At 43.0% G+C, this 132958-nt stretch overlaps 2 protein-coding genes and 1 long non-coding RNA gene across 14 annotated transcripts; 1 reads left to right on the top strand and 2 right to left on the bottom strand.

The window, feature by feature from the left end:
• Window positions 1-24760: 24760 nt before the first annotated feature.
• On the bottom strand, window positions 24761-33422 carry SNRPB (small nuclear ribonucleoprotein polypeptides B and B1). 3 transcript variants are annotated; one of them, XM_079128518.1, is made up of 7 exons: window positions 33264-33422; window positions 30877-31028; window positions 28731-28842; window positions 27194-27346; window positions 26604-26742; window positions 26158-26283; window positions 24761-25310 (listed from the first exon to the last, which is right to left on the bottom strand). In XM_079128518.1, the coding sequence occupies exons 1-7, from the start codon at window positions 33264-33266 to the stop codon at window positions 25273-25275; spliced, it is 723 nt and encodes a 240-aa protein (XP_078984644.1). In that variant the 5' UTR covers window positions 33267-33422; the 3' UTR covers window positions 24761-25272. The 3 variants fall into 3 exon arrangements, with proteins under 3 accessions (XP_078984644.1, XP_078984646.1, XP_078984645.1); XM_079128519.1 differs by having other exon boundaries at window positions 25303-25457; XM_079128520.1 differs by lacking the exons at window positions 30877-31028; window positions 33264-33422 and adding an exon at window positions 30462-30606.
• Window positions 33423-35865: 2443 nt separating this feature from the next.
• Window positions 35866-46869, bottom strand: LOC306653753. Of its 10 annotated transcripts, none has more exons than XR_013761774.1 (7): window positions 46520-46869; window positions 42319-43141; window positions 42143-42223; window positions 41678-41900; window positions 41338-41511; window positions 39925-40050; window positions 35866-38602 (listed from the first exon to the last, which is right to left on the bottom strand). It is a non-coding gene; the product is annotated as an uncharacterized lncRNA (long non-coding RNA). The 10 variants fall into 10 exon arrangements; XR_013761775.1 differs by having other exon boundaries at window positions 41678-41819; XR_013761770.1 differs by having other exon boundaries at window positions 35866-38694; window positions 42143-43141.
• Window positions 46870-63112: 16243 nt separating this feature from the next.
• Window positions 63113-129294, top strand: TMC2 (transmembrane channel like 2; the record flags this gene model as incomplete). Its single annotated transcript, XM_079129721.1, has 19 exons — window positions 63113-63146; window positions 74058-74376; window positions 77235-77387; window positions 80282-80372; window positions 86609-86690; window positions 87051-87157; window positions 89473-89571; window positions 91228-91370; window positions 93105-93252; window positions 96204-96392; window positions 102421-102600; window positions 104099-104248; window positions 105041-105169; window positions 107817-107884; window positions 108611-108850; window positions 118789-118914; window positions 126499-126577; window positions 127461-127578; window positions 129077-129294. The coding sequence occupies 19 exons, from the start codon at window positions 63113-63115 to the stop codon at window positions 129292-129294; spliced, it is 2673 nt and encodes an 890-aa protein (XP_078985847.1).
• Between the last annotated feature and the right edge of the window lie 3664 nt (window positions 129295-132958).

The following is a 132958-nucleotide window of genomic DNA, read 5'->3' as shown; positions in this document are numbered from 1 at the left end:
TCGGCCTGCTTCTTGACCCTCTGGGTATTTGTGGGATCCCATTTTCCCCTCAGTGTCTCAGTATCCTCTCCTCTCCATTTCATGGGTTGTTTTGTTTTGTTTTGGTTTGGTTTGGTTCTGAGTATTTAAACCAGGGGTGCTTTATCACTGAGCTACATCCCCACCCCTTTATTTATTTCTTTTTGATTTTGAGACACGTTCTCACTAAGTTGCTTAGGGCCTCACTAGATTGCTGAGGCTGGCCTTGACTTGCAATCCTCCTGTCTCGGCCTCCCAAGTGGCCGGGATTACAGCCATGATGCCTGGCTTCATCTCATGCTTAATGTCACTCCATCCACCTTTGCTTAAGTCAACAAGAGGCAGTTTCTCTTGCTTGAACCGAGAACACTGACACATACAGATACCGAGGAGGACGTGAGTTTGACATGTGTAAGGAACAGAGGGAAGCCAACGTGCCCCAAGTGTCCTGCAGCTCATTGACCTCTTCTTGACATTGGTCAGCACCCCTGACCTTCAAATGCTCAATGGCAACCAACAAGAGGTACTCAGAGCCCAGTACTACCTTGACCCCCCTCTAATAGCTTCTCATTTGAGTCATCTTTAAGGCTTCTTCAGGTCTTGAAGGCTGTTCCTCAGTAAGACCCTGAGGTGCCGGGCATGGTGGCGCACGCCTGCAATCCCAGCAGCTCAGGAGTCTGAGGCAGGAAGATCTAGAGTTCAAAGCCAGCCTCAGCAACTTAGCAAGGCCCTAGGTAACTCAGCAAGACCTTGTCTCTAAAAAAAATATAAAAACCGACTGGGGATGTGGCTCAGTGGTTAAGTGCCCCTGGGTTCAATCCCAATGCCAAATAAGAAAGACGGACCCCTGGGCTCCTATTCCAAATGGGTTATAAGACTGTTTCTTAAACAGAAGCAAGCAAGGCAGAGGGGAGGCTGGGGTACTGGTGGAGGTTGTGTCGGGGTGCAACAGAGGAATGGAACTAGTGGGACATATACAGAGCGAGAGAGGAGTTTATTCTAAGAAATCAGCTCACCTGATTATGGACTAACCTGTCTCAAGGTCTGCGGTCAGTCATCTGGAACCCCAGGAAAGCTGGTGAAGTTCCAGTCTAAAGTCTGGCAGGCTTGAGACCCAGGAAGAGATAACAGTTCCTTTCAAGTCCAAAGGCGGGGAAGGCCCAGGGTGAAGCAGTCATGCAGGACAGTCCCTCTTGCTCAGAGCAAGGTAGCCTTTTTGTTTAGTCAACTAATTGGATGAGGACCACCCCGTGAAAGATGGCCATCTGTTTTACCTAATCTACTGATTCAAATGTTAATCTCATGCAGAAACATCCAGAATAATGCTTGACAGGAAGTGAAGGATAAGCAAGAGTTTCAAACTTCTTACCTAAAGCCAGGTGCGGTGGCCCTCGCCTGTAATCCCTGCAGTGTAGGAGGCTGAGGCAGGAGGATCCTGAGTTCAAAGCCAGCCTCAGCAACAATGAGGCACTAAGCAATTCAGTGAGACTCTGTCTGTAAATAAAATACAAAACAGGGCTGGGGATGTGGCTCAGTGGTCGAGTGTCCCTGAGTTCAATCCCGGTACCCTCTGCCACCCCCGCAGAAAGAAGTCCTAGCTGAGAATTGAAGGCCAGCCCTAACACACACAAAGCCTGGGCACTGTGTCATTCAAGGCATTTGAGACTCTATCTGCCCTGTAAGTTTCCAACTACTGAGCTAACTGAGCACAGACTTCAGTGGCTAGAAACAACTTCACAGAAATAGTACAAGAAAGTCACTAACAACCAACCAAAGCCATAGCAACCAGCACTGGGGACCAAGAGAAACTCAGTTTCTAGAGTTGCCACATTAAATTATTTAAAATGTCTGGTTTTCAAAACAGAACAAAGACAAAAACATTATGAGACATACAATAAACCAAGAAAATATGGCCTACGTCTAAGAAAAAAAAAGAATTCAATAAAAACTGTCCCTGAGGAGGGCTAGGCATTGAGTTTACTAGACAAAGGGCTTAAATCAGCTATTTTAAATACGTTCAAAGAAATAAAAGAAGCCATGTGTTAGAAACTAAAAAAGGATGAAAACAATATCTCATGAAATAAATATCACCAAGGAATAGACATTATATAAAAGAATTAAACATAAATTTTGAAGTGGAAACATACACTTAAACAAAATGAAAAATTTGCTGGAAGGGTGCACAGGCAGATTTGAGCTGGCAGAAGGATCAGACTCTTTGAGGCTTCATTTCCTTACAAGGGCTCCCATGCCCCATAAAGATGTGTAAAGAACTTGAATGCGTGTCCCCTGGTAATATAACTTGTGCCAATTTAATTCTCAGTCCCAACCAGGACCTTTCATCCTGTCCCCTCTGCAAAATACCACCCAGCAATTGCACTCCTGATTATTTATCTCAGAGAAATTAAATTAGTGTTCCAACAAAAACCTGTACACAAGCATTTGTAGCAGCCTTATTCATCATGACCCAAAACTGGAAATGACCTGGATGTCCTTCAACCTGGTGTGTAATTAAGCAAATCGAAGTACATTCCTCCTGTGGAATAGTATTTGGCCATAAAAAGGAAAAAACTATTGATACAACATTTAAGAATTTCTGTGTTTGTAGCAGCCTTATTCATCATGACCCAAAACTGGAAATGACCTGGATGTCCTTCAACCTGGTGTGTAATTAAGCAAATCGAAGTACATTCCTCCTGTGGAATAGTATTTGGCCATAAAAAGGAAAAAACTATTGATACAACATTTAAGAATCTCTGCGTTTGTAGCAGCTTTATTCATCATGACCCAAAACTGGAAACGACCTGGATGTCCTTCAACCTGGTGTGTAATTAAGTAAATCGAAGTACATTCCTCCTGTGGAATAGTATTTGGCCATAAAAAGGAAGAAACTATTGATACAACATTTAAGAATCTCTGTAGGATTATGCTGAATTGCCAAATTAAAAAAAAAAACTCATTCTAAAAGGTCACATCCTGTATGAATTCCATCTACATAACATTCTTGAAGGACAAAATTATAGAAAAGGAGAACAGAGTGGGAGTTGCCTGAGGTTGAGGAGATGGTGGGATGAGGGCGAGTGAGTAAGGGTTAACAGGGCTACCCACAGCACAAGGATGGACCCTGACTGGGATGGAATGTTCTGTACTTTGTGTCGATGACAACATCCTGGCTGTGATGTTGTAGTGTACTTTTTCCAGGTTGGTACAAACTGGGGAAAGGGTATGGAGAATCTCTGTATTATTTCTCAAATTGCATGTGAATCTAGTTCTTTCAAAATTTAAAAAAGTTTAATTTAATCAGCATACTACAATGACACAGCCACATCAATGTTTATACCAGCTCAATTCACAATAGCTAAGCTATGGAACCAACTAGGTGCCCTTCGACAGATGAATGGATAAAGAAAACATGGTATATATACACAATGGAATATTACTCAGTTATAAAGAAGAATAAAATTATGGCATTTGCAGAAAAATGGATGGAATTGGAGAATATCTTGCTCACTGAAATAAGCCAATCCCAAGAACCTAAGGTTAAATATTCTCTCTGATATGCAGATGCTAACACACCATAAGTGGGGAGGAAAGAACAGAAGTTCAGTGGATTAAACAAAGCAGAAAGAAGGGAAGGGAATGGGGATGGGAATAGGAAAGACAGTGAAATGAATCAGACATAACCTTCCTTTGTTCATACATAAATACACCACCCGTGTAACTCTGTAGCATGTACTACCGCAAAAATGGGATCCTAATTAGAATAACCTATACTCTACATATGTATAATATGTCAAACTATAATCTACTATCATGTATATCTAAAAAGAACAAATAAAAAGCTTTTTTAAAAGTTTAATTTAAAGAATCATTGAGATTTGTTTCACTGTCTAGCATATTTGGTCTATCCTCAAGAATGTTCCACATATGCTTTGGAAGAACATGTTTCTACTGCTGTTGGATTCAGTAGATTTGATAGGCCACCATATTCATAACAGCTTCTTTGAAGTATTTGTCTACTAACATCTGAGGGCGCTCAAAAATTTACACAAAAGCTCTGTGATTGCTGTGTTAGTCAGTTTTCATTACTGTGACAAAATACCTGAGAAAATCCACTTAAAAAGAGAAAAGATTTAATTTGGTTCATGGTCTCTTGACCTCGTCGCTTTGGATCTGTAGCAGCACAGCACATCAAGGCAGGAACACGTGACAGAGGAGGTCTGTTCACTTTAAGAAAGATGGGAAGCAAAGAGAGAAACAGGAAGGTCTGAGATTCCAAAATCCACTTCACAGGCATGCCCCCAATGACTACTTCTACTTCCTTCTACTAGGTCCCACCTCTTAAAGTTCCCACCACCTCCCAGTGGTGCCACAGACTGGTGACCAAGCCTGTAACACATGGACCTCTGGAGGACATTTCCAAATCATAACAATTGCTTTTATGTAGGTTTGTGTCACGCTTTCCTGGTTGGTGGGTATGTGCTGCGTATTTCATAATTGTTCATTGAAGATGAGATATTTAGGGCTGGGGCTATAGCTCAGGTGGTAGAGTGCTTGCCTGTCAAGCACAAGGCCCTGGGTTCAATCCCCAGCACCGGAAAAAAAAAAAAAAAATACAAACAATAATGAAGACTAGACATTTGATTCTAGTCACTGAATGCTAATGCCACCAAGAGGGGTGGTTGTTTTTACTCTTTATTTCTTTGTGAAGTTTCCTTCTATGGCATTTACTCTCCTTGTACTGTGTGATGCCTAAGGTCTCAACTTAGGAATGTTTTGTTGTTGTTGTTATTGCTTTTATTATTAAGCTGACTTCTTAGAGGTCACTCCTGGATCAGCATATAATTGGTTTGAGGTTGTGCTTAAGGACCATAAGCCAGTAAATCTTCCATCATTTGCTAAGAAATCTATGCATGGTTTCAAGAGCGCATTCAAAGTTCAGGCAATTTATAGCCGGGTGCAGTGGCCCACGCCTGTAATCCCTGGGGCTTTCAAGACTGAGGCAGGAGGATTGCAAGTTCAAAGCCAGCCTCAGCAACTTACCGAGGACCTAAGCAACTTAGTGAGACCCTGTCTCCAAATAAAAAATAAAAAGGGCTGGGGATGTAGCTCAGTGGTAAAGGGCCTCTGGGTTCAAACTCTGGTACCACAAATAATAATAATTCAGGCAATTTTCAAGTGGGCCCTGCCTTTTTCTCTGTAAAAGACTTCATATTTAGCCAAGGAGGAAAAGCTAGCTGGTGTCCTCTCTGATATCTCCATAGAGACTCGCAGCCCTGGGCCTGTGCACAACCTTCTAGACCACCAGGGATAAGAGGATCTTATCAAAGTCTACTCTGGGTTGGGGACGCAGCTTGTTGGTAGAAAGCATGCTATGTGAGAGGCCCTGGGTCCAATCACCACTACAGAAAGAAAAAAAAGAAAATTCTCTGGCTGTCTCCTTCCAGAGTTCCTTTGTTACATTTCTGACTTGTCTAACTGTTGTTTGTTCCAACTAGTATGGTGGTGACCTTAGGTCAGCTGTGATGTTGGCCTTCTCTGGTTGTTTGGAACCAATATTGCAATTGTTTTAACAACAATCCTGAACGTGTAATTTTCTGAACTCTTTTCCAAATAGAATCAGTTCCCTACAAAACTGGGAGTTAGGGGGAACTGTCTAGGCTCTAGGCAAAAATGTCCTGGACTCCCATTGTCTTTACTGAGGTTTGGTATATTTTCTGAAATTAATGCTTCCCAAGTTGGTATACCTAATTTAACACAGATGCCCCTCTGCTTATAACAGCATCTCATCCCAACAAATCCATAGTAAGTTGAAAATATCATAAACTGAAAATGCATGTCACACCCTAACCTGCCAAACATCCTAGCTTAGCAACACAGTACACTGCAGAGTCTCAGCTGTTTCCCCTGTGATCATGTGGCTGAATGGGAGCTGCCGTCGGATGCCACCTAGCCTCATGAGATGAGAAACCACACGTCATCAGACTGGGAAAAGGTCAAAATTCAGAATTGAAAGCATGGTTTCTGCTAAGTACATATGGCTTTCAGACCATGGTAAAGTTGAAAAATCCTAAGTCAAACCTTTGTAACACAGGAACCATCTGTATATCTAACACTGAATCCCTGGTTCCTGCCCCTTCCTACTGTAGATGGAATCTATTCTCTCAGCTCTTCAGGTCAAAGTCCTTGCATGTGTTCTTTACCCCCTGTTTTAGTTAGCTTTTCATCCCTGTGACCAAAATACCTGACAAGAACAATTTAAAGGAGGAAATGTTTATTTTGACTCCCAGTTTCAGAGGCTCAGCTTACAGCTGGGGCCATACCTCTGGTCCAGGTGAGGCAGAATATCATGGCGGAAGGGCATGGCAGAGGAAAGCAGCTCAGAGCATGGCAAACAGGACACAGAGAGAGCTCCACTCACCAGGGACAAAACATAAACCCCAAAGTCATGCCCACAGTGACCTACTTCCTCCAGTCACAACTCCTTACCTACAGTTACCACCCAGTTAATCCGTATCAGTGGATCAAACCACTAAATAAGTTACAACTCTTGTAATTTAATCATTTCACCTCGAATATTCTTGCATTCTCACACAAGAGATTTTGGGGGACACCTCATACCTAAACCATAACACCCCTATTTTCTCCCTCGCCTCACTAAATCCAACTATAAATATGGTCTTAAAAAATATATCTTAGCCAGGTGCAGTGGCACACACCTGTAATCCCAGGAGCTCAGGAGGCTGAGGCAAGAGGATGGAGAGTTCAAGGTCAGCCTCAGCAACTTAATGAGGCCCTAAGCAACTCAGCAAGACCCTGTCTCTAAAGAAAATATTCAAAAGGGCTGGAGATGTAGCTCAGTGGTTAAGTGTCCCTGGGTTCAATTCCCAGTGTGTGTGTGTGTGTGTGTGTGTGTGTGTGTGTGTGCGTTTTACTTTAAAAATATATTCAGAATCCATCTGCCCCGCATCCCCATCACCACCATCAACCCCACCGGATCCATGTCACCACCATCTCTTGTTTGGAATACTGCAGTAACCTCTTTATTGATCTCCGTGCTTCGGCTATTACTCTCCTCTGTCCCTTGTCCTCTAGGCAGCCAGAAAGAGCCTTTCCGATTCGCAGCACATCTTTCTTCTGCTCAGGTCCCCTCCATGGGCACCCCATCCCACTCAGAGTAACCAGGGTCCCCTGGTTACTCTGACTTCACTTCCTACTACTTACTGTTTTACTCCCTTACCGCCAGGGGTCTGCTCATAAGACAGAACCCATGCAGTAATTTGTGTGGGAAAGATTTAAAATAAATGTATATTTACTCTAAGGGGTTTTAGAACAATTGTAGCTTATTGGTAAGAAATAGAGAACACCAAAGAGCATAAGAATTGAACTTTAAGACACCGCTACTACCCGCAGTGTACCTTGGGGTACCCAAGGAACAACATGCGCCCCTGGCTCCCGCCACACACAGGGTGGAGATCCGGCCTGGCTGGAAGGGGCCTGCTCAACAGATGGGAGAGAAGCCACTGGGGCGCCTCACGAATGGAACTTGCTGGAAATTCCTCTCGAATACCAGGGAAAGCCATTCATGAGGTATGTAACACTCTGCTACAAGGCCCAAGAAGGGTGCCAGCGGAAGCTGCTGGCTGCTGGGTGCTAATGATCTCTGGGCATTGCAAAAGCCGTCTTTCCTTCAGTGAAATCACCCAGGCTGCAGAAGCCTGCAGAACCAGGAAAGGAGGCCTCGCTTCCTGCGCTGTCTCTCCAGCGCCCTCTACAGACAAACCCGAGCACCATGCCAGCCAACGAAAGCACAGGAGTCAGCTGGAGAGCAGGTGAGGGCAGACATAGGTAACCCGCACTGCAGTCTTCCTGTCGTTCCCGGCAAAATAAAATAGACGCTCACCCCAGCGCCTTGGCCGCTTCGGTTCTCTACACCTGGCCGGCCTTTCCTCGATTCCCAATCCCATCTGCGCAGCTCGCTCCTTCCCCAATGCAGGCTTCTGCTCAGCTTGCTCTCTACGGGCCTTTCCTGACACTCTACTGAGACAGAACCAGACTCCTGTCACCTCTCGTCCCCTTCTCCCTGATTTACTCTTCTTCACAGCAATTATTACCACTCGGCGTCATGCATTTGCACGCTATTTATTGTCCATCTTCCCTCTTCTAAAATGGGAGCTCATCACCTAGAGGGAATTCTTCCACTTCATTGACTCTTGTACACCCAGGAGAGGTGGAGAGAACAGTGCCTCACACCCAGGAGGTGTTCAATGAATATTTATGGGGCCTGTGGTGGCACATGCCTGTTACTCAGCAACCACAGAGACTGAATCGCACAAGTTTGAGATCTCAAAATAAAAAATAAGAAGGGCTGGGGACATAGCTCAGAGGAAGAGCACCCCTGGATTTAATCCCCAGTACTGCAAAATAAATAAACAAACGAACTATGCATAGTGTGCATTAGGAGCATTCAGGAAGAGAAGGGGAAACACCAGCAGCCTCATCACCAGGACACCACCACAGATAGCATGGCGGTGCGTGTCCTTTCAGATTGCCGCAAGAGGTTTTCATTTGCTTTGTTTTGTAATTCTTATTTATTTATTTATTTATTTATTTATTTATTTCAGGGCCACCTGAAATAACCCAGGTCCTCCTCTTAAGTTCCAGGCAAGCATTCTACCACGGAGCCACACCCCCAGCCCTTGTCAATCTTTATAGAGGTTTAACACACACTGAAAATTTTATTCATATCAAAAGTGTGCAGCTCAGAGAATTATTTCACAAACTGAACCCACCCAGGTAACCAGCACCCAGACCAAGAATAAAACATCCAGCACCCTAGAAGCTCCCTCTGCACCCTGGTCCAGGGTAGCCATTATCCTAAATTACAGAAACAAAGTTGGTTCTTGTCCTTTATCTGAATGGAATGACATGGTATGCATTTCTCTTGTGCTTGGCCTTCGGTTTCTGTCACTCGACACTTTGTGTAAAAGAGTCATCCAATTGCTGTGTTATTGCAGACCTACCATACTACTCCTGATGCGTGATTCCACAATATGTGCATATGATCCAGTCTGTCCATTTTACAGTTCATGGATATTTAGGTAGTATCTACTTTGGGGCTATTATGAGTAAAGATGCTGTATACATTCTTTTTTATAATTTATTTATTTTGATTCATTCTAAACAACTGGGGTAAAACTTATTTCTCTGGTTGTACATGAAGTAGAGTCATACCATTTGTGTGATCACATATGTACATAGGGTAATGATCTTTATATCAATCTGTTATTTTCCCTTCCCCCCAGTTCTTACACATGTCTTTCTGTGAACACTTATCAGCATTTCTGTTTGGTATCTATGTAGAAATGAACTTGCTAGATCATAGAATAAGCACATGCTCAGCTTTACCAACCAAACCCCTACAGCTGGTCTTTAATTCACACCAGCCACCCCTGAAACACCAGAAGCCAAAACGCCCAGCACTGTACATGACCCTCAAAGCAAGGCATTCTGGAAATGGATATGTTCCTTCTTTGACTCCCTGCTAAATGCTGTTCGTATGGGAGAAACAAAGGCAAATTATAGATATAGATATAGATATTATATAATATATATATTTTTATATATATATAATTATATCTATATATATATCTCAAGCTTAAGAGTAGCCCAAACCTAAGCCAGGCATACTAGTACACACACATAATCCCAGAGATTCAGGAGACTGAGGCAGGAGAATCACAAGTTCGAGTCCAGTCTCAGGAACTTAGTAGAAAGACCCTGTCTCAAAATAGACAATAAAAGGGACTGGGGATGTGGCTCAGAGGTTAAGTACCCTGGGTTCAATCCCCAGTACCAAAAAAAAAAAAAAAAAAAGGAGCCAAACCCTGTAACTACAGTTCTAGCTCCTTTAAAAAAAAAAAAAATGGTATAAGGCAGGATTCGAAAGAAAACTCGCAAAATTGAAAGACTCAAGAACAACAATAATAATGGGAAATATCCCCTGACCACTACTCTGTGCTAACCATATTCCCTGCATTACTTTATTTAATCTTCAAAGACATGAGGTCCTTTCTTCCTATAATCAAAAGCTGACTTCATTTTTTTATTTGACAGCTGTCGGCATTCAAGCAGCACCCCTCTCTTCCTTCCCTCTTGCCCCACACCTGGGCAAGCCCACAAGCAGGCCCATGGGTGCCCGCCCTTAGCACCATGCAAGCCCACACCCTAAGCACAATAAAAAGCCAACCACCCCTTCCTTCTCTCAAGCCACTTTTGGACCTGCTCAGGAGCTTGCCTGCTCTGCCCACAAAGCCCCATCGTGCCAAAAATAAATCTCATAACCATTTGAGGCATGTGTAGGGTGAGTCGCCTCAGGTAACCAAACCTCATTTGGATTGGCGGGACAGTCAGTCTCAACCAGCCTTTCCCCATTTTCCCAGTGGGGAAAATGAGCTGGAACTCATTTTATAGATGAGGACACTGGAATGCAGAAAAGCTATCTGTCATTAGTTCATTCAACATTTGGTGTTGAGTGCACACAACATTGGGAGACAACACAGATGAATTCCCTGCCCTCATCAGAGGGACAGTTCACAGAAAAATAAATTGCTTTTAAGTATATGAAAACATAATTTTTCGCCCTGATATAAAATGTACACAAATTTTAAAAAGATATTTTTTAACTTATCAGATTGAACACAAACTAACACCGTAACAATACCTTGAGTTAACAAAGATATTAGGTACAAATACCTGAGGCGACTCACCCTACACATGCCTCAAATGGTTATGAGATTTATTTTTGGCACGATGGGGCTTTGTGGGCAGAGCAGGCAAGCTCCTGAGCAGGTCCAAAAGTGGCTTGAGAGAAGGAAGGGGTGGTTGGCTTTTTATTGTGCTTAGGGTGTGGGCTTGCATGGTGCTAAGGGCGGGCACCCATGGGCCTGCTTGTGGGCTTGCCCAGGTGTGGGGCAAGAGGGAAGGAAGAGAGGGGTGCTGCTTGAATGCTGACAGCTGCTGTTAGTGGTGTAGGATTGGGCTGGAGGGTTACTTGACATCACCTATGAACATTTTAAATGCAATCTTCCTCTTCCTCTGTAGCTCTACTGTTGGGGATTAATACATATATAGGTATAGTCAATCGACTCAACAGGGATAAGGCCTGGCAATTTCTTCTTTCCTTAAAATTTTTCTATGTAGATTTTTTACATATTTCTATGTAGATCTTTGTAGGAAATTGGGAGAATACAGAAAGTGAGGAACACACCTCACTGCCAGTCCCAGCAACAGGCTTAGACAGCCCAGGGATTTGTGGGACAGCCCAGGGATTTGTGGTTCAGCTTCCTCTTTACAGAGCAATGCTGCCCCCTGGTGGACGGTAGTGTTAAGTTCATTCATTATATCACCATTTTTAATTTTTTAAAATGTACTTAATTTTTTAGAACTAAGTCATGTACTTACATGTTCAATATTTAAAAGGTTCTAAATGGTATTCAGTGAAACTCTCTTCCATCCTTGCTCTTCTCAAGACAGGCTCCTTCCCCCACAGGCAACCAAATGGGCCAATTCCTTATACACTGCCTTCCAAAGATATTTGACACATGGACCCCATTCTGTAAGCAAGTTTCCTTCTTCCTACATTCTGCATTTAAATAGTGAATATTACTCCTAAAAACTTAGAAAAATCCGAAGAGAAATGTCTCTACACAAACTAACTCATTACTGTTTGACATGTAGTCATGAAAAATCAGAGCTAATATGAATTCCCAAAATGGAAGGAATAACCAAGTTATGTCCACCAACTAGCAATAATTTTGAAGACTCATGGAGTAAAATGGAAAATGTCTATCACAAGTTTGTTTTCTAAATATTTAAAATTATTCCTTACTTCAAAATAATTATTCCCTACTTCAAAAATAATTCCTTAATCAAAAATAAAAACACAATGATATAATTATTATGTACCATTTTCAGTCATCAGAATAGAAAAGTGTATTTTTTAATGATAATTAACAATTTTGAGAAGCATATTGTGACAAGTGTAAGTTAGGTCTGATTTGTAACAGGACAAATTAAATCAAGTTTTTAAGTTAATTAACTTTAATTAACTTTCTTGTCAATTAAAATGTTTATATCCTTTGACTCAGAAATTCCATTTTGGAGAACCAAGATGGCGGACTAGAGGGAGGCTATGTTCCTTGTCGCTCCATAACTCGGGTTTCAAGCAGAGGATATGTTTCTGGGTGAGGCAGTCTTTGCTGCTTATTGATCCCCTGCTGTTTCCCCCATTTGTCTACTGTGATCACCTGCATTCTGCCAGCATATCCACTACTTTTTGAATGCAGTTTGCTCACTGACTGGCACCTATCATCCACCATTTGTCTGCCTCTTGCTTGCCGCCTGCCTTTCACCTACCCATCACCCACTGCCCAAGGTCCACCTGCTGATGGTCCGCCAATAGCAGCAGACCACTGCAGACCACCAGTGGATCTCCAGCTGCCTACTGTTGCCTGGAAGTCCATTGCTCCATCTCCAGGACCCCACAGCTTGAATGACCACACCCCACTTCCAAGACTGCCTGACCAACTGCACCCCACCTTCAGGACCACGTCCACACCTGAAACTGCAGCTCCCAATTTGCCAACACATTTGGAAGCCAGAGTGGCCATCTTGGATTATCCTGGAAGCAGTAGCTCCCATCTTTAGGTGGGGCAAATCCCATCCTAAGACACCTGCTGGAGACTGGAAGCTCATTGTCAGGTACCTCTCATGCATCAGGCTACTGAAGACTGGGAGGTTTGAATACTATATGACTGTTATAGTGTAGCTTTTTTTTTTTTTTTTTTCTTATCTTCTCCTTATTGAAAAATTTTGTTTTTATTTCTTTACTTTTCTTGCTCTAGTTTCCTTTTGTTTACCTGTTTCCTCAGAGTCTCTTTCTCCCTTTTCTTATGCTAACAGCCAACTTCTTTTGATTTCACGTTCACTCTTTCTTTGACCTAAAACTTCTATATATTCTTTTCCTATCCCACTAACAGTTACATCCTATACCCCTCCCCATCCTCCTGTCCTCCATTAGAAAGGTGAAAGGATAGGAAAAAATATACCATGCACACATGGACTCAGCAAAAAAGTCAAGTATCCATCCTCATCTCAGATAATGTGGACTTCAAGCCAAAGTTAGTCAGAAAGGATAAAGACATTTCATACTGTTTAAGGGAACCATAAATCTGGAAGACATAATGATCATAAATATTTATGCCCCAAACAGTGCATTCATGTACATCAAACAAATCCTTCTCAATTCCAGGAATCAAATAGACCACAACACAATAATTCTGGGTGACTTTAACACACCACTGTCACCACTGGGTAGATCTTCCAAACAAAAACTAAACAAAGGAAACATAGAACTCAATAACACAATCAACAACTTAGACTTAATAAACTTATATAGAATATTCCATCCATCAAGGAGCAAATACACTTTGTTCTCAGCAGCACATGGATCCTTCTCTAAAATAAACTATGTTATGCCACGAAGCAGCCCTTAGTAAATGCAAAAAAATAGAGATACTGTCTTGTGTTCTATCAGATCATAATGGAAATTAGAAATCAATGACAAAATAAAAAACAGAAATTACTCCAACACCTGGAGACTACATAATATGCTATTGAATGAAGCATGGATAACAGAAAACGTCAGGGAGGAGATTAAAAAAAATTCTTAGAGGTAAATGAGAATGACGATAAACATATCAAAATCTGTGGGACACTATGAAAGCAGTACTAAGAGGAAAATTCATCGCATGGAGTGCATTCAAGAAAAGAATAAAAAGTCAACAACTAAATGACCTAACATTACATCTCAAAGCCCTAGAAAAAGAAGAACAGAACAACACTAAAAGTAGTAGAAGACAGGAAATACTTAAAATCAGAGATGAAATCAATGAAATTGAAACAAAAGAAACAATTCAAAAAATTGACAAAACAAAAAGTTGGTTCTTTGAAAAAGTAAGCAAAATAGATAAACCCTTAGCCACACTAACAAAGAGGAGAGAGAAAATTCAAATTACTAGAATTTGTGATGAAAAAGGAAATATCACAACAAATACCACTGAAATACATAACATAATGAGAAGCTACTTGGAAAATCTATACTCCAACAAAACAGAAAATATCAAAGACATTGACAAATTTCTAGAGACATATGATCCTCCCAAACTGAACCAGGAGGACATACACAATTTAAACAGATCACTTTTAAGCAATGAACTAGAAGGGAAAAAAGCCTACCAACCAAGAAAAGTCCACAACCAGACAGATTCTCAGCTGAGTTCTACAAGACCTTCAAAGAAGAACTCATTCCAATACTTTTCAAAGTATTTCAGGAAATAGAAAAGGAGGGAACCCTACCAAACTCATTCTCTGAAGCTAGTATCACCCTCGTACCCAAACCAGATAAAGACACATCAAGGAAAGAAAATTTTAGACCAATATCTCTGATGAATATAGACGCAAAAATCCTTAACAAAATCCTGGCAAATCACATCAAAAACATGTTGAGAAGATAGTGCACCACAAACAAGTGGGGTTCATCCCAGGGATGCAAGGTTGGTTCAACATCCGGAAATCAATAAATGTAATTCATCACATCAATAGACTTAAGGTTAAGAATCATATGGTTATTTCAATTGATGCAGAGAAAGTGTTTGACAAAATACCCCTTCATGCTCAAAACACTAGAAAAAATAGGGATAGTAGGAACATACCTGAACATTGTAAAGGCTATGCTAAGCCCATGGCCAACATCATTCTTAATGGAGAAAAACTGAAAGCATTCCCTTTAAAAACTAGAACAAGACAGAGATGCCCTCTTTCACCACTTCTATTCAACATCGTCCTTGAAATACTAGCCAGAGCAATTAGACAGACCAAAGAAATTAAAGGGATATGACTAGGAAAAGAAGAACTCAAAATTTCACTATTTGCTGATTACATGATTCTATATTTAGAGGACCCAAAACACTCCACCAGAAAACTTCTAGACCTCATAAATGAATTCAGCAAAATAGAAGGATATAAAATCAACACACATAAGTCTAAAGCAGTTTTATTCATAAGCAATGAAACATCTGAAAGGAAAATGAGGTAAACAACTCCTTTCACAATAGCCTCAAAAAAAAATAAAATTCTTGGGAATCAATCTAACCAAAGAGGTGAAAGATCTCTGCAATGAAAACTGTAGAACATTAAAGAAAGACATTGAGAAAGACCTTAGAAGATGGAAAGGTCTCCCATGTTCCTGGATAGGCAGAATTAATACTAACAAAATGGCCATACTTCCAAAGGTGCAATACAGATTTAACGCAATTCCAATTAAAATCCCAATGACATTTCTCATAGAAATAGAGAAAGCAATCATGAAATTCATCTGGAAGAACAAAAGACCCAGAATACCCAAAGCAATTCTAGGCAGGAAGAGTGATACAACAGGTATCGCAACACCAGAACTTAAACTCTACTATAGAGCAACAGTAACAAGAACAGCATGGTATGGGCCCCAAAATAGACAGGATAGAAGACACGGAGACATACCCACATAAGTACATTTATCTCATACTAGACAAAGGTGCCAAAAACTTACAATGGAGAAAACATAACCTTTTCAACAAACGGTGCTGGCAAAATTGGAAATCCATATGCAGTAAAATGAAATTAAACCCCTATCTCTCACCCTGTACAAAACTCAACTCAAAATGGATCAAGGATTTAGGAATTAGTCCTGAGACCCTTCACCAAAGAAAAAGTAGGCCCAAATCCCCATCACATTGGTTTAGGATCAGACTTCCTTAACAAGACCCCATAGCACAAAAAATAAAAGCAAGAATCAATAAATGGGATAGATTCAAACTAAAAAGCTTTTTCTCAGCAAAGGAAACAATCAATTATGTGAAAAGAGAGCCTATGAAGTGGGAGAAAATCTTTGCCACACACACTCCAGACAGAGCACGCATCTCCAAAGTTTATAAAGAACTTAAAAAACTTTACACCCAAAATACAAAGAACCCAATCAATAAATGGGCTAAGGAAATGGGCAGACACTTCACAGAAGAAGATATACAGGTGATCAATAAATATATGAAAAAGTGCTCATCATCCCTAGTAATTAGAGAAATGCAAATTATAACCACCCTAAGATTTCATCTAACTCTGATTAAAATGGCTATTATCAAGAACACAAACAATAATAAGCGTTGGCATGGATGTGGGGAAAAGGCACACTCATACATTGCTGGTGGAGTTGCAAATTGGTGCAGCCACTCTGGAAAGCAGTATGAGGATTCCTCAGAAAACTTGGAATGGACCCACCATTTGACTCAGCTATCCCACTCCTCAGTTTATACCCAAAGGACTTAAAATCAGCATATTACAGTGATGCAGCCACATCAATGTTCATAGAAGCTCAATTCACAATACCTAGATTGTGGAACCAACTGAGATGCCCTTCAATCGATGAATGGATAAAGAAACTGTGGTATATATACACAATGGAATATTACTCAGCCATAAAGAAGAATAAAATTATGGCATTTGCTAGTAAATGAAGTTGGAAAATATCATATTAAGTGAAATAACCAAACCCAAAAGCCAAAGGCCAGATGTTTTCTCTGATAAGTGGATGACAATATGTAACAAGGAGAGGTGGAGGGGGAGAGAAGAATGAAGGAACTTTGGATGGTGTAGAGGAAAATAGGGTGGGAGGGGGTGGGGGATAGAAAGATAGTAGAATGAGACAGACAGCATTACCCTATGTATACATATGATTACATGAATGGTGTGAATCTACATCATGTACAACCACAGAAATGAAAAGTTGTACTCCATTTGTGTACAATCAATCAAAATGCAGTCTGTAAAAATTTAAGAATTTTAACAAAAAATAAAAGAAATTCCACTTTTGATTATCTAAATATAGAAAAATTTTTATGCAAAAATATGATCATTACATTACTGTTAGTGAAAAAGAACTAAGCTAAATCTCCAACTACAGAGAATTGGTTAAGTAATGGTATATTCACTTAATGATATACTAAAATCATGTTTGCAAAGATTTGGGGATATGTTTTTGGTGTTCAAAGAAATAGCAAGATGTATATAAGGTAAGATCCAACAAGCATGTTGGCTCACACCTGTAATCACAGCAGCTCCGGAGGTTGAGGCAGGACTGCAAGTTCAAAGCCAGCCTTAGCAACTTAGTGAGGCTGTAAGCAACCTAGTGAGACCCTGTCTCAAACTAAAAAATAAAAAGGGCTGCAGATGTGGCTCAGTAGTTAAATGCCCTTGAGTTTAATCCCTGGCACAAAAAAAAAAAAAAAAAAAAAAAAAGAAAAAGAAAAAGAAAGAAAGAAAGAAATCCAACAAGTAGATAAAAAGTTAGCACTAATTTAGGACTACAGGTATTTTCTTTCGAGTCATTCTTCAATGAGCATGTTTATATATTTTACTTATTTATTTATTCAGTAGGGGGTTGAACCTAAGGGTGCTTTATTACTGAGTTATATCTCCAATCCTTTGTTTTTCATTCTTTGTTTTCAGATAGGCTGGTCTCAAATTTGTGACCCTCCTGCCTCAGAGTCCTAAATACCTAAAATTACAGGCATGAGCCACCACATTCAGTTCTCTATATTTAAAAAAAGAAAGAAAGAAAAGAAAGTATAAACTATGAAATGGTATGCATGTGGCCCTGACCAAGCAGAATATAAGCCTAAAAGCAAACCTAGTAATGCCTGTTACCTTAATTAGTCCTCACAGCCACAGGCCAGCTCACTAACATGAACTAAGGGTACAGAGCCTACTGTGAAAACTGTACGTTCCAATTCTCCCCCTCCAAACCTCTGTCACCACCAGGGGCTTGGGAACTACCGTAAAGATACAGTGGTCAGAACGCCAGGATGTCTGATGGCAGACGTCTTCCTTTTGTTCTTCCTCCTCGTCAGTGGTTCTAAAAAGTCTGATTTTTATTTGTAGGGTTGTATACACAAAACCACGTAAGCTGTCCTTTAAGAGAGTTTGAATGGATTTTTAAGAATCGTGAGCATAGAGGGTTTTCACTGTTAGTCACTAGGCAACGTGACTCTACTTTTTTCTCTTATGTGAATATGCTTATTATTTACGATTAAAAAAAAAGAAGAAGAAGAAGAATATCTACCTTTCAGTTCTGGCTGGGAATACAAAACTCTTTTGGGTCATTCCTGGCAGAATGGATATCAACTAGCAGGTGACCTCAGCTCTACTTTGCATTGATGCTGCTCAGAATATTGGGTCCTGACATGGAACCGACCATTGACTCTTCTCCCAAAAGCTGCTGCCCAACTCACCTAGCTCCCTGATGGCCTTACTGCAATGACCCAGCACCGACTCCATCTTCAGTCAGCATTTTTCCTCCTTTGGGAACATCCTCCCACAACCAAAAGCCTTGAGAAAAAAGCTTTTGTTGTTGTTGTTGTTGATGTTGTTTGTTTTTCCCTTTTTAAATTGACCTAAAACTCCGATGGTGTGAAAAACCTGCTCACTTGCCCAAAAAACGGACTCAGAGACACAAGGTGCAGCAGAAGCAAGACTTTAATGACAGTCTTGCAAGATAGGGTGTCTGGTGAACAGGCCCCCAGAGTGGTTACAAACAGGATCTTATCCCCTAGTGTGCAAGGTCCCTCCCTTGGGTCCTCACTGGCTGAGTACTAGGGGGCGCAGGATCTTCCCATGTCACCATGGTTTTTCTGTCTCCTATTGGGTTCCTTGAAGAGATGCCCCTTTCCTTATTTGGATCTCCCTTTGTTCCCCTCCTGGCGGGAAGGCCCTCTGGCAGGCATGCAGTTCATGCTACTTCATCTGAGTTCTGTTATTTAACAGAGGTATTTCTACCTCTTGGTTAGGCCCCTCTTCCCCCACCTCCTGTTTGTCTAGGGGCTGTTCAGGTGCATGAACTGCGAATCTGTCACCACAGGCAACTTCTGTGCTGTGTTAACTACTGCTAAAATCTCCACTCTGTCCTATTTCCCTCTGGCTGTTTTTGTCTTACATTCCCAGTAATTTTACATTTCAAGCTAAATACTGTATGCTGAAAATGAACCACTGAATTTTCTATTTCTCACACATAGCAACAATTAAACATTTTAATTTAACCATTACAACTCAGTAACATTTAGTATATTCACGAAGTGTGCAGCCCCTAGCTCTCTCTAGTTTCAAGTCCCTCTCATCACTCTATGAAGTCCCCTATACCCACTTAGTAGTCACTCTCCATTTCCTCTGTCCCCACCCCAGTAACCTCAATCTGCTTTCTGTTGCTATGGATTTGTCTACCACGGATACATCATATAAAAGGAATTATATAGGCCTAGCAATATAGCTCAGTGGCAGAGTGCTTGCCTAGTATGCATGAGGCCCTGGGTTTGATCCCCAGCACCCTACCAAAAAATGAATTATATATAGTAGGTGATCTTTAATGTCTGGCATTTTTTACTTAACACATTGTTTTCAAGGATCATCTAATGAAAGCATCGACCAATATTTAATTACTTTTATTACTAAATAATAGCCCATTATAAGTATAAGCCACAATATTTTTTATCCACTCATGTATCAATGGATACTTGTTACCACCTTTGTGTTGTTATGAATAATGCTGCAAACACTCCTGTACAGGTTTCTGTGTAAAAATATTTTTTTATTTCTCTTGGGGATTGAGCAGTTTCTCTACATTCTCACACAATATTACTTGAGTTTTATGCCAAAGGGGTGATCCTGGGGGTCCCAAACTATATTTGGCCATCTGCTGCCTGGAGGGTTCAGAGAGAGATGAGTGGTGGTTAAAGAAGAATTTATTATTCAATATGGCCACACTGGGAAGGAACAGGTGATCAGTGTCTTAAGCCCTGTCTTCTGGGTATTGACAAGAGCTTCCGGAAGAGAGTCAGGAAAGAAACAAAGCGTGGGACAAGAAGTATGCACAGATGGGCAGTCCTAGTGAAGCTGGTCTGGTGGCTCATTATCTCCAGGGTGGTTCTGCAACGGTTCCACTGGCTCCAGGGAAATTGGCATTGCGTGAGGGGGCAGTTTGGTTCCCAACGTGAGATGACTGCCCCACTTGGGCACGGCCTCAGTTCCCATCATGGGGCAATCGCTCCCACTTGGAGAGCTGTTTCTATCATAGGGAGATCTGACTGCAAGACTGTTCCTGCGATTTTGGAAAATATCTTAAGTTACTCTTACCTTGGTGTCCTCAGCCTTGCAGAGGTTAGGTAAATTTAGGGCTCTCTACCTTGTATTATCAGTTTTGAGACAAAAATGATTGTCTATGTGCAGAGTTGACCCAAAGTTTAAGGTAACAAAGGAGAAATCACTGCAGGCCCAAGCAAGGAGTCAATGCTTTCAGCAAAGCAGACTTCCCTGTTGCATTTCTGACACTGGGTCTAAAAATCAGCCCACTCCCCGTTTCCTGCTCTCCTCTCACAATACAGAACTTCTGCAACCAGATGTGGGTTTTTTTTTCCCCACACACCAAGCAATTCAGCAAGCACCCACCGGGTATCCTATTTTTCAATTCAATTCTGACATTATCTACTAGTGTCAGATTCCACAGATTAAGGGCTTCGTCCCACAAGACTGTCTGCCACCTCAGACACCAGTAGTTAAGTCCCAGGTCATGACTAGTGCTTCTGACAGACCACCTATAAATTGAAGTTCCCAGACCACCTTCCTTGACAATTTGCCAGGGTGATTCACAGAACTCAAGGAAACACTTTGTATGTTTACTAGTTTATTGTGACAGATGAACAATCAAATTAAGTACATAGGACAAGGTATGGAGGAAGGACCTGGGGGCTTCTTGCCATCTCCAGGCACCTATTACTTTGGATCTGGAATGTCCCCTGAAGGCTCGCTCACATGTTGAAGGCTTGGTCCCAGCTGATGGCACTATTGGGAAGTAGTAGAAACTTGTGGAGGTGGGGCCTGCCTGGTGGAAGTAGGTCACTGTGGATATGTCCTTGAAGGGAATCCTGACCCTGCCCACCACGAGATGAGCAGTTTTATTCCACCATACATTCCCCACCACGATATTCTGCCTCACCACACGCCCACAAACAATGTACCAAGTGAAAAGGGATTGAAAACTCTGAACCATTAGTCAAAATAAATACTTTCTCACCAGGTGCAGTGACCCATGCCTATAATCCCAGTGATGTGGGAGGCTGAGATAGGAGGATCTCAACTTAGAGGCCAGTCTCTAAACTTAACAAGACCTTGTCTCAAAATAAAATAAAAAGGGCTGGAGGTGTGGTTCAGTGGTTAAGTGCCCCTGGGTTCAATCCTCAGGACTGGGATAAATACATCTTTTCTCCCTTTAAGGTGATTTTCTCAGGTATTTTGTCACAGCAACAGAACACAGAGCACCCTCTATAGCTCAGCAACCTGGAAGCTTATCAATCTCTTGTTTATAGAGTTTCATCTTTAGCCACCCACACCTTCCAGGGGCTGGTGGTTGGCACTAGACGTTCCAAACCTCTACAATCACTTGGTCTTCCAGGTGAGTGCTTCCATCTGGAGGCTACCTAGGGGCCCCAGTCTAAATCACCTCATTAGCATATACTTAGGTTACAGTGAAAGGAAAGTGATAAGAAACAGTGACAAAGACCAATGTATTCCATATACCACAAATACTTAGATATGCTAATTCTGTTTAGCTTTCAGAATCTGCCAAACTGCTTCCCATAGCTAATGCACCACTTCAAGTTTCCACCAGCACTACAGGAGGGTTCCTGTTTCTCCATGTCACCGTTAGCACACAGACCAGGCAGGATGCAAACCTCATGAGCCATCTCAGCTGTTTGTTCAGGAATAGGGGTGCAGGGATGGAATGGTACCAGTGTACCCACTTTCTGGGTGGAAAATGAGTCACTGAACAAAGGAACTGGGTTTATATAGGTTATTTTGAGGGGTGACTTAATGAGCCTGTCAGCTTGGGCACTCAGGAAAACAGGTTTGTGTGAATTTGAAAATGTTTTTACTGGGCAATATTTTTACTTGGAGAATGGGGGATCTGGGGTCAGCGTTCAGTGTTTATCTCTTTCCCTTCAGGGTCTCCTTGTACTGTCACTGGGAATGGATTTATCTGGGGAAGGATCAATGCTTTGGCTTCCTTTCTAGGAACTGTCTGTCATTGGGAAGGAATGCACTGAGAAAGTTATCAATGTATGGCTTGCTTTTTCACTTCCTTTTCTCAGACCTCGGTTTTGGGGTTATTTCATTTTCCATATCTAATAACCACCAAGTTATTTTTTAGGTTTTTTCCTCACTAAAATCATCCTAGTGAGTGTAAAGTAGCATTTCACTGTGATTTTGATTTTATACTTCTTTTAACAACTAATGGTGTTGTTTTCTTGGTACTGGGGATTGAACCCAGGGATGCTTTACCACTGAGCTACCTGAACAACTTGAGGCTGCCTCAAACTTGCCATCTTCCCAAGTCGGTGCAATTACAGGTGTGTACCACCGTGCTCAGCTGTAACTCTGTGAAGAGGTATCTGTTCAATCCCTTTGCTCATTTTTTAGTGGGTTTATCTTTTACTGTTGAATTTCAAGTTCCGTATGTAGTCTGAATATTAGTCTTGCAAGGTCTCCCCCGCTTGAGTCTTTTGACATTCATCACCTTTGACACAAAAGTTAATTCTGAGGAAGTCCTATTTACCTGTCCTTTGTTACTTGTGCTTTCAGTGTTGAATCTTGCTAAATCCAAGGAAATGCCTTACCCATTTTTTTCTAATAGTTCTAGAGGTTAGCCTTTATATATAGATCATTGATCCATTTTAGCAATAATACAGAGGCAGATGTCCAACTTCATTCTTTTGCTATGGCTACTGTTGTCCCAGCACCACTTGCTGCAGACTCCTCTTTCCCTTGTGACTAGTTTTGAGCCAGAGGCACATTCCTAGTCCCATCTACTCAAGAGGTTAAGGCAGGAGGATCTCTTGAATCTGAGATCAGCCTAAGCAACACAATGAGCCGTCTTTAAAAAAAGTCCCCAATGACTGTTGGAACTCTTGTCAAAAATCAATTGGCCAAACCAGATGTGGAGGCACATGCTTGTTAATCCCAGCTACTCAATTCAGGAGGCTGAGGCAGGACCACAAATACCAGTCCCGCCTAAATGACTTTGAAAGACCTGGTCTCAAATTTTAAAAGGGCTGGGAATGTATTCAGTGGCCCAACATGCACAAAGCCCTGGGCTCAATTCCCAGTATTATTAAAAAAAAAAAAAAAAACGGACTATATATGCAAATATTTCTGGGTTCTCAATTCTACCAATCTGTCCATGTCTAAATGTCAGTAGTTTTGATTACTGCAGTTCTGTGCTGTTTTGAGATCAGGAACTGAAGCTTGACTTAATCATTTCAAAGTCCCTTAGGCTATTCAAGGCTCTTCCTGAGAATTGGCAACTCCATTTCTGCAAAAAATCAATGTTTATTTTGTAGGGATTGCACTGAATTAGTTGGGATAGAAACACTATCTTAATACTGTCTTCTAAACCATGAATGAGATGTCTTACCTTATTTAGGGCTTCTTTTTTGTCCGCCCCCCACCCCCACCCCCAAGACTGATTTTCAGAACTTTTATCTTGGTTTAATTCCTAGGCATTTTATTCTTCTGGTTGCTATCCAAAGTGGAATTCTTAATTTCCTTTTTTGCTGTTTGATACTGGTGTACAGAAAGTTTTTAGCCTACAACTCTGAATTCACTGATTAGCTTTAAATTTCTTGCGAATTTTATATATGTGATTTTATATATATATATATATATATATATATATATATATATATATATATATATATATAAAATTTACAAAAAATACTTTTCCTACTTGGACACTTTTTTCTTGCCTAATTTCTCCATCTATAACTTCCAGTACACTGACAAGCATGGTGAAAGAGGGGACCCCTTCTAGTTTCACCTTAAGAGAGAAGCTTGGACTAGAGATATATGAAGTGGTAGAGAGATTGCCTACCATGCACAAGAACCTGCATTCAATCCCTGGCACCTAAAAAATAAAAAAATTAAGGGAAAAGTTGTCTCAACCCCTTCCCCAGTACCGGTCCTTGAACCCAGGAGTTTTCCACCACTGAGATACATCCCCATCCCTTTTTCCAGATGGGGCCTGGATAAATTGTGCAGGTTGGCCTCTAACTTGTGATCCTCCTACCATCAGCCCCTTGAACATGTGGGATTACAGGGTACCACACAGTACCTGGCAAAAACTCATCTTGCACTGTTTTGATATTAGCTATGGGTTTTTCATAAATCCTTTTGTCATGTTTAGAAAATGCCTAATTCCTAATTGGCTGGGAGTTTCTGTTTTTTATCATGAAAGGGTGTTGAAACCTTGACAAAGGCTGTTTTTGCACTGAGATAACATTATGGCTCTTCTACTGATGTTGTATATTCAATTTATTTATTTTATACTGAACTGATTTTACATTCCCAGAGCAGCTCATTAATACCCCAGTGGCACACCACTAGTCTTTTTATTTTTTTAACATCTCTTTTGCATTTAGAACTATCTTCTGAACTTAGAAGAGCATCTACCTCTTACTTCTGTACCTTGAAGTCTGCTTTACTAGATCCTGGAAGAGTGGTCAATGACCACTAAAAAGATTGGATGGAAGAAATCATGGAGATCCTATAATTCAAAAACTGTGTTAATTATATGTACGTGTGAGAGAAAGTGTGACCATTGTTCTTCTACAAATATGATTTTCATTTTTAGCATTTGCTTCATGAAGAACCAACAAGCTATCTAGATGAGTGTTTTCCCAAGTGAACATATACCAATTCACTCCTTACCAAGAGCATATGAATGTTTATTTCAACGAGCTGAAGTTTTGAGTTTAATGAGAGAAAATGTCTCAGTCCAATTTTGCAGATCTCTTATTATGGGACTATATATCAGATGCAAAGGTGTAGTATTTTATAGGGAAGCAACTAAGATTAGGGCCAATTTTTCCAAGGCAACCCTTTTGGATCTATTAAGCACCCAATATATCAAAGGATGCTTACAAATGGATACATCAGGTGCATTTACAATATTCTCTTGAGAGTTTATTATAAACCAGTCTCATAGGCCACAAGGAAATAAAAGGACTATGTACAGCCTTACGGGAAACAGGCAGGGAGCTGAGGAGGGCCAAGATGAGTCTAGGGCCTTGGTGGGCGCATTCCCGGGGGAGGGGGCCCTGTAAGGGAAACCAGACAATCCGGTGAGACTCCAGGAACAACAGCATAACAAACAAACAGGTCTGTGGTAACGTGGCCCTGGGGGATCGGGCCCACGCCTCTGTGGAGCTACTTCCATAACTCTGTGGCCAAGGGTCAAAGGAGGCCTGAAGTAAGAGTAAGAAGTTTAGTCAGTGCCTGATCTGCAACTCAGATCCCCACCCCTGCCCCAGCCTCCCACACCCTGCAGTTATCAAGCAATGAGAGGGAGATACATGGTGTTAACTGGGGACTTTTCTGGGGTTGACTGGGTTCCTATGCCTGGAAAACCCAAACTAGAAACAGGGATTATGACTGTGGGTTATCTTAACAGCCACTATGGCTTGGTGGAACGAACACAGGTCTGGGAAGCAGGATGTTAACTAAGTTTTCTCTGAGCCTGTTTTTCTATCCATGTGGTAACTATCTCAGTTATTTCTCAAACTGAAGTTAAACAGAAATACCTAATAATATCACAAAGCCCAGAGTCCTTCATTACTAGATGCTATCAAATCATAGGGCATATAACAATCTCATAGCCCTTATTAGGGATCCTCAGAATGCATTATTTATCAGTGCCCTGAAGACACTGCCTTAGACATTGAGAAGTACTCTGGGTACTTTTAACTGTCCTAAAAGGGGAGGTAAGACTAGTTTAAGAAATACTTGTTCTTTCTTCCTTGTATCTTCTGGACAATGTTGTTCTCCAATAGTTCATTTCCCTGGCCAGAAAGCCCAAAGGATATGATCTAAATACAACCTTCCCTCCACTTCCCATTCCACTAGGCTCTAGGGAAAGAAGCCAAAATCACTGCTGCAGGCACTTACCTCGCATCCCTGGGGGAGGGGGGCGCATTCCTGGAGGTGGCATGCCCATCGGGGTCCCTCGTCCAGGGGGAATCCCCATTGGGGGACCCATGGGAGGCCTCATACCAGGAGGCGGGCCCATCATGCCTGCAAGAAAAAAGCCCCCAAAACAGAGCTCAAATGTCTGTATGGCAAAGGAAGCAGGAAACAAAACTGTCTACCAAGTCAGATGGATCTCTCCACCCTCTGTCTCTACTAGCAAACTGGCATATGAACCAAAGAGCTGGGCTCTCAATGGCTCTTGTTCAGCTAGCTAGTTCCAAGGTCAGTCAGTCAGGCTGGATCTCAGAGTAATCCTGCTTAATTATATAAACTCATCATCAGTTTCAGTCAAAGTTCTATCTCATCATGAATCCAGCTAAAGCATCTTTTATCTATTTGCAATGGCCTCCTTATGGGCTCCTCACCTGGAGGGGGTGCCCCTCGGCCCATAGGTGGTGGGGGACCACCACGGCCTGGTGGGTACTGGGTTGGAGCCCCTGCAATACTGGCAGTGGCAGCAGCTGCAGCAGCTGCAACAGTACCTCTTCCTTGTGGGGTCATCACCTAAAAGGACAGAGAAGAATTAAGCAGAACAATACAGTGCAATGCTACCACTCTTCTCCCCAATTTGGTGAAAGAAATATCAGACACCAAATCCCCTAAAGCTACAACTCATGGTATCAGACTACCTATGAACAACCAAGTGTCAAGAAACATGCAAAACTGAATATCCATTTCCTCTATCTTCTAGGCCTGATTTTACGGTGCCCAATCCAACTTAGGGAAAGCCCTTGCACTTTCAAATAGGACCAATGACAGGTTTTAACACGGTATATCTAATATCGTCATGGAAACATGTTGCTCAAATATAGTTGGTTAAGTCATCTTCTGTGTGTCTCTTCACTTTAACAAACACTGAGAACCTAACAATCATATGATCATCATTCTGAACTCTTCTCCAAGTTAAGGATCCTCCCTTTATCCGCCACAAGCTGGTGCCTTTCCAATGCCTCACCTGTTGAGATGGCCCACCAACCCCGCGGACTGGTCCAGCAAGACCTGCAGGAGCCTGGGGCATAGGAACACCAGCTGGGATTCCTCTGCCAGCAGCTCTGCCAATTCCTGGGCCTCCAGCAGCTCCAGCAAGTGGCACTCGAGCAATGCCAGTCTGAAAAATAAACATGCTCAGTGACTTAGAGAATCAGAAGTAAACTTTAGAATGTCATTGCCAAGAGAGTACCTCAGATTTATAAGGCATTAAAACAGCTTATAAATTAATACCTACCCACATGCACTAATACCATTCTCCCTCTATCTAAGATTATATGCCTCCTATCACCACTGAAGTAGGCTTGAACTTAAACCTAAAAGAAAATAACTCAACTCAACCACTTATATACACTCCCATGAAAATTAAAACCAGAGCAAAGGCCCAGGATTCCATTCAGAAGGGATCAGGATTTCATTTTACCTGGCCAACAAAGGGACATGAATGAGATCCACTCCCAGTTCTGACTCTCAACTGCTGTGTAACAGTGAGCAAATAATTCCACAATTCTGAGATTCAAAAAGTTTCTCATCTGCATGTAATTGGGTTACAGAACTGTCTGTGGTCATGAAGGTTACAATGAGCTACTTTAAAGTAGCCAGCTCTACTAGAAGTACCAAGCATTATGGATACACATGCTTTGAACAAAAATAAATAACATCTCTTGCAGATTTTATAATTGGAAAAAGTTGCAATTTTAGAGTCCAAAAAAGGGAAATGACTTATATGAACTATTACAGTACTATCTTGAGAATATCTGTCACTAATATGACTTATAACAAAGAATAAGTGGAAAATATTTACGAAATATCAAGATAGCAAATTATCACATGCATATTATGTTAAGTATAAAAATCCACACATGGATAAAAAACACAGGGTAAGATTATTCTCTTTACTAACAACATCTTAAAATGAAAAAGGGAAAACAAACTTGGTTAGATTCTCTAAAGCCTGCTCTATTTATAAATGTAGCTTGGTGTTTACAGAAGCAAGATGGGAATCAAATGTCAGTTTCACCACTTCTTAGGTGTGATATCTTAGGCAAGTTACTAAATCCCAGTTTGTTTCATTATAAAGTGAGGGCAGTTGATCTCAAAAGACTTATAAATATTAAATAAAATACTAAGTGCCTGGTACACAGCAGATACTCAATTAACACTATTACTCTGTAATCATAAAAAAACAGAGCATAGATGTATTCTATTTTAGGGGGTTAAGAATTTTTAGGATCTGCCTATACTTTGTCGTCATGTTAAGAAATAACCCAGATGGCCTTAGGTACCCTCCTCCACTGACACTGTGTATCAACTGAAGAAGAGGGAAGCTTTATATTCAGAAATACTCAAATTCTATTCCTTCTCCACTTCTTACTTGCAGAGCAGTCTCTAAGATTCTTAAATGGGGGCAAACCCAAAGGATGCCTATGAGGAGTGCAATGAAATGCAAGGGAGCCCTCCCTGGCTCACAGAGGGCCTCCCACAGGCTTCCTGCTCAGACTCACATCTTTGGGAGGAGGTCCTTCTACTGTCATTGAGACCAGGTTCTCCCCTCGAAGCAGCACCAGACCAAGGACTCGTTTCTCTTCCCTTTCTGCTTGTTTGGAGTTCTTCGGCCTAAAAACAGGTTTAGAAGAGACAAAAAAAAGCAAGCGTTACAGAATGGGTCAAGTTTAGGTTCACCTGCCTAGGGGTCTCCAAGGTTTGCTTTTTCCTCCATCTCCTGATAAATGCTGAACAGGTCCTCTGAGCCCTTAGCTGGCTGGCTGTTTCATACCAAACCAAGAAGATGCATAGACCAAGAGACAGAATAAGAGGCAAGAAAGTCCAGCCATGGTTCAAATGCTCTTTCACATTCAACCGTGAAGGCCCCTCCCTCACCTTAAGGTCCTGCCAATGCCAAGTGGCAGCCTAAACAATTTCACAAGTAAAGAAAATCCAACCTACCCCTCTTCTATGCAACATCCTTCTAGGACCAACCTCACTGGCCTTCATCTCTGTCCCTCACCTCACACCAGAAATAGGAAAAATAAAGGAAAAGGTAAGAAAATTTTCAAATATATAGATGCTGAATTTTCTCATATGCAAAATAGAACTTTCACATCTGTTCCTCAAAAGAACAAAAACAGAAAACCCCAAACAATAACAACCAGAAAAAGATGGACAAAATAAAAACTGTAAACTAAGAAAAATAACTGCAATGGAACAGGGAAAAGGGAAGCCAAAGCCAAGATCCTCAAATAAAGACAAAAATATCCCCAAACAGCAACAACCAGAAAAAGATGGACAAAATAAAAAAATGTAAAGAAAGATAACTGCAGTGGAACAGGGAAAAGGGAAGCCAAAGCCAAGAGCCTCAAAATAAAGATAAAAGTATCCTGATTTTAAAAAAATTAAAAAAAAACTATTTTGATATTTTATATTCTATTAACTGGTTTTCTGTGGATGAACTTTTTTTTCCTTTTTAGTTCATATTTTCTTATTTTTTTATAATAAGCATGTACTGCTTTTCATAATAAGAAAACTTTATGGGTAAATATTTTCCAACAAGCATTTTTATCAGTATAACATCAGTTTCATCTAAAAAACAGAAGGGAACCAACTGGGATAGTTCCCAGCAATCTGCTGACCCCTCTGTTAATGTGTACTGGGCACTCAGGCATATCTACTTTTTTTTTTTTTTTTGGTGGGGGTGCAGGGGTGGTGTACTGGGGATTAAACTTGGGTTTTTTAACCACTGAGTTACACGCCCAGCCCTTTACATTTTTTTATTTTGAGACAGGCTTGCTAAGTTACTTAGGGCCTTGCCAATTTGTTGAGGCTGCTTTCAAACTTGCAATCCCCTAGCCTGTCTCCCCAGTTGCGGGGATTACAGGTGTGCAGCGCCACTACACCCAGCGATCTCTACATTTATTCTACTACACTTCTTGACCTTATGCCATAAGAACTGCCAAAAGAATCAAAGGGGATTCAGTTAGTGACCACGTACTACGGACACTGCATATGATAAAAGTGAGCATATAAACATAAAACCACATAATCTCTTTGGGCCTCAAGATGTTTTGAATGTACAATAAGACAGAAAGTTAGACACAACAGTTGAATTGGCCAGAAACTTAAGATCGGTTAGCCAATAACTTATGGAATTATAGCAAAGCAGAAAATAATTCCGATTGTCTCTAAAATGCCACGAAAAATCACTGGCCCCAAACCCAAATGGGGAGCAGAGCACTTACCCTGAAGAGGGTCAGAGGCTTCTTAAAGCAGTTTCAGACCAGGCTGCATTAGGAGAGCCCTTTAGGCTACAGCTTTACAAATAGGTAATGAGGCCAGAAAATCAAGCTCTACCCCCTCACACACCTGTGGGGAGAACATGAGAGCCCTTTACCCCAGTACCCAGGGGCATGCAAAGTCAGAGAAATAAAAAGCCTAGCAGCCCTCCTTGTGACCTATACTTTGCCAGAACTAGAGAGCAAGATTTGCTGGACTAAGGAAGATTTCTCAGTGTTCAACATTCCCATTTAAGTCTGCCCTCGAAAACAGGAGAGCAAACACAGAGGAACCAACTAGCTACTCAACACACATCGCTTGTCCCACCCACCCATTCCACTTCCCATCTTCAGTCCCCACCCCCAACAACCCTCTCCTCACTTGATCTTCCTGAACTCATCACAATCACAGAGGATCAAATTCATATGCTTGTCGAAAGCCTTGAAGGTACCAATGAAGATCCGGCCATCTTGCAGGATGCACCTCATCCTGTAGTCAATGTGCTGCAGCATCTTGCTGCTCTTGCCCACAGTCTGCAAAGAGAAATCAGCAAGGATGAGACTTCATTCTTTTGGACTCACACACCCCTGGGCTTCCCTAAAATCTTCCACCGCAGCTTTATTTTTCATGTGCCTATCTATCTTTCTCAATAGATTCTTAGCTCAGTTTGCCACCCACAGCCCTTCCAGGGAATTATTCCATGCCACCCAAGGAATTATTCCATGCCACCCTGTTTGTTTCCAGCCTTGACCTCTGTCCAGTAATCTGCTTTCATCCTTCCCTTAAGAAACCAGTAAAAATTCCATTTTAAAAACTGAGTAGAGCTGGAGGATGAGCCCTAAAAAATAAAAATGTTTTGTTTTTTGGTGCCAGGGATTGAACTCAAGGGCACTTAACCACTGAGCCACATCCCCAGTCTTTTTATTTTATAAGACAGGGTCTCACTAGGTTGCTTAGTCTCACTAAGCTGCTGAGGGTGGTTTTGAACCTGCAATCCTACTACTGCTGCATCAGCCTCCCCAGCCATTGGGATTACAGGCATGAGCCACCACTTGGCTGGCCCTAAAAATTTAATCAAGGAGCTTATTACCAGAAAAGTTGATTAGTTTAGAGATGAGAGGAATGAAACACTCAAATCAAAAAATTATTACTGTGCCTTGAAGACTTTCTGAGAGGGAATTTTTTTCTGGTGGCCACAGTGCTAATCAGTTTGGGCACATAATAGTCCTTAAGATCACAGAACAATCAATTCTTAACCCAACAACACTTCTTTCACAGCTTGTCTTTCAATGTAACCTTACTAAAATAAAACTATCACCATATGAAATGTCAGCTGGCCATGGCAGTTGTATTTCTCACTAGAAAGACACCACTGGGCATTTGATCTCTATAATCAGTTTCTCATCAGCTGTTGTAGGCCAGCCCTAACTTATCCAAGGGCCTTTTCGTACCAGGCACAGTGCTTGCTGTTTATCTCTGAGCTTGAACAAGTTTCTAAACCCATAAATGTGTAGACCTGAACTTTGACTCCCCTAAGGTACTGCCTGCCACCCTAAAGATCTAAGTTATGTGGTTCTTTCTCCCTCAGATGCTCATTTTAAACAGCTTCTATCCACAGGGATCTGAACCTGTAAGGCAACATTACTGGTCTATTTACTTTTTAAGAGATGTTATTGGAAGCTCACTGTGTAGTCAGGCACTGTTTATGTTATTGAATCCTCAAAATTGGGCCCATTATCATTCCTATTTTACAGACGAGGCCACTGAGGTCAGAAGAGGTTACATAATTTGACATGGCACACAGCTGAGAAGCTCTGCTGAAACCTTGTCAGTCAATCCTCCAAAGACTGACCTATTAGGTTTCCCTCCTTCCAGTTTCATCTGCTACGTAACAGAGTCATCTTTCTAAATCCAACTAAGTTCCTAACATTTTGCTGGCTTAAATCTTCAAAAACATGCCTCATCGTCAAGAGGACAAAGTAGTAAGCAAGAGCTTTAGTAACCAGGTTCCCGCCCCTTCCTCCCATCTCTTCTCCCTTTCCCCTCCAGCACCTTCCATGTCTTTCTTTGTGCTTGGGTTCTCCGGGTCTTTAACATCCCCTCCCATCTACTCTGGGTAAATTCCTGACAATCCTTCAGGAACCGTGGGGAGAAAGCATTTTTACCCCGCCCCTCGCCGTTACTTTCGCCCAATGCTGAAGCACCACACTGAATTATATCATTCTATCACCCGCGTCCTCTACTGGAAAGTGAACTCGGTGGAGGAAATCCATCTATTTCATGAGAAGTCAGAACATGCAAACATAAAAGTATGTTTAACAACTGAGTCCAACTCTTCCTCCAAACAATCTCACCCTCCCGCTTCCTCTTCCCCACCCACTAGACTTCTCTGCAACTCCTCGGGCTCTCGCCCCTTTCACAAGTCCGAGCCTTATCCGGGATCCTCTCTAGTCCTCCTGGGGCTTTAGCGTCTGGTCCGAAACTCCGGACACATTTATCCAGCCGAAGTTTCCTCCGGGCGCCCCGTGCCTACTCGCTCCTGCCTCCGCCACTACGGAGCAAGCGGGCCTCAGACCCCGGATTTCGTCCTTCCCCCTCCTCCCCACTGTTCCGCTGGTCAAGGTTCTGGTCTTTCTTGCACGGACCGAGCAGCCAAGGCCTTCGCCGCCATTAGCGGGTCCAGCCCACGGCTTCTCCTCCAGTCAGCAGCGGCCCCCACTCCGCAACAGACTCGAAAGCTCCTGTGCCCCTAGCCCGCATCTTCTCACCATGGTGGCGGTTCTGATGGCTTTGATTCCCGCCGGATTCGCCTCCACCGAGGCCTAGACGCCCGCCAACAGCTGGATTCCCGCCGTCGCTACCGGAAATGCAGCCGCCAGCGAAATGCGGTCGGGTAGAAAGCTAGTTCCGGTCCCGGAACAGGGTCCTTGAGTTCCGAGCTCAAAGCTGACGTGCGTGTGGGGGCGGGAGCGGGAGCGGGGGCGGGGGCGTGTTGGACTGGAGAGTGGGCGGTGGTGTTAACAATGAACACACGCCTACTGGGGCGGCGTGTGTCACAGTGGCCTTTCTTCCCCTGCTCATTAGTTATCCGTCCTCATCTACTACTCTCCCCGACTCTCCTCTACAGCCACTGCTCTTATCTTTCTGGCTCCTGCCCCAGCACTTTTGCATTTGTTTTTGCCTCTGCCTAGAATATCAGCCTCCCACGCCTCCAGCTATGTGTAATAATTATGCATTCATCTTCAAGATTTAAGCTTAAACCGGGCATGGTGGTGCAACCCTGAAATCCCAGGGGCTCAGGAGGCTCACAAGTTCGAGGCCAGCCTCAGCAACTTCAAGAAGCCCTAAAAAACTTAGTGCGACGCTGTCCCAAAATAAAAAATAAAACGTGCTGGGGATGTGGCTAAGTGCCCCTGAGTTAAATCACTGGTACAAAAAAAGAAGAAAGATTTAAGCTTAAAAAACATTTTCCCAGTGAAGACTTCTCTGGACATCTATTTAAAGCCACAACCTTCCCACCCACCTAACCCCAAATTTCTGCTACACCCCCAGCCTCAGCAAAAATTAACATGAAGAAGATCGTTCTAAAACTAAAACTGAGGAAGAATGATGGAGGTTCTGAATTCAAGGTCATGACTCAAAGAAAGAAGCAGGACATTTGGACAGTTAAGTGAAAAAGCCAAAATGGGATGGAACTTAAAGACTTTTTGGAGTGGGGTCAGATGGTAGGCCAGGAAGGATACAGGAAGCAATTTGACTTGAATTGTAGCAGGGTGAAGAATGAGCTCCCCAGTTCTCTAAAATACCCCACTAGACACATCTAGATCTTCACTCTTATAAGTAGGGCTTTCCAGGTGCTATAGGAATTTGAATTTAAGACCACTGATCTCATATAGGAAATAAATCCTTTCAGTACAAAAATAGCTCCTCCTCCTTGGGCACCTAATCCAAGTAACTGGGAAGTTCACTCTGAGGGTTCCTCAGGGTGAAGGGGCCCTGATTCCAACAGCACTTGCAAGAGACAAAGTCACCAGTGAGCAGTATCCCTGAGAAGCCACTTTCCAAGATACAAAGATGACCTCTTTACTCCTATCCCTTGGTTAGGCTAGGACTGACAATCCTTTCCCTGATCCACTTCTGAAGTTGCTACCTGTTAGTGGGGTTATTCAGTTTTTTAAAGAAATCTAGCCAGGTGTGGTGGTGCACGCCTGTAATCCCAACAACTAAGGAGGCTGAGGCATAAGGATCACAAGTTCAAGGCCAGCCTTAGCAATTCTGCAAGGCCCTAAGCAACTTAGCAAGTCTCTAAGCAAATATAGCAAGATCCTGTCTCAAAAATGGCTGGGGATGTAGCTCAGTGGTTAAGTGTTCCTGAGTTCAATCCCCCATATCAAAAAAAAAAAAGTGTATAATTTTTTTTAAATGTGCATAATTTTCATCTTCGTCTTTCCCAATGACAGGACACAAGAAGAGATATTGGGATTATCTGAACAAGATAATCATTCTTCAAACCCCTAGAGAATATATCCCCATAGACATGCAGAAGCAGAGTGCTTGTGCTGTAAGGGTAGTTCTAGCAAAGGGACAGGGAGGGAAATGTGACTGAGCGGGGCTCCGCATTCCCAGGCATTCACACCCTTCCCAGGAGCTGCTGCTGAGAAGTCACTGGAAAGCCGACTTCACAGACAGGGTAGAGGTAGAGGCCTTGGAGCTAGGGCCTCCCTTTTGGCTCCCTTTTCTGCCCTGTCCTCTGATGGGATATAAAAACACTGCTTTTTCTGACTCTCCAAGACTGATACCCATTTTGTAGACCTGGCAAACTCCAGTTGGGCAAGCAAATTTGCTGAAGCCTAGGCAGCCCCTTTCCAGAATAGCTATTGGCCCAAACAGAACCAGAGCCAGGGCATACAGAGTTGTCAAAAATCTGAACGATTTGGGCTCAGGGAAGAGAGGCAAGGGCGTGGCTAACGGGAAGATCCTTGTGTAAAAACAACGGAGGAGTATGGCGAGGTTGTCCTGGGTCACTTAGAGGGATGTCCTGGGGCGCCATTAGCAGAACTGGATCCTAGGATGAGAGGGCTGAGGGGACATTTGCAGCTGCACGTGGGGGTCTTCGACACACTGCTGATGTGAGAGTGGCTGTGAGTTTGGAAGCACTGACTCGTGCCTGGAGAGCAGATGGGCCTATCTAAAGGACCTGTCCCTGGAGTCCAGAAAGCTGCAGAGGGGATGTGGCTAAAGACTCCCTGGCGGGCTGGGGAGATAGCTCAGTTGGTAGAGTGCTTGCCTTGTAAGCACAAGGCCCTGGGTTTGATCCCCAGCACCCAAAAAAAAAAAAAAAAAAAAAAAAAAAAAAAAAAAAAAAAAGACTCCCTGGCACCGGAGGACGTGAATGGACAACTGAGGAACAGACATCCTTCAGGGGGCAGAGGAGGATTCAGCAGAAGCAGAAAGAAGGACACCCAGGAGAGAGAGCTTTCACAGAAGCCAGAGCAAGTGGGGAGGTCACCCAGACCCTGGAGGCTGCAAAATTCCCTCCCTGTAGGTGGTCTGTCTCCATAATCTAATCACTTCCTCTCATGCAAAGGACTAGATTCTCCAAGAAATCCATTCCATGGATTCTCAAGGGTTTAATCCCAAGCCCGAACCCCAGAACCCCAGGCCGTGAATTTGAACTCCTTGACCTTTCTGGTCAGATGAGTGATAAGGGTCCACGGTCTAAGCTTTTTTATTTAAGAGAATATGATCAGAACAAAGGGCAAGAAATCATGGCAAAGAACTGGTGTATGAAAAGAAAACAAGTGGATCATTCTTTGATTACTTAAATAACACCTACTTTTTTATTCCATCTGATTACAAAAAGTTGGAAAATGTCTATGTAATTGTTACTGCCATCTTTACTCTCATTCACAGTAGGGTCAAGGCTTCTGCTGAAACGCCCTCAGAGATGGGCGAGGCAAAGATTTAGGGTGGCAGGACTCTGCCCTCTTGTCTGCTGAAGAGGAGAATCAGGGTAAAGCTCCACTTACAAGCCCTGCCCACACAACCCCCTCCCTGAGCGTATCCTGTTGCAGATGAGGTTTAACATATTGCTAACACATCTCACATCCCCGTGTAACGCTTCTGCCGAAAAAGCTGTTCTCCTGGGAAGTGTGCCTCTTCCCTAAGTCCTTGCCAGTCCCCTCCTGTCCCAGCACCCCCAGAGCTGCTTCTCTGTATACTCTGGCATTTGCTGAGGGATGGCATGGCCTAAGCCTCATCCACACCTTACACACATCAGGTGCTAGATTAGGTTCCCTGCTGAAACAGAAATGGAGAATCAGGGTTCACCGTGGAGTGAAGGCAGGACTGGGCAGAGGAAGAGGTTGACCTGCGATGTATGGGCAACTGAGAGATCATTCAGTCCAGAGGGGACCTCTGGATCTGGAATGATCCTTGGGAACAGGGGTGAGGTTTTACCTGCTGGCATCAATAGGTGATTGGTCAAGCGCTCCTCCTGGGAAAGGGCAGAGCCCAGGTTCTGCAGCTCCCTGTGGCTGAGAGCTGGTGCTAGAACTAAACCCATCTCTGCAAGCAGCAGTCCTTTTCTCTCAAGCTGCTGGGGTGTCAGCCCTGAAAGGTCACCTGGGCAGGGTCCACGGCATCAATGGATTCTCCCTGTGGCATGTGACCACAGATGGCCCTCTTGTGCTGACTTTCACTCTTTGGCTGATGCTCACCAGCACCCTGAACCTGTGACATTTATTATTCTCCAGGGCTGTCACTGGATGTTGCCACAGTCCCTGCACATACGAATCTGTCCCCCAAGCATGCCCTCTTGTGTGCAGTGAGGCTGACCTGTGGCTACAGAGCTATCCATGCTGTACACTCCATGAGGCTCCTCTCCTCCATGTGTCTTTCCATGCCTAAGAGGGGTGACACACCTCTGAAACATCACTCATACTCCACACGCACGTGTGGACCACTTCCGGTGTGTCTCTCTGGTGTGAGATGAAGTGTGACTGAGGGCTCATGTCTTGCCCAGGATTCCTGCACGTACAAGACTTCTCCTCTCAGTGTGTCTCCTGGTGTCTGATGTGATTTGACTTCTGCCTAAAACTTTGCTTTTCCCCAAGTGTCTTCTTGTGGACAAGGAGGTGTAGCTAAAACCTTACCCACATGCAGTGCACACAGAAGGCTTCTCTCCTGGGTGTGCCCTCTTTTGTTCAATGAGGGTTGATTTACAGCAAACTCTTCACCCACACTCCCTGCAAACAGAGGCTTCTCCCCTGGGTGTGGCCTCTGGTGGTTTCTGAGGGTCCACTTATCCCCGAAGCCTCGTCCACACTGCAGGCACATGGAGGGTTTCTCACCTGGTTGTGTCCTCTGGTGTCTGAAGAAGGATGGCCTCTGGCTAAAGCCTTGCCCGCACTCGCCGTAAACGCAGGACTTCTCCCCTGAGCTAGTCTGCTGATGTCAACTGAGGATGGACTTATTTCTAAAGCTTTGACCCACTTCCGGCACAAGAAAGGTTCCTCTTCTGAATGTGCTCTCTGGTGTCTGTTGAGGCTGAGCTTCTGGTTAAAGACTCAGTGGCGTCTGATGATGTCTGTAAAGCCTCACCCACAATCAATGCAAACAGGACTTGCCCAGGAGGGTCCTGGCTTTTGTAATGAAGTTGCCTTGGGGCTACAGTCTGGCTCGCACTCTCTACAGCTGACTCTGCTCCAAATCCCAAGGTTTCCAACTCCTTCGACCCTTTGTCCTATTATACAAGGTTAACCCTTTGGGCTGAAGAGGGCTCTGATTCTACCACTGCGTTGACTTCTCTAGGACTTGCAGAACGTCCTTGGAATGTACTGGGTGATGTCCTCAAGGTCTCTCTCTTCTGCATCCTCACCCACAAGGGTATGAAGCTACCTCTGACTCTCAATTTTGATGCTTTCATTCTAACAGCATGGCTGTTGCTCCTGCTGCTTCTGACACCCTAGGCTGGAATCTCCCGGAGGAAAGAAACCTTCTGCACATGACTCTGGAAAGATCTGAAGCACCTGTTGGCTGAGGAACTGCTGCCAGGAGACAGCCACAAGGCAGGAGGAACAAGGGGAGGTTTCTGGCTTTGGCTCTGCTGAAAAAAGGGAGTTTTCGGTTAGAGGAGCCCCAGCCAGGCTGCTGAGTTCTGTTGCATTGTCTGGGATGGAGAGGGTCTTACCATCAAGCCTGCAATTGGTAATATACAAACAACACAATTTGTTTCCCACCAGTAACTCTTCTATATTCCATTTTTACATGTGACATTTTTTGTAAAAATACAGAAAGTCCATACCAGAAACAACTTCTATGTGTCTGACAGGGAACTCGTCAAGCAAGCACTCTGCTCTGTAAACAGCTGCCATTATAGTTAGTCTATTCCCTCTACTAAAATCATCTAAGTCACCACTATCACCACATTTTGCCTTTGGTCAAATGTCACTTCCTCAATGATTTCAGGTATACGATTTCAAAGTTTAGCCAGCCAAAGCCAAGCACAGTGACACAGACCTATGATCTCAGCAACTCAGGAGACTGAGACAGGATCAGTGTGAAGCCAGCCTTATCAACTTAGTGAGTCCTAAACAACTTAGTGAGATCCTGTCTCAAAATAAAAATATTTTAAAAGGGGGGTTGGGGGCTGGGGATGTAGCTCAGTGGTAAAGCATTCCTGGGTTCAATACCAAATACTAAAAAAAAAAAAAAAAAAAAAAAAAATTCAGCTAGTCACCCTGTGTTATGGTTTAGATGTGAGGTGCCCCCCAAAAGCTCACATGTAAGACAATGCAAGAAGGTTCAGAGAAGTGACTGGGTTGTGGGAGTCTTAAACAAATCAGTGAATAAATCCCCTGATAGGATTAACTGAGTGGTAAGTGAAGGCAGGTAGGGTGTGGCTGAAGAAGGTGGGCATTTGGGGTCGTGGCTTTGGGGTATATATTTGTATCTGGTGAGTTGAGTCCCTCTCTCTGCCTCCTGACACCATGTGAGCTACTTCCCTCTGCCACACTCTTCTGCCATGATATTCAACCTCACCTCCAGCCCTGAGGAATGGAGCCGTCCTTGGACTGAAACCTCTGAAACCATGAGCCCCCCCCAATTTTTCCTCTGGTCAGATCTTTTAGCCACAGCAGTGAAAAAGTTGACAAAAACACCTATCACACTCAATACCACTTACCCTGCTTTCTCTTATTATTCTTACTCTGAGAGGATTATCGCTTTCACTATACTATCATGCCCTGGTATATGAAGCCTTTGTTTACTATCTGCCCAGCCTTACACTAGAAAGAAAGCCTAATGGGGCAGGGATGGTTATTTCATGTATAAATATGTTTTATGTGTCTAGAACATTTTCTGGAAGGAAGACAGTAGAGGATCAATAAACCTCTACGGAATTAAGGAAAGGAAAGAAAACAGCATTACCCAACATGAGCCATTCCAGGAGTTTTCCAGCATTGCTTCTTTGCATAGGTTCCTCTGCTCAGTGCTCAGTGTTTTCCACTCTGGCTCCCTGAAGATCACAGTCACACTCCTGAATGTAACTGGTACCTATAAAAAGAAGTAAATGTACGCCAAGCCACCACCACTGTCTCCCTTATGAGGACCACAGCTCCCTGGCCCTGGAAAGTCTGGACATTCGAGAATTTGATCTATTTCATTTCCGAGTATATGCTTCTCTAAAAAACTTTTTCTGGGCATGACTACATCCCTGGCTTTCTGGTAAAATCTGTTTAGCACATAAGTGACACAAAACAAATTCCAGACCTTCAAAATCTTATGATTTCTTGGGAGAAACAATGTGTGTGTCAATAGAAAAATGAAGCAGTGTTCAGGAGTGACCTTGAGGCTCTGAAAGGGAGAGAGTCAGAGATAGAAAGACAGAAAATGAGACAAGAGAAGAAAAATAACCATTAAGGATGTACAGCTTGTGCTGGGCACCAGGGGAAGGTGAGGATTTAGCGGAGAAAATATTAGAAAACATTTTTTTTTTATTCTTATTTTGGGCCAGGCACAGTGGCGCACACCTGTAATCCCAGCAGCTCAGGAGGCAGAGACAGGAGGATCACAAATTCAAAGTCAGCCTCAGCAACAGTGAGGTGCTAAGAAACTCATTGAGACCCTGTCTCTAAATAAAATACAAAATAGGGCTGGGGATGTGGCTCAGTGGTCCAGTGCCCCTGAGTTCAATCCCTGGTACCCGAAAAGAAAAAAAAAATTCTTATTTTGTCAGGCACAGTGGTGCACGCCCATAAACCCAGCAGCTCAGGAGGCCAAGCAGGAGGATCGCAAGTTCCAGGTCAGCCTCAGCAACTTAGCGAGGCCCTAAGCAACTTTGTGAGACCATGTCTCTAAATAAATTATAAAAAACGGGATGGAGATGTGGCTCAGTGGCTAAGCACACCCATGGGTTCAATTCCTGGTATCAAAAAAAAATTTTTATCTTGTTTTATTTATTTATTTTTATTTTTTGGGTACCAGAGATTGAACCCAGGGGCACTTTACCACTGAGCCACATCCCAAGCCACCCACCTCCTTTTTTTAAATTTAGAGACAGGGTCTCACTAAGTTGCTGGCTCACTTGCCATCCTCCTGCCTCAGTCTCCCAAGCTGCTGTGATTACAGGGGTGTACCTCTACACTCAGCAGAACTTAGGTTCTAAATGACATCTGTAAAATCCTTGACTGTTGCATTGTCCACTTGTGGTATTAGGGGATGGAAAGGCTCACCTTGAACCTGCGTGATCCTCCTGCCTCAGCCTCCCTAGTAGGTGGGAACACAGGTATGTGCCATCATGTCTGGCTGACAACCATTTTCAAAAAAGCCCCTAATGCTTACCTCATCTGCCTAAATGTTGGCTGCCTTCTTCCTTCTCAAGCAAGAGAATATATGTCTATTCCTTAAAGGAGGCAGCAATTCAAGATGAAGGAGGGAGGAAAGAACCACAGCTCACCAGCATTTGGGGCTTTCCCTCCTTTTTTTGGAGTCAGTCAATATTGTTAGATGGCAAACCTAAGGGAAGAAAAAGAGGCCATAAGAGCAGAACTCCCAGGATGCTCAGGAGGCAGCTCTTCTGAGCCTCAGGATGGGGTAAGTAGCCAGTTTACTCAGCTGTGACCTAAAACATTCTCTGGTGAAGCTGAGAATTTCACCTGTCCAGCCCATCAAAAATTCTTACCTTCTGCCTTGTGATTTTGAGTCAGTTACTTCATGGTCTCCATATCTTCCCCATTTTTGAAGGTAAAACCTTCTCCTGCTTCTGATCTCCCAGGGCAGAGGGACCAAGCAACACCATGGCCTCGCAGTCAGTCCAGAGTATCCTTGAAGTTCCATTGGAGGCCCAGATAGATGTTATTTCATCTCAAGATGGATTTCTGCTGCTGCAGTGACCACTTCCAACCCTAAGTGTAAAAGCCCATCTTGTTTCCATGCTTCCAGGGTCTGTGGGCTGGAGAAGCCATGTGATGTTGTTGGGCCTTTATTGTGGTCCCTACGCCTATGACTCTCCAGCAAGGATCCCATCCTCTCACACCCTCCCCATTCAACAAACATGGAGTTTCCTTCTACAGGGGCTCCCTGATTTTCTGCTTTCATCCTTTTCCAGCCTATAGGCCCTCAACTGTCTCCTGCCACTCTCCCTTACCTTTCAAGACTTATACTTTCTTCCCTCTTTGCATCTCAGATTCAAATTCCACGTTTTGGATCAGTCTCTGCTCTTTGAAACCTGAGTTAGAGAGAAGACAGAATATGGCATAATGCCTATGGAGAAGGAGCCTCTGAATGTCTCCTCCGAGACCAATCAGGACATGCAGGATTCACCTTCTAACTCCCCCAGGCCGAGGTCCCATGTATGTTCAATCCTCAGTGTCTCTGTACTCCACAGAGCTTGGGGGGTTCTAAACTTAGGAGAGCTCCAGGTCTCATGATGACTCTCTAAATATAACCCCCCTTTCCATTTCTGTGTGTGCAGACCACATAACTTTATTAGAGAAGTGCATTCACGGCTTCTGAGGGGTCCAAGTCTAAGTACTTAATTTGCGGGGTCCTGAAAGAGGCAGGTGGTATTAGACCACATGGTGGTGTTAGGAGGAAGACCACATGCAGGAGTTCCTCAGATACCTTGTCCAGAACCTAAACTCAAGAAACTGCTATTGCTAGCACCCTTCTGAGAATAACTGGGGTTCCCCTGAGATGCTCCTGTGATCCATTCCCCAATACCACAAGCAGAGATGCTCACCTCCTCTTCTGTCCAACATGGGCCTCTAACCTTAGTCACACCGTACTGCAACTCCACTACATGTTTTTAGAATTTATATGGCTTTTACTAGACTGTGAACTTCTTGTAACAAGGAATATACCTCTGTCATTTTGCTAGTGACTAGAAAAAAACAGGTCTTTGTGATCGATTTTATCACTGCCCCCGGTTACTGTTTCTGTACAACGGAACTGTACTTCAGCAAGGATCCCATCCTTGCCCGTTATCAGGCTTGGCCTTGTGACTTGCCTTGGACGATGAAATGCGAGTGAAAGTAACAGTGCTACTTCTAAGCATTGCCTGATTCCATCATCGCTCTCCTGAGAACAGAATGTCCTGAAAAGGGATGTAGGTTTTCCTGTAAAAGGTCATGGTGAGAGCTACAACCTACACAAAAGGAGTAAAAAGATTGGGTTTAAGGTTAGATTGCTGTGTGAGCCACTGAGAGTCCTGGGTCACATATTACTACAGCACAACAGCCTTCTTTCTCCTAGCAAACTTGGTACCTGTAGCTAATGTTACAAGGCAGGTGCTACACTAGGCACAGAGTTCCATTACTCTCCAAGACACTGCCCAGATGTAGATACTGTTGATCTTCCCATCTTACAGAGGAGGAAACTGAAGCACCTAAGAGTTGGGCTTCCTTGACCTTAACATTACACAGCCACTGAGTGTCAGAGCCAAGCCTAGAATTCTTGAGTCTCATTAAGAGAATGTTCTATAGTAACAAACCAGGTTTCAAAATGTCAGTGCTTGACAAGATGAAGATTTCTTCCTCAGCCTCCATATCTGCCAACTATAATTGTGCCATATGTCATCTTCACTCCAGGACCAAGGCTAACAGCAGACTCTATTTGGAAATGGTGAGCAGAAGTGGAAGAGGGAGATAAAAGGTGGAGAACCATTCATGGGCTCTTAAAACTTCTCTGCTGCCAGCCACAGTGGCATATGCCTGTAATCCCAGCAACCTGGGAGGCTGAGACAGGAGGATAACAGGTTTCAGGCTGTGATTAGCCTCAAAGTTGCTGAGCAATACCCTCGACAACTTTACAAAGATCTCAAAAAAATAAAAAGGTTTGGGATGCCACTCAGTGATAGAATGCTCCTGACTTCAATCCCTAGTACCAAAAAGTAAAATAAAAATAAAAAGTAAAAATCCTACCCAAAGAGAGATTTCTGACCACAGCTCACTGGCAAATCAAATCACATGACCACCCCCGAGTTCACCAGGGTAAGAGGTATTTACCCTTAAGGAGAGGCCACATAGGAGGAATGCCAGGGTATTTGACGAATAGTAAAACAAGCTACTATAAGGTCCTAAAGCCAAAAACCCATTCTCACCTTGCCCCGGTCCTCACTACTGATTGGCATATCAATGTGCTAGGATCTGTGACTGTACCTCGGACACAGTCCTGAACTTGCCATACCATCAGAGAACAGGCAGGGATGCTGAGCAGGAAAAAGCTAACAGCACAGAAAGAAAGCTCAAAGTTTGGGTAAACTGACAAGGCTCTAAATGCCAATTCCACCTGACCCAGCCGTGTCACACAGATAAAGTTTCTTTACCTCTATACCGTGCCACGTCTATAAAATGGCAATCCTGACTTCTAACTTTCAAATTGTTGAGGGAATAAAATATTATGATGTTTGGAGAGCCCAGTGCCTGGCACAGAACAATGGCCCAATCAATGGCGGTTACCATCATTTTTTTTTTTTTTTAATTTTGATTTTCACAGCAGCTGATAAAGCCCTGGGAATCCAGCAGCCACGATGAAATGATGTTGGCACAGGATGGTGGGAACTGAACAAGAGCACAGGTCTAGAGGAATAATCCCTGTCAAAGCCCTTGCCCTCAAAACAGCCTGGGGGAAAAAGGAGAGCCTGGAACCTCAATGGGACATTGCAAAGCACAAGACATCAGGTTAAGTAAAGCAGATTCACCCATGATTTGGAGCAGAGAAGACTCTAGAAGGTGAAAGGTTAAGAGGAGGTTAACCTCCTGAAAGGAGGTTGCCAAGAGCCCAGAAGTCTCTACAGATAGTCCTTTCCTGGTAGACAGGGATCCGAAGAAGTGGACCTTAGGAGAAAACAGGCATGTGAGCTTCAGGATTATCTCCTGGACCCCAGCAGCCAAAGGAGAAAGCCTCAAGTTTAAAATGAAGGAGCGCCTCTTCTTAAAAAAAAAAAAAAAAAAAAAAAAAAATCCGGGTGCACACCTGTAATCCCAGCGGCCCCAGGAGGCTGAGACAGAAGGATTGCAAGTTCAAGACAGGAGGATTCCCAGTTCAAGAACAGCCTCAATGAGGCCTTCAACAATTTAATAAGACCTCTGTCTCAAAATTAAAAATAAAACTATAAAAATGGCTGGGGAGGTTGCTCAGTGGTAAAGCGCCCCTGGGTTAAATCCCATTTGAAGAGAAAAAAAAAAGCCATAGATCTGTCAGAGAAGAGAAGAATGGAGAAATGGAGACAGCTTCTGAGAGACAGAGCCAGGTGTGGGCATCAGAATACAGCCTTGCCCTGCCCTGCCCTGACCTGCTGCCCTTACATATTCATCCCTTAAATGTGTTTGGCCCTCAAGTTGTAATTATTAGTATTCGTTAACACTTTCTGCACTCTTTCTATATACCAGAGGATTCCAGTCACCAAACAAGTTCTACCTCCCAGAAGCTCCATGCCATAGGTCTTGTGATGAACTGAGGCAGAGGTACATATCTAGCTCAAGACAAAGCTAGAAACTGCCGGGATTTGAATGCTAGTTGTGCAGTGCCAGACCCTTAGCCAGTTGGGTCAGTGGTAATGTCAGTAGTGGGGGTCTGACAACTCTTCAAGTATATCTACATGCAGGAGTTGAGAGTATATAGATGAAAGAAGACTGGCCATGAGTTAACAAATATTGGATTTGGTTATGGGCCTGTGGGAGTTCACTGCATAATTCTACTGGGTAGGTTCAAAAGTTACCTTACCAAAAAAATTAAAAATAGAATTTTAATTTTCCTGTTCCTTCAAATGCTGGAAGTGATTTGGATAATCAACCAACAGCCCTTGGAGGTCCCCACCCTACCTTTTAGCTCCAAACACATGAGAGAAAAGCAGATAAGGAAAGGGGAAATCAACCAAACCGGCCACCTACATTACAACAAAATCAGGGATCTCTGCCACAAAGCAGAATGGGTAATGCTACTCAACCAAAAACTGGGAACAGATCTGCACCCCATCAAAATTCTGCCTACATGCAGGCCAGGGTGCTGCAGTCCACCATCATCACTTAAGTACAAAGTACCTCCCACCCAGTAAAAGCCCCAGGGGGTCCAGATCCAAGGCACATTCCCAAGACCCTCCAAGGATATCTGACAAAGTCAGGCTCACCTCTACCTACTTCCCGCTTCCACCTCAACAAACCAAGGCACATAAAGACCTGAGACTCACTCCCTCCCACGCCCACCCATTCACCACTTGGGACATATCTAGTCCACCAATAAAAACAGAAAACAAAATCTTGGGCATTCATGATCAGCCTTGGGTTCCCATAGGCATTCAGAGATGCAGGACTCAAATGAACGCCACTGCACACGGCCCTAGTCCCACCCCAGCCACAGAGGATGCTCAACCATTTTATCTATTTGGCCCTGGCTGAAGTCATCCTCACAGCTTAAACAAATCCCGGGATGCATGACTGCTACCGTCCTCCCGATCCAGGAATTGCTTGGTCAAGATAATTCTACTCCTTTCAAAAAAGAAATCAGAGTTCCAGGTCACGCTCACCCCAGGCACGGAAGACAGGTCCGAGTAGCTCCAGCGCCCAGCAACTCTGGGACTCGGGGCTGGTCACTCCCATTGCCTCGCCCCCACGAGCCACACTCTACCGCGCTCTCTCACCCGGGCCAGCTGGACCGGGCCCTCCGACCAACGCTGCTGACCCACGCCGGAATCACAGTTCCCAGGATCCTCGCAGGTTCCGGCTCCGCTTGGCCGCCACGGAGCCGCTTGTGGGCCGTGCCGTGGATAATTCACCAGCATAATGGCTACTGTAGCGACAGCCTCCCAGTCTCCTTTCTTAAAATTCCCGTGGTGAAAACAGACCACAGGTCCCCGGGAGAAGTGCCTAGTCCCTCGGCCCCGCTCCAAAAAAAAAAAAAAAAAAAAAAAAGACTACATTCCCCAGAAGCCTCGGCGAGAACTTCCGCAAACACTTCCGGACGCGGGGCCACGCGGCGACGGCATTTCCGGCCAGCGAGTCCGGCCGACCGTAGTGCTAGCGAGCGGTTGTCCTGCCTTCCAGGGTTTTCTGTCTGACGTAGCCGAAGTCCCTGGGCACCCCACTTAACGTCAGCACCCCCGAGGTCCGACTTCGTGCCGCCCGCGAGCCGTGGGATCGTCGCCATTTTACTCGAGGAGGAGACAACCTGGGCTGGTCGGTTTCCCGAGTCGCAGTGTGAGCCTTTACTCTTCGGCACCCGCGCCCTCCTTCAGGGGCCTGTGGAAGTCCTCAAAAACGGGGACACATTCTCGTCCAGGCACTCGGGTGGAGTCCGGCCCTCTGGCTTCCGTGTGACACCCTGATCGCGGGTCTCTCATCAGTGTTGAGACTAAAGTACAAAACAGGTTCTTGTGGAGCCTCAGGAGTTGCCATTGGGAAGACGCAGGTTCGGGTGAACACAGAGTGTGTTCCAAAGGAGGGAGCGAAGGGCTTGGGTTTAAGAAAGGAAAAACAAAAAGCCTTCGGTGCAGGCAAGCATCGGAGTCCAAAGCCAGTTGGTCCACTTGCGGTGACAGCTGTAGGCATCGCTGTCGTCCTCAATGTAGCTCGTCGGGGGGTCTCTAGGCTCCATTCCCGTTTTAGAATTTACCATGAATGCACATGGTTAAGAACTGGTCTACTCTGGTATCTTAGGCAACACACTAGTTAGAATTCTGAAGACCAAAAAATAAAAAACCCTACTTAACCCCATGGGAAGAACGTTTCAATTCTCATGGTAAATAAAAAGTTCAATTGAGTTTTCTTTGTCCCCAGCAAGGATCTAGACTTTGTGCTCACCCCTTTAGAGTCTTTCCAGGAGAAATCTATTTGTAAATCTCCTACCCCTTCGATGTAAACCTTTTTTGAAAGACTGAGAGAGTCAACTTGTCACCTTTACAGTTTAGAAGTGTTTTTCTTAAAAGCCCCTGTCCAGCCATGTCTTTTGAAATGTAAATAATATGGAAGTTAAAGTCCCTGTTACCAGCAGTCAAAACCAAGGAACCTACCTGGATCCCAGCTGGATGAATCCAGCCACCAGCTGTGTAAGAAATGAAAGGATATAGAAAGGAAAAATGAATTTAATAACAGCTTGATCCAACTCAGGGAGAAGCAGCTAGATTTCCCCCACCCCCCAAATGCGGTTAAGTTTGCAGAAACTGTAGATTTAGCTAGGCTGTGCTAGTCAGGGAAGATTTAGTCAGGGAATAGATCCATTTTAACTTCCTTAGCACTAGCCTGGGCCAGGGAGTCGTCTAGTTCCATCCTCAGCATGAGAAAGTTCAAGAACTAAAACAAATCAGATTTTAATTTCAAAGGGGCCCTGTTTCATCCCTATCTCCCTGTCATGGAGTTTCTCTTAGATTCTTAGCTCCGAATGTTACAGGGTGTGGGAAAATTACAAACCGCCATGCGTAATGAGCCAAACTGAAAGGGAAAAGGTTTTTTTTAATGAGCATGCCAGGCAAGCAGTGACTGGGAACAGGCTAATGCCTCAAAGAACTGAATTTTAGAAGTACAGAGTTTATAAAGGCAAAATTCACAAAAACAACAAGGACCACTGAGGCACATGTAGGTCAGAAAAGACCTTGTTGAGACATTTTGATTACATGAGAGAGTTGTTTTTATTACACATTTCAGCCATTTTTATTATACGTTAGGCCCATAGTCAGGGATACAGAAGATCCCACTGTACTGTCAACATAGATACAGCTTCAGGAGGCTGAAAAGAAAACATTACAAGCAAGCATATAATACAGTCAGGTCAGAACAAAATGGCATTACTTTGGTTATTTTTCCATTTCACACTGTAACTGCCTGCTTATCAGAGACAAAAGATTTTTTGTTTGTTTTTTGGTATCAGCAATTGAACCCAGGGGTGGTTTTGTATTTTATTTAGAATCGGGGTCTCACTGAGTTGTTTAGGGCCTCACCAAGTCGCTGAGGCTGGCTTTGAACTCGAGAACCTCCTGCCTCAGTCTCATGAGCCACTGGGATTACAGGCTACCAGTGACTAGGGAGGCTGAGGCAGGAGGATTGCAAATTTGAGCCCAGCCGCAGCAATTTAGGCTATCAGCAACTTAGTGAGACCCTGTCTCAAAAGTAAAAAGAGTAGGGAATGTAGTTCAGTGGTTATGTGCCCCTGGGTTCAATCCCTGCTACTAAAAAGAAAAAAAAAAAAAATCGTGATGCTTGTTCTAACGGGTGCGTGAGTTACCTGTCACGATGTGTACCTTTCTTTGCCAACTCAGAACTTAGAACAAAAGTGTTTATGTGGAGGTCTCCCCTCAGAAACAACAGAAGGAAGGCAAATGCATACCCGGCTTCCCGCTGGGACAAAAGATTGCAGTTGGGACAAACAATAGAGTGCTGAAAGCTTGGAAGGAAAAGCTGGAGTGAGCTTCTGGTGGGAGAGGTGGGGACATTAACCCCAGGGGCAAGGGAAAGGGACTGAGCTTCTTCAAGGAAACACAGGGAGGCACCTTCTAGGGTGAGATGCAGGGTTGAGTCTGTGATGTGAGTGGTGTGGACTTAGTTTCTGGAACTGAAATCAAAATTCACCTTCTGCAAGTGTAGCAGCGGTCTGTGCGCTTTATGCCCTGAATAGAGAGCCCTTGCCAATCTAGCACTGCAGCTTACTTTAAAAAGTACGTGTTTCTTTTTCCTGCCCTTAATCTCTCCCTTTCCCTAATCCTTCCCTTCATAATCTCACCAGGAACAGAGTTACCTTTCTTCCCCATCCCTGGCAAAGTTATCTGTGCTTGAGCACACACCCACCACAGGAATGAAGTCATTTCAGATTTCAGAGATGATACCAGAAGATCTAAGAAATGACTATTTCCCAAATTAACAAGTGAATTACAACTTGGACAGAGAACACCTAGAATGTAGTCTTTGAATCGCCTCTTTAAAACACCCCCTGCTCCCTCCAAAGAGGAGAATCACAGACTCTGGGATAGGAGTCCCGTGTGTTTCACTTTTGCTGGTAAAGCAATAAACCTTTTTCCTTTTTCTCAAAACCTTGTCTTTGTTTTGGATTGGCATGGCAATGAGAACCAAGCTTTCAGAAACCCCAGGGTAGGTATGGATTTGGCCTTTGGGGTAGGGAGCGAGTGTGTAGCTTCTGAATTCAGAAGAAAGGACCTAGCCTCTGGTGAGGGAAGTTAAGAGTGTAGTCTCTGAGTGAACAATGGGGACATGTAGAATCAGCCTCAGAATGAGTACTGGGGACTGGGCTCTGGGGCCAGCCGTGGGTACCTTCCTTCAGAGGAAGAAGCTGGGGTATAGCCTCTGGGACAGAGAAAGGTGATAGGTAGCTAGTCAGCCAGGAACTGGGTAAGCAAAGAAAAGACAATGGAGAGTGACTGAAAGTCACAGGAAGCCTCACCTGACAAAGCACCTGGAAATGGGCCCGCTGTGTTAAACCCTCCCCCAGCCATAATGATGTCCCTGTGAGAAGAACTATAGTTTCAAGAACCTCTCACACCTTACCTGGTGGCCTGGACCCTCCATCACAGACGCTGTCACAGCCCCAATCACCCTGGCAACCAAAACGAAGACCCTCACAAAGAAAGCCTGCTGAGGGCTATTCAGAGGTTCATAAACCAATTAAGAGAGCAGGATATTGAGGCAAAACCAGGGGACTTAACTTGCTAAAACAACTACTCTATGACCACCACTCTATGCTCTCGGGGAGGTGGTCCCTGCAGTTTCTGTGCTGTCAGTCAAAAGGTGAACCTGAGCTGGGCGGGGTGGCACACGCCTGTCACCCCAGCAGTTCAGGAGGTGAGGCAGGAGGATTTCAAGTTCAAAGCCAGTCTCAGCAATTTAGCAAGGCCCTAAGCAACTTAGCAACGCCCTGTCTCTAAATAAAATATTTTTAAAAGAGCTGGGGATGTGACTCAGTGGTTGAGCACCCCTGGATTCAATCCCTGGTACAAAAAAAAAAAAAAAAAAAAGAAGAAAAGAAAAACGAAAGAAAGAAACGAAACAGTGAACCTGGGTGGGACTCGCAGGAAATCTCCCTGGGACTCCTAAAGAAATTGGAGGGCAGGTGGAGCACGCAGCCTCTCTCCCCACAGAGGTTTCACTCCCCCCTTGTGAGTGCCCCCTTTTCTGTGTTCCTATCTCTTCTAATAGACCCGTGCCTGTTGCTCTCAGCAACATGTCTAAAATCTTTATGGCATAATCGCAAGAATGAGGGTGAAGGGCAGGCCTTTGTAGCTGCCTCAGCTTCACCGCAGGCCTCTGCCCTGTAACATTAGGGACTGCCTAGGGAGCCAAAATCCAGACTTAGTTTCTGGAGGTAGACATGTGGACCTCACCTGGGGGAACAGCTCTGGGCACTTAGTTTCCAGATCTAGAAGCAGAGTCTTAGCCTGGGGTGTGGACAGTGGGATGTAGCCTCTGGGGCAAAAGTGAACTCTGTAACCAGAATTGGGACTCAGCCTTGAAGGGGAAGTATAGACCACCCTGGTAGGGCATGTGGTGGGGACTTAACCTGCAGTGGACAGTCTTTGTCTCTCTGGTGTGGGAAGTGGACATGTATCTTTTAGAGCAAAAATCTACACTCAACTTCTGGAGGGAAAAGAAAGGACATGGTTGCTGGTGGTCTTCCTCAAAACCAGTTTGTAGTTGGGAAGAGATGGGTGGATAGACTGTATGGCAGTGAGCAAGGGAAGCAGGGCATTATGACATGAATGTGTTTCTGGCTTGTTTGCACATGTGAAGTTTATAGAGCACTTGTGCTTTATAAGATATTTTTGAGCTTGATTTCACATAAGCTGTCAAACTCTCATTTTTTTTTATTGTTGTTGTTTGTTTTTCTTGTTTTGTTTTGGTACTGGGGATTCAACCCAAGGGTGCTCTACCACTGAACTACATCTCCAGCCCTTTTTACTTTTTATTTTGAGACAGGGTCTCACTAAGTTGCTGAGGCTGGCCCCAATCTCAAGTAAGTTCTCCTGCCTCTGCCTCCTAAGTAACTGGGTTTACAGGTGTGGACCACTGTGCCCTGTTACACTTTTAAGTTATTGAAGAAGGTCTTTTTGTGAATGCTTGAGCCTACACTTGAATCTAATGTGCGACTGTTACGTATGAATTGTCTCTGAGCAATAAGAAATTTCATTTGGAAATTTTCACTTGGAGTGATGTTGAGCTTGATTTCACTTAAAATGCTTAATATTGACTAATTCTTCATAACAAGTTAGTTTAACCAATAATGATATACTCCTTCATACTGCTTAGGTTTACCTAAATTGATTCTCATTTTTATTCACTCTTTATTACCATCAGAAGGTTCCTTAAGCTGGGTGGTGGCTCTGGAGGCTGCGGCAGGAGTATCACCAGTTCAAAGCCAGCCTCAGTAACTTGACGACCCTGAGAAACATATTTTGTCTCAAAAGAAAACAAAAAATAGGATTGGGAATGTGGTTAAGTACCCCTGAACTCAATCCCTGGTACCAAAAATATAAAAATAGAAATGCAATACCTAGTTCAAGATGGGTTTTCCCCCGGCCAAATTGTTAATTTGCCCTTCTGCAATAATGTGCTCTGGTTGACAATAAGAAGTCAGAACGCCTTAGTTTGCACTTACTGGTTAGTGTCCACCACGTTTCCACTTCCCCCCATTTTCTTGTTCTGGACCCCGCCCCACCAGCCCCCTTGTCCTAGCTGAAATCCCTTATGCCCAATGGCCAAGCCAAATTTGGCCGACAGAGGGCGCACCACCGAACCTCTGGGACCCAGCGAGCGAGAGACAATTTTTTTTCCAGTTTCTCGAGTGCAGCAGGTGCCTGAGTCACAGGACCTTCCCCAGAGCCCCAGGCACCTTTACGCAGAGTGCCGAGGTCTTTGAGGAATAAGACCCGGGGCGCAGTAGGGTCTGTCCAGAGTCCAGCAGTAGAGGACCGGCGCCCCTCTCTTGCTACCTCCCATGGCTTTTCCGGAGGGGCCCGAGCCCTGCTGACCCCGAGGCCGAGGTCCCTGTTCTCGAGTCAGAAAATGAGCCCCTCCCTCCAGGGTCGACCTGGATCCCCGCCTCTCCCTCTGGGTTTCAGGCCCCACTGTTCCCTCCAGAAGTGCAGTTCCTCAAGTTTCATCCCAGCAGCCGAATCTGGGGTGTTTGAACCAAGGTCTGTCTGGGTCCCACCTTCCGAAGACGAAGTCATGATCTATGCCTTGGAGACTGACTCCCTGTCGCCACTCCAGAGGTTCCGTGTCCTTCCCGCACTCAGCGCATCAAGTTTGGACCAGTCACTGCGGTGAACAGACCTAGATCTCGCTCGGGAACTGAGTGCCCACTGATGCTGTCAGCCAATGAGTCCCTGATTTCCTCCCCTCGCCTCACCTCTACCCGCGCAGAGGCCGGAGTGCCCGCTTCTCGCCCTGAATGGGCTCAGAGTCCCAACTTCTACAAGCTTCCAAAGAAAGGAGCCCACCCAACAGTAAGATGGAAGGCAGACTGATCCTGGTTCTGCAGGGTCCCCAGGCCTCTGGTGCAAGGGGCGGGTGGGGTTCTAGAGACCCCATGGGACACGTCCTCCCAAGCCCAGTGCACCTTCTGTACAAGCCTGCTACACTCCCTCCTCCTGAGGTAGGATAGAAGAAATAAAATGATAAGTCGAAAGGAGACAAAAGGAAAGACAAAGAAATATAATTTGAACTTGAATTTCCAAAGACCTTTCCAGGCCTGTTACTCCCCAAGTTAGTTCTTTTTCCAGGCTTGCTACACCCAAATTTCTGGGAAACCTATATATCTTAAAAGTTAACATAAACTCACTCATTTATAAAAATTACTTCGTGCACTGTTAATTAGCCTACATAGTAAGCAAATTAAAGAAAAGGACATTATTTTAAGACACCTATCATCTAGGATACTTTCCAGCATTAGCTACTGATGGGAGAATAGAGACCAGGTCAGCCTAAAGATCCTGAGAATGAGCAGACCACCGTAAACCATGTACGATTACCAGACTGATGTCAACCTTATATACCTTTCTATGTCTGCCCTTAACCAAGTTTCCTTTAAAAGAGGAGCCTGAGAACCCCAAAATCGTCTCTCTCTAGGTGGCCGACATTATTCCTTGCATTCATACTCTTTGCTCTCCTAGATAAATCTCTGTGTTTCTTATCAACACATCCTTAAGTTCATTTCTGTGACATTGTCAAGAGCCCCACTTATCCTGAGTTGAGGTTCCCCCCCTCTGTGACCTCCTTGGCCCTCCTCAGAAGTGGTGACACTTACGGCCTTGGAGGAACTTGCAGCACACAGAGCTAAGAAGTGTTACCCCCAGATAGATGTAAACTACACTCAGTGCCAACTTAGAAACCAGAGATAGATGTGTGAACCTGAAAACCAGAGGCAGCTATTGTGTGAATTTACTAAAAAACTGAATGTGGATGTGTTAATAGGGTGAATTTTTTAATATGTCTGTTTCAACACCACTAAATTGTTATTATAACTTTTAAAAATACGTAAAAAAAAAAGATTCCTTGAACCCCACGTCTTTTCCCCTACTCATGCATACTGAAAGTTGACTCTCTGAAGAGCCTGGCCAAGTGGGACCAGGGGACAATAAGTATAGTCCAGGCAAGATGAGGAACCACAAGAAACAAGAAAACTGAGAGAAAAATCCATACACTGTACTGAGAGGACTTTGAGCCCTTCTCTCTTCTCCCCCTTCCTGAACACTGGCAGGCAGATGTGGAAAGATTCCTCCCTGGGAATTCCGCCCGTTCCAGAATAGCAGGCTGCTCTTCTGAGGGTGTCTCTCATCCCTGCCTCGTTACCCTGCAGCAGTGGTTCTCAGCCTGGGAAGCTCTGTCTGTCACACCTGGCAAGGTCTTCATGTTTGTTCGTGGGGTTTTCTTCTTCTTTTTTTTTTTTTTTTTTTTTTTGGTGCATTATAGTTGTGCAATATGATGGGATTTGTTGTTGCATATTTCTACATGCACACAATATAACAAAGTAATTTGGCCAAAGTCATTCCCCAGTATTTCCCCTTTCCCCACTTCTTCCCTCCCCCTGATCCCTTTCCTCTACTTTATTGATCTCCCTTCAATCTGCATGAGATTCCCCATGCACTCCTTCCTTTCCCTTTTTCCTCTTTAACTTCCACACATGAAAGAAAACATTATGGCCCTTGACTTTCTGAGTTTGGCTTATTTTGCTTAACATAACATTCTCAAGTTCCATCCATTTTCCTGCCCCTGACAATGTCATTCTTCTTTAAGGCTCAATAAAACTGCATTGTGTATATATACCACATTTTCTTTACCCATTCATTCACTCCTGGACACCTAGACTGGCTCCATAGTTCAGCCATTGGAGTTGGGCTGCTTCCTGCTGACTCCTAAGGTGGCATCATGTGCAGGTGAGCATCTTGTGGACTGACCTCATCTTATAACCACCTGCTTTCACAGTACTGAATTCAGTTCCTTATGAGACCTAACCCACTTCCTTTTGATGGACATTAATTCCTTCCCAAGATGGTGCCCCCCACCCCCTGCCATGACTTAATTATCTAGGTCCTGCCTCTTAAAGGTTTCTCCATCTCTCAGTACTATTACATTGGAGACCAAATTCCCAGCACATGAGCCTTTAAGGGACAGACCATACTAAACCATAACAGGGGTGTTCCAGCTATAGCCACATTATCTCACTCAATCTCCAGAGGATCCTTGAAGAATTCATGGCAAAATTACCTCCATTTAACAGACAAAAAGGCAGAAGCAGATAAAATTTCAGTATCATGGGGCACAGGGGTGCACATCTGTAATCCCAGTGACTTGGTGAGGCTGAAGCTGGAGGATTGCCAAATCTGAGGCCAGCCTTAGCAATTTAGCAAAGCCCTAAGCTACTTAGCAAGAACTGTCTAAAAATAAAAAAATAAAAAGATCTGGTGATGTAGTTCAGTGGTAGAGCACCCCTGGGTTCAATCCCTGGTACAAAATAAATTTTCGGTATCTTGCTTATAGTCCATGTGTAGTGAGGGCTGAATAGGGCTGGGTTCCCTATCTGATTCAGGTGACACCTCTAAATGGGTTTTGACCTTATTCTCCTTACACATTTGCTGCTTTGTTTTGTTTTGTTTTGTTTTACTTTTGTTTTTTGTTTTTTGTTTTTTTTTGGACTGGGGATTGAACCCAGGGGTGCTCTACTGTTGAGCTATATTGCCACCCTTTTTTTTATTTATTTTTTTTATTTTTAGATAGATCTCCATAGGTATCTTAGGGCCTCGATAAATTGCTGGGGCTGGCCTCAAACTTACAATCCTCCTGCCTCAGCCTATCTAGTCACTGACTTTACAGTCAAGTCCCCCTACTCCCAGCAACACATTTGCTCTGAGGAGGATTCTAGCTATGAATTGTCCTCCTCCTGTGCAGGCAGAAGTAATAGCCTCCGAATCTTGACTTCTACTCTCCTTGCCCGACTCTGCTTCCTAGAGTGATGAGGCAAGGAACAGACAAATAAAAACCATGACCCATAGTCACCACCCAGCCACAGTGTTTCTTGTGGGCTCTAGGACACGTCTCTCAGTCTGTCTGGCTGATTCCTGGCCGTGATTATCCCCGATGTGGGAATACTGGGTGCTCCCTCAGGTTCTAGATGTGGGTCCAACTTCCTAAGAACCTGAAATGGCGGACAACCTTAGCAGTTCCTTGAAACCAAGACTCCTCTGCCCCACCTTCAGTGCTAATTAAGATAGACGGACACCTGTAATCCCAGAGGCTCTGGAGGCTAAAGTAGGAGAATCGTGAGTTCGAAGCCAGCCTCAGCAATTTATCGAGGCCCTAAGCAACTTAGCGCAACCCTGTCTCTAAATAAAACATAAAAAGGGTTGAGGATGTGGCTTAGTGGTTGAGTGCCCCTGGATTCAATTCCCAGTATTAAAAAATAAAAAAAAAAAGATAGAGAAACTAACACAACAAACAGGTCTTAGGAACACTGCTCATTGTACATGCCTGCCTGAGAGCTTGCAAGAACACCTTGCTACCACCCAGATCCCCATGGCTTCTCTCCAACCCTGCACCACAAACGACCCAGTGATAAGCTCTTTAGTGTGGGTTAGTCGGTGGAGGGCAATGGCCTTGCGATAGCGCCAGCTCACATTATCTGGCCAGGGTGTTACCTGCATGCAACTGGATCCTTTCCATTGTGCTGGTTTACAAGGTTCTGTGAGCGACACTGGATGTTTTGTAAGCAGATACCCATAGCTAATTATATATGTATATACACTTTTAATTGGAGAGATAAATTCACAAGATGGCCCAAGAAGCCTCCTATTGACAAGGGTTTTTATGACAAAGCACCATAACCTACACCCTTTGTTTGAGATTGCACATGTTATTTTTGTGGTAGTGTTTGGTTTTAAGGTTCTATTTTGTCTAATGACATTCATGGAAGAGAATTAGTACAGAGCTTCTCATCCTTAGCCAAGCAATAGGAATGTACATCCTGATGAAATATTAGACCACATCCCTCCAGTGTTAGTTATCAGAGCAACGCTTATTTCTGTTGAGTCGTGTCCAATAAATGTAATTCGAATATCAGTTAGCTAAAGCCTTGTTTTTATTTTTATATTTTTGGTACTTGGGATTGAACCCAGGGGCACTCTACCACGGAGCCACAAGGTCTCACTGAGTTGCTTAGGGTCTTGCTAAATTGCCGAGGCTGGTTTTGAACTTGCAGTCTTCCTGCCTCAGCCTCCTGAGTCACAAGGATTATAGGTGTGAGCCACCACACTTGGCCAACAAAAGCCTTATGTTAAGAACAAAGAAAAAGAAAATTTCACATAAAGTTAAAAAGCCTATTTTTGCCACCTAATTTGGTTTCACTGTTCTCAAACCAAATCCCTTTTTTAAAAACTTATCAAGCCGGGCACAGTGGTGCACACCTATAATCCCAGCAGCTTAGGAGGCTGAGGCAGAAGGATCACTAGTTCAAAGCCAGTCTTAGCAAAAGTGAGGCACTAACAGCTCAGTGATACCCCGTCTCTAAATAAAATACAAAAGAAGGCTGGGGATGTGGCTCAGTGGTCCAGTGCCCCTGAGTTCAATCCCCAGTACAAAAAAAAAAAAAAATTATCAATGTGTGAAATCAAGAAATTTCACATTAAATGCATGTTGAAATCACCCCAAAGAAAAGGCAGATCATGATCAGGTGAACTCAAGGGCAGGGCAGAGATGGACTCTTCCTGGAGGCTTGGATGCTGTCACGGACACAAGACCCTGCCTGGTATTTATTCAAGGATGTGGTTCGATCTCAGAGATGGGCCATTGACACACCGTGCCATACCTTCTCCCCACATAAGGACAGAGGGTTTCTAACAGAAATCCTCACCACAGTCTCACGTACACTGCCCCCTTGTCCTCTGAAAGAAGTATGCCACCTACCTCGTGGCAGGCTGCATGCCCAAGCCTTTGTGTATCTCCCCTGCCAGGGCAGGCAGCAGCAATATGCGCGCTAGACAGAGTAGAATTCTAAATTCTCTGAGTGCCGTGAAACAGAAAAGGGAAAGCTTTGTATTTTAGTACCGCTAGCTGCATTGTTTTCCTGCTTTGTGAACAAGGGGCCCCACAGTTGCATTTCACAGTGGGTCTTGCAAATTATGTGGCCAGCTCTGTTGCTCTTATTATTAACCCTCAGGAGTGAACACGGATCGAGGAGAGTACGGTAGAATCCTAACAGTCCTTAAAGGGTAGAGTGACAGACATGTTATAGAATCCTTGCCCAGAGATACACCTTAGACTCCATGTCTAAGCAGGTGAGCCAGACCAGGGGAGACTCAGGCCCTCTTCTCAGTCTCACCTCTCTTTGGTCCAGGTGAACAACCTCCTTCTGTCGTCATCTCCCCCGTTCCCTTCATCTCCCTTATCTAACTCCCCTAGTCCCCACCTCAGTCTGTGACAGAAAGATGTGTGACTGACTCTGGCCCTCTAGTCTAGAAGAGACAACATTCTTCTGGTTCCCCAGCAGAGCCCGAGATGGAACATGGGGAGTGTTCTTCGAAGGCAAAAGAGAGGGAGGGGAAGGGCATGAGCAAAGGTCACTGAGGTCTGGCTTCAGCATGACCCCACAGGAAGCTCTAGGGCATGAATGACACCAAAAAGTTGTCATCCCTTTTAACAGAGACCTCCATGTCAGCTGTGGCTGCCTGCTGACTCCTGGGTCAGCAGGCAGCCACATAGAGGGGTTACCTCAGGTCTCAGAGTTCCCCACTCAGCCAAGGGAATCTCCTCCATAGAAGGGATCAGCTGTGTCTTTAGCCCTGGTGGTATATTTACCCCACGAAGGACACTGAACAGGACACCAGCAATGTCCATTAGCGTCTAACCCTGAACAAAGAGGAGACCAAGGTCCAGAGTCAGTGTGACCTTCCCAGTGTCACTCAGAGATTTAACGGTCAACTCAAGTCAAAGTCACATATCCTGACTTCCAGACAGGGCCTCTGTTAATCTCCGTCAGACCCACCCAAGGGCCTGATCTGTGTTTTTGTGTTTGTTTCAGTTTCTCCATCTGAAACATGGAGATGTCAACACCATCTCACCAGGCGACCGTGAGGAATAGGGAGGTCTGGCCTGGATGCTCCCTAGGCAGGACCCAAGCCCAGGCAGGATGCAGGGTGCTCCTGTTGAATGAATGAGTGCTGCACAATCCAGGCCCAGAAGCTCATCCCATGGAAACCCAGAGAGGTGAGTGTTAGAGAGAAAGAAAGTCTATATTCAGTGATCAAAGAGTGGAGAAGGGAGCCCATGCTTGGCAATCAGCTGCTCCACTTCAGGGGATTGAGGATTGCAGTATAATGCTGGAGAGGGATAGGCAAATACAGGCCAAGACTATTCATGTCTTTTCTGGAAATAAGTGGAGATCATTCAGGAACTCTGGCAATATCTCTTTTTCCTCCTTTCATGATCGAATGTTTATGATCATAACAGCTGTTAGGTTATCTTTATCCTTGAAATAGGGAGGCAGGGAGAAGCCTAGGCAAGTCTAGATCTAGGTAAATGGCTATTATAGTTTTGGATAAAACACTTCTCAAATGATCAGTATATCTACACGCAGAGTTGAGGAGCATCCAACCCAGAGGTTGAGGCAGCAAGAGACAGAACAGCAGGAAAACAGAGAAGCCAAACCCATCTGCAGGGCTGAGTTGAAGTCAGTGTTTTCAGCACAAATGGACTTCAAGTCGCTGAAGAGTTACCTAGGCAACCATTATCATTATAACCCACACATCAGAGGTGTTATCTGCAGCAAAGCTAACAGGAGACTAGCAATGTATTGTCCAGCCCTGTGACCTCAAAATCAGCATCTGACAAGTCAACTAAGAGAAAGTGAAGCTAGAGGGCTTATTTTGATTTCTCCCAGTAACAATAGTTTTCAAATATCACTGTCATTTTCTTTTTCACACTCTGATATGAGACCTTTCCACTCTTTCCTGGATGTGTCTTAATCTCGGGAAGTGCTGGAAATGATACGGAATCCTCAGTATGCAGAGGAAAAGGTCCAATACTCTTGTGTTCTGCATTTAACTCCCAAACTTGGATTTTGAACTTCCTGGCAAGGATTGTGGAAAATAGGCTTTGTTGTGAGCAAGAAGAAATCTGTGAATCCCTAGATCACCCCTTCCAACCCCAAGGGCTCAACCTAGCCACCTGAGACACAAACACATCAGCCCCTGAAGTCAGGGGTCTTTGTTTCATTCACCAATGAATCCCCCAGAACCTAGAATGAGATCTGGACCACGTAGGTGCTCATTATATCCCCGGGAAAGAGAAAAGCGGAGCATTCTAATGTAGACAGTCAGGTGCTTCAACATAAGGGAATTTCCCTCTGGAAATGAAAAGAACGCAGAAAACCTTCCTCCTCTGGCAGTGGAGAACCAGGAAGGGCAAGGTCCTCCCTCCTGAGAGGACCCAACGCACTCCAGCAGGGATTGCTCCCCGTTCCTGCGGGCCAGCCCGCCCTGCCACTACATGGTCAGTTGCCTCATGTGGGCAGGGGAGAGCTCTGGGGAGGAGAGGGGCCAGCTGCTGATGTCCTACAGTATGGAAACCAGGGAACGCAACTAAAAGCCCCTTGTTGTCCTTGTACTTGGGTGCCAGGAAGGTACTGCACAGACCAAAGTGAGGTGACAAAGACAAAAGTGTTATCACCAACATGGTAATTCCTATGCACTCTCCCTCCACAAGGCCTATGGTACAAGGTCTATGGTGACAGGCTCCTCTACTCCTGACCCCCTTTGAAATAAGGCAGAAGAAGAGGCATCTGGGCCTGGCCAGGGGCTGGGTCTGTCCTGGCATCCACATAAAACTCATCCTGTGGCCGGCGCTTAATCCTGATTGTGTGACAAAAATTCCTTGGCATCCTAGTAAGATCCATAGATGCCTTCTCAGAATATAGACTTTTAAATCCATAAAATGAAATATTAGAATTACAAAGGAGACCAATGATTCTGAAATAGATATTGATATCATATTAAACATCTTGTCTAATAATTAAAGAAAAGGACCTTGTGACAGGCCTCTGTTATAATTTCAAAATAATAATGATAATAATAAATAAGGGACTGCGGTTGTAGCTCAGTGGTAGAGCGGTTGCCTAGCATGTGTGAGGTGCTGGGTTTGACCCTCAGCACTGCATAAAATTAACGTGTCCATATACAACTAAAAAATAAAAACAGAAAGACCATAAATGATATTTTGAGAAATCCCCAATTACTTAAGGGGATATAAAAATATCTGTTACCTCTATTGGGACAAAAATCACATTTTTTTTTTTTTTTTTTTTTTGTCTACATTCATAATTGAGGAAAATGCTAAATGTAAGCTCAAAAGGATGAGAAGCGGACCTCAGCGGATTCAGAGAAGCCTTTATCCCTTCTCAGACTCGGGCGCTGTAGGAGCCCATTTTCCGGATGGGAAATGGCTATCAGTTGCAGAAAGGATTTGGGTTTTATAGGGTACAATGAAGATGATGTAATCTTTGGAAGCTGTGCACATGCAGTTTTGACCATCCGGGGCTAGGTGTACAGGTTAAAACCAAACCCCCCCGAGGGATGAGTACTCAAATCTTGCCCATTATTTAGGGCTAATTTGCCTTGGGGGAAGTTCAAGGTTTAGGGCCCAGCGTTCTGAATCTGCCTCTTTCCTTTAGGGTCCATTGTTATCAGGAAAGAATGCACTGGGAGAGGTTTAATGTTTGGCCAATTTCCCTCCCTCCTCCTGAGCCACACCATCCCTCCATTTTTCTTGGGAAGTTGTCTTGTAGGAATATTATTTTCCATAACTCTTCACTAAATTTTTAGTTAAAAGTATAGAAAAAGCGAAGTTGCCATGGTTTCCCTATCACTGTTCACAGACTTACAAATTCCATCCACAACTGGGAGTTGCAGGTCCCAGATTAAGAATCCCACTCTGAGGTCTTGTGACCACCTTCCAGAGGGTCCCTCTGAAACTGTTGATGGTTTTCAAAACAGCCAAATTCACTCTCCCTACAGCAGGCAGAGGTGGGAAAAACTGTTGAGTGAATTGAACGGGTGGTTTAAGCGGGGACATTCCTCAGAGTGGGCTCAGGACTCCTGCTTCAGGTCCAAATGTGGATTCCTGAGGCCTAGCCTCCTGAAACCTACTGAGTCACATGCCCAGTGTTCACTTGGGGAATCTGCATTTTAAACAGAAGAAATTTACACAAGCATTCTGGAATTTCTCAGGTGCCTTGTCTCAATCAATGGCTCAAGATGCTGGGAAAGAACCCTGGGATGCAACTCACACCTCCCCTGGCTGGTGTCATTGCCAGGAGATGAGCCTGCAGCTCCTGGCCCCTCCAGGGCCCCTCATGTATAAGTCATGCCTGAAACGTGAGGCCACGCAGCCCTTGGCAGGGAAACCCGAGCAGAGGAGTGTGTGGCTGGATTGAGGGGCTGGGGACCAGCTGCCTTCTTCCTCACCACTCTCCAAACTTCACCTCCCTCCACATTCAACCTCAAACGGAGGAGCCCGGGCTGCTGCTGGGGTCCAGCTAGGTCACCATGAGGGCAGAAAAGCACCCCAGACTGGAGGAGTGCGAGGACAAGCAAGCTGTGTGAACCAGTGTGGGGACCTCAAGAGCCCCGCTGACCATGAGCCACCAGTTAAAGGGCCTGGAGGGGGAAGGTGAGTCCTGTCCTCATTCTCTTGGGGCCTACCCACAGGGCTCCTGGGCAGAAGCGGGGACCCAGGAAGCAGTCTCGAGAGACATCAGGAGAACCTGCATTTGTGCCCAGGGTCTGCCACTTGTACACTGAGCGACCTCAGTCTGGTTATTCAGTCTCTTTCTGCCTCTATGAGATGAAGGTAGTCGTCACTTCCTTCCAGGACTCGCTAAAGGAATTAAAAGCATGAACCAGGCTCTGGCTTGGTGTTAGCATTTGTGCTCAGGCTATCGCAGCTGTCTCTTGGTCCCCAGAGCCCGCCAGGACCTCTCAGCCTCCTGTTGCCCGTCTATAGCAATCCCTGCAGCAGGTATTTGTTGGTCTGTCCATCTGGGGTAACCTGTGGGGGATGTCAGGAACTGCACGGCTTTTCCAAAGTGTCAAAGAAATGTCACAGACTGGGAGCTCTGGAGTTTGTAGAATCAAATAACTGGAGCCGGGTTCCAGTGTGAGGCAGCCCGAAACCACTGAGGGAATTAGGGTTGCTTCAGGGTGGGGGCCTCTGCCAAGGGCAGCCCTCACCCTTGCTCCTGTCCCTTACAGTGTGTCGTGGAGTGAGAAGGCAGGCCAGGAGCGGCTCTCCGCGCGCAGGTGAGAGGGGTGATGGGTTCCCGGGGAATGCGTAGCACCTGCTCACCTCCACAGCCCAGCAGTCCGGCCACATGGCATGTCCGTGTCCCATTCTCCCCTCATCTTCTTTCCCTCCCTCCCTCCCTCTCTCCCTTGCACTCAGTGCCGTGTTTGACCCCTCCCAGGAGGCAGGTGATTTAATTAGGGAAGGGACAGAGCATCACATAGAGAGGGCCTGCTGCTCAGCCCCGGGGTGACCGGGTGACCGGGGACATTTCCGGAGTCACAGACACTTTGAGCTGAGTCTTGGAAAGCCATGAACAATCCCCAGACCCAGGGCTGGGGCAGCAAGGCCCAGGCTGCAGATGGTGGTGCAGCCAGGGCTCACAGCCAGGGCGCTCGATGCAGGGGCACGCCCCGAACCTCCCAAGAGGCGTTGGTAGTGGGTGCTCAGGCACAGTCTCACTGGGAATGTGGTCACAGCTTTTCTGTGAGCCTGTGTGGGGACCAGCTCACTCTGGAAGTAGCTGGACAGCTCCAGAGGCCACAGGCCTGAGAGAAACCCTGCGCGGCTGTGATGAGCAGGCAGGAGTCGTGCCCACAGGTGAGCCCCCAACTGTCAGTCACAAAACTTCACGGATGTGGTGCCATTTTTTTCTTCTTCAAAACCCAGGCAAGGCTGCACCCCAGTTGTGGGTGAAAGAGCAGAATCTTGAGGAGGATTAGAAGAAGCCTTCTAAACCATGGGATGAGGGCAGGGAGTCATCCTGCCCCTGCCCTCCCCAGCCGGATGTGGAGAAGCTGGTCCCAGGACTCACCTCCTCCACTGGGGCTTCCTGCTTTTGTCACCGTGGCTCCCCCATTGTTGGGGGCCTGAGACCTCAAGGAAGCTTCCTGTTAAGCAAGGAGAGCCAGGAGCAAGGGGCACCAAGAGAGGAGCCAGGTGGGAGGGAGGGGTCCCGAGGCATCCCTGGTGTCTCAGTACCCCTTCCTGCATGCCCCCCAGCAGCCCCTCACCATTCCCCTCCTCCCCATCCCACCCACCTTCCTCATCGCTCCTCACGGATCTCCAAAGACAGGCGTGAGTGCAAATTCAGGTGTGTGCCCCAGCGTGGCCAGAGGAGAACCCCCCTCACAGGAGGGGCTGGGGTCAGCGTGCTCCTTCAGTGACAGGCTGGCTCCCCACATTCTTTCCCTGTTCCCCTGTGTTGTCCTGCAGTTGCTATTCCTCTGCACACAACCTGGCTTCCCTCGGCCCCAGTAAAAAGTGCTGGGCCATGCAGGAGTCACCTGTGGGCAAATAACCTGTAAGTGGAATTGAGATAGGTCATTTTGCCTAAAACACAAACCTTTCCTCCTGAAAAATGTCCCCTCTCTTACCATTTCCATTTCCCTCAACCACCGTAAAAAAAAAAAAGGAAATAGGTCAGATTTTCATATCAGGCCTCCAAATGGTCAAAGAATACAGGGAAGTTAAATATTGAGAATCCACTAAGTTAACTGAAACTCAGTTATATAAGGATTTTCTTTTAAATCTCCTCTGGAGTTACCTCTCAGGGGAACCAATACCTTATTCCTTCACTTTGTACTCCATAAGGAGAAGAAGTCTGAGAATACAAAGATTTTTTTCTCAAAATAATTACAATTTGCTACCTCATTCATTGAAAGAAGGATCAGGACTCTCCATCTTCCTGTTTCATTTGGTAAAAACACTGAACTGTTAAGATCGTAGAGTTGGAAGGTGAGCTGGACCCACAATCTCTTCCAGCTTCTCAGCTGGTTCTTTGCTCTATGAATTCTCAGACCAAAGTACGGTGCATAAACATGAGGGGGCCTGTTACTTTCAAGGGCACACATGCTGAGCTTGGTCTTCTGAGCAAGACTGCTGCTTTTCAGGTCCCTAAATTATGTATTAAGTGGAGTCCATTGAAAATAGACTGTGGAAGGGGAAAAGATCGGCCTGTTTTCTGTGTAGAAGAGGTTTGGATAAGACTAGGGGGCAAATTCTGGCTCATTTTCCACATGCCCTATGAATTTTATTCAGTTGGAAAACCAGATTACATAGGTTGACTCATCTAGTACTTTCAAGTAATATGATGACAGTCTTTTTGACTTTTCTCCTGGAGCCCTGTCTCCATCCCTGCTTTTCTGCTTTTTCCTGGTGTGTGGTTCAGTCCTAGGGTTCTCCTAGGAGTCTCACTGTCTCACTCCATCCCTCCTCCAAGAAGGGATAGAAGCCTTCCAGGGCATTTACAGGTTAACACTAACCAGCTTCCTACCTGACATGAGTTATTATTATACTCAACAGACTTTCATTACATGCTTTGACCAAAGACCCTTTTCCCACAGGAAGTGAGGAGGAAAAGAAAAAGGTCAGGGCGGGAACCTGTCCCATCACACATACAATTATCTGCTTTTGAATCTGTAAATAGCACTCATTGTTCTTCAGTGTACCTATACCAGTTATCTTATAGGTCCCTGCAGTAACCTCAGCAATTGGAAAGCAAGTCCCAAAGACATGGAGATTGTTAATGGCAGAATCAGACCTATGCTGGATACTTCTTGCATTCCCAGTAAGAGAAGCAACCAGAGGAAACATGCACAGAACATTCCCTACTGCAACTGGGGACCAGAGTCCATCCCCATTCCCCATCACCCTCTTTCCATGCTGCTAGAATGATCCTTTGATGCTGACCTCAGTATCACATTCCTACTCTAAAATATGCCCTTAGGTGAAAGGATTGTTTTGAGCTGAAAACAATTTCAGTAGTCCTCCCCTTGTCTGCGATTTTGCTTTTCGCGGTTTCAGTTACCTGGGGTGAACTGTGGTCTGCAAATATTAAACGGAAAATTCCAGAAATAAACAATGTATATAGGTTTTAAATTGCACGCTATTCCAGTGTAGAGTGATAAAATCTTGCACCGTCCCACTCCATCCTGCCCAGGACTTGAATCATTCCTATGCTACCCACCTGTTAGTCCTTAGTAGCCATCTCAGTTACGGGATCCTTTGTCTCAGTATCCCAGGGCTTATGTTCAAGCAATCCTTATTTTACATAATAATGGACCCAAAGTGCAAGACCGGTGTTGCAAAGGAGGCACCAGGGCTTAAACAGAGAAGGACACATTAGCTGGCATATAGGAAAAACAAAGTAGTTAGAGAGTTTGGTACTATCTGTGATTTCTTGCATCCTCTGGGAGATTTGAAATACACACGCTGCAAATAAAGAAGAATTACTTTATCTTTCAGCCCTCCTCTTTTATTCTGAAAGTGGATATCAATTTCCATCTATAAAAATGTCTCCCTCTCATGTACCAGGTAGAGAACTACTCTGGAGACCACTTTAAGTACCTGAGAATACCCTTATCTGTATAACAACCCTTACTAAATATATCATACACATTTCCTAGGGGCCTTCCATGACTTACTCCTGCCCAGAAGTCCAGAACCCCTTTTTAATTTTTTTATCCGTATTTTTAATTGGTGAATTATAATTGCACACAGTGGTGGGATTCATTGTTACATATTCATATATGCACAACTATAACAATATATTTTGGCCACTATCACTCCCCAGTATTTCCCCTTTCCCTCCCCTCCTTCCTCTCCCTGGTACCTCTCCTCTACTCCACTGTATCTCCTTTCAGTTTACATTAGATTTCTCCCACACATTCCTTTCTTTCCCTGTTTCCTCTCTAGCTTCCACATCTGAGAGAAACTTAACTGAGTTTGGCTACTTTGCTGAACTTAATTCTCTCAAGTCCTATCCATTTTCCTGCCAATGACATAAGTTCATTCTTCTGAATGACTGAATAAAACTCCATTGTGTATATATACTTTATTTTCTTTATTCATTCATCCACTGACAAACACCTAGACTGGTTCCACAGTTTAGACCTGTTGGGGGTTGTGCCATGTTGGCGGCGCCAGGATGGCACCTGATCACACCAGCACGGAGGAGGTTAATTGACATAAGCACACTCAGGTGATTTTATCGTCCACGCGCACAATGTATGTGCATGTGTTCTCGAGCACTATTGACTGCTAGGAGCTTCTCGCTTAATCTTTGCGTAAGAGGCGTGGCCCTGCTCTTCGCCTCGTGGAGGTGATATAAGCATAGGCCGAGCGAGTAAGAACACAGCAGCCATTAGCAGAAAAGCAGTAGCAGAAGACACGTGGCGCAGCAGTAGCCAGAGAAGAAGACACACGCAGCAGCTAGAAGAAAACACATGGAAGCAGCTAGACACACGCGTGGCAGCAGCTAGTAGGGAAAAGTGGCGGCAGCAGCCAGAAGAAAGAACACAGCAGCTAGTAGGGACACACAGCAGCCATTAGCAAAAAAGCAGCTAGACGCTCAGCAGCAGCCAGAGGGAAAGCAGCTAGTAGGGACAGTAGCTAGTAGGGACATACGCAACAGCAGCCAGAAGAAAGGAAAAACACGCGCAGCAGCAGTGAGTAGGGGCAGCGGCGGAAGGCAGATCGCAGAACGGAGAACTGAGACGAATCACTAGGGCACCTTGGGTGGACGTACCCTTAGTTCACAGGATGCAGGACTTTAAGGTGTAGCAAGTCTCTTCCTCTGGGCTCTAAGCAAAGCCTGTCCTTCTCTCAAGGTCTCTCTTACGCAAAATTTCTTTCTCTCTGAAAGCAAAGTCTCTCTCTCTCTCCTCTCAAAGCAAGTAAGCCTCATTTCCTCTATCCTCTATAAACAAGCAAGAAAGCAGTGCACCAAAGAGAAAGATAGAAGTGCCTCAGTTTCCACTCCACCACCCATAAGACCCGTGCAAGTTGTTGCTGCAGGCGGTGACAAATATCCATGGATTTTTGTACCGCAAAGAGCCAGTGACAAGACCTTATGAGTTGTGCTGCTATATATGGGTATGCATGTATCTCTGTAGTATGGTAACTAAAAGAATTTTTGTTTTGTACTGGGGATTTAACCCAGGGGTGCTTTGCCACTGAGCCACATCCCCAACCTTCTTTATTATTATTATTTCTTATTTTGGAACAGTGTCTCAGTAAGTTGCCAAAGCTGGCCTTGAACTTGTGATCCTCTGGCATGACCAGGCCCAGCTGACTTTAATTCTTTTTTTTTTTTTTTTTTTTTTTTTTTTTTGCGGTGCTGGGGATGACCTTAATTCTTTAGGATAAATACCAAGAAGTGGTATGGCTGGGTCATATGGTGGCTCCACGCCTGGTCTTTTGAGGAACCTCCATACTGATTTCCATAGTAGTCGTACTAATTTACAATATCACCAACAGTGTTCCTTCTTCTCCACATCCTCTCCAGCATTTATTATTGTGGGTATTCTTGGTGACTGGTGACTGCCATTCTAACTGGAGTGAGATGAAATCTCAGTATTGTCCAAAATCCTATCAAGTCTCTTCTCCGCATGTCACCCTTTTTTTTTTCCCTTGGCGGTGCTGGGGATGGAACCCAAGGTCTTGTGCACGCTAGGCAAGCACTCTACCAACTGAGCTATATCCCCAGCCCTCATCACCCTTTAAGAGAGAATACAAACCCCAAATTCTCACCACCTCCCTGAGTTACAGTTCTTTGTGAACTCCTATGTATATGTAAGTAATTAAATCTCCTTTTTCTCTTATTAATCTCTTTTATAAACATAAACATCAGTTCTTCGTGAAACATTTCCAACAATCCCAACTAGATTTGGCTGCTCATTTGAAAATGGCAATAAAACATTAAAAACATGCACAGAAGATAATATGATTGCCTATAAAACTTTCATAAGCTTTGTTTTCTTAAACCACGAAGGCCATAATAAAATCAACATAAAGCACAGAAGACTGTTGTGGGAAGACACAGATTCTTTGCTATATATATATATATTTTTTTAATCCACCTCTATATATCAACTATAAAAATCTTTATATTGTAGGGTGAAGTAAAAAATAGTAATAAACAGAAGCAAAGACAAACATCAAATTGAACAAACTTTGCCAAAATTTCAGCACATTTTATAGCTTTTCAAGCTCATTACATGCACATCTACCACTCAAGACCAATAAAATTCCCTTTCTGCAAAACTTCTGCCATTTTCCATTCAGGTTTGTCCTCCACAGCTATCTTTCTTACTGTAGAACAACCATCATTTCACTTTATGATACAACTATTCTTTTGATTTTGACAAAAGCACATTTCATTATTTTGCATACAAAGTTGGGCCTCATCAATGTTGATCATTGTACAGTCTAATTTAATTATAACATTTAGTCAAAAGAACACTTATTTCACAGAATAAACTTCCATTTTACAGGATGGATATTTGTCAACTATCACATACTGGCATTTTAGACTAGAAGAGATCATGACTATGCACTACACAACTTTGTGCAGACACATAAACCGTATAATACTTTTCCAAGTTACACAAAAATGAACATTAACAGACTCAAAGGTATAATTTCTCTGTAGCATATAAAAATTAGAAGCAAGAGTATACAAACTTAAAATTATGTTTAGAAGCCAGTGTTTCAGAATTCTCTTAGAAAGGATCTAGGCATCTGCCACAGTTTGGATGTTGAGTGGCTCTGAAATGTCCCTGCATTAAAAGCTCTGTCCCCAGGATGGCACTATTAGAAGGTGGGGTCTTGGAGGAGGTCCTTAGATCATTGGGGGAATGCCCACAGAGGGATTTATGGGGCTCCAGAGTCGTCCTCTGCTTCCCGGGTCATGAAGTAAGTGCTCTGCATTCCCTGCCATTGTCATTGGGCACACTTACCAGAAGCCCAAAGCAAAGGGTTCATCTAATCTTGGACTGGGATCTCCAAAACCATGAGCCAAAATGCACCTTTTTGCTGATAAGTATATTACCTATCTCAGGCATTTTGTTATAGTATTGTGAAGCTGACTAATATGGCACCTGATGAATATCCATGTTAGTCCAAGGATTTAGGAGACCTAAAGATCTGGGAAATTAATCTCCCAACTGGCATACTACAAAATATAATTACTACTGAAAAAAATGCTCAGAGCAGTATAATCAAGCATAAACTTAGGCATCTCATAACCTCAATGTTAAATAGAATACTAATATATTCTAAATAGATAATATATGATCAATGAAGATATGTGAGTCTAGGAACAACATCCAAGTAGTATAAAAATGTAAGCCTGTTTTGTTGTTGTTTATTGTTGTTGTTGTTTTTAGTACCAGGGATTGAACCAGGGGCACTTAACCACTGAGCCACATCCCCAGCCTTTTTTATATTTTGTAAGTTGCTTAGGGCCTTGCTAAGTTGCTATGGCTGGCTTTGAACTCATGATCCTCCTGCCTCAGCCTCCTGAGCCACTGGGATTATAGGCATGAACCACCATGCCTGGTACTGTTTAATAATTAATATTAATAAATCCCAAAGAAGATGTAGCTGTTCTTATTAAACAAACATAATAAACAAGTTCATTTACCAAATTTTCACCTACTTTCTGGGAAATTTTTGGAATATATAATTTATGTCAGCATTTATAGCTTCTAAATCAACCAAACTCCTTTGATCTTTAACAAAAATGTCTTGATTACTCCCTCAAAGCATGTCATTGATCTATTTTTTCATTTCTTAAAAATTGAATTTTTTAAGAGCAGTTTTAGGTTTATAGAAAAACTCTGCAGAAATTTCTTCCATGTACAACTTTCTTGTGCCTCCTCTTCCTCCAGTATAGCATCTTGCACTGGAGTAGTGAATTCATTGCATCTGATGAACCAATATCCATACATTACTATTAACTAAAGTCAAAGTTTATATTAGGGTTCACTCTTTATGTGATACATTCTGTGGGCTTCAATAAATGCATAATGTGTGTATCTATAATCATAGTATCATGCAGAATAAAATGTCTCCCACCTGTCCTGTGGTCCAACTATTCAGCCTTCTTCTCCTTCCACTGAAGCCCTGGCAACCATTGATTATTTTATTGTCTCTCCAATTAGGTCTTTTCCAGAATGTTGTACGGTAGCAATCATGCAGTATGTTGCCCTTCCAGACTACTTGCTTTCATTAAGGAATATGCTTTCAAGAGTCCCCATGCCTTCATTTCATTTTATCACTGAGTAACATTCCTTCTTATGCAGGAATTCCCTCATAAGTATTCCTTCCTGTTTGGTTATGCCTTCATCTATGAAGGATGATTTGGTTGCTTCTCAGATTTGTTAATTATGAATAAGGCCACTGTAAATATTTGTGCTCAGGTTCTTATGTGGACATAAATTCTCAACTCACTGGGGTAAATACATAGGAGTGCAATTGCTGAATATGTGATAAACCACTTTCAAAGTAACCATTTTAGCAATAAATGAGAGCTCCTGTCGCTTCACATTCTTGATGGTATTTGGTGTTAGCAGTAGGTGCGTAGTCATATCTCTGGTGTTTTGATTCACAGTTCCCTAACGACATGTATCTTTTCAGATGAAAGAATGGACATTTTTTTTAAGCTGTCTGTTTTATCTCAACTCCCTAAGGTCTCCCTCCCAGTGATGGGAACAAAGCCCTTAAAGCTGTTCCAGGAAACAGCCCCAAACAGAGAGTAAAAGGGTAAATTGAGCAAGATTGTGCTCAGACAGTTAAGATATATAGGATATAAGATTACCAGAAACTGTTGACCAGAATCTACGCCCTGTTGTAAAACATTGTGAAACATGTTGTATGTTATCAGCAAACCCAGACCCCCTTTGGAATTTCCCGGCGGCTTTGTTCCCCTTTTCCCTTCCGTGTGTGACCCCTCCCGATATGTGGTTTCTGCCTTTATAAACTTGTAAGATTTTCTGCTTGGGACTCGACTCCTTGACTCCTGCGTGAGTCACAAGTTGGGTCCCAGCACACTGGAATAAAAGCCTCTTGCGGTTTGCATCAAGTGACGCCTCCTGCGGTTGACTGGGGTTGCCATAGATCCGTGGGACAGAGTTGGGGTCTCCTTTTTGGTAGCCTTACACTACCTGTGTTAACCATTTCTTTTACTTGCCATATTCTGGTACTTTGACATATTGGGGACTTGTGGATCCTGGAGGGACTAACCCTCCCAGTTTTAGCTAGTTTCTAGAGAAAGCAAAGAACTAACCAGCAAGGGGCCCTTTCATCTGCAAATCAGCCAACTCTGCGCTCTTACCCTCAATCCCCTCCTTTCATCAGGCTTCCTTTCTGGGCCACTACCCACTTGCCCTAATCACCCCAGGGCCAGAGGACTAGGTACAATCCACAGCCCCAAAACTCAGTGAAATTGTTCAACTAGCCAATCCAAAACCTGCTTGCCCTGCCTCATTCGTTCCTTGCTGAGGAAATCATAAGAAAGACCCAGGTCTACATTTCCTCCCCCATCCCGTCTGTCTCCTGACCCACCTCAGTGCTTCCCTGTATGGCCCCACATGCTACTGTTCTAGGGATCTGTGAGTGTAATAAGCTTCTTCCTTCACGAAGGTCATTTCCATGTCTGCATCTTGCCAAGCTTGATTAAAACAAGTCCTAGGAGCTTCTTAGAAAACTACCAGACTGGTTCCATGAAGGGCTTCTGTGTTAGTCAACCTTTCATCTCCATCACAAAATACCTGAGAAAAACAATTGAAAGGAGGAAAGACTGAATTTGGCTCATGGTTTCAGTGCATGTTTGGCTGCAGCCATTGTTTCTGGGCCTGTTGTGAGGCAGAACATCATGGTGGCCAGCAATTGGGGGTTGAGGATAAGATAAAGTCCCCAAGCTCTCTCTGCTTCTTGGCTGCCATGAAAGAACAGCACCTCTCTGCCCTGCTCTTTCACCAAGATGTTCTCTCTCACCTCAAGCCCAGAGCAATGGAGTCAGCAGATCATGGACTGAATTTGTAAAGCCGCAATGAAAACTATAAACAAATAGCAATGTGTGTGCACTTTGTCATATAATGGAACATCTCTAGCTGTGTTTGCCTCTCTTTATCACTCACTGTGAACGACCTTTTAAATCATGTTTGCATACCCTGATCTCTACTGAATGTGCAGGGAACTTACCTGGTTTTGGTCAGTCCTCTCAACCATGCCAGGAAATTGGAACCATTATTATAGATGAGGAAACTGAGGTACAGAAAAGGTAAGTGATTTATTTATGGACACAGCGGTCAACTTTCCCCAAAAGCTAGGTAATTCAAACGCGACCTTTTGAGTAGGCATTTACAAATTAAACGAAGGTAAAGCAAGGAGGTTCTGGTGTTATTCTGGGGTGTCATGTCGTGGGCCCCGTCAGAGCTTCCAAGCTCCAAGTGGCATCTTGGAATTAGAATTCCTGGGGCTGAGACCTGCAATGTCCATTTCCTGTCCCTGCAGGTGACACGTCGGGGAGGAGATCTGCAAGGAAGCCGACTCCTAAAGCCGAGGGTCCACCAGGCAGGCGAGGAGCCCAGCCTAGCCAGAAGGAGCCACCCCGGGGTGAACCAAGACCCGGGTCTCCCCGGAGGAAGCCGACGGAACGCACGGGCCGCCGCGGGGAGCTGCGGGGACAGGAGCGGAGCGCCGCAGAGAGGACGAGCGAGGGGAGGAGGAAGGGGGACGGCAGGGCTTCCTTCAAGGAGCAGAGGGCACCCCCAAAGAAGGAAAAGGAAGCTCTGAGGAAAGAGGAGACGTGGAAGAGGCCGAGGAAACCCAGGTGTGTTCGCGCGGCTCTGATTCCGACGCGCCGTCCCTCGGCCCCGCGGCCCTGCCCTCCCCAGGGGGGACTGGTGTCCCGCTGGGCTCCGGCTCTTGCTCCTGCTTCCAGTTGCCCCGCCTCTGCCATTGCCTGGAGCTCCGCGTCTGGGCAGAACCCGGATGAGGATCACAGGCGGTGAGGGGTGGAGTGGTCACTGGGCCACCCGTCACCCGTGGTCCCTGCGCAGGAGAATCGCGGCACGGCGGCAGGTGGGACGAGACCTCAGGTCCCCCGAGTTTCTTCTGGTGACTCGCCTTGGCATCAAGAGAAGGAGCTAAGAAAATGAACAGTGTTGGATTCAGGAATCATCACGGGGCTTAAGCACACTCCTTCCCTATCTGGACTGTTTCCTAGAAAAATGGAATTATGTCTAGAACTTCAAGAGTTCTGTTAGCTCTGAAATTCTAGGATTGGGGGATTTGAATTATTCATTCCCTCTCTTTTGTTAGCACTAGTACACGTGTGTTAGTGGACAGAGGCAGTTTACCGAATGAGTCTGTTCCCAACTTTCTGTTCCGTTTCTTTGGATCAGTTTTGATGGGACATCTCTGGCTGTATTTGCCTCTCTTTATCATTCACTGGGGAAAATACATGGCTGACTCAATTCTCAGGATAGTTTTTTGTTTGTTTGTTTGATTTGGTACCAGGGATTGAACACAGGGTACTTAACCACTGAGCCACATTCCCAGCACTTTTTTGTATTTTATTTAGAGACAGGGTCTCACTGAGTTGCTTAGGTCCTCCATATGTCCTGATTTGTTTTAGGTAAGCAATCCTCCTGCCTCAGCCTCCCAAGCCACTGAGATTACTGGCATTCACCACCATGCCCAACTCTGAGGATGTTTTAAGTGTCCCCTGAGATAATGGCTGGGAGGCTTTTGAAAGGGTTTTAGGATTGTGGCAGGGTTGATATTCCTTTCACTGGGTTCTTCAAACATCCTTTGTGCATACCCTTAGCCAGGTGGTCCCCTGTCCTCTCCACCTTCAGAGAGGGAAAAATGAGACCCTCTATAGAGGCTACTGACTACTTCTGTCCCCCATCCAGCCATCCCTGGCATAGTTAGGACCTTTGTCTGCTGTCTGTTTCCAATGATAAACTAATAAAGGGCTAAAGGGTGCAGAGGACACTTAGCAACTTAGAATTTGAATGCATTGTTAATGGACCCTGAGAGTCCTGTAAGATCCTAATGACAGATGCAAAGTAAGGTATACAAACAAGAACTCATGGTATTTTCAGCTGATGCCCTGACAGGGAACTGAGAAATGAAAACATCTCAGTCCCAGTTCCCCGGATGCAGGCAGTCTAGCAGGGAAGATGAGACACAGGCACCAATTAAGACAAGGCAGAAAGCAATGTGTACACAAGACGGGATTTGATAGAGTGCTGTACTGCCAGGGTGCCGGGCATCAGGTTTCTTTCATGAAGAAGGTAAGCATTTCAGTAAATGTTGGAAGAACAGGTGGAATTCGAACAAGCAATGACTGAATGCCCAACCCCCCAGATGGAAGGAACGCCCTGTACAAAGACTCAAAGACAGCTGTCGTGGGGTGCACATGAGGTCTAGCCAACATTCCTCTGATCCAGGCTTTCCAATGTTCAAGGGCATGCTCAGACTTCTCCTTTGTTCCTTGGGTGTTAATCAGAAGCTAAAACTCACAGAGGCTGTTGCAAATGGGTTTTTTAAATCTAGTCCAAGTCCACATTTAGATTCTTCTGTTTCTGAAACTTGCTGACTGCCCAGGCCTGACCCTTCTCTGGCTCTCTCCTTCACCTCCCCTGTCACCTGCTGTCTTGCTTAGCTGAGGGTTACTATTTTTTTCAGCAAGGCTGGGCAGAGCATGCACAATAAATTGTACACAACTAAGCACATAATATGGTCTGAGAGATAGGGAGGGTCGTTGCTTGGGGATTTCTCATGGGGAAGTTGTCTACACTGTGCTGTCCAATATGCCACTGGCCATGTGTGGCTGGTGGGCACTTGAAATCCACATACAGTATGACTAAGGAACTGAATTCCCAACTTAAACTAATTGAACATAATTTTAATTCAATGTTTATACCACTAACTTGATACGAGAGTTTGTGAATTTGACTTAGGGGTACTTTTGAAACTGAGTCAATATGATTTTGAAATCAAAGCATTTCTTATACAAAATGACCAACTAGTTTTGTCAATGAGGATGCAAATATCAAAGAAAAAGAATATTTTGTCACTTGATTTAGTTACTGGGAAACTTTTAAGTAAACAATCAGGGTATACGTATCCACTTTTTCAGCTACAACTTTATGAAATCCAAATACAGATCAAGTATGTCTGATGGAAATATAGTGTCTGAAGGGCCATCCTCTGTGAGTGCAAGCAAACACCAGATCTTAAAGATAACCACAAAATGAAAGACTAAAATATCTCAATAATATTTTAACTATTTTAAACCCATAGTTTTGCTAGGTTGAATTAAATGAGATGTGTTATTAATTTTATCAATTTTTGCAATTTTAATGTGGCTACTTGAAAAATATAAATTACAAGTGGCTCCATTCTGTTTCCATTGGGTAGCACTGCACAACAACGTTTGTAGGGGGAACACTCAGAGAAATTGGAGTTTGGGGAGGCAGCCGTGTGGTGTGTTGAGCTCCTGGTTGAGTTCTGGCCTCCTCACAGGCACTGGGAGTCACTGGAGGCATCTGAGCAGGGTGGGTGTGACCAGGGATCATGCCCGCCATCTTGCCTGTGGGCTCCTCCACATTCAGTGCATGGGAGCACACCCACTTCCTTTCCAGCTCTTTTCTACTTGTGCCCTGGCTCTGCCCCTAGGTCATCTTCCTTGGCCTCTGGTAACTCTGGTGGGGAGTCCCTGTCTGAGGAAGAACTGGCCCGCATCCTGGAACAGGTGGAAGAAAAAAAGAAGCTCATTGCCACCATGAGGAATAAGCCCTGGCCCATGGCAAAGAAGCTGACAGAGCTCAGGTGAGTAGGTTGTTGGTCAACCAGGGTTCTTTTTTTTTTTTTTTTTTTTTTTTTTTTTTTGGTATCAGGGATTGAACCCATAGGTGCTTAACACTGAGCCCCAGTCCTAGCCGTTTTTGTGTTTTATTTATAGGCAGGGTCTCACTGAGTTGCTTTGGGTCTGGTTAAGTAGCTGAGGCTGGCTTTGAACTTGTGATCCTCCTGCCCCAGCCTCCAGAGCCGCTGGGATTACAGGCAAGCGCCACTGCACCTTTCTGGTCAACCAGGGTTCTTGAGATCCACAAACCTCAACTCCTTTTGATGGGAATGGGAATCCCTTCTTTCTCTTGGCCCCACAGGGACTTGATAAGAAGACGAATTCACCCTCCTAACCTCCCCAGGCTGGGTGCAGCACTCAGCGAACACCAGCAGGACTTGAGGTTTGCCAGCACCTGCAGATCCTGAAGGAGGAGAGATGGAAGACCTGTGCCCAGCCCTTCCATTGCCTGTCCATCTTTTCTGTCCCCTGCCCCTGCTCATCCTGGGTTCTTTGCCTCTCTTATGACCCAGCACAGGCATGACTTGCCCAGGGAAGCTGTCTACGATGTCCCTTCCCAGCAAGATCAGCTCTCTCTTGTGTTTAACACGGGTTATCCCATCAACCCAGTTGTGCAACACCTGTAAAAACTTAAATTGAGCGACAAATATCCCACTACAGTAACTTTGAAATAGTCATGTTTTAAGAGGTCTGTTCTTTTGAGAAAAGTAATTGGAAAATGAATAGAGCATTTAAAATTATGTATTATTTCATGTATCTATGAACATATATATAAAGGATATATAAGCTCTAGATTATGATTTCCAACTGATTTTAGTGCACTTGTGTTTACGTCATTGAAATCTTCAAAGAATTGAAAACTTGGGACAGGATGGGTTAAGTCCCCAGCATCCCTCCTGTGAGGCTCACTCTCACTTGCAGTGATTTGTACAAGGAGTGGGAAGATGGTCTGTCTTAGCTACTTGCATGTCCCTAAAGCCTAATGCAAGACCATGCAGGGAACCGTGCTCTTTGACTACCGTTCTGGAAAAGATAGTGGGCCTCCTTCCCATGCCACCTGACTTTCGTTTTAGACCCAGCTACTTCTCTGGTTTCCATATGAAAGGTTGGCTCTCCAAGCATTTTCTGAGTCCTGCATCTCTGCTATGGTTTTCAATTCATACTGCATGGCTTCTGGCTCACTACTAGAAAAGCCTTCTGTTTTTCCACCACAGCCCTGGTGGCGACACTCACTCTCCTCTTTCACCTATGTAAAGCCCATTTTCCTGGCTCCTTTCACACCCACCTTTCCTCATGTTCAACTCAAACTCCTCTTATTAAGGTGATCCGTCTGGCAGTCATGTTTTGACACTGGTTACTCTAAGAGACATAGCAAAGATTTTGACCATATCAATACAGTGCAGAACCTGTCAGGTGTTTAGAGCTTGCTCCATTGCCCTGCAGATTACTGCATGGCCTTCTCTGCAGCTTCAAGAAGGAATGCCTCCTTGCAGTGCCTCAGGCCCCTGTGGTGGGCCAGCACTGACCAACAGAACTTTCTGAAACAATGGACATCTCCTGAATCTGTACTATTTAACCCAGTAGCCACTAGCCACATGTGCACTTGCCATGCACTTAGTGCCACTGAGAACCTGTATATTTTTTAACGTAAATTTTTAAAAATGACAATACTTAATAGCAGTGGATTGCATATTAAAAATGGCTGAGTAGAGGGCTGGGGAGATAGCTCAGCTGGTAGAGTGCTTGCCCCACAAGCACAAGGCCCTGAGTTTGATCCTCAGTACTGCAAAAAAAAAAAATAATAATAATAATAATAATAATAATAATAACTGAGTAGATATTAAGAATTCTCACTAAAAAAATGCTAACATAAGCATGATTTAGCCATTCCATGAATATTACAATGTTTACATTTTTTGTCAGTTAAAACAACAAAATAAAAAATAACTTAAAATTTTAAGTAGTTTCATGTGCCTAGTGGCTACAATCCAGACAGTGTGTTCAGCTCTAGGCAGCTGGCTGACTTCTTCCCAGACTCCTTTTTCTGAGTCCCTTCTCTTTGCTTCCTCCAGGATGGGTTCTTCCTTCTATCAGCGGGACTGAACAGCCACCTGTCACTCTTATAGAACCTCACCCCCAACAGGTGTTGCCTGAACACATCTTTTATTAATGTTGGAAAAAGAACAACCTGGATGCTTGCAGAAATGAGATCTCCAGCTGGCTGAAAATCCCACCTAGAGGAGAAATCTGCCAACTCTTCCCGCCTCTGAGGGGCCGAGTCCCTGCTGCTGGCAGGCTTGGCAGTGTTTCTGCAGGCTTTGCCAATATGCAGTCTGGGATACATACGACAAAAAGAAAAGCCAGGAAACCCATGCCCTGTCATCCCTTTGCTCCAGGTCCCTAGCTGCTTCTAATTGCTGGGACTTTCCCTTCCTCCGACTCTTCTGCCTTCCTCATCTGTTTTTAAGACCTGTCATGACTACATTGGGCTCAACCAGATAACCACAATAATCTCCCTTTTATATAGTCAGTGATCTCAGTCATACCGCAGAGTCCCCTTTGTCATTTAACAATTTATTCATAGGTATGACACCAAAGGGCAAAGGTCATGACAGGGTGGGGGGGGGGCAAACTCTGCCTACCACAAGTGTCTAGCGCCAAGCATTCTTCTTGGCATTCGGGAAACTTCAATGGACAAAACTGACAAAATGCCCCACCCCTGTGGAATTCGTATTCTAACCCGGGGCATAAAAGCACACAGGCTTTCAGCCGCCCTACCCCCGCATCCTTTAGCTTTCTTTTGATTGGGTGTTAATGGATTTCCTGTCCCCCCATCCCTTTTTTCCTCCCTGACCAGGGAGGCCCAAGCCTTTGTGGAGAAGTACGAAGGAGCCTTGGGAAAGGGGAAGGGCCAGCGACTCTACGCCTACAGGATGCTGATGGCCAAGGTGTGTGATGTGGGCGGCCAGCCTGTGGGGAGGGCCTGCTCAGCTGGGGACCCTGGAGCACCCAGCCTCACCACGAGTCAGTCCCCCTGGGATCCTGAGGGTGAGGCCCGATGGACCATCCTCCTTCCTCCAGGGATGGGAATAACTGTAGCCGCTCAATTATCCCATGCCCATCTGTGGAGTCTTCCATATGTGTGAAGTGTGTTTACTCTCCAGTGAACGAACTCACAGAATTTATGGCATTAAAACCACGGGGGTTTTATTTTCCAAACCCCAAATCACGCTGATGTGGTGGGGACCCAAAAGGGCTGTGGTGTAGTCAGGGTTGGATGATAAACAGTGACGTCCCCAGAGGCTGCAGGCAGCTCTGCTGTTACGTCTGCCCTTCAGATTCAAGGGTAATGTTCTGTGGTGGAACGTTTCACCAGGGACTTACTGAAGTTTCCTTCCTTGGGGCGTTGAAGTACTCACCTATTTGAAAAGCTACCTTTTTCATTCATTCCATGCTTGTGAAGAGCTTGTTTCAGGGCTTTTGCTCAGATGTCATTGCTTCAGCTCTTAATTTTGATACCTAATACTTCCAGCTTTCTCTTTTTCTTTGTTTTTCCTAGGCTGGCCTTGTCTGTGAAATGCATTATTTCCATATGCATTTTTTTTTTTTTTTTTTTTTTTTGTACCAGGGATTGAACCCAGGAGCACTGAACCACGGAACCACATCCCAGCCCTTGTTATATTTTATTTAGAGACAGGGTGTCGCTGAGTTGCTCAGGGCCTCACTAAGTTGCCAGGGTGGGCTTTGAACTCACTGTCCTCCTGCCTCAGCCTCCTGAACTGCTGGGATTACAGGCATGCTCCACCACTCCTGGCCATCCACATGCACTTTTAAAATCACTTGCAAAGCTCTAATATAGCCCTTTGAGATTTCGATCCATATTTTTTAAAATCTTCAATTTTATGTGTGCAAACTACCTATCTGTATAATGTTTAGTCTTTGCATCAAAGAATACTGTACCTTTCTCAAGCCTTATCTTGCATCTTTCAGCAGTTTGTCAATTTCTTCATATAGATCTTTTCCATGTCTTAAATTTATCTGTATGTAATTTATATCTGAGTAGCTTTTGTAAATGGACTCATTTTCCTTTTATTTAAAACTAGTTATTGATGGTATATAGAAAATTACACTTCTGTGTGTTAATTTTATATATGGTTCTCTTATTTTACTGTTTTTGTTTGTTTGTTTGTTTGTTTCTGAACTGGGAATCAAAACCAGGGACACATGTATGATAGGCAAGCTCTCTACCACTGAGCAACATCCCCAGTCCCTTGGCTCCTCTTATTAATTCTAATCATTCTAATAATTTTCATCTGTAGGCACATAAAGGGTTTTATATTTTTTGTTCTTCTAATGTGATAATTTCTATCCTAAAGTTCAGATTAGTAATTCTAGAACAATTTAAATTGACATTGGTGATCATAGGTCTCTGTCTTTTCATCACTTTAATGAGAATGACTTTAGTGTTTCACATTAAGTTTATGGGACTTGTCAGCTCAAAATAGACTTTCCCGTAATAAGAAATTACCCTCTAGTTATAGGTTAGTAAGTCTTCCATTTTATTAGAAATGGATATTACATTTTATGAAGCACCTTTCCCTTTTAGCTATTAAACTTCCTTTTATTTCTGGGATAATCTCAGTCATGGCACATTATTTTTAACTCCGTAGACACGCTTGACTTGATAGTATTTTATGATATGTACTACATACATTTTCATAAGACTGATCTAAATTTGTGTTGCACCTGTGCACATGTGTGCACTAGGAATATACTTGCTTTATAATGGTGAACAAATAGCATCATCTGGGACTGGGGTTGTGGTTCAGTGGTAGAGCGCTTGCCTGGCATGTGTGAGGCCCTGGGTTTGATCCTCAGTACCGCATATAAATAAATAAAATAAAGGTCCATTGACAACTAAAAATATATTTTAAAAAATAACATTATCTCCTCCTTATGCTGTAAATCATTTTTATGGAGCATGAATTTTTTTGTTTGTGTGAATTCCATCTTTATTGAATACCTTGATATTTTTTGATGTGTTCCCTGTTTATTGGTATATTCAAGTTTTAACTTTTTCTTAGAGTCATTCTGATAATTCATATTCTTCCTCACACTTGATAATTTCATTAAAATTTTCATATATATTAACAGAAGGTGGTATATGGTAGAGCCATAATTTTTGCAATTACTCTTTATATTGGTTGGGTTTGAATTTTTTTTATTCCTAGTATTGGTTTTTCTCCTTTATCAGGTATAAAGTTGCTGGGCAACTATTTATGGTTCATTTTACTAATTTTGTTGAATAACTAATACCTGACAACCACATACTCAGATCATCTTTTTTTTTTTTTTTTCCATCTGAGGAATGTGCTCTTTAAATACACCTTTTTTTCTAAATTTTTACTAGAACAAACAAGGCTGTAACATACACCTTTATACCTTTTTATTGTGTGTTAGAACAAAACAGAGTTCCCAAAATAATGCGGCTAGCTAGTTCAAAAGTATGCATTTTTAAGTTTTAAAGCCTGTTTCCAGATTGTTCTCCCCAGTTTGTAGCAGCTCAGATTCAAATGCACTGTTATGTTGAGATTGCAATAAATCACTGAGTCGGTCTGGAAGCAGGAGATGGAACATTTATTCACCAGCTGGCAGGCCAAGGGGCAGGCTGCAAGTCTGCATTCTTCGACCCCCTCCAGGGGTTAGAGCAAACCTTTTATAGTTTTAAAACATGTCAGCACCTTAATCATAAGCAGCTGTTGCTATGACCATAAACAAAAATCATGAGATCTAAAATCATAAGCAGAGGAGAAGTGGGTCAAAACGAGCCTAGTTGAGTACAATTTAAAGAACAGTTTATAACACCTAGACAAACGTTTATATTCTATGCAGTTAAGGTACATTGAACAAGCACAGTGTATAAGAATTGCCATTCTGTGTTGCCAAACATGTTATGCCAAGCAACTGTTGGTAGGTACAGAGGACGTGTTTCCCATGGGAGAAGCATTTCTTACATGACATGGAGTCTCAGGGTAAAATGGTGTCTGTTTGGTGATTGCCCATATAGCCTGGCCCATAACAGAACAAAGTTTAAGAATGACTTCTCATTAATTATGGATGTTACTTACTGTCTTTTAAACTTTGTGCTATTCTAATGGGTAAAACAAAAAAAAAAAAAATAGGTTATTATTCTTTAAGTGCATTCACTATTTTTTTTATTGTGGTGAGAACACTTAACTTGAGGTCTACCCTATTAACAAAATTTTAAGTGCACAATAAGTATAGGCACAATGTTGTATGGCAGGTCTCTAGGTGGATATGTCTTTGATAAACGATTCTTCTTAGTCACATTTCTGTCAAGTAGATCCAGCTTCCTTTATAGGAAGAGAATGATCGCTGCTCTTCCTCTGACCTCCATGTATACTTGCCCTCACTGTTTTTAATTCTTTGCTTCCTCTCTCTTTGCAGTCTCAGGAATTCTCTAGCATACTCTCAACACCACGGAATCCATTTTCCTCTGTGTCAATTACTGTTCTTACTATGTCAAATGTTTCTTTTCATTCCATTACAGAACCCTTAGCTTCCTGTAATCCTTCCGTACCTCACCCATATTCATTTTAAAATTTTAAATTGTCACTGTTTAGAAGCCAGATTTTTTTCATCCTACTGAAAATGACAGACTGCTTCCTAGAACTTATTTATGTATCCTAAGGACTGTTTTCCACAAATTTCAAAGAACAGATGTCTCTTTTTCCTTATTCAGCTGTACTGTTTCTCAGGCCTCACTGGTTGCTTTCATTTTAGTCATGAGACCCCACTTTCATTCACAGACAGGATGTGTCACTTGCCCACATCTTCTTTGACCCCTACTTGAAACCTTTTATTTTATGTATAGCTGGAGAGCCAGTGACATGACAATGACCCAGTCCCACAAGCTCCTTCCTCATACGGTCCTGAAGAAGGGGCTTGGGATTCTCTAGCCACACCCAGCCTGGTTTTCTGACTGTAAACTAATGAAGGTCTCCATAGCCTCCTCTGGGTGGTTGCTAAGGTACCCACCAGCAGCCTCTGCCTCACGTGGCCACGTTCATTACCCCTGCCAGTCCTCAGCCTTGCAAGCCTGGATTTTATATTGATTTTATCAGTGATAAAAGGAGATCCATCTCTCAGGGGAAGATGCACATTAATAAAGCTTGTGAGACCGACATATGAAACAAGATGCTGAATTTTTAATTTAAAAGGAGAAATTACTGATGCAAGAACTGGAAAACTCAAAGTCCACTTCAATAGTCCCTTTTCTTTCTGATAGTCAAGTTAGTTATTCGGGAAGCTAATCCTTCATCCTGATTTCAATCTATTAACTTACAATGAAAATCACTGCCAGAGAAGCCAAAATATACACAGCCCAGGTGTCTGACAGGTGCTTTCCTTATAGACAGACCTACATAGGAAGCCACATGAGCCAGACTGTTTGTAAGCAGAGTCTGAAGTAGGAAGAGTGGATGAAGCAGTGGGGCCAGAGTAGCCAGCGTCCAGTGTCCACCATTTCCAGGTCTTTGCTGTGCCTCTCAGCCACACTTCTGTGTATGGGTCCCTCTTCTCTTTTTCTTCTGTGACCCTCTCTCTCTTCGGACAGGTGGTTTTCTTATATATATTAATCATTCAATCAGAATATGGTCAAAATCATATTTAGAAAATCGGGTCTGGAAGCCTGCTGATTCCTTCACATAAACCATTCATCCTTTGGTGACTTTACAAGGCAACATTTTATTTCCTTCATGGAATTTTAGGAGAATTTTTAATAATAGAAACTAATAGAATCTGTTCTCTTCTACTTCTTACTTAGCTTTCTGAGTCTTTTTAAAATTCCAAATGGATTTATTTCCAAAGGTTGAGGTTGGCGGAGAGAAAACACTTTGAATTGACAAAATAGCACCTACCCATCAGACAGACAAACAGTTTCTCTGGTTTCCAGTTGACACAAACTCTGGGTGTTGAGCCGGAGACAGAGCCATGTGTGTTAGTCAGCTTTATGTCACTATAACAAAATATCTGAAATAATCAACTTTAAAGAGAAAAAAATATTTGGGCCCACAGTTTTGGAAGTCTCAGCCCATGAGTGATTAGCCTCATTGCTCTGAGCCTGCAGGTAGGTACCACATCATGTCAAGATCTTGTAGCAGAGCAAATCTGCTCACCTCATTTCTGGCAAAAGAAGAGAGGAAGTGGAAGGGACTGAGAGGCGCAACTATCCCCTATGAGGGCTCACCACCAATGACCAAAAGAACTCCCATTAGACCCCACCTCTCAAATATTCCACAGCCTCCCAATAGTGCCACTCTGGAGAACGAGCTTTCAGCACATGGGTCTTTGGGGGACTTTCAAGATTCAAATCATATCACCATTAGAGGGAGAAAAATACCTTCCTAACTCCTTTCGGAAAAGCAAGATCATTGGCTGGGTGCGGTGGTGCACGCCTGTAATCCCAGTAGCTCGGGAGGCTGAGGCAGGAGGATTGAGAATTCAAAGACAGCCTCAGCAGCAGCAAAGCACTAAGCAACTCAGTGAGAGCCTGTCTCTAAATAAAATAGAAAATAGGGCTTCGGATGTGGCTCAGTGGTCAAGTGCCCTGAGTTCAATCCCTGATTTAAAAAAAAAAAAGAAAGAAAAGAAAAGTAAGAATGGGTGGCCATGGGTTGACATTTTTTCCAATCCCACCAGTCTCCTAGTTTAACAATTCCTATCAAATTTAGATACTTGGTTGTCTGCCAAAGGTGTGTATGAGAGTTGGGAGATTTCTTTTCCTCTGAATTTCTATTTGAAGATGGAGAGAGTTGTATAAAAAGTGGCTAACCCAATTTGGTTCTCCAAACCATAAGTTGTACTCAGAATTTCTAAGTTCTTGTATAAATCGTCCAGTCCTGAGATGTTATCAGCACTGTAGACAAATGCAAGGTATTGATGTTGCCCTGGCTTCTCTCTCAGTCTGTACCTGAATTTGGAAAGCAAATGTTTGAGCATCCATCTCTGGCAGCCTGAACCCAGGAATGCAGAATTCCAAGATGACAGCCTCATGCACATGTCAACCTCATATTGTCATGGCAACATCAACATATCCTGCAATGTGCTCCTTTGTGCTCCACAACAACACTAGTAACTAAGGGTTTTACCTATTTAATTTCAGAAATGGATCAAGTTCAAGAGAGATTTTGTTAATTTCAAGACTCAATGTATTCCCTGGGAAATGAAGATCAAGGATATTGAAAGTGAGTATTTTGGAATCACTGTTTTTCAGTTGATTTCCTGAAGGCTTTCCATTGGTTGGATTGTGTTCTTGACCTTCTGAGTAGATTGTCTCATAGATTCTCTTGTATTTGAAAAAGAATGGGTTTTGAACTGGTAGGACCAAGATTTAAATTCATCGTCTTCACTTTCTACTTGCAGGTGCTTGGCAGCTCAGTTAATCCCCTGGAGCCTCAGGTTATTTAACTGGAAAAAGAAACTGGAGATCAGGATGTTTGGTCCATAGACTGATTTGAAAACTGAGTCCATCACACACACAGAGTGCTCAGTCGTGTCAATTTCTTTCATCTGTACACTAAATCCGCCATCTTTCCTCCCTCTAGGTCACTTTGGCTCTTCGGTGGCATCGTATTTCATCTTCCTCCGGTGGATGTACGGAGTTAACCTTGTCCTTTTTGGCTTAATATTTGGCCTAGTCATAATCCCAGAGGTAAACAAACAAACAAACAAACAACAAAACTTCTGTATCTTTGTATAGTGTTGAGGCTTTATATTAGCCAAATACTCTGTTTTTCAAAAAGTCATTCATTTTAAATTCTATATTCTTATTAATTGCCCAGATAGTTCAGAATAAAGAATGGAACCAAAATACTGTGTTTTTGAATTAAGAAATGGATACTACATTTTTTTACTCTTTCATTTAACCCTAAGATCAGTAGAGAATTAATATCTCAGTGATTTTTTTCTTATACCTAAAAAAAATAGAGAAATGGGCAAAGCTAAACAATAAGAGTAAAATATGAGGAAAAGCAAGGAAATGGTTATCATAAGATGAAGTAAATCTTGGTTGCTCCTTGGTGTAGAAGACGGATAAGCTTCTGGAGGGACTTACCCAGGGTATTATAAAGTCCTGGTGATTTTCTGTTTCTTAAGCTAAATGGTAGATGCACATAGTTAATTTTTTCTTTTTACAATTAAATATACATTTGTGCTATATATACTACTTCATATGCAACATGTTTCAAAATAAGAATATAAATTAAAATTGAAAAGAAACAGAAGGAAATTCCCTAAAGTGGAATTTAACAAAACAAAATAGTGATATATTAAAAATGACATACTGAAGCCTATGCTACAAAAATCAAGAGTGACTACTTTTCAATATTATTTTGAAATTTCTTCCTCATGCAGTTAGTCTGGAAAATTAAGCATCTTATGCATTTTGTACCCAAAAAAAAACCATTATTTTAATTTGCAGGTGATTTGATTACAAATCCCAAAAATGAAAGTTACTCAATCAAAAACTACTAGAAATTAATATGAGTATATTCAGATGTCTGAAGTCAATTTAAATAGACAAACATCTTCAGGAATTCTCCATATTCTTAATATCCAGTTTAAAATAGAATTCAACATTTTGACACTTGCAATAGCAATAAATCTATGAAATAACTAGTGAAAATGTATCCTATGAGGGACACTATGAGGCATTACTGAACAAAAGTAAGATAATAATTGGAAGGATACATTCTTGGAAGGATACAACTTGATATCATAAAGTCAATCCATCATTTTTTTTTTTTTTTTTTTTTTTTGCACCAGGAATTGAACCCAGGGGCACTCAACCACATCCCCAGTCCTTTTTTATATTTTATTTAGAGACAGGGTCTCACTAAGTTGCTTAGAGCCTTGCTAAATTGCTGAGCCTGGGTTTGAACTTGGAATCCTCCTGCCTCAGCCTCCCAAGCTGCTGAGATTATAGGCATGCACCACTGTACCCAGCGAAAAGTCAATCCATCTTAAATCAGTTTATAAATTTAATTTTATTCTGATTTTTTTTAATAATTAAAGATGTGAATAGGGCATATGTGTAAGGATATGAGACCGAAGTACACATGTAGAACTAGAAATACTCCACAACAGGGAATTCATAAAGTAAGTTTTTGTACATACACAAGATTACATATTTTAAAATTCATTTTATTTGGGGAAATAGCTTATGACAGAGGGAACTGAACATAAAAGAATACTAAGCTCAATAACCAGACTGAAATATGTAGAGAACTCAGAAATAATTGATAGGAAGTATGTGACTATCTAGCATATGAATAGGTTTGTGGATGGTGATCCATAATATTTAAAATGTTCTTCTCTACTTTGCCACTTTTTCCATGAGTGTGTGTTAGTTTTAAAATCAGGAAAGGGCAGCACCAAGCGTGGGAGCACATGCCTGTAATCCAACTGGTCCGGAGGCTGAGGCAGGAGGATTGAGTTCAAAGCTAGCCTCAACAATTTAGCAAGGCCCTAAGCAACTTAGTGAGACCCTGTCTCAAAATGAAATACAAAAAAGGGCTGGGAATGTGGCTCAGTGGTTAAGCACTCCTGGGTTCAATCCCTGATACCCCACCCCCCAAAAAATTAAAATCAGGGAAGTGATTGATGTTATTTAAAAATTAATGATATTATTTTTAAAAATTCTTGTATCAGGGTTTAAACCCAGGGGTGCTTGACCACTGAGCCACAGTCCCAGCCCTTTTTTGAAATATATTTTTATTAGAGACAGAATTTGCTGAGTTGCTCAGGGCCTTGCTAAATTGCTGAGGCTGACTTTGAACTCGTGATCCTCCTGCCTCGGCCTCTGGAGTTGCTGGGATTATAGGCATGCGCTGCCATGCCCAGCTCAAGATCAATGTTATTTCATGGGTGTCTCCTGCTCTGAGAGGGAAGTTTCTAATCCAGCCTACGCTTGTCTCTATGTGTTTGTATTTTCTCCATTTATACCATGTCACTCTACCCCTGCACCAGGTGCTGATGGGCATGCCCTATGGAAGTATTCCCAGAAAGACTGTGCCTCGGGCTGAGGAAGAAAAAGCCATGGACTTTTCTGTCCTTTGGGATTTTGAGGTACTATTGCCAACATGCACTTCTGTTTGGGGCTAGAAGGTAAAGGATTGCATGGATAATGTGAAGTGTTGCATTTAATTATTGAAAAGCCCGCACGTTCATCAGGTAGGATGCCAGCATCAGGCAAGATGCTTTCCACATCCCTCTTGTGTCTGCCTTGACTACTGTCTTCGTTTGACCAGGTCTGCCATTGAAATAGTCTCCCTCTCCCGCTTGCCAAAGTGTGGCTCCTACATCTCCATTCCCTCTGTGCCAGAGTGAACTTTCCAAAATGCAGATCTGACTTTGGATATTCATTGCCAAAATGGAATTAAATCTTTGTTCATTGCTGGGTTAACAAAAGAACTGTTCACAACCTGACTGCTCCCTATCTCCAGGACCCAGGTTTATCTAATACCTCACACCTCCATGCCCCAACATTACCAAGTTTCAGTGAAGTCCCTGAAGGCATGCCGCACCATGCTCTGGCTCATGGTCCTCTGCCTGAAACACTCTCCCTCCTTTTTGAGTCTTGCCTTGGTCTGCAACTCCAAAGCAGGGGTTCCTGAGGCTGGCCATGGCCATGCTGCCACCCACAGCAGGTCATTGCTGCTTCCGTCCTTCACTCTCAAAGTCAGGTTGAATCCCCTCAGAAATGTGTGAAATGAGTTGGAGTAATTTTCCTAGTGATTTGGAACAGGGATACCCAACTATACTGCTACTAGGGATTTCCTTTATTCTTCACATCATTGAGGATCCCTGTTGAAATATTCTATTTGCCAAAACCAAACTGAAGATGTTCCACAAAGATTGCTTACTTTATATTTAGCAAAGACATGTAAAAAGGGCTAAAAACCTAAGTTTGCATTATAGCTAAATAATTATACCCAAAATTGTACTTATTACACCAAAAGCCAATTACACCCCAGAGTCAAAAATAAAACAAAATTTGAAATTCAGTTCATCTGTGGGCTTTATCATGTGTAGTTTTCTTTAGAAGTTGTGAAATATTGAAAAAGCTCACAAACTCCCATCTACTTTTTAGAGCATTAAGACTCTGGGGAAGCTGGGCATGGTGGTGCACAACTGTAATCCCAGTTGCTTGGGAGGCTGAGGCAGGAGGATCACAAGTTCAAACCCAGACTCAGCAACTTAGTGAGGCCCTAAGCAACTTGGTGAGACCCTGTCTCAAAATTTAAAAAAAATAATAAAAAGGGCTGGGAATGTGGCTCAGTGGTTAAGTGCCTCTGGGTTCAATCCCTGGCACCAAAAACCAAAGCCAAAACAAACAAACAACCCCACCCCAAACCCCAGGGATAGGGAAGAATAACCCCGGCTGTGCATGCTTGCGGGTGCAGGCGTGGGCTGCACACATAAGCTCACCTCTTCCCCTGACTGATCTGGAAGTGGACAGAGCTCTCCTCTCCTGTCTCCATTCGCTCTACATCCTGGGGAGAGAAGGGGAATGAAGAAGGGAAAGAGGGGGACACCTGGATGGACCCTGTAGTCACAGGGTCGGGGTGGAGGTGGAAGGAGGAACAAGAGCACCCAGAACTCTTCCTTATCCCCTGAGACCCCAGTTAAAACAGGACAGAAACCCCTGGTAGAACAGAAGTGTCTGACAGCTGTCTTCTCCGAACTTGCAAACCCTCGGCATTCCGACTTATTGTCCCACAGGGCTACATCAAGTATTCCGCTCTCTTCTATGGCTACTACAACAACCAGAGGACCATTGGGTGGCTGAGGTACAGGCTGCCCATGGCTTACTTTATGGTGGGGGTCAGCGTGTTTGGCTACAGCCTGATGATTGTCATTAGATCGTAAGTATGATTGTCTCGTGTACAGATTTTGACTTTCCTTCATGCAAACAGCTCCCTCCCTGAGGCTCTGTATACCTACTAACTTTCTTAAAGAGAAAACAAGGAAACAAATACGCAAAACATATGCAAATTTTAATATGTGGTATAAAAATCATAAACCAGTGACTGTGAGGAGTTCTGGGAAATGGGATAGAAACTCCTTTAGATGAGACAGAGAACTGTCAGCCATGCTGAACGTCTGAGGTGTGAAATTTTAGACAGAGGAAGGGCACCTGCAGAGGCCTGGAGGCAGTGAATAATCTAGTGGGTTCCCAAACTGCCAAAAGGTCAATATGGCTTGAGGGGAAGCATGGAACCTGGCAAGGTAATGCCCGAGGTTTGCAGGGCCTGTTTCTGCTTTCCTCTAGAGCTCAACTTTTTAGAAAAACGCTATGACTGTACCTTACATGTTGGTACCAAGTCCAGACCATGTAAAGCTATAACCAGTGAACCAATACTAAATAAACACATGCCGCTGTGATTAACCGTGGCGACCTAAATGACCCCAGCTCTCCCCGTCTCTGTGATCAGAAATGGCTTTTTAATATGTCCGTGCTTCTTAATTCATGTTCTCTGAAGAAAACATTTGCCCCATCCTATGAATTGCCTTCTTGGGAGTTGGGGGACCCATTAGCCATGCTATGGGGTGTGGGGTGGGAGCACAGCCTCCTGCACAAACCTGACCACCGGGGCCCACATCCCCCTCAGCAGAGCCACACGGAGTGGCTTCTCCCAGGAGAACGCGGAGTCTCCGGGACAGGAGTAGAACCCCGCAGAGCCTGGTGGGACCTCCTGATAGGGCCGTGTGGAGCCCGATGTGGCTTCCTGTTGCATCCTCTCGGGGGAAAGTGCTGCTGCTCACAGGCCCTGCCCAGCACTCAACAGTGACCACTGGGTGACATCAGGCCACCCATCTCTATCAACAAAAGGGACAAAACAAGGAGACAAACTTGGTTTTATTCTTGGCCTTCATGTTATAACTTTTTGACTGTTCCTATCACAGCAAAGTATAGAGATATGGAATGTCTCTGTGATGAACCCGAAAGTTAAGTCCCGTGGCAGAGCCAATCTAAAAAGCCAACACATGAGCCAGAATTAGGGAGAAGCACAAAGCCCCCCAAGTATCCGAGAGAGCCTCTGCTTGGAATTCTGTGATTCCCACAGGGCTGAATGCCACTTGAGCACAGAGAGGCTGAAGACAGGTAGGCTGAAATATGTGGGCCACAAGGAAGGTACTTTGAGCCAAGCTTGCTTAAGAAAAAAATGGATTACCAGATAGCCATACCAACTTCCTCAGGGGTCACTGGCAAAAAGGTATGTGCTCTATTCCAGAAAATAGATGACTTAGAGGAGTGTGCTTCTCTTTGAGGATAGAGTCCCCATAAAGAGTGAACCAAGCCAGAGGAAATCAAGTACAAGGGTAGAAAACGTGGTCAAATGTCCTGTATCCTGCAGGCTACCTGTTACCCAGTTGACACCGTGTGTGCCTACAGGGGACTCTGAATTTGAGGAGAGGGGGAGGCCCCCTGATTATCATCAAAGCTGACTGGGTTCAGGTCCCTACCTAGCTCATTCCTTCTTTGAATGCCTGCCGCCTGTTTGCTACCTGTGTCAAGTCTGACGCAGGCCAAGGATCCTTTGGGGTGACACAGCAGAAATAGGGCAGGCACGAGAACAGTGGTGTGTGCCCTACAGGATGGCCAGCAATACCCAGGGGAGCACAAGTGAGGGGGAGAATGACAATTTCACATTCAGCTTCAAGATGTTCACCAGCTGGGACTACCTGATTGGGAATTCAGAGACGGCCGACAACAAGTATGCATCCATCACCACCAGCTTCAAGGTAATTACCCAGGGCAATTCCTACTTCCCTGACACCTCTGGGTCCTCCAATCTTTAGAAGACTTGTCCCATCTGGGACATAGGAAATAAGATCCCACAAATAATCTATGGCAAGAACTGTACCCGTAGCACAAGCCTGGCCTGCAAGATGGCTTGTAGAAGGTACCCACAGTCCCTCTCACATGGTGGGAAATCCTGGATGCTGGGATCTTGTCCCGCCTATTTCCTCAGGAAACTGCTCTCTACTGGAGAATATGGAAGGACTCATTGGGGCAACACTTGTCAACATTTTCTGCTTGCTATAGTCACCTAGGGAGCTGGTCCCGCCCCCAAGATTCCGATGTAATCAGTCTGGGATGGGGTCCTGATTTTTTTTGTTTTGTTTTGTTGGTACCAAGGATTGAATCCAAGGGTACTTAACCACTGGGCCACATCCCCAGCCCTTTTTATATTTTATTTAGAGACAGGATCTCACTGAGTTTCTTAGGGCCTCATTAAATTGCTGAGTCTGGGTTTGAACTCTCCATCCTCCAGCCTCAGCCTCCCAAGCTGCTGGGATTATAGGTGTGCGCCACTGCACCCAGCATGGCGTTCATTTGTTTGTGTTTGTTTTTTAAATCTCTGCAAGTGATTAGAACACCCAGGAAGAGTTGAGAACCCTGGTTTTAGGATACGGGAATCAAGGAATCAATCCTATGTTTCATACAATCCATACAAAGTGATCTCACTGATTTGTTCACAGAAGAGATTTGGGCAGGCTACAGGATGATGGTTCATCTACAGTGACAAACCAAACACTAAACAAATAAACAAAGTCAGAAACTGTGGCACTCAAGCACTGCACATTGTATTTTCCCCCTGAGACTGTTAAACCTACCAAGTTCTTGCTGGTCCAATATTTCTCCTGTCTGATGCATCAGACCTGATGGAGGTCAGGTGTACACCACAACTGTGCTTGGCTATCTGTTCTTCCATCCCCTCTCTCCCAGCCTTTCCTGGGAGAACTGACTGATGCCCCTGGATGGCATTGCCACCCACCTGCAGGCTTCAGCTTGCAATTCAATGCACAGGTTTAATAAGCCCAAGACCTGTTGGCCTGGCAATGGTGGCGGGTGGGTAGGGAGCCAACTGGGTTCTCTCCCCTTCTCCTTCTCACAGCAGTGGGGAACCTGTGGCCACATGCATATGGGTAGAGGGGGCTTTGACTCTTCCTGCAGGGAGGGACAAAGATCAATGCCTGGAGCACTTTGAACATGTGAGGAGAAAGTCTTCTCCAAGTCCATTAAAGATGGAGGTAATACACTTACACAACAAAGCTGATGTTGTGAAAACTATGTGAGCTAATGTGCTAACTCCCTCATGAGTTAGTGAACCTAATCCTAATCCCAAGGAGGCTTTGGTGTCTGGGAGAACTCATTTTCCCTTCTAGATCTGCCACTTACTATTTGTGTCATCGTAGAGAGTTATGTTACATGACACAAGGTCAGTAAACAAACATTATGTCCTGTATTTACTAGCAGAGGACAATTAGAAAATATTTGGTGGGAGGGGGCTTACCAGGGAGTGGCACTTAACTAATGAGTCACATTCCCCAGCCCTTTTTATTTTTTGTTTTGAGGCAGGGTCTCGCTAAGTTTCTTAGAGCCTCACTGAGTTGGTGAGGCTGGCTTTGGACTTTTAATCCTCCTGCCTCCAGCCTCCTGAGTCACTGAGATTACAGGTGTGCACCACCATGCCTGACTAGAAAATATTTTTAAAATTCTATTTGCAGTAGTATTCAAAACCTAAAATACCTAGGAATAAATTTACCTACACACAATATATATGAGAACAATACACCAAAAAGGGACAAAACAGTGTTGAAAAAAATTAAGAAACCCCTTCAAAAATGGAGAAATATACCATATTCATGGATAAGAACTGGAGTAGAAAACTACGACCAGGGGCCAAATCCTGCCTGCTGTATACTTTTGTGAAAAAATATTTGAGATATATCTATGCCCATTATTTACTTATTGTCTATGGTTACTTTCATGCTATAATGGCATAGATGAGTAGTCATGAAAGAGATCATATGGCCTAAAAGCCAACAATAATTACTGTATGGACTTGGGTAGGAAAAGTTGCTGAGCCCTGTATTAGAAGACTCAATAGTGTTAAGATTCAATTTTATCTACTGATTTAAAACAATCCTAAACAGCTACTGAGGTCTCTTGGTCTTAGTATCTATCATGTGGGCAATTGTAACTATTACATTGGTTTTCTGTTAAGAGGGATAATAAATGGAAAATGTTTCTATCATGTCTGACATTTAGTGAGTATTCAGTAAATCTCAGCCTTTCTTATTACATGTACCAAAATAAAAATAACAAAATATACTTTCTTTCTGTTTTTTTTTTTTTTTTTTTTTTTGGTTGGTTGGTTTGTTTTAACCAGGGATTGAACCCAGAAGTACTTAACAACTGAGAGGCATCCCAGCCCTTTTTAATATTTTATTTAGAGACAGGGTCTTGCTGAGTTGTTTAGTGCCTCACTAAGTTGCTGAGGCTGCCTTTGAACTCTTGATCTTTCTGCTTCAGCCTCTCCAGTCACTGGGATTACAGGCTAAAATATATTTACCTGGCTAAAATATACTTTCTTAAAAAAATAATAACTGGGCTTGGGTTGTGGCTCAGTGGTAGAGCACTTGCCTAGTATATGTGAGGCACTGGGCTCCATTCTCAGCATTACATATAAATAAATAAAATAAAGATCCATTGACAACCAAAATATATGTATATTTTTTAAAAATGATAACTAACTCTCCATAGAACACAGGGCATTACATCATTCCCCCTGTATTATTTATATTTATTTATGGAAATACAAAAATTATTTTTCTCAGGGACTCAACAACTATTATTGTTGGTTCCTGGCCTGATCTTATTCATATCTCATTTTCATACAACTAAGGAATCAATAGTGGATGAACAAGAGAGTAACAAAGAAGAAAATATCCACTTGACAAGATTTCTTCGTGTCCTGGCTAACTTTCTCATCATTTGCTGTTTGTGTGGAAGTGGGTACCTCATTTACTTTGTGGTGAAACGATCCCAGGAATTCTCCAAAATGCAGAATGTCAGCTGGTATGAAAGGAACGAGGTAAGAAGGACATTACTAATGAAGTGAATATTGAGGGCAAATACTGAATTCACTGCTTCCTGTATTATTCAGCAGAATTACTAGAAGTCTAGATTATAGAACTTATTTTAAGAAGTGGAATTGCATCACTTTCCAGAAGTAGCATGAACATCTTGAGCAAAGAATCACCTATTATTAGACTTTGGGGGCTGACCTTTGTAACTAGATAAAGATGGATTATAAATATCATGTCAATCATCTGGACAACCAGTTTTCCTAACACCAATTATGAAAAAGGCGATCCTTTCCTGTACTGTACATCTTAAATCAAGTGTCTATTAACATATGGATGTGATTCTGGGCTCTTTTCTATTCCTGCACTAATAACATGCTGACATACTATACTGACTCTTAGTTTGCCTTGGTATCTGGTAAGAGTGAATTCTGTCATGGAGATTCACAATAAAAGACATTAAGGTTTTATTGTGTTTATATGGAATCCATAAATCTCTTTGAGAGTTTGACATCTGTGGTGCTGTGAAAAGGCCACAGAGTCTTCCTATCCTTGTATGCATAGTCCTTTGCAATGTGATTTTATAGTTTTGCTCAGAAAGAGGTGGCTCCATTTCCCATTCCACTGGGAGCCTAGGCCTTAGTCTGTTGGAGCTGCCATAACAAAATACTACAGACTGGGTGGATTAAATAACAGGAATTTACTTTCTCACAATTCTGGAGGTTGGAAGTCCAAGATCAAGGTATCGGCAGAGTTGGTTTCTCCTGCAGCTCCCCTTCTTCACTTGTAGATGGCTGCCTTCTCTATGTCCTCACGTGACCTTTGCTCTGTGTATGTGTATCCCCCATGACTCTATGTCTTATAAGGACACCAGTCATATTCAATTAGGGCCAACTTTTTAACTTCATTAAACCTTAATTACTTCCTTAAAAGACCTACTTCCAAACACTACCACACTAGGGGTTAGAGCGTCAACATATGAACTGGGGACGTGGAGACAGTTCAGTCCAACTAGGCTGGAGAGACAAGGTTTCTGCCCTGGGACTTATCTAGAGCAGAAGGAAGGGACAACCTTGTGGGCTCCCCTCACCAAACTGATCTGCATCTCCCTGATAACTTCTACTCTTGCAGTAGTTGTTCTTAAATATTCGTCAGGAGATGTTCATGCAAACAGTATTTCCTGAGTTCTGCACATTCATAATTGTCTGAGCTCTTTATACTTAAAAGCCAGTTTTTGTTTGTTTGTTTGTTTGTTTGTCGGGTTCCTGGGATTCAGGGGCACTTGACCACTGAGCCACATTCCCAAGCCTATTTTGTATTTTATTTAGAACAGGTCTCACCGAGTTGCTTAGTGCCTCGTTTTTGCTGAGACTGCCTTTGAATTCTCAATCCTCTTGCCTCAGCCTCCTGAGCTGCTGGGATTATGGACATGCACCATCACACCTGGTTAAAAACCAGTTTTGTTGGATATGAAATTCATGGCTCACATTTTCTTTCCTTGAATGTCTTATATATATAACTCCATTGTCTTCTGGCAAAAAGCACTTCTGTCAGAAAGAATTCTGATATACTATTCTAATTTTCTTTTCCTTATAGTCACTTGCTTCTCTTCCCTACATGCCAAGAGGAAATTTCTTTAAAGTCCATTAATTTTACTAGACTATATCTTTGTGTTGTTCATTATGAGTTGATATTATCAGGTATATAGTGTTTTCTTTCCAAATAAAAAGAAAATTCGGTGATCACCATTTGACCCAGATATTCCACTCCTTGGTATTTATCCAGTAGAACTAAAATCAGTATACCATAGTGATACATGAAGTTTATAGCAGCACAATTCACAATAGCCAAGTATGGAGCCAACCTAGGTGTCCATCAACAGAAGAATGGATAAAGACAATATGGTATATATACATAGTTGTTGGGGTCTTAAGCCCCCTTGCTCTGCTCGACCAGCGGCATGGGAAGGGGACACTCCCCAACAAGGTCAGACCAGGATAGGTAAGGCCAACTGACCGCCGGCTCCCAGCCCTCTATGCAGAGGACAATCAGACGCGTCAGGGAGACCCGTCATAGCAGGAACTCGTTTATTGAGGAAATCACACAGCTTTTATGTAGGGTGGGGGCTAGGCGAGAACCAATCAGCTTAAAGGTCAGCAAGGCATGGGGTGTTCACGCAGGCAAGAGTCCCAAAAGACTATATGGCAAGCACGAGCTGATCACGTTCGTGGAACTATTGTTAACCAATCCCTGAAGGTGGTCCGATTAACTATTGAAACCGCCTTTGAGGCCTTGATCTTGCTCACTCGCCAGGGAGTAAGGAGTCAGCCTGAGTTAGTTAACGTGTCATTAGTCCCAACACATAGTGAAGTTATACTCAGCCATAAAAGAGAATGAAATTATGCCATTTGCTGGTAAATGGATGGAACTGGAGAGAATCATACTAAATGAAATAAGCCAGACTCAGAAAGTCAAGGGTCAAATGTTTTCTCTCATATACAGAAACTAGAGAGAAAAAAAAGGAATCTCATGAAAATAGAAGGAAGACCAACAGAGTAGAGGAAGAGAATCAAGAGGGAGGGAGGAGGGGGAAGGACAGGTATGCTATCCATGAATGTTATCGATCAAATTATGTGCATGCATGAATCTGTCACAATAAATCCCACTATTAGGTATAATTACAACACACCAATAAAAACCATAAAAATTTTAAGTGACCATAACTTGTTTTCAATTTAAGGAACAAGTAATTGAACTATGGTTTTTAAAATTTGTTCTGCTCCTTTGTTTGGGTTTTCTTTGAAAACTCCTTTTATGCATATTTTGGATCTTCTTTGTCAAGCTCCAATACATATCATTTTCTCTCGGATTATATTAACCTCTTTATTTTTTTATTTTTTATTTATATTTTTTTTGCGGTGCTGGGGATCAAACCCAGGGCTTTGTGCTTGCAAGGCAAGCACTCTACCGACTGAGCTATCTCCCCAGCCCAACCTCTTTCTTTATTGATCTTTTTTATTTTTAAGATACTTCTTCTTTTCATGTTTTGTTTCCCTTGTCATTATTATATTTATTGATTTCTCATGATTTTTTTAGTTACATTCTTCACTGTTAATATGACATTTCCCTTTATTTTTAATTCTTTACTAACTCCTGTTGTCCCACTTTTGTTTTTTTATGATTTTTTATTTATATTATTATTTTATGACTTGTGACTCTTCTTAACGTCTTTCAGCTTGTTTTTAATGCTAGAGTAAAATGTGGACTGTTTTGTACAAATAACTGTTTGGTGTGCTTTCATGCCTAAAGGTCTTTTATCTTCTCTTCTTTTTTCTTACAACTTTGCGTGGCCTTTGACCTCAGAAGTTTTTTTTTTTCTACTGTTTATTTCTATATGAAGTTAGTTTTCCTGAGCAATTAGTGTGACATGGTTCAGGATAACTTTCCTGACTTAACAGAGCTTCTGCTTCCATTGTTTGGGTGAATTTGATGGGGATTGAACCCAAGGCCTTGGGCATGGCAAGGCAGGCACTCTACCAACTGAGCTGTATCCCCAGCCCCTCCCTCATTGGATTGAGCCAAGTTCCTTGCAGCTCCAACTGCTGTTCTCAGATTTAGCTGCCCTGCTTTGATGAAGTGCCTGTTGGCTCTTCTAACATTCTCTGGTCTCTGACTTGTTTGCTTCTCTTGGCTTCCTCTCATGCAGACACCAGTATCTCATCAGCTCTTAGGGCTGTTAACTGTATGTTCACACCTTCTTGTATGTCAGGATTCATGGCAACCCTGTGTCACCTATTTTGGTTGCCTCTGGATTTTTGGTTTTGTTATTTAGCTGCTTTGTCCATTTTGAACACAGAGTAGAAGAGTGAGGAACAGCCCAGGAGAGCTGACCAACCTGCAGTTGACCAACCATTCCATTGCAATGAGAATGTCCCACTGAGCTCAGATCTGGTTATACTAGTCAGGATTCTCCCAAAATTGAAGCCAAAATTGAGTATTTAACAGCCTCTGGAATAGTAGATTTACATACATCTTCTCTTATGATTCTCACAAGAACTGCCATCCTCATTTTATGAATGAAGAAACAAGATAAGCTTTGTAACTTTTGCTAAGTTATGGAGCCAGCAAGTATTAAAGAGCTGGGGCTGGAAACCAGAAAGCTAACTCCAAATGCCACACTCTTGACCACACTCATGGCCTCTCCTGTCAGTTCTCTTATGTGATCTGAGTTTCCTGTCTGTGATGCTCTTGAGATGAGGGCTACCATGGTGATGCCTACCCAATTCACAACTTGTACAGATCACCAAGCACTGCCCAGTAGGACTCATTTGCTCCTTCATGAAGCAAGTATCCTTTGGTGTGCTGATCTCAAATGCTTTGTATATATACCCAAAAGTGAACTGCTCAATTCATGACAGCCAGGAAGCAGAGAGAGAGGGAAAGAGAGAGAGAAGAGCGATTGAAAAAGAAGGGGTCGGGACAAGAAATACCCTTAATTGTTGTTTTAGTCAGTTTTTCTGCTGCTATGACTAAAAGACCTGAAGGAACAATTTTAGAGGAGGAAAAGTATATTTGGGGCTCACAATTTCATGCTCTCAGAGGTCTCAGTCCATAGAGGGCTAGCTCCATTCCTCAGGGTTCAAGATGAGGCTGAACACCATGGCGGAAGAGTGTGGCAGAGGGAAGCAACTCACATGATGATAAGAAAACAGAGAGAGAGACTCCACTTGCCAGATACAAAACATGTACCCCAAAGGCACACTCCAATGCCTCACCTCCTCCAGCTGCACCCTACCCACTTTCAGTTACCACTCAATTAATCCCATCAGGGAACGAATTCACTGATTGGATTAAGGCTGTCATAACCCAGTCATTTGTCCTCTAACCTTCTTGCATTGTCTCACACATGAGTTTTTTTGGGGACACCTCACATCCAAACTATAACAATTTTACACATTAGTGGGGTTCATTGGAATATTTCAACACATGCATACAGCATGCCCTGGTTAATCCCAGACTACCTTTATCACTCCTCCCAACTCCTCCCTTTCCCAATTGCTAGAAATCACTATTCTACATTTGGGTTAATGATGTTTTTTAACTTCCACGTAGGTCAGAAAACGTTGGTACTTATCTTTCTGGGTCCAGTTTATTTCACTTAGTGTTCTTCAGTTCCTTTCATTTTGCTGTAAATAACAGGATTTCATTCTTCTTCAAGTTGAAAGAATATTTCTTTGTATGTATGTGTATATATATATATGTATATATATTTGATATGCATATATATCATTTGATATATATTTATTTTATATATATATATATATACATATACACACATTTTCCTTATCCATTTATCCATTGATGGGCAACTAGGGCAATTCCATATTTTAGCTATGGTAAAGTGTTACAATAAATATGGGATATTCAGGCATCTCTTTGGTGTTTTGGTGTGCCAATTTCATTGCCTTTGGGTACATACCCAAAAGTGGAATCATTGAATCATATGGTAGATCTTCTTTCAGTTTTGGGAGGAACTTACTTACTGTTTTCCATAATGACTGTATTAATTTACATTCCCACCAACATGTATAGAGTTCCTTTCTTCTCACCTCTTTGCTGACATTTGTTGTTATTATTTTTTTAGTTACAGCCATTCTAAATGGGGTGAAATGACATCTCATTGCAGTTTTAATTTGCATTTGCCTGATGGATAATTTTATTAGTTTAGTTTTGATTAACGTATTAATTGTACATATCAGTGGGGTTCAGTGGGATATTTTCTCCTTTAAGAAATTTTGTTTTTTATCTTTATAAACAGCAACGATCATGACAGCAACCAACTAAGGGTCAGTGATGATGTGCAGGCATATGCTGACTGCTCAGGGTCACACAGAAAGTCACAGATACCCCAGGGAATCCCAAGGGGCAGAGGAGGGGACAGCAGGGAGATGGACTGGCCATGGAGTGCAGGCATGGTGGCCAAGAAAGTAATGTGGAAGACACAAGTAGCCCAGACTCACTGTCCTGATTTCTCAGGTTGAGATTGTGATGTCCTTGCTTGGGATGTTTTGTCCCCCTCTATTTGAAACCATCGCTGCCCTGGAGAATTACCACCCACGCATTGGACTGAAGTGGCAGCTGGGACGCATCTTTGCACTCTTCCTGGGAAACCTCTACACATTTCTCTTGGCCCTGATGGATGACGTCCACCTCAAGGTAAATGAACTCCCCCAATGCCTGGAATCCACCTTTTGTAATATAGTAATTTCATGATGCAAAATTTATATTAGTTAAATGTTGGAAGTTTAGAAAAAGGAAATGAAGAAAAAATGTCTACACACTCCATGATTCAAGGACCATGATTGTTTACATTTTGCTATACTTCTTTATCCTTTCTCCGCGTCATTGACATGCCATTTAGTACCTTGAATGTTTTATCTGTATCCCTTCCCATTTTGCTTCATGGCTTCCATAGTGATTCACAGCTAAGTCATTGTCTGTGGAGATGATGGGGCATGGTTAACTGAACCACTCACCAACGCTGGCCAGTTATGCAGCACCCACTGTGGGAGGCCCTGGGGCACAGAAGAGAGCAGCCCTGTTCCAAGTGCATTCACGCTCTGGGCCAGGAGACAGACACATTCATTACGGCATGCGGGCATGCGATGGGATTACTGCAAAGCCAGAGAAGCCTGTCAGTGCACACAGAGGAGAGGTTCCATCCAGCCATCTGTACATTTATTATTTATTTATTTTCGAGAATGATTTACTCCGAGTTTATTCCAGGCATATGAGGTAGTAGGGACAGAGAAATGGCTAATAAAAACAGGGCTTCCCTCAGCATACAGTCTCATCAATAACAGATGAATGGACAATTACAGAACAGAGTGAGATAAGCTGTGGAAAACTTCCTGTGAGTCCCAAGGAACATCCACCTCAGACAAATCTTAGCAAACATTGGATAAAGCAGAGGGAAGCGCCAACGCCAACAGGAAATGTGGGCAGCTGAACAATGGAGTGGAGAAAATGAAGTGAAAAATTAGACTGGGAGCAGGGAGGTCCAGGTGATGAATGACACCCCTTTTACCCTTCTTCCACCTGAGGTTAGTGGTAAACTGTTACAAGGGTCTAAACATGGCAATGACTGGCTCTCGCCCTTATCCATCCCAGTACCCTCATCTCTGGCTTCCTTCCCAACACAGGAGACTGCTCCTCCCTGAACCTCACATTGTCTCCTCGGGCAGAAGTCTCTCTTGCCTCCCTCTTCACCCTTCTCCCCATGTTTGACTAGTTGACTAATCCTCCCTGATGACACTGCCCCCAGGAAGTCTCTGTCTCGACATTGTCACCTGTCATTTACTAGACTTAAACGTCCAGAGGGAAGACCTGTCTCTCTTGGTCAGTTCTGGCATCACTATCTTGTATGCCAAGAAAAGACCCTGAATAAATTATTCTCAAAAAAGAATGAATGGATAGATGAATCGATGGATGGATGGATAGAGGGATGCTAACTTAGAGGAGAAGACCCGAGAACTTCAGCCCATTGCTCCCTTTCCTGGATAGATTGAAAGGCCAGGGAGAGAATTCCTGCAAAGACTCTGCAAGGGTAGAGCAGGGGTTGGATGGCAGGGTATGGCATCTCCTAGCTTCATGTGTGGTTCCTGCAGACACAGTTGGGCTCCTTCCAATCCCATATCTCCATATTCTGTTCTAGCTTTCTAATGAAGAGACGGTAAAGAACATCACTCACTGGACTCTGTTTAACTACTACAATTCCTCAGGTTGGAACGACAGTGTCCCCCGGCCACCCCTGCACCCTGCAGATGTGCCCCGGGGTTCTTGCTGGGAGACAGCTGTGGGCATTGTGAGTAGTTATGCTCTCTGAAAAGGTGTCTATTGCTCTCAGTTCTTTGTTGTTCCTTCTTTGATGTTTCCATTTGAGGAAAAACCCTGAAAATGCATCCACTGTTCATATCCAGCAGGAATTCCTTAATTATTTGGAGGGTAGACCCTCCGTGACTGGAGAACCGCAAATCTACTTGCTATCTTAAAAACTGTGTTGAGTGGATCCCTTCAATTTTTCGGAAAAAAAAAAAAAAAAAAGTTAGTAAATGATGTGTATTTAACAAAAGTAGGGAAAGCTTTGTTCTTTTGCTTTGGGTTCTTCTACATTTTATTTTCTCCATAAACTTGGGAAAAAATCTGATTAGTAGGAAATGGAAAAAAAATTCAGCTGCCGTCCTGGTGAATAACAGTTGTGTTCAGTCCTAATGGGGACAACTGGCATTTCCGAGCAGGTGGGGGAAGCAAGGCGGGAGCCTTCAGGTTTTACTGATGATGATTTTGATGTACGAGGCATTGTCAATGTACCAGGCAATATGCACACAATCTGCAAATCTCTCAGAAAGAGTGATATTATGACTGGTTCCAAGATTATTCCAAAGCCTACAACTAATAATTTATAGAGCTGGGACTGAACTTAAGCAATCTCCAGAGCACAAGGTCCTTTCTCTGAACCCCCTCTACCGTGAAGAATCAGAAGACCACAGAGGTGGATTCTGGCAGGTGGGGGAGAGTTTGTATGGCTACAGTCAGTTGGGAGAAGAGAGCAAAATCAAACCCTGACCACTCCCTTTTTCTGTGTTCCTTCTTGCAGGAATTCATGAGGCTGACAGTGTCCGACATGCTGGTAACATACATCACCATCCTGCTGGGGGACTTCCTACGGGCTTGTTTTGTCCGGTTCATGAATTACTGCTGGTGCTGGGACCTGGAGGCTGGATTTGTAGGTTACTTTCATAGACATTTCACATAAAGGTGCTTCAACCATCTTCTTTGGCACTTACAGCCAGATGTGTTCTTGTGCATTTCATTTCTTTCTGTGCTTCATGAAAGTCTCTGCTCTGTGAAGTGGGTAGTATTTGATCTGTATCTCTTTTAAGGGTCCTTTTTGCCTTCATGGAAGCAACTTTTCTTTTGCCCAATGTGACTTTATTCGGAAAGGTAGGTATTCAGTCTCTGGAAAAGGTGAACCATACACTTCAGTACTGAGCAGATGGTTGGTTAAGGAACACCTGCACAGTGGGTTTTTGCACATTAGCATCACCACAGACATGAGTAATGCATTGTACTGTGATGGTAGGATGGTTGTGATGTTACTAGGTGATAAATTTTCAGCTTCACTATAAAGAAAGAAGAAAGAAAGAGGAAGAAAGAAAGAAAGAAAGAAAGAAAGAAAGAAAGAAAGAAAGAAAGAAAGAAAGAAAGAAAGAAGGAAAGAAAGAGGAAAGAAGGAAGAAAGGAAAGAGAGAGAGAGAGAGAGAGAGACTGATTTGCACAACATCAACTCTCCTTAGGGAGGCTGAAATCCTAGGATGGATGCGAATGTTTTACAAAGTCCTGAACACACAAAAAACTCAGTAACCATCTGGTTTATGCTTTGAGAAACCTCTTGTGTCTCCTATTCCTTCCTCCTGGAATGCTCCTCTTCCCCACTTACCTGGTAAACTGCTCATTCTGAAAATGTGCCATTTCTTCTCCAGAGTGACCTGCTCAGATCTGGTAGCACCTCTGGCCCATTCATTTTTCCTGTGCATGTCTCTTCCACACACCTCATTGGCCCACCCATCAGTCATTGGTGTTGGGTTGGGAGCTCTCCCTTAACTGAGCTCCCAGCGAGAGGCTCCACATCCTGGTTACCTATGTAACCCTCATCCTGGTTTGCAGTGGGATGCCTGGTTTAGGTAAGGGTGCAGATTTCTATCACACATATTTTTTTCTTTTAGTCCCCCACCAGTTTTATTTTATCTTTTTGGTACCAACGATTGAACCCAGGTACCAACGATTGAGCAACATCCCCAACCCTTTTTTAAATTTTTTATTTTGAGACAGGGTCTCACTAAGTTGCTTAGAGCCTCACTTAGTTGCTGAGGCTGGCTTTGAACTTGTAATCCTCCTGCCTCAGCCTCCCAAGCTGCTGGGATTACAGGTGTGCACCATGGCGCCTGGCTCCCCACCAGTTTTAAACAAGCCTACTGAACTTCTCCTCAGTGGCAAGGAAAATTTCATAATCTTGTCTGAGAACAACGATGAAAGGATTTCATCCTCCAAGAAGATGATATCTTTGATAGGAAGATACAATATTGCCCAGATGTCTTCATATCAATTTATAAATTCAACAAGACCCCAAAGTTGTACTGAAGTTTATTCAAAACATACATATGTGGGAATATCTAGGAAAATTTTTTAGAATGCAGAATAAAAATAACTGGATCTACTGTTATATTAAAACACAGGCTGACACTATAATTACTAAAACTGGTATCAGGGGATAGACAAACTTATTGATGAAACAGAATAAAAAGTCCAGAACAATACACTCTTTATGGGACTTCAGGTTAGGACAAAGAGAGTCTTTTGAATCAGTGGGATAAAGAAGGATTATATAAAAATGAACTGGGAGTGGGCAGGGGACTAAATCCCTCACTCATTTTACATAGGTAAATTAATTGTAGGTGAATCAAAGTTTTAAACATCAAAAAAAATGAAATTGTAAATTTCTAAATGAAAGCATATATAAACTTAAAATCTTGGGGGTACAGAAGATTTTTCCTAAGCAGGGCACACAGCCCAGTAGATAAATTTAAAAATATTTTAAAATAATTAAAATTTAAATTCTGAAGATTTAACTGCCAGGTATTTGGATTATGAATCTTCCCTCTTCTGATCCATGTTTTCCTGAACTTTCTTATCTCTTTTCTAACTTCTCATTTTTTCTTAGCTCATTCTTGTCCCTTTTATTTTCATTTCTGGAAGACAAATTGGGACATGGGTAAAAGCATGCTTCCTGAGGATCCCAGGCGCCTCAGTGTTCAGGAACTTCAGGTTTTTCCAGATACTAGTAAAATCAAAACTCTGAAAATAGGTCAGCCTGAAATCTCAGTCAGGCAGAGCTCTTTTGTTCCTACAAACTTCTCTCAGCCTGGAGGAAGGTGAGGAGAAAGGAGAATTAGAAGAACAATTTAGTTTTGGTTTTTGATTGTTTTAAAGACATCTTTTATTTGATTCCTTAATTAATTGTTTATATCTCATTGCTAATAAGATTTCCTCCTTGGTTATAATGCCAAGGTAAATTTCTGATTAAAGCATTAATAAAATGTTCTTATAGGAGCTAAGTTCCTCTCAAGAACACAGTGTCAGCCTAAAAGGCAGAAGCTATTATATTTTGAATTTTAAAGAAGTTCCAGCTTGGAGAAACTTCAAAACTTTTCTTTAAAAGTTAAAACATGTTAAAGAAACAGAGACCTGAACCTGTGTTTCCTCTCTTATTACCAAAACTGACTCTGTGAGATGGAGTGACGTTGGTCTCATCAGTTGGTTGATAATAGCATTTGGCTGGTACCATCTAACATGTTTTCTTTCTCTCTCTCTAGCCCTCATATGCTGAGTTTGATATTAGTGGAAATGTACTGGGTTTGATCTTCAACCAAGGAATGATCTGGTAAGTTATCCGTTTCATTTGAGGATCACCTAATTTGGGGAGTCAAAAAAACTAGAATCCCAGGCTTTGCCACACAGCTAACTTGGAGGAAGCTGAACAAATCATCTTAGCTCTCTGAACTTCCTTCTTCCACGTGAAAAGTGGAGGGCAGGACTGGATGAGACCCAGGACCGTTTCTGGCCCATCCATGTGCTACCATGAAAGTAGAGATGGAGAGAGAGAGGAGGGAGGGAGAGAAGAAAAGAAGGGAAGAAAGGAGAAAGGAAAGGAGAAAGGAAGGAGGAGAAAGAAGGAAGAGGGAAGGAAGCGGTAAAGAAAGGATAGGAGGGAGAAGGTAGATGAAATAAGAAACTTTCTCCTCTGGAAATAAAGTGAGAGGAAGCTACATAACTTCAACTAAAGACTTTTGAGGTGCCAAGGACTTCCTCAAACCATTGTCCTACAGCAATGCCATTAATGGAGACCTTGGAGACATGAGGTTTAGTAGGGAGGCAGTGGTACAATCCTGACCAGAACCCAAGCTCAGAGTGTCTCCCTTTCTTGTCGACAGGGTGGCTATGGCTTGGTGATAAATGGCCTCATTAAATGGGAGGCCCCTGTCATTGGGACCTGCAGGGAAACAGCTTCACCTCACGCCCCTAACCCTCCATCCCATTTCCTCCTATCAGCCTTCCCAGACCTTTCCTGCTACCTGGCCAACCAGGTGTCCGGTTTTTGCCCTTCCAGGATGGGCTCCTTCTATGCACCGGGACTGGTGGGCATTAATGTCCTGCGGCTGCTGACCTCCATGTACTTCCAGTGCTGGGCAGTGATGAGCAGCAATGTCCCCCATGAACGTGTGTTCAAAGCCTCCCGATCCAACAACTTCTACATGGGCCTGCTGCTGCTGGTGCTCTTCCTCAGCCTCCTGCCCGTGGCCTACACCATCATGTCCCTCCCACCCTCCTTTGACTGTGGCCCATTCAGGTGCACAGTCTTTTTTGCATGGGAGCAGCTCCTCTCCTGAGGCAGGGTCTGGCTCAGAATTCAGGGTCTGGCTCAGAATTCAGGTTCTGGTTTCAGGTCAGCTTGTAAAAGGCCATGGAGCTTTGGGCAAATCATCAGTGATATATAACAAAGTTTTCTGCAAAGAGAGAAATGTTCTATGTCTGTGCTGTCCAATATGGTAGCCACTAGCCACCCATGATGGTTGAGTTCTTGAAATGAGGAGCTGGGAAACTGAATTTCTAATTTTATTTCATTGTAATTAATTTTAATTTAAACAAACACATGTGGCTAGTGGCCACCATACTGGATGGAACAGTTGTAACCTTTTAACACTGAATAATCTACCATCTGGGATTACTCTATCATAAGAAAAGTAATGGGAGCTATTCAGAAGATGAAATGACTGTGTATTTGTAAGTGCCATCCAAATGTGAAGAAGCTGCAGTTGATCTTGACTAAGACTCTTGACTGGGCCCACACATTCTGAAGAGCACTGGCCAGCACTGTGGGTTCAGGTATGAGTCAAACTAGTTTAGGAGACTGGATATTGTATTGAAAGATCAATAGTTGTGGGAGAAGATAGACTGAGAAATAGTGTGCATCTACTGCTGACTTTCCAACAGTGTGACCCTCTGAAAACAAAGGCCTCTATCTACTCTGTAAGAAAGGGATCTAGGATGAAGGCAGTTTGGAACACTTTGCCCCTTCTGTCTGCCACCTTCTCCCATAGGAATGCTCGGCGGACACTCCTTGGGAATTATGCCACACGATAACATTATAGCTAGTGTTCCCACTTAACGAACAGTCATTCCAAGCTGAAAGTAGGTTGAGACAGGTGCACTTATGCAACCCTGACAGGAAGTATCAACCCAAATTGTGCATCCTAGGGCCTCACACACCTCGCTCTAGTGTCAGCCTGCCTATCAATGCCTTGAAGAAGGCTAATCTGGGACTTCTCAGTGTATAAAGGACTCACCTAGACTGTGGTTGGTGGAACCCAGAAGAGCTGTTTGCAGGAGTATTCTGGCCCAACGGGGGTTCACAAGAAGGAAAGGGGTGTTGATCTAGAATAGAAGGCACATACTAAATTAGAGAAGCCTGTAATACCAGGCTGAAGGGAAAACCACCTGGAGAAACCTCAGCTGACTTCTTCCTGAACGAGAGTAGGGCCTGGACACAAATACTTGGGACTTTTTTCTTAGACTGCCCCCCTGTGCCCAAGAAGGATGCCTGTGAGCAGTCCTGTGCCATCCCTGTCCCTACCCATCTGGGCCCCTTTGGCCTCATCTGCTGCCTTGAGAAGCTCTGACAACTTAGATCCCAGGGGAAGCAACCTAAAAATGGAACTTGAAGGAAACAAGATGGCCACCTTCTTCCTGTTGCTCTTCTAATCAAAACCCACCAATGACTGGAATAGTCTTCCCCAGATGTTTTCATAGCCATCCTTCATTTGCTCTAGGTCTTCACTCAAAGGTCATGTTCTCAGTGAGCCCTTTCCTGGAGCCCCTAACTAAATAATGTCTCATATATACACACACCACACATACCACACACACTGTTTCTGCTTATTTTATCTCCTTATTACCCCTAACACAACTTTTGCTTATTTATATTGAGTATTGCCTTCTCCCCCACCAGGGTATAAGCTCCATGGGCCATGTTTTTTGTTTCCTTTCTCTCAGCTTTATACCCAGTGTGTGGAAGAGGATATGTAGTTTATGGTCAATGCTCAAACTAGACCCATTACCTCACAGAAACTCAATCATACGGGGAGGGACCTAGGGTTTGGACAAGATCAAATGTCTACAAGGGTCAGGCAGGCGACATAAGTGAATGAGGTGGGCAGTTCTGCATTGCATATAGTTAGAAACAGTGGTTGATAAACTGTAGCCTATGGACCAAATCCAGACCACCACTTATTTTTGCAAATAAAGTTTTACTGGAACACAGCTACATCCATTTGGTAACATTTAGCCGATAGTTGTTTTTTCATTACAATAGCAGAACTGAGTCAAAGGAGCAAAGACTATTTGGCCCACAAAGCCTAACATTTTTATTTTCTAGCACTTTTCCGAAAATATTTGCCAATCTCCTGATTTTGAGAATAGTTTCTAGAGCCAGCTCTGTCATTTACTAGCTGGGTGATCTTGAGGAAGTTATTTAGCTCTGCAGATTCATTGCATGTAAAATGGAAATACTGCTGGTGTTTACTTCAGGGTTGTTAAGAATATTTAGTGGGCTTTTATTTGTAGAGTGCTTCGTCCATGGTAAGGTGTAGCTGTGAGTTTGTTAAGCATGAGCCCTGTCCACATCAAGGGCAGCTGGTGCTATCTCTAGTCAATTGTTGCTCTCAGAAATATGAGCTTGATATTACCAGACCTTCAAGTTATTCAGAGAAATTCCAATGCTTATTTGAAATCCTCTCTTTTATTACAGCAATTAATTCAAGTTTAAAAAATACTATTCCAACCCATAGAACAAATCTGTAGGCACGGGCTCATCTTGGCCAGCATTTCACCCATGTTTCCTCCAAGAAGAGCCTATTCAGGTATGCATGTATCTGGTGTGCAGATTCTTATCATCTGGCCAAAGTCATAGTAGCAAGAGAGTTTTGACCACAGGCTCAGCTTTTCCTGTGGCCAGTGAACCAACTAGTAGTAGAACTAGTAGACATCTGGAGCCAATTTAGAGAAGTCTTATTACATTTGGTGCACACAGGTATATTAACCACTTTTACATGAGTGAAAGCATTAAGCACTATATCTATTTCAAACTCCTCACTCATTAATTCACTCATTTTTTAAGGAAAAGGAGGAGCAATCCCAGGCAACATGGAATATAAGGAAGGACAATAGATTCTAGTCCCTCAGTACATTTAACAGGAGAGATGCTGTGGATTATAGCTGCTGATGTATCTCCAGACTCATTTTAGTCTTTTCCTGACACAAATCTAATTTTTTTCTTCTAAGAGAGGTAGAGGATAATTTTAATTTGCTTTTCCTTCTCTTTGAATTTGTTGAAATTCTACTAAAAGTCCTTGTTAATTCTACCAATTGGCCAGAAGGAAGACGGGAAAGGGGAAGAAAGGAACCAAGGACACTGACAATCCCCAAGGTGAGGTGTCAAGGACCCTGATAATCCCAGGGTGACAAAATAATTACCAGTGAGGAGGGTAGTCAAGGTATTATGAATGTCTACCTCATGATAGGCATTGCATGAGGCATGTATTTAATCCTTTTAACAACACCGTGAGGGGGAAGCATCATCTACACCAAGGGTCAACTAATTTTTTCTGTAAAGGTTCAATAGTAAATATTTTAGGTTTGGCAAGTTGCTAAGGTTGAGTATTGTATGAACATTCCACAGTTCATGCTGAACTTGGATTGCCATTGTGGCAGTGTTGGGAAGTTGGGACTTTAAGAGGTGATTAGGTCATTAAAATGAATTAATGCCATTTTTTCATAAGACTGGGAGTGAGTTCATTCTCACATAGCAGGATTGGATCAGTCACTGCAAGAGAGGGTTGCTGTAAAGCAAGTGTGTCGCTTCTGTTTTGCCTCTCAAAAATGCACTTGCTGGCTCTTCTGATTTCTACCATGAATTGAAGCAGCACGAGGTCCTCTTCAGATGCAGATAACCTATCCTGGACCTCTCAGTCTCCAGAACTGTGAGCAAAAATAAATCTCTATTCTTTATAAATTATCCAGTGTCAGGAATTCTGTTATGGCAACAGAAAGCAGATTAAGACCAAGGCCAAGGGGCAAAATCAAGAATATTGTATAGTGACTTATACAACAAGAGAAAAATAAATGTCTAAAAATTTTTATTGACAAAATCCAAAATATGGCAGTAATAATAATAATACTAATATAGCATCATTTTTATAATAAAAGTCTGCCAATCAGAAGAATGAAATTCTTTTGGGGAAGGTGATAGTGTTTCATATAATAGAGATTCAAAGTGACTGCTGTTGAACTTCTCTGTAATAGAAGAAGTCAGGATATTCAGTTTCTATTTCTGACAAAAATTTATAAGTTGAAAACAAGTCACAAGAACAATTGAAGTTCACCATTGACACAATTGATTCACTTGCAGATAATGGATTAAAATGTTTTCTGAACATTCCCTGCTGATGAACACAGTTCAATGACTAAACATAGACTGTAAACACCTAAAATTTTATAAGCTTTGCAAATCTGTCCACCTAAGGTTTTTTCTGCTCCACACATAATAATGAACATTATCACACATATTTGCACATCATAGCAGATTCCCCTTCAGGTTGTACTGAATTGGTGCTTTTTCAGTTCCTTTGAAAATATTCTCACCTATTTTGTTCCATACAGAATATTCAGAGGTCCATTTCTCAGTCACTTCAAACTTGACTTTGAATCCTCAAACAACTAACTAAGCAGCATCAGTAACTCATCCAAACTCAAGGGAAACCGCTTGAAATTATTTGCCTCGTTTTTGAATGGGACATTGCTCTCAATGTCCTCAATTCTTCAAGCATGTTGCTCTTACTATAAATTAGAAACATCTTATACAAGTTTATTTTCTCTGGCTACATTTCTTCAGTTCCTGCAATCAAACAAACCACTGTTAAATGAGGAACATGATTTTAGAAACAGCAGGAAGAATGATCCTTGTTATCTAGCAACAGAAAACTCAGCTGAATTGTGTCCTACAGTTGTATGGCAAGCTGAACTGCAGGCAATGAGTTTGAATGTTTAGCTGAGGATACTGAAGGTGCATCATGCTGCATATGGTAAAATATGAAAGGAAAGAGATAAATTGAGGAAAGAACTGAGAAGCAAAAAAGAACCAGGACCTATGATTTTGGAAAGTCTCAGTCTATCCACATTGCAAAAGATGCTTAGATTCACTGTGATGGAAGACTTCTCTAAAAAGAATGCTAAAAGTGAAGCTGGATAACCTTTTGCTAGTGCTTCTATAGTATCAAAATATTGGATATTCATTCACACAAAGGACTCTTTGATGAGAATAAGCATGTGACTCATAGATTCCCTCAATCATCTCAGCAGAAACCTGGAATAGAGATAGAGATAGGATTATCCTGTAAAGACTTTATAGAACCCTCTTGTCTAATAAAGTGAATTCCCATGACATACATGGAAGACGTAAAGGGTTCTGAGAATGTTATATCAGGAGAAATGGGGCCAGCTTGGACCAAAAGGGACAAAATGAAGACAAGGTAGAAGAAAGCTATTGACCTCCCACAATTTATTGGCAGTAAACAGGTAAGAAAAAACTACTCAGCCAGATGCAGATATAATGTAATTCCTATTAAAATTCCAATGATGTACTTCATAGGACTATAAAAAGCAGTCATGAAATTCATTTGGAAAAAATAAAGAGACCCAGAATAGCCAAAGCAATCCTTAGCAAGAAAAGTGAAGCAAGAGGCATCACAATACCAGACCTTAAATTATACTACAAAGCTATAGTAACAAAAAATGGCATGGTATTAGCACCAAAACAGACATGTAGATCAATGGGACAGAATAGAAGACACAGAAACAAACCCACATAAATAAATACAGTTATCTCATAGTAGACAAAGGTGCCATAAACATACATTGGAAAAAAAAGTAGCCTTTTCACCAAATGGTGCTAGGAAAACTGGAAATCAATATGTATAAAAATGAAATTAACATCTATCTCTCACCATGCACAAAACTCAACTCAAAGTGGATCAAGGACCTAGGCATTAGACCAGAGACCCTGCATCTAATAGGAGAAAACATAGGTCCAACTCTCCATCATGTCAGCTTAGGAACCAACTTCCTCAATAAGACTCCTAAAGCACAAGAAGTCAAGTCAAGAATCAATAAATGGATGGTATCAAACTCAAAAGCTTATTTACAGAAAAAAAAAACCCAAAAAACAAACAAACAAAAAAAAACAAATAAAAAATCAAGAACATGAATAGAGACCTACAGAATGGGAGAAAAATTTTGCCACCTGCACCTCAGATAGAGCACTTATCTCCAAGATATACAAAGAACTCGAAACACTTAACACCAAAATAATAATAATAATAGCCCAATCAATAAATGGGCAAAAGAACTGAATAGGCACTTTACAGAAGTAGAAATATAAATGGTCAGTAAATATATGAAAAAATGTTCAACATCTCTAGCAATTACAGAAATGCAAATTAAAACTACACTGAGATTTTATCTCCAGTCAGAATGGCAATTATCAAGAAAACAAGTAACAATAAATGTTGATGAAGAGATGTGGGGGAAAAGGTACACTCATACATTGCTTGTGGGACTGCAAATTGGTACAAACCCTCTGGAAAGCAGTATGGAGATTCCTCAGAAAACCTGGAATGGAACCACCATTTGACCCAGTTATACCACTCCTTGGTATATACCCAAAGGACTTAAAATCAGCATATTATAGTCACGTGGGCACATCTATGTTTATAGCAGCTCAATTCACTATAGCTAAACTATGGAACCAACCTACATGCCCTTCAATAAATGAACGGATAAAGAAAATGTGGTACATATACACAATGGAATATTACTCAGCCATACAGAAGAATGAAATTATGGCATTTGCTGATAAATGGATAGAACTGGAGATTATCATGCTAAGTGAAGTAAACCAATCCCCAAAAACTAAATGCTGACTGTTCTCTCTGATATGTGAATGCTTATACACAATAAGGGGTGGGGGATGGAAGAATAGAAGTTCATTGAATTAGACAAAAGGGAATGAAGAGAAGGGAAGGGGGATGGGAATAGGAAAGACAGTAGAATGAATCAGACATAACTTTCCTATGTTCATACATGAATACACAACAAGTGTAACTCCACATCATGTACAACCTCAAGAATGGGAAGTTATATTCCATGTATGTATAATATGTCAAAATACACTCTACTGTCATGTATATCTAAAATTAAAAAATAAAAAATCTACTCAGCTGGAACATGTGCTACCCTTCCAGGAAGAGAAGGGATAATCCGAAAGTCAGGACTGCAGTCCTGCAGAGTGATCTGCAGGCAAAGAGGGTGGAGCCAAGGGCCCAAAGGACTATTCTCAGGCCTTAGCAACCTAATGGATCTGTCTGGTTGGATTTCAAAATAGCTCAGGATGGTGATCCCTTCCATCTTCCATCTGTTCCCATTCAGAATTGAAGAGAGAAGGTGAATATATTTTGCAAATAGGATGAATATGAATTTGGCAGGGGTGGGGAGAAAAAAGTGGAGTTGGGTAAAATCAATATTGGTTCCCAAAGAAATCCAGGTCCTCATCCCTGGAAATTATGAATCTTACCTTATATAACAAAAGAGTCTTGGCCAATGTATTGAATTAAGTATCTTCAGATGGAGAGATTGCTGTGGATTATCCAGGTGAAACTTAAATAACAAGTGTCCTTATGAAAAGAAAGCAGAAAGAAATTTGATTATGTAAGAGTAGAAGGTGACCGGACTCAGAAATGCAGAGATATTTGAAGATTCTGTGTGGCTGGTTTTGAAGATGGAAGAAGGAGACGTAAGCCAAGGAATACACAGAATGTAGCTCCAGAAGCTGGGTAAAGCAAGGAAACAGATACTCCCCTATAACCTCCCTGGGGAGGGGGCACAAACCTGCCCTGGTTTTAGCCTTGTGAAACCATTTCAGACTTCCGGTTTATCATTTTAAGCTACCGATATCGTAACCCATTATAGGAGCTATTGGAAACTTAAATAATATCTATTTCAATGACAAAGTAATTCACTCAACTTTGACTTACAGCATAGTATCTGAAGTTCACATTTCTCGTTCTTATGTAATGGAGATGCCTTAGTAGTGAAAAATAAATTGAATGTCATGATATGGGAAATGTGGAATGGAATAATGCTCACTAGAGTTGGGAAAAGGGAAAGGAAGGACAGAAAGAAATTAAAAGGGATTTTTAGGGTTTGAGAATGGTGCTGAGGGGAGGGTGAGAGAGGAAGGGTCATGATAGAAGGGTGGATAGTTATGATCAATGCACTCTGTATGCTTATAGGGAAAATCACAGAGAATCCCATTAATTTGTACACTTACTATGGTACTAAGGTTAATAATTACAATAATGATGAAAACACATAATAAAAATATAAACATTATGACATGGTGACAGGCATGGCACTTCAAATGCTGTCAGATTATAATAGCACCACTGTGATTTATAGTGTGCTGCACGACAGTGCTCAGCAATGAGATGGCCACTAACAGTCTCTGGTGCATCTGCTCATCTCCACCATGACAGCACAAAATCAGCCATTGACAGTATATGAGTGAATGAGCAGGGCTGTGTTCCAATAAAACTTTATTTATGGAAAAGGAAATTTGAACTTCATATTTCAGTTTTCATGTGTGACAAAATATCATGGTTCTTTGATTTTTTTTCCCTAACCACTTGGAAGTGTAAAAACCTTTCTTAGATTATAAGCCATATAAAAAGAGGAGACATGCTGAATTTGTCCATGGGCCATTGTCTGTCAATGCTGATCTATAATTTGCACAAGAAAAAAAAAAATAAGGCTGCTAGCTGCAACATTTTGGAGGGCACTTGTAACTTAACAGCAACATATTCAGTATTTTATATGAATTCATGTCTATATCCTCAAATAGTCTTCTGAGCCAAATACTGTTATTATCCTTATAATACCATATTACACTATATTAGTATTATACTATATTTAATATGTATGTATAAATACATATACATACACACATATATGTACTTTTATGTGTTGTGGATAGATAGACTGACTAGGGCAGAGAAGTTTTCAGTAACTTGCCCAAGATATCAAACTTCAGCACCATCAAGTTTCCATCACCTCATTCCTATAATGATGAAAACATTCCACATTTGCTCTTCTAATATAATTTAGTCACAAAACTATTGGGTTCTTGAATTAAAAACCAGAATTTTAAATGTTAGTTCATTCTAACTTTTTATATTATTTTTCTTAGCCACATTTGACTGTATAGCTCTAGAAGGGAGAGCAAGGGTATAAATACAGGTATTTTTTAAAAGAAGAAAGAAAGAAATTAGTCCCATAGCTAATAAAGAGAAAAGCAAGGACTTAAAGCAGGAACTCAAAACCCTTAAATCCACTTCTTGGCACTGAAATTGCCAGTCAAGAACCATTGGCACCCAGGAGTCTCTGGCAGGCATTTGAGGAGTCAATCTGAATAATGATTCTGAGGAATTTGACAAAAATCGAAATTAAGTTGTGAATAGTGCAGAAGTCTATCTTGGGCAATCCAACTTCCTGAAATTGTGGGTATGTTTGAGAGGTACCATGAAGTTTCCATCAAGTCAGCCTCTGGAGAATATTTCCTATGCCAGGGAACCCAGAGGAAACGCCATGTTGGTCTTGTAGCAATATCATATACAATTTTCTCAGATTAGATACTTGGATTTTTTAAAATGACTTTTTAGCGCTTTTTGGTGTCAGAGCAAACACAACAACTTTCTAAAGAATATTTTGCCTTTTTTTTTTTTTTTTTTTTTTTTTTTTGTGGTGCTGGGGATTGAACCCAGGGCTTTGTGCATGTGAGGCAAGCACTCTACCAACTGAGCTATATCCCCAGCCCTCAGCTTAGAATATTTGAGACAACTTTTCTTTCTGAGAACGATGTAAAACTCAGAAGACCAATATCGATTGAGAGGTTGTAAGGTACCAAGGGCAAGAAGCTTGTGAGCCAGTGCAGACCAGCCATACACTCTAGCCCAAGTGGCAGCCCCTGGATGAGGACATTTTTTACTTGCAGTCCATTTGGAGCAGAGGTCTGGTTCTTCCAGAAAAGCAGTGGCAAGCAGCAGCTTTGGGGGCATGGACCCAGCTGTATGTGCCATGTGAGCTTTGCAGCAGCTGTAATGTGTCCTCTCCTTTTTTCAGCGGGAAAAACAGAATGTATGACGTCCTCCAAGAAACCATTGAAAATGATTTCCCGACCTTCCTGGGCAAGATCTTTGCTTTCCTCGCCAATCCAGGACTGATCATTCCAGCCATCTTGCTGATGTTGTAAGTTAGCCAGAGCCTGTGGATCCACCTGTGGGAACCTCCCCTGTAGTTGAAACTTCCCCAGTGCCTTCCTTGTCACCCTTTCAGTCTGGATTCCCCAGAAGCAGACCCTGAAATGGATTCAAATGCAAGTAGTTGAGTAGCAGTTGAGACTGGGAAGGGCATGACTACCTCTGGGGATGAAGGGCTTTAATCCTGCTGGGGAACTCAGGGAGACAATGTGCCTGAGTTGCCCCTCCCTGAGGGTCAGAGATCCGTTCCCATCAATCACTAATGGGGGATCACTGGAGTTGGTTAATTCCCTGGAAATTTGGGGTAGAATGACTTCAGCAGTGGGAGTGGCAGTGGGAGATGAAGGAGAAGCGTCTGTCACAGAGCTGGCAGTTGCAGATCTTTTAGGGAACACACTAAAAAATAGAATCCAAGGGATATGGTGAAACCTGAGCATATTCTCAATAACTTCCACAACATTCACTGGAAATATCAAAGAACTCCAAGTGCTGAATGTCTCTGAAAGCTGAGGAGGTAGTTGGGCATGATGGTACATGGTTCACAGCCCTGTTCCACTCAGCTCCTTGTGCACCAAAACAGCTGGCCATTCGTCACTGCCCGCCTCAAACACTGCTAAAGCCCTGAGAATAGTGGTGGGTTAATGGTCTTGGTATTCTCTACAGTGAGGAATGCCTAGTGTGTGGTGCTGAAGGAAGAAACTAGGGAAGGAAGAAATGAAGACAGGAAGGAAATAAGATGCTTAAATTTGAATCATTGTCATTAAAAAAAAATGAACTAGGCCTGGGGCTGTGCTCAGTGGTAGAGCATGTGAGGCACTGGGTTCGATCCTCAGCACCACATAAAAATAAACAAATCAATAAAGATATTGTATCCATCTACAACTAAAAAATATTTTTTTTAAATGAGCTGATGAAAACATAGGTACCTTCACCTTATAAAAACCTATTTGACAGCTGAGGCCATAGCTCAGGAGTAGAGCTATGTGCCTAGCATGCTTAAGGCCCTGGTCAACCCCCAATGCCAAAGGAAAAAGAAGACATTTTTGGCATGCTTTTTAAAAATTATGATATATCCTCAGCCAGATGCAGTGGTACACACCTGTTATTCCAGCAGCTGGGGAGGCTGGGGCAGGGGGATCACAACTTTGAGGCCAGTCTCAGCAATTTAGCAAGACCCTGTCTCAAAATAAAAAGGGCTAGAAATGTACCTCAGTGGTAGAGAACTCCTAGTTTCAATCCCCAGTACCAAAAATAAAAATGTATACGCAAATATATATAATACACACACACACACACACACACACATATATGATATAGCCTCAACATAAATAATATAGACAACCAGAAAAACTGGCACAAAACTAAACAGAAGTTAACATTTTTCAATTTTTGCTTCAAGTTTTCCTTTTTAAAAGTAAAAAATTTTATATTTGAAGTCCTACACGATTCTTCTTTCTTCCTTTCTCTAAAAGTAACCACTATTTGAATTAGTTTTAATTATTTTCAAGCACGTTTTTGTGCCTTCATCATGGGTGCACATATTATATTTGCTGAGTTGTTGTTTTGCTATTGTTGTTTGTTTGGGTACTGGAGATGTAAGCAAGAGGTGTTTAACAACCAAGCTATATCCCCAACCTTTTCTAGTTCTTATTTTGAGACGGGCTCACTAAGTTGCTCAGGCTGGCTTTGAACTTGTGATCCTCCTGCCTCAGCCTCCTGAGTTGCTGGGATTACAGAAGGGCACCACCACACACAACTCATTTACTGAGTTTTAAAACTTCCCATGAATGACTCACGTTATATATACCTTTCTGTACACAACATCATATTTGGGGGAATTTATCCACATGGATACTTTAGTGCACACATCAGTGGCTCTGCTGTGTTTTCCACACTATGAATAAACCACAGTTTATCTACTGCTCTTCATAAGGATAGTTGGGTTGTTTCCACTTTTGCTATAGCAAACTGCTCCAACTTGCATTTATCTCCTTGTGCAACTGTGAGAGTTTTGTCAAGATATTCAAAAGTGGAATCACTGAATAGTATGTGCTTCTTCAATCCTTTATGGATTGCAGAATTGCGTTCCAAAATGGTCATTTTCCTTTGGCTCCTTTAAAAAAAAATAAATTCCAACTCTCTGGTGAAATTTTCCATCTCTATCTCTATTTTCTTGAATCATAGTTTTTTTTTTTCAATTTTTATCTGATGTTCTAAGATCTGGTTCACCTGAGGGTATATTTTTATGGTCATTTCTTTCCTCTTCTTTATCAATCATTTGACACTATATTAAGCATGGAATATAATTATGCCTGGGTTCCAAACATATGGATTAAAAAACTGTAAAGATTGTGAGTAATGTTATCTTTCTTCAGAAAGGATAGATTTTTCTTCTAAAAGGCAGATGGAGTACTAGATCACTTAATTCTGTCAAGAGTTGGTGTTTCTGCTAGCTATTATCTCATGTTAAAAAAAAAAAAAACCAAAACTGGGGGGGAAAAAAAATCACACAAAAATTTGTTACTAATTTGGTGGGACTCAGCAGGGATGGTTCTTTCCTTCTCTGATCAAGTTCTACTGGGTCAGCTCAAGTGGGGCTGGAGGATCCACTTTCAAGGTGGTCCCTCATATTTGGGCCAAATGGTGCTGACTTCAGCTGGGAACTCAGCAGGGCTGTGGACCAGTGGCTTCAGTTTGCTTCTGGGACTTTCACACAGCATTGTGACTGGGTTCCAAGAGCAAGTATTCCAAGAGAACATGGTGATATTTGTGGCATTTTTATAACCTAATCTCAGAAGTCACATACCATTGCTTCTGCCGTACTCTATGAAGGCAGTCATGAAGGCCCATATAAGTTCAAGAGAGAGGAATATAGACTCCATCACTTGCTGAGGGAATGGAAGATTCTAGACACATTTAAGGTGGGAGATATAATGGCCATGTTTGGAAAATACAAACTGCCATTGTTGGTGCTGGGCCTTTGCAGGCTAGTTTATTTCAGTTTTGCCCTATTCCCAAGGCACTGAACTTTACTTCTACAATGTGAACTCTCTGCCCAGTTCTCTAGTTTTACTGGTGCCACTTTCTTTTGGGCTTTGTGGAATACTTGAAGATTGAGCCAATGGTTTGTGGAAAATTTGTATGCAGATATATATATACACATATATATATATATATATATATATATACACACACACACATACATACATATATATATTTATTTTTTGCTTATTCAATGTCTTATAGAAGTACTAAAAATAAATGTGACCTCAAAAGGTGATGGTGGATTTAGATTCACCACTAGCCCACATAATGATTTATGCAAATTAGATTTAATAAGGTACCCCTTCCTTCAGGCAGAGGTAGGCCACGCCAGGGGTTTCATTTGACAAACAGAACACCGGTGGATTTCAGCCCCAAATCAGCCCCTGAGCCAGGTGTCTTTGTGCAGAAAACAGTCTCCACAATGATCTATTCCAAAATCTTTTGGTGTAGATTAGAGGGTCAGAAAATTATAGTCCACGAACTCAATTCACATTTGTTTTTGTAGTTTTACTGGACCATATCCATGCTTATTCTGTCTATGACTGTTCTGCTCTACAAAGGCAGAGTCAAATAGCTGTGAGAAGGACCATGTCGTCTGCAACATCTAAAATATTCACTGCTTGGCCCTCTTCAGGAAGAAATTTCTTGACCTCTGAGGTAAATAATAAGGTGCTACTTCCAAAAATGATTTGAGATTTTTACTTGAAACATATAGTCACCAAGACTCTCAAATAATGACAAATAATAAGCCATTTAGAAAAAAGGAGGTCCAGATTCTGGAAGACAATAAATATTGCAATTTGAGCCTTTAGTTTATTTTGGCGCTTCCAGGAAAGTGAGCACTGGGAAAAGGAGTCGATTGCATTGGGTGAAACTTTTAATGTTGTTCAAGACTTCTATTTCCTTGTTGACCTTCTGTCTAGTCTTATCATTGCTGAAAGTGGAGTGTTGATTCTCCATCTATTTTTGCTAAATTGTCACCCTCCTAAATTCTATTTTGCTTCGTATATTTTTAGGCTGTGTTGTTAGGTAGACATATGTTTATACTTGTTATATTTTCTTGTTGAAGAAACCCTTTATCATTATAAAATGTCCTTATTAGTCTCCAATAATAATATTTTTTCCTGATGTTAGTATAGCCATTCTAGTTTTGTTTTTGTTTTTGTATTGGGGGTTGAACTTAGGGGCTCATGCATGCTAGGCAAATGCTCTAACACTGATCCAAACTACAGCCCCAGATCCCTCTTTTCATTTCTTTTATTATGCTTCGTTTTATTTTCTCAGTGAGTACCCTGGGGATTACATTTAACATCTTATAGCAAACTACTTCAAACTAATACCAAGTTAGTTCTAATAGTATATAAAAACTTGGTTCCTATACGATTCCTTTCTCTACACTCCCCCACTTTGTGCAGTTATTGCCATCAAATTCCATCTTTAACTAACTGTTAGCTCAAATGAAGAGCACAGGTAAAGGTAACTACAGAGGCAAATACAAAAGACTTCAGTGCTTGTTTGTATCTCTTCTTCCCCTAGCTGATTTAGTTAACATTTAGTTAGCTAAAGGTGGAATTTGATGGCAGTAACTGCACAAAGCGGGGGAGGGTGGAAAAAGGAGTCGTACAGGAACCAGGTAACTCTGGAAATTAGTTTCTACTCCCCTCTCAGGGTTTGTAGTTGTTGCTATTTTTTGTTATTGTGTGGTTGGTGACTTTCCTGAAATAATTCTATACTCTGTATTCTTTGTTATGCATAGCACTGAAGTCTGTGCTTAGTTAACTTAGTCAGGTAATGGCCGGACAGAGATTTTCTTCTCTATCTGGAGCCAACAAGTCTCCCAGTATTTGCCACGTTGCTCTGTGTGTGTATTGGAGTGTGCCTTCAACACTCAATCAAGCATTTTATAACTCTACTTCGGTCTTCACTTTCTTTTTGTCCTGTGCCTCAAGGTTAGCCAGAGTTGAGGCCCTGAGGCTTTTCAAGTATTTCTTGGACATGTTCAAAACCCTGGACATGCACACGGCTTTAAACATGCACAGGGCCCTCTAGATTCCCAGGGATATTTCAAAGGTTTGTAAAGTCCCCATTGGGCATCACATTTCCCAATTTATCCTTTTAAGCTTCTCGTTTAGCCCATTGTTTGCCCCACATGTTATCTCACACCTCACAGAGGCATAGTGTTCAACCGTTGCCTCCTATTTTTTGACAAACACTCTCAGAGAAGAGGTTATTCACATCGGTCAATCCCTGAGTCAGGTAAGACAGCTTTGTGAGTGTCATCTTCCAGGGAACCACTAGGGAAATAGAATAGTGACAATTCTCTGATAATGAGGATTTGAAGGAGCTCCAACCCCACTTCAGCAACTGCCAGGTTATTGGTTTGCACCATGATTTTGAGCTGTTGGTTTTCAAGCCTATAGAAGAACTGGGTGGAGGAGGGAGAGATACGGCAACTTAAATCTTACAAAGTTCACTGGTCTCACTGAAATTCAGCTGTTTTTTCTTTAAAAGACGCTGGAAACCTTCAGAATTTTCAGAATTCTGAAAAAGTTGATTCTGACAATTTTTGCCATCGTTCTCATTGCTTTGATGGAGGAGAAAATTTTCAGAGGTATTCACTATGGCATGTTTACTGACAGCTGGACTGAACTTTAGCCGTGGAGGATCTGGAAAGATATTGTTAAAATCCTCCCTTTCTGAGAATCATCCTTGTTGTTGCTTCATGCCTATATATGATTTCCCAAAGAGTATTGCAAGAAGTGACCACTGCAGCTCCTCATCATAGCTCCTTGAACTCCAGGATGGTCTGATGGAGCCAGCCTTCCCTGAGCCTGTGGCCAGTTTCCCAGCTACTCCTGCAAGGCTGTCAGCCTGTGGGGAAGCTGGAGCTCCACACTCCGAGGAGGCACCTTTCCTTCGGCACTCCCTCAGGAACTTTCTGGAAGAGGATACAGACTCACAGTGATTGTAGCATTCTATATGGGGCCAGCAGAGGTACAGAATCCTTTCATTTGTTTATCCATTCATGTACTACCCATTTTTGAAGGTCTGCCCTGTGCCCTGAACACTGTCACTGCCAGCAGCAAACACTTGCATGTCACTTTACATTCTTCATTTCAAATACCCTGAGGATAATGACATGGCAGTGACAATCTGGGCTTCTCTGTGGCCTCCTAAGGAAATTGTGGAATCCAAACATCAAACCTGACCCTTTCAGGCAGCAAGAAGAAATGCTAAATCTGGAAACAACCTCAGAAGGAACGCAGCCACCCTTGAGCATTTTATTCATTATTTGCTAGGTGTGTAATCTTCAGCAAGACAAGTTGCCTCTCTGGCCTCTGGTTCCTAATAGCTTAGTTAATTAGAAGAGCTGGAGAAGACCAGCACAGAGTAGATGCCTTACAAAACAAATATCAATCCCTTCATCTATCCTTCCTTCTGTCCCCACTTCCCCACAGACTTCTGAGTTCTTGTTTCAAGGGACTCATATTACATTCACAGACACACACTTGGCCCCAGGGACAATGTGGTTTCTCTTCTCTGGCTGGAGATAACTCTATTAAGGCAGCTGTGGCTGATCTAACCCTGAGGGGAAGACTCAGAAGACCCATGGGAGCAGCTGAGACTTGAAATTCATGGAGGATGATGACTAATAGGGATGGACTCCAAACCCACAGTCAACAGGTAGCAAAGCCTCCAACCCAGGTAGTACTCTAGCTTTTGCATCCCCTTTCTTTCCAGGGTGTAGCCCCAGATCATAGGCTCTACAGAAAGGACACCCCAGGCTGCAGCTTCAAATAACACTAGTAACCCAGTCAATAATTGGAGGCTAGACTCAAAAAAACACAAAGTTAGGGCCAGACATGCCAGTGCACACTGAGTGGGACCTTCAGGACATCTGCAGTTGTGTTTCTAGGCAAATGGAACAAGTTCCTTAGCACCTCTATCTCTCTTCTCTCAGGACTTGAAGATTGTGGAGAGAGTTTTGGCTTCAAACGTGGGCTCCAAGGAGTACTAAAGGGTGGGGTGACATTGAGAAAATCATTTAATCGCTCATAATCCCAGGGCATTGGTCCATAAACACAGGAGTCATCCTTTCTACTTATAGAATTTTCATCAAAACCAATGAGATGGGGTGGGGGGAGACATGGCATCAAACCTGGCACAGGGTAGGTATCCAGGAAACATGACCAGTTTCTTCTGCAAACAAGAAATCCTGCCATTCCCCTGCCTCTTCAGATTTCCCTGGACAGGGGGTAATTCCTTTGCCAAACTTTATTGAGCACTCTGAGAACAAGAGATGTGTAGGTCATGCCCATTCAATAGCATGGAGAAGCAGTAGGCATGTCCAGGACCTTCTCCGTGTTGAGAAGAGAATTTAGCACGGTAGGACCTCCCCCTACCCTGCTCACAGGCATGCATCGGCACTTGTCCTAGGAACCCTACCTTGATTTCCTAAGAAAGGCACCCACCTCTTGTCACTTTTCAAGATTCCCAAACCCACAGGAGGCCTGCTTTTCTCTTGCAGCCTGGCTATCTACTACCTAAACTCGGTTTCCAAAAGCCTTTCCCGAGCTAATGCCCAGCTGAGGAAGAAAATTCAAGCGGTGAGTCTGAGGAATTTCATCCTAGAGGGTAAAAAGATGTCATGATTTTGTTTTTTGTTAATTTGCTCTGTGATCCCAGTTGTTTATCTCAATCACTTTCTTCTAAGCTAAATCCAAAAATATCTGGATTATAGGAAGTAGCCTTGTGAGATTCAACAACATGTATTTATATTATCAGGGATTTAGAGTTATGTAACAATAATGGCAATTTTTGAGACGTTGTTAAAGATCAAGAGAAAGTGGGTTCAACCAATGCTCATGCATGCCACAGAAATTCCTACAGGTTAAAACTAAAGGGCTGAGGGTATAGCTCAGAGATAGAGCACTGCTTAGCATTCACAAGGCCCTGGACTCAATCTCCAGCACAAGTAAACAAAAACAAAAACTAAAATAGTACAAATACTAACAAAAATATTATCAGAACAACATATTGTGGTGCCCCTTAGTCTAAGAGGTCTTCTGAGTCCCCTTCACACACAGGTAGCCTCTCTCAACATCCCAGCTGACAATGACAGAAGCAACTGCTCTCTCACACACTAAAGGTCAGACCCCAATCATCTCTAAGCCCTGTCCTTGCTTCCTCTGTCCCTCTTCTGGAACTAATTCTATCTACCTCACTTCTGCTTTCCCACCTATGCTTCTGTTAATCTCCGGGGGCTCCTGCCCAGATACGGAAAACCATTGAAACAGAGGAGTGAGAGCATTAGGTGTTCCCCTGAACACTGCAAATCCGAGTCCCAGGCCGTTCTCTCCGGTTGTGAGGACCAATAACAGGCAGTTGAAGGTAGTCCGCAAGAACTGAAAACACTCCTACTCTCACCATCCGGGCTCTGAGCCTTATCCACCATGTCTCCACTACCAACTACTCTTTTTTCTCCTGTAGCTCCGTGAAGTTGAGAAGAGCCACAAATCAGTCAAAGGCAAAGCCACAGCCAGAGATTCAGAGGACGCACCTAAAAGCAACTCCAAGAATGCCACCCAGCTGCAGCTCACCAAGGAAGGTAAATTCTTTTCCATGATGATGACTTTTCATAAGGCCACATAGATAAGTGTGAAGAGTATACGATGTGAAGTGTCAGACTGATCTGGAACTGAAATCAGAATGCTGACAATGATTAGTTAAATAAAGTTGGGCAAATCAGTATAGGAATTTTAGCACCTACCTCCTGGGGTGGTGAAGATGAAAGGGGGCCATGCACGTACAGTGCTTAACAGAATTCCTGGCACAGAGAACAGATCCATGCATACTAGTTGGTAGTAGTAGTTTGTATTCTCCAAAAAAAGAAGCACTGGAATATCTAGAATAAAAGGATGAGGAAAGGTTACACAAGAGGTTCTCCCAAAAATGTGTCAAGGCTTTGAAAGGGAGTGATCATAGACCAGCTCCAGCTTCAGAAAAAGGAAAGGTCATGTTGAACAAGACCATCTCTGAGGTGATTCCATTTTCCAAGGATTGTCTCTATTTTAAAATTGAACATTGTCAGTATGCAGATGGCTTTGAATTTAAGAACTGAATGAGAAGCACAAGATATAGCTGATAGTTTAGGAGTTAGAATTTCTTTTACAAGTATTTCAATGTCTTAGCAATTGCATTGTTATTTATTCCTTATTATTGTTTTTAAGAATTAGCTAGAATGAGGGGCTGGGGTTGTAGCTCAGTGGTAGAGTGCTTGCCTTGCACGTGTGAGGCACTGGGTTCGATCCTAGCACCACATAAAAATAAATAAAGGCATTGCATCTATATACAACTAAAAAAATATTTTTAAACAGTATTAGCTAGAATAATACTAGCTGCTATAAAAAATAGGCCCCAAATTGCTAATGGAGCAAACACAATAAAAGTTCATATCCTACTCAACACAAAGTCCAAATTAGATGTTTCCACTTGATGGCCACAAGCGAAAATGGGGGAACCCTGACTCCTTCCATCCAGGTTCTCTGCCTGCATCAAGTTAGTGCAAGGGGACAACCTAGAGGACACTGGTGGAAGTGACATACACCAAAGCTTATGACTCTGGCACAGGCACACCCATCTGCAAGAAGAGGAACGGGGTATGGCTAAGAGCAGGCTCCCTATCTTAAAGTTAGAGGAGGGGGGAAGACAAGTAAGTGAAAGAACTGGAAATTGGATCTGATTCCAAATAGTTTGCACAGTCCCTTCCCTTCCATCATCATATTAGACCTGGACAGTCACACTGGGAGGCTGCTGTTACTATTGTTAACAATTTAATACTCTAGAATTTAATACTCTAGAAAACCCAGGATAAGAGAGTCTAACCTAAGGTCAGACTTCAATATCTAGTTCCTTACCCAATAAATCATACTCCTTTGATGGGGCCATTTATGCAAACACCAAGTCAAGGTGGTCCCAGATCCCTCAAGGGAGTCCGACAAATCACCAAATGGGACTAAAATCTACATGGCTACGTGGTGGCTCCAGAGTTCCCATTCAGACTGTACATGACCTCACATATCCTCATTCATGTCTTCATTTTCCAGAGACCACTCCTCACTCTGCCAGCCAAAGCCAGACTCTGGACAAGAAGGCGCAGGGCCCCGTGACCTCCAGTTCTTCCAGCAGTACCCTGCTGCCTGCCCCCCGGCACCTCCCTGGATCTCGGTCCCCAGGAAGCAGACCAGACTCTGGTCAACCCCAGTCTCAGACTCATCCCTGGAGGTCAGCCTCTGGAAAAAGTGCTCAGAGACCTTCCCACTGACAGCTGGGACTCATGGGAGCCTGCTTCTGGGACTGATTCTTGGGTCCCCCGCTTCACACATACCAAAGCTAGTGTTCTCTCTTTGGCTCTCCTCTTACAAACATGCATTTCCTCACCTCTCTTTTAACATGGGAACTTTAATTATTTAGTCTCAAACCCTTGTGGGCTACCAAAAACGAAGGACGATGACTTCCTCTGCATTTAGGGGAGCGGGAGCCTTCTCTACACTGACTTCCCTTTCCAATAGCTTGGTTAGGGCAGCCTTCGTCTCATGCTCCAGCAATATCCCTTGGCTCCAGGCTTAGGGACAAGGGAGCGAGGTGGCAGCCTCCCTCGTACACTTCTGCAAATGTTGGGACCTAGGTCTCTTCAACTCCACTAAAGGGAAGGAGGATGCAAAGGGGCTACATTTCTGATCATCACCTCTCTCTGAAGGATTAAGAAGCAAATGAAAATAAAGGTAAATGAGCCAAAGTCTAATCATGGTGAGCAGGGAGACTGGTGACACCCCAGCACCTAGCCTGGGAAAGCCGATGGCAACTACACACAAAAGAATATATTGGAGCCTCTTACCAGCAAGGTCAAGGAAGCAAGGTTGTAACACAGTCCTTCTGATCTAATTGAAAGAAACTTAAAAATTATTTAGGACAGAAAAATCTTCATACACCAGATTCTAAAAGGAATTGAAAACCTGCCATATAGTAATATAAGGAATCTTGAAGATGGCTTCTCTGAAGAGTTTTGCAAAGGGTACAAGGAGGAGCCTTGTCTCTGGGGATAGATCTGCCTTGTATCACACCATGGTTCTGTGCACAATGTCTCCTAGTAGGTATAAGTCAGAGAGTTCAGATAATTAAGAAGGCTTTGCCAGCAGGGGCAAAAGCTTTAGCAGGGTGGAAGTTACAGGCTAGGACTCTACAACAGCCCTGGGTACCTTGCAGATGGGTCTTTCCTCTACTCTGTGCTCCTAGACCCAGGTGAGCAGTGTGCAGTGTGGCTTCAAGACCGAAGGGACAGATCACCCTATCTTTCCAAGTGTTTTAAAGTGAGTCCTCCCTCCCTGAGTCAGCCAACCCTACTCTTATAGCCACCACCCAACCAGGTCCCCAGGGGCTTCCAGGGCAATCCCCCGCACCCTAGATGTCAGACAAAGTCCTCATGGAAAGGAGATCTTACAGAGATTTCATAATCTAGACAATTAAAATAATTTCCCAATTCCCTCCCAATTCCTTCCCCTTCCCAATCTAGAGCCAAAACTTCATACACAACCTGTGATGGGGACTGGGGCCATACAACCAAGGGAAATGCAATAAATTATTTCACCTCTGCCCATCTCCAGGCAAAGCTAAAGGAAGTGTTGTGATGCCTCGTTTCCATGGAAACCACAGCCAGTCCCCAAATCAGATTTCCCATGGCTCCAGGCTTGGGAAAAAACACCGTGGCCATGAGCTTATCTTCCTGAGACCTCTCCACAGGAATCCAGGCAGTCTAACCCAAGTCAACACTGGTCAGCTCACAGATAGCCTCCACACTAACTCCTGGCCTTTAAAGTTATCCTGTTTGGGGATAAAGCCAGTGCCTGGGGAAGGGAATGAGTGGTGTACCCTCCTAAGTCATCGGCCTCCTAGTGATTATTGTTTGACCTCTGATGGCCACCAATATACCCAAACACCCACAACCCATACAAACAAATCGCCTGTTCTGATGAAGCGCAATTTATGTGAGGAGGTGTACTTATTAACTATTGCGATATAACAAATTATTCTGAAACCTGGCAGCATCAAAGAATAATTATTTGTCACTATTATATAGTTTCTATGGGTCAAGAATTTGGGAGTGGCCTAGTTAGGCAGTTCTGGTTTTGGATTTTGCAGGTAAATTCTCAGCCAAGTTAAAATCACTGGAAAGCTTGACTGAAAACTAGGCTCCAGAATGTCTCACACCCATGGCTATTGGGAGGAGGCCTCAGTTCCTTACTGGCTATTCACAGGAGACCTTGGTTACTCTCCTGGTGGACCTTTCCATAGGGCTCTATCAAAGTCAAAGATGATAAGGCAAATCTCCAACAAAGGGAATAAACAAAAGAATAAGATTGCAATCTGGGACACAATATGCATGGCCAGAATGGCATGGAGAACAAAGGAAAGGTTGGATGTTCTGTTAGGACAGGAAAAAAGTCTATGCAATTTATTTTGAAAGAAGGTTCATTAGCACATTTGGTACTCATAGGAGGTGAGAAGGTCTGATTGGCAAGCAGCATAAGTTACTACATAAAACTAGTCTTAAAGTTTAGTTGGCAGTTCCATCATCAGTTGCTAAGTAAAAATAATCTTAAAGATAGAACGGACTGTTTTTATCTAATTTTGTGATATAGTTCCTGAAGTAGTCATTCATGACTTGAGTGTTTCTCTTCCTTTCCCATGGCCCTTCTATGCCATTTCAGCAAAGTATGACAGGAGTGACTCCATTTTGTTTAATAAATTTTCACAGCTGCTTGAATGTACAGATAATATGGCGGCTGGTTTCCTCCACAGGAAATGACCCAAGAGGGAGAACAAGAAGGAAACCACAGTACCTTTTATGACCTAGTCTCAGAAGTCACAACATCAATTCCACTACTTTCTATTCATTAGAACTAAGTCTAAACTCACACTTAAGGTGTTGGGGGCTATGCCATGCGGTCGGCGCCAGAACGGCGCCTGATCACATCAGCACTGAGGAGGTTAATTGACATAAGCACGCTCAGGTGATTTATCGTCCACGCACACAATGCATGCGCATGTGTTCTGGAGCACTCCTAATCGTGCCTGCTCGGACATCTAACTTCTCGCTTAATCTTTGCGTAAGATTAAGCCCTACTCTCCGCCTCCTGGAGGTGATATAAGCAGGCCTAGGCAGAAGGCGGGGTGATAGCAAAGAGCAGCAGCTACCAGAAAGCGCAGACAGCGAAAGCAGCAGCTAGCAGCAAGAGGTGTAGAGAAGCCACTAGCAGAAAGGAAGAAGAAAAGGCAGCAAGCAGATAGAAGCAGCGAGTAGGGGCAGCGGCGGAAGGCAGATCGTAGAGCGGAGAACTGAGAACACATCTTGAGGTTGCAGATCACAGATCGCAGTAAGCGGGACACATCACTAAGGCACCTTAGGTAGACGCACACTTAGTTCACAGGATGCAGATGCACCTTTAAGAAGCAGCAGAAAACTAAGAAGATATAAATATCTCTGAAAATGTAGTCTCTCTCTCTTAAGCAAAGCCTCTCTCTCTCCTCTCCAAGCAAGTAAGCCTCATTTTCTCTATCCTCAATGAACAAGCAAGTACGGAAGCAGCTCAGAGATAGAAGTAGCTCAGTTTCCAGTCCACCACCCATAAGACCCGTGCAAATTGTTGCTGCAGGCGGTGACAAATATCCACGGATTTGGTACCACAAAGAGCCAGCGACATTAAGGGAAGAGGCTTCATCTCTTGAAAGGAGGGTTATCAAAGAATTTGTGGACATATTTCAACAGAAAAATAGTATTTTGTATTTTTTATTGTAGATGAACACAATATCTTCATTTTATTTATTTTTATGTTCTGAGGATCAAACCCAGTGCTTCACAAACACTAGGCAAGTGCTCTACCACTAAGCTACAAATGCAGCCCCAAAGACAGTGCTTTAATAGTTGCAAG

The sequence above is a fragment of the Sciurus vulgaris genome (assembly GCF_902686455.1).
Source record: "Sciurus vulgaris genome assembly, chromosome: 2".
NCBI classification, from domain to species: domain Eukaryota; kingdom Metazoa; phylum Chordata; class Mammalia; order Rodentia; family Sciuridae; genus Sciurus; species Sciurus vulgaris.
The sequence above is the reverse complement of the archived record's forward strand: the minus strand, read 5'-3'. Positions and strand labels throughout refer to the sequence as shown.

What these genes read in the sequence shown, in the direction of transcription:
- SNRPB (XM_079128518.1), bottom strand. An exon ending in GATGAGTTCAGGAAGATCAA is followed by an intron (nt 28,843 to 30,876) that starts GTGAGGAGAGGG and finishes ACCTGTTTTTAG; the next exon opens with GCCGAAGAACTCCAAACAAG. An exon ending in AAGGACCTCCTCCCAAAGAT is followed by an intron (nt 27,347 to 28,730) that starts GTGAGTCTGAGC and finishes TTTATTTTTCAG; the next exon opens with ACTGGCATTGCTCGAGTGCC.